This window comes from Lutra lutra, chromosome 11, assembly GCF_902655055.1.
Source record: "Lutra lutra chromosome 11, mLutLut1.2, whole genome shotgun sequence".
NCBI lineage: Eukaryota > Metazoa > Chordata > Mammalia > Carnivora > Mustelidae > Lutra > Lutra lutra.
In genome coordinates, this window is record NC_062288.1 from 104,255,283 (window position 1) to 104,397,180 (window position 141,898).

The following is a 141,898-nucleotide window of genomic DNA, read 5'->3' on the forward strand; positions in this document are numbered from 1 at the left end:
TTTTCACACTAAGTAGGAAAACGATGAAAAAACAGTCTCACCTCCATTCAGGTCGAGTTTTACAGCCAAAAAGTTTGCCAGGGGCAGAGCAGAGCCTGGAACCCATCTTTCTCACACTGGAGTGGGTGACGGCAGAAATCTCCCTTCTTTGTAAGACCTAACACCAGTTTCTAGAAATTTCATTGTCTTGTAGTTTTGCCCAGTATGTTCTAGCCCGTAAACAAAATAGCAAAGCTGCGTAAACGGCGTGGCTGTTTTTCCACCTACCAACTGATCCCTCGACCCAACCAGTTTGGCTTGGGAACTTGGACCGTGTTTGCCTTTCGCCAACTGTGGGTAATCCCAGGAGAGGCTGTGAATACAGCGACTTACTGTGAAGAAGGCTACTGCTGTCGGCTGGGTCTACAGGCTTCCGGGGATCTGCCTGCTTGCAGGCTGCTTGTGGGGAAGCACAGGTAACGTCTCATGACCAACCTGCTGAGAACTGAGAGAACAAGAAGGCATTATCTGACCCTACAGTTCTGGCGGAGTCCTTGGTCTGCATCTCTGAGTTTAGCCTTCCGTCTCGGGAGGAGGGTGGGAGACAGAGGGGTTATTGTGATTTATTGAACACTCACAAAGTGCCAGCATGCCTATCTCCTTAACTTCCCGCCTTTTTTGTACAGTCGGCATTATTTCCCTGTGTTCTGGGGGAAGGTGTTACATTTCAGAGACAATGAGAAGCTTGCCCAGGCGGACTGGGAGGAAAAGCGGCAGAGCCAGAACTTGAACCCGTGGCCCTCTCCTTAATCACCGCTCGCGCGGCCCAGAATCGCACTGTGGATTGACAATATCTTCTCCATCCCGGGGAGCACGCTGTTTGGACATTGGAACCCGGAACCCACCACTGCTTCTCCGTCTACAAAGTGAGCGTGAACCCCAGTGCACCAGTCTCAGTGCTGCAGTGGGGATGGAATGGAATAACCCAGGCAAAGCCTTCAGCGCACTGATTTGTGTTTAAAAAAAACGGTCGCTATTTTTATTATGAGACAGTTTCCAACTCACACAGGGATCAAGCTCCAAAAGCTCATTTTACATTCAGTTGATTGAATCCGAACATACTTGCCCACATGAAGAACATCGGGCATTCGATTCGATTCCCGGTAAATACTTCCTCGTGTTACTGATGGGGCAGGGACCCGGGTGTGCCTCGCAGAGGCGGGGGGCTCTGTGGCGTGGGAAGGGGGCAGGCTCCCACCCACTGCACCCCAGGGCCCTTCTCAGGATGCTGAGTGCAAGAGCCCGCGAACTGCCTTCAGCCCCCGTCCTACGACAGGTTTTCCTTCACTATGATTCCCTTCCCGCAGCGGTAATAAAATATTCAGGTGTTTGGCAGTTGTCCAGACCTTAAAAAAAATAAACAGCCATCTTCTCCCCACCCGCTTTGCCCTCCGCGCCCTGCATCCAATATTCCCATTTCCTCAATAGCGGGCTCAGGAAAGCAACTGCTACTTTATGATGATATGTCGATGCCCCGAGTCCCTTCCCCTTCCCAAAGTTGTTCCCATTTTTAAAGAAATGGAATCTAGAATTTCATGCGGTGACATAGCGTGAGCCCAGGATCGTAGCACTGGGACGTTAAGAATGCCCTTCCTACAATGTTATTTTGGGGCTCGTCACCCCTCTCTCCTTCTCCCGTTCCTTAAAGCAGTTTCTCCAAGAGCCCCAGCAGTGCTTCAGAGAGCTGCAAGGTGGAGGGACTCTGACAGACCCTGGGACCTCGGATGGGTTACGTGCTTGGTCAGTGTCACTGTCAGTGACAGGGATTGTCCATTATCCGTGGGACACAAGGAGTATATCCAAGCCAATGACAGAATGTGTGGTTTATGAGTAACTGATGGCTAAGGTACTCGTATTGTCCAAGACAAAAATTGGGATGCACAATCTGGTACAAATACATTTACGGGGACCCAAATACATTTATGGGGCCGAATCATTGATCCTGGGATGTGGGCCAGAGATAGAGCAGCTCAAAGAGTGAGGTGGTGGATGGCAAGGAGCAGGCGGTGGAGCAGTGGACAGGACTGACGTGCCTCTATCCCCGGGGCACAGACAGAGACAGGCATGGATGACCCCGCCATGCCCCCGCCCCTTCCAAACATAACAGAGAATCTGTCCCAACCTTTTTGCGTACTGGAGCCCTGAACGGTGCCTGTCCTTTCTGTTTAGCTGCTGGCCGACCTTTCCAGCTGCCTCTGGAACATCTTTCCCTGGGTTCCCCAGAAGTGCCTCAAAATGCTCCCGCTGGTCCTTCTTCTGGCCCATGTCACAGCTTCGCCATGCAGAGAGTCATCTGAGCCAAAAATAGCAATTATTTCATCTTCTTCTCCCCCCCCCCCCCCGCCTTTTTTTTTTTTATCCCAACAGGTCCCTGAGACCTTTTGTTTCTACCATGGAAATGTCTTACTTATCCCAAGTCCCACAAAGATCCACCTCCCTGGTTTTCTAAATGATTTCCTCCCTTACCCACCTCCTCCAGGCACACACTGACGTGTGCACACACACACACCTCCCTCCTGAAACACTTCTGGATATTTATTGTCTAGAATAAAGTACACATGTCCTGGATATAACAGATAGAATACGTGCTAGCTCGCACTGAACCCTGAGCCATTTCCTGAAGTCTTCTGCCCTCTGTAAATGCTGTTGTTCTTTTCCCACTTTTCATTATTTTATTTTTAAATGTTTGCCTCTCAATGGAGCTTGTCCTAGTTCTCCTAATCAGAATTAATTGTTCTCTCCTCGGTGCTCCCTAAAATGACCCCACTCCGTCCTAGCCACGTTCACAGGCAGACTTGTACGCATCTCCTTCTCCACCCAGCCTTGGAGGTCGTCATCTGTAGACCCCAATCCCTTAGCTGACAGCCAGCATCTAAAAGGGCCTTAATAATTATGTGTATAAAATGTGCTGAAAATCTTTTATTCTGGCAGAGGGCAATTGCATCTTGGGGACATCTTGTTTCCTATCTCTGAAGTTTGGACCAGAATATGCCACCCCAAAAGATGCCACTTTGGCATAGGATTATTTTGAGCTGAAGGCAATTAAGCAGCAGATGCAGGAGGAACTCTGCCCTCTCCCTTTCTGCCTGAAAGCAGGACGTACATTTCCTTCGACGCAGGTCCCCCCCACCCCACCTCCTGCCCTTCTCCTGAGCCGGGGGAAAGGAACATCCTGGTGCCAGGACGCAGAAAGTCAGCAGTGAGGCAGGTCTGCATAAACAAACCTTACTAAATAACCCTTGTTTTCTGTTGATTTCTCCCATATATTTACCTTCCCATAATCTACTGCCACTAGAGGCTCACACCTTGTTCATTTTTCTAGCCACTTTCTCCCATACATTGCCCTCTGTTAATGCGGTATATGGATGCCCAGGCCTCACTGCTTTTTAGGGTTCTCACTTTTTTGGGGAGGAGGCTCCCTGTGTGTATATGAAACAGACCTTTCTCCTGTGAATTTGTCTTCTGTCCCTTTAATTCACATGTCCCAGTCACTAACCTAAGAGGTTGGAGGAACTGTTTCTCTCCCTTCCCCTACACTTCCAACGTGGCACAAATGTTGACATCCAGAGCTCTCACCTCCTGCCTCAGGGTACAATCCTCCCTCCTCTCCACGTGGCCCATTTTAATGCCTGGGGGGCAGCTCCTTGCCTTCTCCAAACTCCCCAGGGTGGGGCCCCTCATTCTCTCACATGCCTGCTGTGTTTTGTCCATTTAGTCTCAAAAGTGATTCACTTTGTGTTTAACTCCTACTCAGGAATCGAGAATACCAGGTAGGGAAGCTTCTGCAAGTGAGTCTTGAAGGTGGAAACTGGGGAAACCCGGGAAGGGCATTTGAAGCAGGAGCTCAGAACGCTGCGTTGTGGGAACAGGTTCTGCTCAGCGGAGTGTGTACGGTCCATGGGGGTGACCTGCGTGGGGTGTGTGGCTGCCATCAGACCAGTAGCTACGGAAGTCCATTACATGGCCAAATACTGGCCATTCCCATTGGCTTGTTAAGGGGACATTCATTCTGTATCACCCAAGTTGGAGTCAGGATTGTCAGGTTTGGTTCTGATTCTCAGGCAGAAGACCCATTCTCCTTCCTTGCTTCACACAACAGAAGGGACTCAGGGGAAGAGAAGTTAATTTCTTTTGGGGGACTGTTGAGTTGACATGGGGCTTGAGTGAGGGGCGCCTGAGTGGCTCAGTCAGTTAAGTGTCCAACTCTTGGTTTTTGGCTCAGATCATGCTGTGGGATCGAGCCCTGGATTCAGGGCAGACTTCTTGAGATTTTTTCCCCCTCCCTCCTCCTCCCCTCCCCGGCTTTGCTCCTTCTCTCTCTCTAAACTAACTAAACAAATAAAATCTTAAAAAAAAAAATGGTGCTTAAGTGAATCCTATAGGCCTTCCCTTCTCTCCATCCTTCCCTCCCCCTCCCTGTCAGTCCTCCCTCTCCTCTTCCCTTTCTCCCCTCCCCTCCACAAAGAGTTGTAGATCTGCAGTGTGTGCCAGCCCCCTGCTGGTGCTGGGGACTGATTCAGAGATGGGCAAGGTAGGATCCCCGTGTCCAGCGGCCTGTTCTCGTCTCCTTTGTCAGCTAGGGATGTAAATCAGGATGACGGTCCTGGAAGGTCACCGCTATAAGACCCGGCATGGGCGGCAGCCAGTGCAGAATAGAAATGCCAGGCCTTAGTTAAAAAGATTATGAAGACTTTCCGGAAGGCCGCTTCAGTGGAGCATTAAACCAGGCACGGGGCCCTTCTCAGGCTTGGGGCCCTTCTAGTGTGTGTGTTCAGAAGCCAACAAAGGCAGCCCTGCCATGTGCTGTGCTCTTGCCCGGTGACCCAGGCGCAGAAGGGAAGGGGCAGGCAAGAGAGAGGCTGTAAAACAAGAGGGGAGAAGAAGGTAGCTGAAATCATCTGAGGCTGACAATCCCCACAAAAGGCCTCGTCTGCTTTCTTGCAGTATCCTGACCCCTCGATTATTTGCAGAATCACATCTCAAAGGGACCTTGGGTCCTCCTTCCAGGTTTTTTTCTTTTTTTAAATCATTTTGGAGAGGGAAGGACCCTGTCTTCTGATTTTTCTGCACCAAAGCTGGGTCAGGAGACTGGCTGGGAGGAGGAAGCACGTGAGGAGGGGTATGGAGGAAGGGGAGAAAGTTCTGATCCTTTACTAAAGATGACATTTTCCGAAACTGGCCAGCGAGAAAGTGACTGGCTGTAATTCTTCCAGTTAACTGCGTTCTGAACGGGGCTGGGTTTGGCTGTGAGGCGGCGGCCCGCACTGAGGCAACAGGGTTCACAGTTCCCAAACCACAGGTGACCAGCTCCCGTGGTCGGCAGGTTGGTGGGAACCAGGATCTTGAATATCCAGCCACCTCATAGGTGTGAAACTGTACTTACAGTGACTCCTGAGAGGTAGAGAACCCTGTATCGTGACGGCATAAATAGTCATCTTTATACACAAACTGTGGGGTAGAGAAAACATTAGCAACCTCCTCTTTGCCCAATAAGGAGAGTGTTGGGAAGGGTTTCACGAGATCAGTCTGAGCTACTGCTCTCAAGAACTGTTTTCTTCTGGGAGCCAGACCTGCAGTTGGGAACAGAAAAGACACAACTCTTGTTACAGTCTTTGTTCTAAAGTCTATTTTATCTGGGGTGCCTGGCTGGCTCAGAAGTAGAGCACGCCCCTCTTGAGCATCGGATCTTGAGTTCAAGGCTCATGTTGGACTTAGGGTCTACTAATAAGAAGAGTCAAGTCTATTTTGTCTGATGTAAGTATGACTACTCTGGTTTTCTTTTGGCATGTTTTTGCATGATTAGTGTTTCTCCATCCGCTTGCTTTCAATCTGCAGGTGTCTTTAGGTCTAAAGTGAATCTCTTACAGGCAACATATAGATGGGTCTTATTTTTTTTTTAATCCGTTCTGTTACCCTGTATCTTTTGATTGGAGGCTTTCATCCAGTTACATACAAAGTAATTATTTTTTAAAGATTTTATTTATTTATTTGAGAGAGAGAGAGAGAGAGAATGAGTGAGGGAGAGAGGCAGAGGGAAAGGGAGAAGGAGACTCCCTGCTAAGCAGGGAGCCCAATACAGAACTCCATCCCAGGACCCAGGGATCATGACCTAAGCTGAATGCAGATGCTTAATGACTGAGCCACCCAGGCGCCCTAGAATTTATTTTCTTATTCAAGGCAGATGAGGTATTCAGCTTGCAATGATTGGAAAATTTTCCAGTGGTTGTTTTTCGTTATCTGGTTGGGTTAAAAACTAAGTAATTACTGGGGCACCTGGGTGGCTCAGTTGGTTAAGTGTCTGCCTCGATTTCAGTTCAGGTCATGATCTCAGGGTTGTGAGATTGAGCCCCGTGTCACCGTCTGTGCTAGGCATGGAGCCTGCTTCAGATTCTCTCTCTCCCCCTCCCTCTGCACACCAGTCTCCCTGCTTGTGTGCACACATGAGCATATGTTCTCTGTCTCAAAAACCAAAAAACCACCTAAGTACTAATGAGGTCAACCTAGAACACTTGATTCCCCTGTAGCAACAATAATTATAACATTATAATGATGATAACTGTCATTTATTGAATGCCTGCTGGGTATCCGGCACCACTGTAAGTATTTTACATAGATTATCTCTTTATTCTTTGCACCAGTCCTCATGAAGCAGGTAATATTATTTCCTAAATTTTACCAAGATGGAAATTGAGGCACGGAGAGGTTGAAGAACTTGCCCAGGAGCACAAATTCATAAAGTCAGTGCTGAAATTCAAACCCAGGCCATTTGAGTTCAAAGCTATGACTTTTACCAATATAAACTATTTAGTTCTGAATTAGACAAGTTTTAGCATCGTGAGAATTAAGGGGGCCTGGGCATCAGGAGAGCTGGTGAGAGGGGATGAATGATTTGATATAGCTCATGTCCATGAGTGGAAAAATGCCTCAAATCTTAAGTAACAGTGAGGATCAGTCTATTTTAACTCTTTTTAATACCTTGGTTATCATCCAAATGGCCAGAACAGAAGTCAGAGATTGCGGCTAAAAAATCCAAGAACATGAGAATTACTAATTAGAGGGAAAAGCAGCTGCTGGGAGCCAAGAAAATGAGGACAGTGAACACTTTCTAACCTGGCATTTTTTATAAACTCACCATGCAGCTCAGAAGACCCATTCCTTACCAATAAGGACAGTAAAGCTCAGAGATCGTGAATAACTCATGCAGAAACACATTTAAGTTTCTGAGATGGCATTTGAACACATCCACAAAGACTTCAAAATTTGGGCTCTTTCCATACTCTAATAAAGAAAATTAATTTTATACATTTTAATCATTATTAATATAACTAAAAATGTCTGGATTAAGAATACAGTATGATTTTTACGTTAACCAATAGCTATTTGTTATCGGCTACATTTATTGGGAACACAGTGACTCTTCTTCTACAAATTGTTCTTGCTTAGAATTCATCTTGCACTTTGGTCAGTAAAGGGAACACAAGAAATAGTGATCTAAGACATGGTCCAGACATACATTGTTGCAACCAGAGTTTCCGCTGGATGAAAAGACTCAGACTTAGCTGGCCTGGGTTCTCGCTCCCTGCTCCTCCCCCCGCCACTGTTCAGGCGCTCCCCATCATTCATGCTGCCCTCTCTGTTTCCCTGCACCACTTCTCCTGCCCCAAAGGACCAAGTCAACATCTGGTGAAGCTATTTTTTTTTTTTTTAAAGATTTTATTTACTTATTTGACAGAGAGATCACAAGCAGGCAGAGAGGCAGGCAGAGAGAGAGGAGGAAGCAGGCTCCCCGCTGAGCAGAGAGCCCGATGCGGGGCTCGATCCCAGGACTCTGAGATCATGACCTGAGCCGAAGGCAGCGGCTTAACCCACTGAGCCACCCAGGCGCCCCTGGTGAAGCTATTTTGAAGTGGCACAGTCTTGCTTTGTTCATTCTAACAACCTAAGAGTTCCTGTTGTGTTGCTTTTAAAAGAACGTTCTAGATGGACATCGGCAAGGAAAGGAGAGGCTCCTGGGCAGCCAATTCCTCCAGAACCTACTGCTTCTGAGACGGCACCCTGGCAAGAGACATTTGGACTTCGCTGTTGGCAGTACGCTCTGTCCAGAGTGCCTGGCGTCCAATTACACTACTCAGCGGTTTCATTCCTATTGGTAAAAGAATTAGATTTTTCTTGGATGCTGCTCAGTCTCTAGAACATATAGTGGTTGCCTAATGGAAGTTCATGGGCAGTTGTTACTGGAAATAGAAAACGTTCAAGGTGAAGCTCAAAATTTTCAAAGTGTCTTTGCAATGATCAAAGGACCAGGTTGGTCTGAAGGGCCGGCTGTTGGGATCCCTCCCAGCTCTGTACGTACATTATCTCCATGCTTCCAGATGCTGGGGTATGACATTTTAGCACCAGATGCTGGGGTATGACATGCTAGCATTTCCCTGTTTTCTCAAGAGGGCCTAAAGAAGGGGCTCTGAATGACAATGAAGTTTTAATATATCCTAATTTGTAAAGTTTGAGTCCCAGTTTTCTTTTTTGATTAAAAGAGGTATTTATAATACCTACCTCATGGGATGTGATGGAGAGTAAATGTGATAATGTACTGAAAATGCTTTGTAAACCAAGACATTATTGTAATTCAGTTCTCCATCAGAGTTGGATAGGACTTCATTACAAATAAAATTATAATACTATTTGGTAGAACAGTCGGCCTTATTAATATGCCCATCTATAGATTTGTTTCTAGATTCTGACTGATAGACACAGAACTAGTGATTGATCTGATTAGAGGTATAAAGAAACACTCACCCTATTTTGTTTGAGAAATGAAGGAAGTGGTTTTGAATTGAAATGGAAGGATGAGTGAACTTTGAATGGAATCTTGAAGGATGAAGACGATGGGTAGGTGACGAAGAATGTTCTAGACTGACTTGACAATATAGAACGTTTGGAGTGTGGTCTGGTGGGCTGCCCTCATGTGTCAAGAGCATAATGTGAGATGAGATTAGGAAAGTAACTCAGGAGAGGATCATGGAGGACCTTGAAGGCCACCATCAGGGTTTGGGTAAAATTTCCATAGTAATTCATAGCGATTCATTAAAGACTATGGGGAAAGAGGCTGTTGGCATGATGTACAACCCCCCTGTATTTTGCCATGACGCCTCTTATAACAGTATAACTTCCCCGAAAGATGTCTTGACAGGCAAAGCATGGAGACAGGGCAGCTAGTGGGAGACCACTGAATAGTTCAGCCAGAGCGATGGTGGGGTAGAAAGACGGGCTGCAGACGCAGGCAAAGTGGGAGGCCTGAATTAGCCGGACTTGGCTGCTGAAGGATTTGGGAGGAGGGCGGCAGAGAAGGGCTTCCTGCCTGAGCAAGTGCCATGGGTGGAGGCAGGAACACACCGGAGTTGGAGTTGGTCTGAATATGTTCACGATCTCGGTGATTTCCTTACCCATCCTTTGGTTTGGGTCTGTTATCAACTCTCTGACACACTTAACACACTCTGGCCAATCAGCTCCGGTTTGGATCATTTTCTCCAGCGGTTGCCAAGACCTCCGGGAAGTCCATTGAGTGGCGTGACAGGCCCTTCCTCTTAAAGGAGAATGCCAGCTACTTTCAAAGCAGTGGGTACTGAGTTTTTGGTACTCTTCTCTGTTTGCAATCTCATGGCAACGGGGAACACACAGATCGTTTCTGCTTACAGCTCCACGATTTAAGATTCACAGAGCTGCTGGGTGAGCAGTTTTTGAAGACAGCCTTTGGTTTTTGTGTTCTTTTTTCTTCTTGGCCCAGCACAACTAGTTAAACACAGGAAACGAAGGTCACTTTGTTGGGTGCTCACTGATTAAATTGCATGAGATGGGCAATCTCTAAGCCTTGATTGTTTTGTTTTGAAGTTGTCTTCGTGTACATACATATGCATCATTCCCAGCATCAAAAGGTATTTGTTAAACGTTCCTTTGAAAGTGGTCCTGGGGTGGCTGGGTGGCTCTGTCAGGTTGTGATCTCAGAGTCCTGAGATCGAGCCCTGCCATGGGCTTTGCACTCAGTGTGGAGTCTGCTTGGGATTCTTTCTCCCTTTCCCTCTACCCCTTCTGCTTGTGCTCTCTCTCTCTCAAATCAATAAACAAAACTTAAAAAGAAAAAAGTCGTCCTGAGTTATTCAGTTGTCAGGATAGCAGTTGGGGAAGATCACAACATGGGCCCTGGAAGAGATGTTGACCTTTCTGGAAGTGTTCAGGCTTCCACATTTCTGCCTGTTGGGAGAAGGTGGAGTAGGAATCACGCTGGGGAGAAGCGCAATAAAAAGACGCCTCTTTCCGCTTAGGAAAGCCAACTACAAATCGAATGAGTAGAATTCTGTAAAGTATCTTGGAACTAACATCTTTGGCAATATAATTCCTAGAGGTCGTACTCGAAGTGCTCCTTTTAGAACGAGGTTCATTTCTCTGTGGGTGTTTTGTCCTAACACTGTCAAAAGCCATGCCCTCAATCTCTGATGTATAGTTTATAATCTAAGAAGAATGACACAGAAGCGCATGCTGTAATATATAGAAAACATGGCAAAAACATGAACGTAGAAGTTATGCCTAGTGTTTGCTCTCCTTTGCTTTTGATGACAACAAAAAAGTAAATAAAAGCAAATGTCATGTGTAATTGAGAGCTTTAAAAATTTCCTGATGGCTTTTATTTATTCAATAATCATTCATTGAGGGCACGTGGGTGGCTCAGTGGCCTTCGGCTCTGCCTTCGGCTCAGGCCATGATCTCAGAGTCCTGGGATCGAGTCCCATATCGGGCTCTCTGCTTGGCAGGGAGCATGCTTCCTTCTCTCTCTCTGCCTGCCTCTCTGCCTACTTGTGATCTCTCTCTGTCAAATAAATAAATAAAATCTTAAAAAAAATCATTCATTGAAAGTGGCTTCAGGGTGTTAGGTAGTATCTAGTGAACTGGAGACAGAAATATATAAAAGACATGCTTCTACTATCAGCGAGCTCCTGTGTATTGGAATGACAGAATTGTCACCATAACAATGCCATCAAATAAGGCAGAGGTGGAAGGGGGCACAAGTCTCTCTGGGAGCACAGAGGAGAGAGTGAAGAGTGGAGGGAAAGCTTCACAGAGGTGGCGTATTATTTGAGAGAGAGAGAGAGAGAGAGAGAGAGAGAGAGAAAGGGAGCACAAGCAGTGGGGGCAGAGGCCAAGGGAGAAGTAGGTTCCCTGCTGAGCAGGGAGCCGGACAGTGGGGCTCGATTCCAGGACCCCGAGATCATGACCTGAGCCGAAAGCAGAGGCTTAATCCACTGAGCCACCCAGGCGTCCTGCACATATACTTCATTACTAGCTAGTCCCAGTTCCACTGAGGCATCTTTGCTGTCAAAGCAAACTGGGCCATATATGAGCCTTGAGGGCCTGCTGGGCTTTGTACATATATCTCACCCCAGAAATACTCTCCCACCCCATATTCTCCACCACGCAGCTACTCTCCACCCCACCCTCTGGGTGTCAGCTTAGATACCATTGCTTTGAGAACACTTCATTGACTCCCAGGTTTGGTTGGGTGCCCTGTTAATGGCTTTCTGGGCACCCTGGACTTCCCCCATCTTAGCATTTACCACACTGGGTTGTGGTTGCCCATTTACTGTCTCTATCCCTCACTAGATTCTAAGGTTTGGAGGCAAAAACTGTGAGTCCTTTGATTCCTGTTTCATGTCCGATATAATACAAAGCCTACCTCACAGAAGGGACTTGATAAACATGTACTAAGTGAAAGAAAATAAGAGATAAGGCTGTGCCACCGTTTGCAATCCGGCGTTTACCTACAACATTCTGACTAGGATCCTGAAAGAGCAGGAGCTGGCAGGCCCTTGGCAACACACAAAGCGGTCAGGTCACTGTTTGTCCTTGGCCTTGGGTCCTATTCTGGGATTTCTCCACCCTCCCGACCTGTCATTTCCCTCTCATCTTCTACTCCTCTCTCCAGTTCACTTTAGTGGGGAAAAAAGGAGTGATCATGGGTTACCTAGAAAGACTCACTCATCTACTACTTCTTCTAGGAAAAAACACATTGCTTTAAATATTAGTTAAACTACATGGAACTAAGTCTCCAGAAAGCTCCTAAAAATTAATGTGAAGAATTTATGATAGGGCAGAGAGCTGGAGGCAAGTGGGGCTTTCATGCCTTCATAATATAGTGGGTAGGTGCTTGTCTGCTTTGCCTCCCCTTCCCCCACTAACTCCTTCTAAAAGAAGCTTATTTATTTAGTTATTTCCACCCCATGTGGGCCTTGAACTCAGAGCCCAGAGATCATAAGCCACATGCTCTACTGACTGAGCCAGCCAGGCACCCCTGGTCCCTGGTTTCCCTAAGCACTCTGGAAGAATCAACTCATGTTTGATACTTGACAACATCTGCCCATGATGGTCTTGCTGTGGTGTTACCTCCATCTAAGGTCACGGACTCCATCAGTTCTGACGGTAATTGTTTTATCTTTAAGGTGAAGATTACTCATTCACTCAACAAACACTTAGGTGCTTCCCTTGCATGCACCAAATAATGTGCCGAGCACCAGGTCGCCCACGGTGAGACAGACACCAGCCCCACCCTGGTGGAGCCCACAGTCCAGTGGGGCGGCGCCGGGGGAAGCACAGATAAACTAGCATTAAAAATGTGCTCCAGGCACTGTCGAGGAGAGCAATAGTTCTTGAGATAGAGTGAGGTGCAGGGAGGGGACCTAGTTAGGATGATTCGGGACAACTTCCTGAGAAGGTGACATTCCAACCGAGATTTAAAGCATGAGAAGGAGCCAGGCCCCGGAAACGAGGTCACGTTCACCGTAAGTCAGTTAAAAATAGCCCCCAACCTCTCCAGCAGCGGCATTGGACGTCCACGCGAGGCGGCCTCGCCGCCAGTAGTAAAGATGGCGGGCGGGCGGCTGGGCGGGGCGGGGCGTGCCCTCGGCCTGATTGGCCGGCGGCGCAGCGTCACGTGGGCGGCCGCCGAGCATCCGGGCCCCCGGCGGCGGCGCTGCGGAGGCTCCCGGGAGCGGGCGGCGCGGCGAGCGGACGGCGGCGGCGCCTCCCCGGCCGCCCGCGTGGGCCAAGCGGCACGCGCGCCGAGCATGGCGGGCTCCCTGCCTCCCTGCGTGGTGGACTGCGGCACCGGGTAAGAGCCGCCGGCGCCCGTCCCGCTCCCGCGCGGCCCGCCCCTGCCCCGGCGCCGAGCACCTGCTCCGCGGCCCGCCCCGGCTCACCTGGCGGCCGCACGACGCGCCGCCGCGGGCCCCGGCCCGGCTCCCGGCCGCCACCTGTGCGCCCCGCCCCCGCCTCTCGGCCCCGACCCCGGGGCCAGGAGCGGCGGCCGCTCACCTTGAAGGGCGCTGATCGCGGCCGCCGCGCGCGCGCCTCGCCTCCCGCTGCACCCCTGCTGACGCTCCTTGCCTCGCACCTGCGCGGCCGCGCCCCTACCTGTGCCCCCCGGTGCATGTCACTTGTTGTCGTGATCCCGGACCGCTGGCCGGGGACGGGTTCACGTCGCTCCGCCAGCCGCACACCCTCGGGGCGGCCGCTCCGCTCTCTCCGAGCACCGGTGGCTCGCGCGGGCCGGGCGCTTGCCCCGGTGCGCGTCCCTCGCCGTCTCGCTGGAAAACAAACGTGGAAAAGGCTCCATTTTGAAAAACAAAGTCTGGATTTGGGGAAGCCTCTGTGTGGCAGAGTTTGTTTTTTCCCTTTCCCCCTCTTTACGTTTTGGTCGAGGGTGTTTCTTCCGATGTTGTTACAACGCGCGTAAGGGACCTCGGAGAGTCTCCTGCACTTCGTGGCCCGAGTCTGGTCAGGCGGGGCAGCGCGTCCCCGGCCCGAGGTCCGCAAGTTCGGGCGCGCAGCTCGCCGCATCGACGAGGGGCTGCGTGCCGCCGCCTGGGGGACTGAATCGAGTCTCTTCCAGATTAACATCCCGACGGGATGTTACGTGTTTTTGTCAGAAAATCTTCCACGGCACGTTCACCTTAGCCTTGATTCTTTTCTGTAGAAAAATGCACTGGGTTTGGTTTCCTTGGTAACCTTGCGGGGGTGTCGTCTTCAGTTTGTGACAGTCCATCTCCTACGGATCGGGCTTTCCTTTTGCTGCTGAAGCCACTGGCCTTGGTTCCAGGCTGGAAAGAGCGGCCTCTTGGCTTGTGCTGATTCTTTCTGAAATAAGTATTGTATCAGAAGTTTCGCGGCCCTTTATTTTAGAAGTTGCTTTGCTGCCCAGAACACAAGCCCAAGTCAGCATTGCTGCGAACCGCCCCCCATTGCTGGATCCTGGTCGTTCCCTTCTCCCGCAGTGTGGGTGTTCATCCCTTGCCCCTGAGGTGTTGTGTCAGGAGTGAGGGCAGCAGGTCAGTGTAGTTTTTCCACCTGTGCATGTGAAATTTTGGCTTTTGTATTTTTGGTCTTGTAAACCTATGGAAATCTAGAGCATTTCTTGGTAATAGCATTAAAGTAATGCCCCCAGAGTTTGTCCACCTTTAATATTAGTAAGCTGGGGCCTTACTCATCGTTCTTGCTATAAATGTCTAAGCCGTGGTGCTGTTCTGACCTTTTGAGGTAAGTGGTAAATGCAACTTGGAGATGTAACTTCAGTATATCATCGTTTTATGACCCCAGATCAATGCAGTTGTCTTTTGTCTGTTGTAGGCTTTGGCAGTCTGTTGTAGACAGTGGCAGGGAATCGTCCCTCTAGGTTTCACACGGACATATTCTGTCCTGGAAGCGACTGTGATTGACCCTGGATTCTCAGGGTGCGGAATACGGTCAGAAGGAACAGCCTTGGAGGGCTTAAATTTACCTGAGCATATATATCAGTAGTTCTTATATTTCCCAGAGAGTAGAAATTGTTCTTGACTTTTACGTCAAAATAGGACCCCAAAAAGGGTAAAATGCCCAATAAAAATAAGGACAAAGGAAAAAGACCTAGGTAGTCATCCTAAACTGTAGACCAGTGGTCACTGTGGTTGGGCCCCACATTTGACCTTAGTCTGCCTGTCTGACAAAATTATTAGTCATTGTCAGTTACTGCAATTCTTGTTATCAAGAAGGAAGAGAAATACCCTTCTCGGGTGAAAAAGCTTTTTCCTAGTACTAAATTCTAAAAGAAAAATTCATGTGGAACTACACATAATGAACAGTAGTGATTTAGTAGACAGTGTACCAAATACTACTTTTTTTTTTTTTTAAGATTTTATTTATTTATTTGACAGACAGAGATCACAAGCAGGCAGAGAGGCAGGCAGAGAGACAGGAGGAAGCAGGCTCCCTGCTGAGCAGAGAGCCCGATGCGGGGCTCGATCCCAGGACTCTTAAGCCAAAGGCAGCGGCTTAACCCACTGAGCCACCCAGGCGCCCCCAAATACTACTTTTTATGGTAAATAAAATCATCCTGGTAGCCGTGCATCCGCCTCTAATAATTCCTGAGACCAGCTCAGCACCAGTGTGTATGGGGGGATGGGTACTGCCAACCCAGGTACCTCTTTCATCCAAAGTTAAAGCTTATTTTATATAAAGGGATTACAGCACTGCCTTGCTTTCGAATAATATTCCACAAATTCTAGTCTCGCTTCTCCTGCCCTTTTTTTTTTTTTTAAGATTTTATTTATTTATTTGACAGAGAGATCACAAGTAGGCAGAGAGGCAGGCAGAGAGAGAGAAGGAAGCAGGCTCCCTGCTGAGCAGACAGCTGGATTCGAGGCTTGATCCCAGGACCCTGAGATCATGACCTGAGCTGAAGATAGGGGCCTAACCCACTGAGCCACCCAGGTGCGCCACCACTTTTGGTATTTTTTAAAAAAAGTTTTTTTTTTTTTTTTTTAAAGTAATCTCTATTCCCAGTACAGGGCTTGAACCCACAATCCCGAGGTCAAGAGTTGCACACTGCACTGACTGAGCCAGCCAGGTGCCCCTTTTCTTGCATTTTAAAACTTACTTCGAAAAAATTTCAGATCAACTGCAAAACTGCAAGAAGAGTACCAAAAAACATTACCCCCCCCATATTTTTTTTTAATTTTGTGGGGGAGGGAGGGAGAGAGAGAGAGAGGAGCAGGTGTAGAGGGAGGGCAGAGCAAGAATCTTTTTTTTTTTTTTTTAAAGATTTTATTTATTTATTTGTCAGAGAGAGAGAGAGGGAGAGCAAGCACAGGCAGACAGAGTGGCAGGCAGAGGCAGAGGGAGAAGCAGGCTCCCCAATGAGCAAGGAGCCCGATGTGGGACTCGATCCCAGGACGCTGGGATCATGACCTGAGCCGAAGGCAGCTGCTTAACCCACTGAGCCACCCAGGCGTCCCCAGAGCAGGAATCTTAAGCAGATTCCACACCCATCGTGGAGCCCGACGTGGCACTGATCTCACAAGCCTGAGATCATGACTTCAGCTGAAATCGAGAGCCAGATGCTTAACTGACGAGCCACCAGGCACCCCTCCCTCTACTGTATATTTTTCATCCATTTTCACCAACTATTAACATTTGCTTTATCATTCTCTGTATAACCTTACATAATATTTTTCTGCACTGTTTGAGAGTGAGTTGCAGATATTGTGCCCTTTTATACCAAAATAATTCAGTGCATACTAAGAAGAGGGACTTCTGTATAGAGACCAATGATCTAAAGTAAAAAAGCCTGACTTTGATGCAATAGTGCTCTCTGATGTGCTGTCCGGATTCCCACGAGCCGTCCCGTGGGAGGAAGGAAGAAGAAGAGTCTTCTTCCTCTCCTCGTCCAGCACTGCACCTGTCTTTCAAGTCTCATCCAGTGGGACCAGGTCCTTAGCCTTGTTCTGGTTTTCAGGACATTGAGATTTTTGGGAGCCAGTTGCTATGTATATTGTCCCTCGGTGTCACCTTGTCTGGTGTTTCCCCATGACAGATTCGGGGTATGCATTTTTGTCAAGAATATTGCAGAAGCAACACTAGTCCTTTTCAGTGCATCCCACCAGAATCTCCCAGCCCCAGCTTTCCTGTGTCTAACCGACATGTGACATTGTATGAATTCAAGGTGTACGGCATTCTGATCTGATCTATTTATGTATTGCAAAATGATTACCTCCATAGCTTTAGCTCACACCTCCCTCACATCACATAGTTGCCATTTCTTTTCCATGGTGAGAATGTTTAAGTTCTAGTCTCTTAGCAACTTTCAGGTTTATAATACAGTGTTACTGACTATAGTCGCAGCACTGTACATGAGATCCCTCTAGTCGGATGGCTTAAACTAGTGATATGCCTCCTTAAGTTCACTGGGTTATTTGGATAGGCAGATGTCCCCTAGATTCCCCCATTGCATCGTTAGTTTTTCCCTGTGTAATTAGTGTCATTTATGGAGAGAAATTTTGAGATTATGTAAATACCTGTTCTTCCTTAAACTTTCACCCATTAGTCTTCGTATCCGTTGTTGATTTTTGCCTCATTGATAATTGTAGTGATGATGACCTGATTGTGATTACTAATACTCAGTGTTATATCTACATTTATTAGTGAATGTTTTACTATAAGGGCACACTTTCCCATAGTTCTCATCTACTTATCATTTGTGTGGGTTATTTTATTCAAAAGGTCATTCTTACGATATTCAATGGGTTATTATCTGTTGTTGGCATTATTTGTTTTGATGCTTAAATTGTTTGAGATTTGACCAATAAAAGCCATTCAAACTGTTTTCTGGAGTTCTTTAGACATGTCCCTATCTTTTTTTTTTTTTTTTTTTTTTTTGAGCCTGTTGCTATTACCAATAGATGATCGTATTGCCTGTGCATGCATCTTTCTGTATTTTTTGCTGGGTATCTCGGATAGATTTCTAGAAGTGGGATTTCTGGGTCAGAGAGTAACTGCATATGTAATTTTGCTAGTCGGTGTGAAATCCCACTCAGAAGTGTGTATCCTCACCAGCAATGTATGAAACTGCCTGTCTTCTTACAGACTCACTAACAGAATATATTGTCAATTTTTTAAATTTTTACCAATCTAGAGGGTAAGAAATGATAATATAGTTTTAATTTACATTTCTTATGTGGGAATAAGGGCATCTTTTCATTTGGTTAAGAGACATTTACATTTCTGTATTGTGTCTCGTCGTTTCTCTAGCCCATTTTTCTGTGTGTTTTTGGTCTTGTGTTTCTTTGATTTTGGAAATATTAGGGTGTGTTGGAGGTCCCACAGACTGCTCCTGGCTTCAGCGATCTGCTAGGAGCAATTCCGGGACTGTAGTGAAAGAGTACAGAGCAGAATCAGCCAAGGGAAAAGGCACATGAAGCAGAGTCAGGAGGAAACCAGGAGCAAGCTTCCGGAGTCCTCTCTCCCCGGAGCTACGCAGACGTGCTCCAGCAGCCCCCAGTTTTGACAGCACATCAAGGAAGCTCGGTAAAGACTCGGTGGCCAGTGTTTTCGGGGCTGGCCACGGCACTCCTGCCTTACACATACCAAATTACAGAGGCCCAGAGGGAAGGCAGATAGGTGTTCAGCGTAAACTACTATTAGCGTGGTTGAGGTACAGTGAATGCCGTTGAGGGAACGGCGAGAACCCTCCTGAGCCCAGAGTTCCCAGATGCCTGCCGAGTGGCCAAGCCTACAAGCAGGGTTTCTAGAGAGCAGTCTTGGGTCGGTGAACTCTTTTCTGCACTTTGGGGTGTTAGCTCTTTAGGGTGGAAGTCACAAATACATGTTTCCTGTTAAAGAACTGAGATATTTTGCTAATTTTTTTCTTTTTAATTTAATTGACAGAGACACAGCGAGAGAGGGAACACAAGCAGGGGGAGTGGGAGAGGGAGAAGCAGGCTTCCCGCTGAGCAGGGAGCCCGATGTAGGACTCGATGCCAGGACCCCGGGATCCTGACCCGAGTCGACGGCAGATGCTTAATGACTCAGCCACCCAGGTGCCCTCAAAGGTTTTTTAAAGTAATCAAATTTATTTATTTTTTTCCTTATTGTTTCTAGATTTTGAGTTAGAGTTAAGAAAGTCCCCCCACCACCCCATTTCCAGGTTATATGGTGGTTTTTTCTAATGGTTTCATTCCTTCCCTTCCACCCCCCTCCCATTTAAATCTTTAATCCATTTGGAATGTATCCTGGGATATGGTATGAGGAAAGGACCCAGTTGGAACTACTACTGTCTTTTTTCTTTCTGGCTATCCCACTTGTTGCAGCATCATTTATGGGGGAAAAAAAAAACCACCCAAAAAACAAAACCCCGTGCTTGGAGATTCTGTCTTTATCATGTACTAAATTTGTCTGTGCAGTTGTGTTTATTTCTAGACCTTATTTCTAGTTGCCTTAATCTATTTATGCATAAGTCACCGCCACCACAGAGTTTTAATTACTGTGGCTCTAGAATGATTTCATACCTGGTGGGGCTGGCCTCGCCTGCACATCCCTTTCTGTTTTTCGGGCTTTCTGCTAAGTCTTTGCTTCTTGTTCCTCCAAATGAACTTGCAGTCAGCTTCTCTAGTTACACAGGGAGAATGCCTGATGGCATTTTGATTTGGATTCTAATAAATTTGTAAGTTAATTTAATGAGGACCATCATCTTTGTGATGGTGAGTTCCCCCATGGAAGAACAGGGCATCTCTTTCCATTAGATCAAGTCTGTTTTGTGTCTTTTAGGAACACTGTGTTTCCCCCAGGTAGATTTCTTGTTAAGTTTACACCTCAGTATGTGATTTCTGTTTTGCTCTCATAAATGGTGTCTTCTTTTTCTTTATGTTTTCTGTTTATCTTCAATACATTAAGGCTCTTAGTTTTTTTTTTTTTTTTAAGATTTATTTTTATTTGTTTGACAGAGATCACAAGTAGGCATAGAGGCAGGCAGAGAGAGAGGAAGGGAAGCAGGCTCCCCACCGAGCAGAGAGCCCGATGTGGGGCTCGATCCTAGGACCCTGGGATCCTGACCTGACCCGAAGGCAGAGGCTTAACCCACTGAGCCACCCAGGCGCCCCAAGGCTCTTAGTTTTTTTGTGCCAATATTGTAAACTGCTACTTTGCAAAATAGGTTGTATTTATTTAGGTTGTATAAATTTTTTTACTCTTAGGTTATATAAATTTTTTCCCTTGATCTTTAGGGTTTTCCAGATACAAAATCTTTGGCAATTAGACAGGGTTTACCCCTTCTTTTCTATTGGTAGGGACTCTATTTGCCTTTTTTTCTTGGACACACTGCAATGACCATTACCTCCAAAATAATGTTAAATAGGAATGGAGTAGGTGGGCGTTATTCTTTTGTTCTTACTTTAGTGGCGGCAGCTTCTGGTGTTTCTAAAATAAGATGCTGACCTATGGAATGGGAGAAGATACTCACAAATAACAGATTGGATAAAAATCTACAAAGAACTTACCAAATTCAACACCCAAAAAACGAAAATCCAGTCAGGAAATGGTTAGAGGACATGAACAGACATTTCTCCAAAGACGACAAACTTACGGGCTTACAGACATGAAAAAATGCTCCACATTACTCAGCATCAGGGAAATACAGACCAAACCCACAATGAGGTACCACCTCACACCAGTCAGAATGGCTAAAAATTGAGTCAGAAAATAACAGGTGTTGGCAAGGATGTGGAGAAAGGGGAGCCCTCCTGCACTGTTGGTGGGAATGCAAGCTGGTGCAGCCACTCTGGAAAACAGCATGGAGGTTCCTCAAAAAGTTAAAAATAGAGCCACCCTACGACCCAGCAATTGCACTACTAGATATTTAATACAAAGGATACAAAAATAGTGATCTGAAGGGACACGTGCACCCCAGTGTTTATAGCAGCAGTGTCCACAATAGCTAAACTATGGAGAGAGCCGAGATGTCCATCAACAGATGAAAGGAAAAAGGAGATGTGATGTATATCTACAATGGGATATTACTCAGCCATCAAAAAAGAATGAACTCTTGCCATTTGTGACTATGTGGATAGAATTAGAGGGTATTATGCTAAGTGAAGTAAGTCAGAGAAAGACAACCATATGATTTCGCTCATGTGGAATTTAAGAAACAAAACAGATGAGCATAGGCGAAGGGAAGGAAAAATAAAATTAACTCAGAGAGGCAGACAAGCCATGAGAGACTCTTAACTCTAGGAAACAAACTGAGGGCTGCTGGAGGGGAGGTGGGGGGGGAGGGGTAACTGGGTGACGGCATGAAGGAGGGCACGTGATGGAACGAGCACTGGGTGTTACATGCTACCGATGAATCACTGAATTCTGCCTCTGAAACTAATGATACACTGTATGTTAACAAAGTTGAATTTTTAAATAAAGATTTTATGGGCGTGCCTGGGTGGCTCAGTGGGTTAAGCCTCTGCCTTTGGCTTGGGTCATGATGTCAAGGTCTGGGATCGAGCCCCACGTCGGGCTCTCTGCTTAGCAGGGAGCCTGCTTCCTCCTCTCTCTCTGCCTGCCTCTTTGCCTACTTGTGATCTCTGTCTGTCAAATAAATACATAAAATCTTTAAAAAAAAGATTTTATGGGGCACCTGGGTGGCTCAGTGGGTTAGAGCCTCTGCCTTCGGCTCAGGTCATGATCCCAGGATCCTGGGATCGAGCCCCACATCGGGCTCTCTGCTTGGCGGGGAGCCTGCTTCCCTCTCTCTCTCTCTGCCTGCCTCTCTGCCTACTTGTGAGCTCTCTGTCAAATAAATAAAATATTAAAAAAAAAGATTTTATGTATTTGTTTGACAGCACAAGTAGGCAGAGCAGCAGGCAGAGGGAGAGGGAGAAGCAGGCTCTGTGTTGAGCAGGGAGCCCAATGTGGTCAGTGTAAGTGTGAGTGACTTATAGTTTGAAGAGAGTCTAACACTCTCTTCACAAAGAAATTGAGAAGTGGCCCTTCTCTTTCTGTGCTCTGGAATGGTCTGTTGTAGTGGGATTACCTGAGTGTTAAGGTCTTGGTAGAATTACCCCATGAAACTGTCTGGACTTAATACTTGTGTGTGGGGAGACTGCTTCTCATCCCGTTTCTTATAAGCCTGTTGGACGTTCCATCTCTAGTGGAATCAAGTTTTTTTGTGCTGTATTTATCTAAAAATTTTTCATTTCATCTAGATTTTTCAAATGTATGTATATAGTAGCCTCATGCTTTAAAAAAAATGTCCTCCGCATTTATGGTTATTTTCCCTTTTGTCACTCAAATTTATTGTGTTTTGTTTTCATCCTTCTTCTTGGTTTACCTAGTGACTTGTGCATCTTTTTTCAAAGAGTGAGCTTTGGGGTTTACTTACTAGTTTTGTTATTTTTCTGTTTTTTTGACTCATTTATGTTGCTTTTATCTTTATTTTTTTTTTCTGGCTTTCCTTTGTTCTTGTCTTTTTGTTTTTGAATTAGATGTTAAATTCATTTTTATTTTTTCCTTTAATCGAAGGGAATGAATACTACAGGATTTTGGTTGTTATATCCTAAGCTGTATGTATCCCTTAGATTTAGATACCTTTTTTTCATTATAATTTTAAAGATTTTATTTATTTATTTGACAGAGCAATCACAAGTAGGCAGAGAGGCAGGCAGAGAGAGAGGAGGAAGCAGGCTCCCTGCCGAGCAGAGAGCCCGATGTGGGGCTCGATCCCAGGACCCTGGGATCATGACCTGAGCCCGAGGCAGAGGCTTTAACCCACTGAGCCACCCAGGCGCCCCTTCATTATAATTTTAAAGAAATTTCTGTATTTTTCTTTTGAGTTTCCCCCATAACTAGTATTTCTATACTAGCATGTTTTAAAATTTTCAGGTATAAGGGTCTGTTTGTTTTTGTTTTTAATTTCTAGTGTTGTTGCAGTATTGCTCAGAGAGTGCTGTTAGCTTTATTTCTCTTCTTTGGGCTTCATGGCGTTTTAGACGTGGTCCGTTTTGCGCAGGTCCTGCCTGTATGTGAAGGTCTGTTCTCTGTCAGTGGGTTCGGAGTTCGACACGAGCTGCATTTCTCATGACAGTGTTTTGGTCTTCCTGTTTTCTTCCTCTACTTACTCCGTGTTGGACTGAGCGTGTGGTGTTGAGTCTTTTGTCATTATTTCCCGCTGCTTTGTGAAAGGCACTGCTGCCTCACAGAGTGCCTCTCCCAGCTGTTGTTGTCCCATGGTGCCGGCGTCCTGTGTCTAGTCTCCTGAAAGCCTGAGATCTGCTTTGTCAGAAAGTAAAAGGATGGTCAAAAACGTACCGAACAAAGGCAGACCAACAGAACGCAAGAGTATGATTTAAACGTGATGTTAAAAGTTTTGATAAAAATTTTGATTTTTTGAGAATAATATGCACACTAATTAAAAGAGTCAAATAGTGCTCAGAGGCCAGTGTGCAAACATGTGGGGTGCTGTCCTGCCTGCTGTTCTTCTGTCTTTGCCCAGAAACAGCGACTTTCAGCTTTTAATCTGTGTCTTCCAGCATTTATGGATATCCATGTTTCTAAGTAATAGGCACATGGATCTATTTTTTGATTACCAATTTTTTACATTATCTGTTAATTTACTGTTGTTAGATTCTGCCTTTGCCATGTTTCTCCTTCCTTATTCTCCCAATAGAGAGATATTGTTACATTTTCCACTTAATTTGTGATCAGCATTTATACTGTTATGCCTATGCAAGTATATGTCCTCATTTATGGAAGTATACTACAAGTATTTTTGTCTCTTACATTTTGTTTTTATGGAAGTTAATGATTGCCTTTTTTGTTTTCTTTGTATCCACTGCTAATTATTTTCCATATTTTTAAGTAGCCAGCTTCTCAGTACAGTTTTCCACAAGGCTAATCACATTACAGATCCTACCAGAGTCTGTTTGTTTTTGGAGACCTCCCCTTTGCAGACCTCTGTCCTCCTCTCTGGGGTGGTTGCCTCCCAGGCCTGCCACATAGCCTGGGACTGTCCTTATACCTTCTAGGCCTTTCCTTTGCCTTTCTCCTGGATTGAGTGTGTTTTCTGAGTCCATTCCTTCCTGCTGTCTGCTTTCCTCCCTGCTCGTAGTCCTCCCAGCTTTGGGGGGCAGGGATGGTGACCTAGCAGTGCAGGGGTTTGTGGTGAGTGCCTTTGCTGTGCCTGGGTCCTGAGTCTCATTTCCGCCCATCTGACTTGTGCACGTTTGTCATTCTGGTGTCTCCTGCCATCAGTCTAGGGGTTCATGAACCTCTCTCCTGTGTGTCTGTTCTGTGTCTTCTTTTTTGGTTTTCTCCTTTGTTTTGGTGGAGGGCATCCTTCAGTAGCTTTCTCAGAAAGGAAGTGTGGGAGGTGAATTTTTAAAATGTCTTGCTTTTCTGAAATGTTTTTTCTCTAATCCCTCACTTGGTTGATTGTTAGGGTGTAGTATTCGGTGTTGGAAATAATTTACCTTCAGAATTTTTAAGACACTGATTCTTTGTTTTCTTGCTTCTGGTTTTGCTGCTGAGAAGTCTGAAGACTTTATGACTTTGACTCCCCCATTCTCCTTTTTGGGAGATTTTAGGATTTTCACTTGGTCACTGGTTTCTGAAATTTCACAATGATGTGCCTTGAAGTAGGTTTGTTTTCCTCTGTGCTGGGCATTTTGTGAGTTCCTGCAGCCTGAAAATGAGCATCTTTGAGTTCTGGGTAATACTTTTAGATTATTTCTTCCTCCACTGTGTGTGCGTCTTTCTATCTGTCTGTCCTGTGCTCACGTGCATGCACTGTCTGAAACTCCTGTGGTTTCTGTGTAGAATTCTTGGGCTGACTCTCTGATTTTCTTGTCTTTCTCGTTTTCCATCATCCAGTCCTGGTTCCTTGCTTCTAGGATACACCTTGCCTTATCTTCTTACCCTTCTCTTCAGTGTTTTCCATTCTGCTCTTATTTTCAATTTCCAAAATTCTTTGTGTTTTCTAAATGTTCTTTTACTAATAGCCTCTCATTTTGTTTCTTGGATGTGCTGTTTTCTCATAGGGTATTGAGGATCATGGTTTTCTTGGTGGTTGTGCAGGTTTCTCCCCAAGTAGGTTTTGTTTCTTCTGAGTTGGTTTTTGATTTGCATGCTCTCATCCCTATTTGGTGATAGAGGCTTTCTTTAGATGTTGGTAATTCCTGGCTGCCTGCTCATGATGAGAAGTCAAAAAAATAAAATGTGCATTGGACTCTCAGTGTGTAGATTTGCTTATTGATTTTGAGCTTCTCAAAGGGTGATACAGGCAGGTTGTTTTTTGGGGAGTCTCCTGGGATTTAGGGTCTATCATCTTTTCTTTTGAACTGCTCATTTCCCCAGAGATTCTACTTGGGATCCTCTGTTTGGTGGGCCGGGCCTGGGTGCTGGTGTTCTGTGAGAGGACAGGAAGAGAGAGGAGGATGTGGGAGAGGGTGTCTGAGTATCCGTGTTTATTGTGGATGCAGGCCGGAAGGCCTTTGGTGTCGGGATGGTTCTGGCTTCACCAGCGCCCAGTGACTCCAGGGCCAGAGACCTTTCGCTTTACCACCTCCAACGAGTCAGCTTCTGGAGATGCTGGGGTCAGGGAGGAGCTGTGGCCTCCAGCATGTGGGCAGGGAATCTCACCTGGGCCGCCTGGTTTGGGCCCTTTGGTCTTACTTCCACAGGCTCCTCTGCAGCTATCTACTTCTGGAGCCTTTAAGGACGCAGGCGTGTGTGCTGGGCTGGTTCTCAGCTTTGGCCTCTGCCTGTTTTCTTCTCCCAAAGCCGGTTACCCTGATCCTCAGCTCCTCTGAACCAAACATTTGTTACTGGCGCCTCTTCTTTTCTTCCTACGGTTGTGGTTTAACACGGATTAAAAAAAACCATTTTGCTTTGATTTTAGTGGGGCTTTGGGACAGAGTAAAATAATTACATTATATATTTAGTCCACTATTTTAACCTGGAATTTAGAGTTCATTTTATAGTGATCAAAATCCACAAAAAGACCAAACCTCATGGTCTTATATTTACCAAACACGGATCAAAAAATGCTGCTTATAGGAGGACAAATGGAGAAGTATATTCAGTAATGGCAAATTCACAGATCACATAGACAAAGAAAAAAAAAGGTATTGGATTTAGAGAAAATAACGAGTAAATTTGAAGTTATGTATTAAACTCTTTATCCTGGAAACAGAGACTACCCTTTTCTATTCAGTAGCCCAAGGCATGTTTGAAGCACTCGATCGTGTTATTAGTTTACAGTAAGTATACAGTGCAGAGAGGGTGTGTATTATTTAGAAACGGTAACTGAAATCTGGAGATAGTTTTAGTTTTATCAGAACCATAGTCTGAGGCCGTTGCAGTCACTTTTATTTTTTTTTTTTTCTTAAACTGAAAACCTCAGGAAGGAGTAGAGCTGTTTTGGCTGAAGTTTGGGGTATAAGACTGGACCTCATAAGGGGTCTCAGTGGAAAGACCCTCCCTACAGGGTACAGTTTGAAAAACACTGTTCTAGGATGTGACATTTCCACTTTTAAACATAGATTAATTGAGCTTAAGTTGTCACCTTCTGCTCTAGACACATGGTTGTAGGAGGAATTTTAACTATATATAAATATGTTGAGTTGACAGTAGTCAGATTAATTCTCTTGACGGCAGAATTGAAAAGTCTGTGTGTTACTGCTGTGGAAAAATAGTGGCGTTTACCAGAAGAGTGAATCTTTGCACCAGGGCTGTTTAAAGTGTTTGGGGCAAATGAGGATATATTGTATTTACAGGAGGAGACTTTGGAAGGACACGTAAGAATAGGAAGCGGTGGAAGGCAGAAATGGGGTGCACGGGGCAGGATGGGGAGTGAGACTTCTTCATGGATACCTTTTTATGGTGTTTTGAAGTCTGGACGATGAGGACAGACTTGTGTACGAGGCCGAGTGGTAACTATGGGTATTGCCTTATACAGCTCCTCATTCTGTTGCTGTGTGAGAAGGGGTCTCAAGCCAGGGGACGCATGGAAGTAGCCTTGAATTTGAGAATGTGGCGTAGTTTGCGTTTTCTTGAGAATGATGCCTACCTTTACTATGCTGGCTATCCTTTTGGAAGAGAGCATTCAAACAAACAAAAAATCAAGGGCTTTTAACATCAGAACTGTTGGTCTTGATTCCTTATGTATACACCTGGGAAAATTTGATTGACATAGCTCTTCCCATTTGGATGAAAAGATATACATAGACCTGGAAGAGAAATAATACAAAATTTTAATACAGCGGGGGACTTTCAAAGTTGAAATGAGACAGGAAGTTATTTAGGAAGATAATTGGTAGATATGATCATCTTAACTGTCAAATGGTTGTATGCCAGGAAATGTATAACTGGGAAAAATTGGTGATGTATATAGGAGCAAGGATTCATATCCTTGGTACATAAGGATTTGCACAAATTGGTAAGGTACTAAAACTCTAGTAGAAAATTTTCTAAGGGTATTATGAAGAAAAATAAAGATAGATCAAATGCCTCAAATAAGATTTTAAAAAAAGATTATTTATTAGAGATGTGCGTGTGTGTGCAGGAGGGACAGAGGGAGAGAAATTCGAGCAGACTCTGCCTGGAGTGTGGGCTGCTGCAGGGAATCGATCTCACAACCCTGAAATCATGATCTGAGTTGAAATCAAGAGTCAGGTACTCAGGGCGCCTGGGTGGCTCAGTGGGTTAAGCCGCTGCCTTCGGCTTAGGTCATGATCTCAGGGTCCTGGGATCAAGTCCCGCATCGGGCTCTCTGCTCAGTGAGAAGCCTGCTTCCCTCTCTCTCTCTCTCTCTCTGCCTGCCTCTCCATCTACTTGTGATCTCTCTCTGTCAAATAAATAAATAAAATCTTAAAAAAAAAAAAAAAGAGTCAGGTACTCAACCTACTGGGCTGCCCAGGAGCCCCTCAAAATGTTCAAATAATGGATCCTTTTACTTTTTGAATTAGAAAATATTTCCTGGAAATCATACTATTTAACATTAGGTGGGGATTATTGTTATTTACCTTTTACAGATGAAGAAGCTGAAGTACAAAGGGATTAATTTACTTGCCCAAGTCATAGTGCTGTGTTTTGGACCCAGTGTTGCAAGTCCCATTAAACTCCCTCACATCACAAACATGTGCTGTTTCAAAGAGTGCATATTGCCTGTCTGTGTATGGCAGTAACGTAAATCTCCATTTTTGATGGCTGTAGAGCATTTTATGGAATTATTATGATTTATTTAGTATGTCCTGTGTTGATACATTTGGGTGTTTCCAGTTTCTTGTTGTTGTTTTGCTATTATAATGCTGCAGTGAACATTTTTTGTTCTTTTCTTTGCCTACGTCTTAAAGTGCTTCTATGGGGTAGATTCCCAGAAATGTGCTGTGTGGACAATAGGGGATACGCATTTAAAATTTTGATAAAGAATGTGAAACTTCCGTGTATAATGACTCCCCGGCCTTTCACTGCCGCCCATGTGTAACTCCCCACCACCTTCTTCAGTACTGGCCCAGAGGCTGAATGGTCTTGGAATCAATTTGTAGGTGAATTTAATGCCATTTGACGTTTCTTAAAAAAACAGTGCTCTTCCTGTGTAAGCGTAAGGCCTGGCTCAGTTTATTTGCTGGCTTGTGTATGGAGAGTTCATCGCACACGCCTCTCCCCATCTCTGCATCGCTCTGTGTGTCAGTGTAGCGCAGTCTTGACGGCAGTGTGACCCCACGTTGTTGCCATTGTGATCCGGATCTTTTCACCCAGTGTGGACTCTCACTTCTCGTCAGGTTTTTGTCTGTGTATTTAGTAACTGGCCATCTCACTGAATTCCTCATTTCCTTTACTTTTCTACTTGGTTTCCTTAGGAAGTCCGGGTCTGCAATTCTCATTTACAAATACATTTTGTCTCCTCCTTCCCAGTGTTACTCGTTTCATTTAGTCATTTGTGATTCGTGTTATCTAGTGATTTCTAAGCATACGGTCAGAACCATGGGGTTGGGACGGGAAATGCTAAAGATACAGGAATCTGGGGATGCCCGCCAGTGGTTCTGGGACGGGTACTGAGAGTATGTATTTTTGATGTTTCCGTGGTGATCTGTTCAGAAGGTTTGGTGCAGATTTTCTGGAGGCCTACCCAGGTGATCTTAAACCTGCCTGTCGGAGAAAGTAGGCCATGTTGCAATTAAAAAAATCGATTTGAAATCCCGTTTCTAATAGGTAAACATGTGGAGCAGTATTTTGAGGACCGGGGCCGTGCTTTTCTCCCTCCTGTCTTAGAACCCTCGTGGTATCCCTGCTCCATGCTGCTAGCTGGGAAACTGACTGGGAGAGAAAAAAAATGCTTCTTTGTTTTCATAAATGGTGTCTTGAACACAGTCCTTATTTAGTAGTTGTGTTTTATGTGTTGATTTTTTTTTTGGTTCTGCTCTTTATATAGTTGTAAAATTGCCTCTAAGGGGGCTGCCAGGCTAGCACCGGATTGTCGTCCTGGGAGAGGCTTCTAGGGTGAGTGCATGTTAGGCCGCATTTACAGTGTTACATTTAGTATGTCCTCATTGAAGTTTGGTATGAGCCTCGGTTGATGAAGATTTTATTAAAATAAATCTTGTTAAACATTCATTACATTGTGATTATTCAAAGAATGAAACCTCAAGTGTATTTGATGCTCTGTAAGGAGTAGCAGAAAAATCTAAAGATATTAAGTTACCTTAAGTAATCTGAGTAATTTGTACTTTTGCTACTGTTTTTTTTTTTTTTTAAGATTTTATTTATTTATTTGACAGACAGAGATCACAAGTAGGCAGAGAGGCAGGCAGAGAGAGAGGTGGAGGCAGGCTCCCTGCTGAGCAGAGAGCCGGATGCGGGGCTCGATCCCAGGACCCTGGGATCATGACCTGAGCTGAAGGCAGAAGCTTAACCCACTGAGACTCCCAGGTGCCCCTTTGCTACTGTTTTTAATTGTTTCAGTTTGGGTAGGGGAGCTCATTGTAATTTGTTTATACATAAAAACATTCGTGAGTCTTTTTTAAAAAAAAATCAAACATTTTATTTATTTAATTGACAGAGATCACAAGTAGGCAGAGAGGCAGGCAGGGAGAGAAAGGGAAGCAGGCTCCCTGCCAAGCAGAGAGCCGGATTCGGGGCTCAATCCCAGGACCCTGGGATCATGACCTGAGCTGAAGACAGAGGTTTAACCCACTGAGCTACCCAGGTGCCCCAAAACATTCATATGTCTTAATATTAGTTTGCCTCAGTGATGAAAATTGTTGTTTGCTTAATGTTATTGATGCTCCGTTACCTGTGTGACTGGATGACAGAAGGCCACCCTTGAAGGCTGTCTGTCCAGGAGTGCTGTGCTTGCGGGATCCCAGCATTCCAGCAGCTGCTGGAGAGTGGCCCGTGGTGGTGGCATCATCAGTATTCAGTTGAATTTTGGAGCTGTGGATCTAAGCATGCCCCAGCCCATTTCTGCAGTCACATTTTGCTGCTCTGGGCTGTAGTTCATGATCGCAGGGTTTAGGACACAGTTGTGGAAGGAGAGCTGATATCTGCAGGGTTTACCATTTGCATTTTATTTCTCCCACTGCGCAAGGTGTTTGTCTCTGGCATATAGAGTCATGTACAGCAGAAAGACTGAACACAGCCACAGACCATACTATGTGTGTGTTTTCTGAGATTTTTGAAATTTTAAATTAGGAAATATTTCAAATGTACAGAAAAATAACAATAGTGAAAAAATAAAACCTATAAATAGCATGTTCTAGTGCTTTCTCTGTTTCCCTATTTATATATAAAGGCACCCTAGGAAATAGATTGTATTATTATCCCCATTTTACAGATGGAGAAACTGAGGTACAGATAGGTATAGTAACTTGCCCAAAGCCACACATTTGGCGAATAACAGAACTGGGACTTGAACCCGAGCAGTCTCGTGCCAGAGTGCGTGGTCATAACCAGCACAACACATGCTTCACTTTCAGAAATAACACAGAATAGTAGATAGAAATGATACTTAATTAGCACCCAATCTTAATAAGTGTTAATATTTTACTGTATTTGTTTCAGGTCTTTCTTTTCTTTTTTTGAAAATAATCTCATCACAGAGGCAAGTGCTTTCTTACCTATAAATGAAAGATTATGCTAGATGGTGGGTTCTTTTGTGCCCCATCGCCTTGCATTTCTGACTTTTAGCATCCTCCTTTCCAACACTGCTCCTTTGCCCAGCAGGTGGACAGCAACGACCTTTCCTTATACGGCTAAGAATCACTGGGCACATCTTGCTGGAGTGCTTGCCCCAGGCACGGGGCCGGGACGGGGCTGCAGTCAGGAAGAAGGACTGTGTTCCGTCATCGCGTGGCCTGAAATCCATCCGTGTGGACGGGCAGAGATTCTTGAAGCTCGAGATGCGTATTTTTGGGGGGGTGGGGTGGGTGATGTGGCCTTTTAAATAACACAGTCTTAAATTTGAGGATTTTAGTGATTTCTGACCTGCTTCCCAGGCTTCTGGAGCCTTGGGTCAGAAATTCAGTTCATTTGTATTGATTGTCTGGAGTATACTTCCAGAATGGTGGTTGAATTGGGAATTTTTAGACGTTCAGGATATGTTGTCTGCCTTCTGGAAAGTCCCCGGCTCTGGGCTGGCTTTGAAACCTTCCTCTGGGTCTGGTGAGCCCTGGCGTGGGGTCCACTTTGTTCGTGTGTCTGGTTATTTGTGGAACTTGCGGGGGGCCCTCAGGTGGGTCTCGGAATCTTCTTGCGGGGCCTGGTGGCTTTCACAGCCCAGCCTCGCCCGGGTCCTTGTGGCACCAAGACGTCAGATCCCTGGAGACTGAGCAGTAAGGCGTGATTTAAATGGAGCTCACTTGCCGTTTTTGTCTCACCAAAGCTTATTCATTCACTGTGTGTTCAGAAATAGTAAAATTAGCATATGGTAAAATACATTGAAAAATCATAAAATTAATTTATTAGAATTTGGAATGTACTACTACATAAAAAAATTTTAGTATCGAGCGTCTTAAAATAATTTATAAAAAGGAATGAATTAATAAAGTTACTTTCAACACTGTTGGGGAGTGTTTTTCTTCATTACGAGCATTACTGCAGAACATTGGCTCACTTGTCCAGACTTTACTGTTCGTTACCGTAGGCCTAATAAGAAAGGAAGAGCTGATGAGTCTTTTTGGTTTTCAATTTTTTATTTCCAGCAGATGGTTCTCAGTGGTGGTCCCCCCACCACTTTTTTTTTTTTTTTTTTAAATTTAAGGGATTAGCAAATGCTTTTGGAACAGATAGTAGTATTTTGGCATTTGTTTTAGTTAAGACTTTTGGAATCCATCACACAGAGGATCTTGACAGAAAATGGGCTCCTTCTGAAATGAGATGATAAAGAGATGCTCCTGTCAGATATTCTCAGGAGGTGGCAGTAGCTGTTTCTAGACATATGCCATGACATTTTAAGAAAATTATATAATCATTTTTACCCCCCCCCCCCCCAAAAGTTCATGAAGTTTGAGAAGTAAGTACACTTCTTTGAGAGCCAGCTCTGGGATTTAGCCTGTATATTTAGATTGGATTTTTACCCTCCCCGCACCCCCCCCACCACTTCACCAGCTGCTTGGCTTTGGGCAGCTGAATTAGCTCCCCAGCGCCTCAGTGTTCTCATCTGCTAAATAGGGATAATATTTACTTTCTCTACGGGGTTTTTGTAAAAAACGAAAGAGTATAAGGGCACTTGTACGTTGGTGGGGATGCAGAAATGTGGTTTATGTGTGATTGCACGTGTGCAAGCTTGTCCCCGCTAGAAACGAGCACAACGTGTTCTGTTCTAACAACAGCTTGCTTATCTGAAATTAGGGTTTGCTTCTCAGTCATCAGAAGCTTTTTATTTATTTATTTATTTAATTCAAGTGGCCGCTCTGAGGCTTGCTATTTTTGGACTTGGAGAGCTTGTAATAGAAGACGCTAGTGGGATCCAAGGGAGAGTATTATTGTCTAAACCTGTGTTGATGACTTTGTGCTTTTAGGTACACCAAGCTTGGCTACGCAGGCAACACTGAGCCCCAGTTCATTATTCCTTCATGTAAGTACAGCCCACCCTCGCGTTTCTAAAGGATTGGGGTTCTCAACAGTCTGTTTTTCAAGGCGTATTATTTGACCTGTCATCTGCTTTCAGAAGGCTGTTCTGGGGACTGGGGAGGGTTGTTAATATTGACACACCTAGTGGCTGAACATTGCTGTGCACTGTCACTGCGGCCTGAGAAACCCCAGCCTTCCGACCCTCTGCTTGTCTCCTGATGAGCCCCTCGTCACTATCACTGGCGTTTCCCCCTGGCTGGTTGGCGGGGGCTTTTCCTTCAATCAAGAATGTTGGAGCTTCTTTGAAGAAGCATATCTGGTCCTTTAAGGTTAATTCGTATCTTAAATGAGTATAGTTTCATTAATTTGGCAGCTTCGTGGACTAAATATCCATCGTGCTGCACTATTCACTCTACTGAAAGACCTTATTTATTTATTTATTTATTTATTTTGAAATGAGAGGCCCGATGACTGTTTCATTGTGTTCAGAGTGTCTGCTTTTGTTTAAATTTTAGTCAAAGTGGAGGATGATCAACTTCAAAGAAGATATGTTCTCACATTTTGGAAAGAGTGTATCCTCCCCACTCTTTGTTCCCCACAGCAGCGTCCAAGGTCAGGTCAGTTGTTTATAGGGGAGAATTCTCCTCTGGAAGAATTCAGATTCTGACTTGTTATTTGGAGATGGTTTACCAGAGTAATGTCTGTCCTTCCAGAGTAAAGGGAAACACTGCCTCCTAAATGTAGCTCTTGTAAGATGAGTTGTGATCTTAGAAATTCTGAGTTGTCCGAGGCCAGAGACGTTTTTGTAATAACTGGCTCTTGTGAGCAGTATGGAACAGGGAAAGCTTAGGAGAGCTGGGGACAAGGAGCTTAGCATTTATTCAGGGGAAGACAGAAGCCCTTTTGGGTGCATATGTGTGTCCTCAGGTTCCTTGAGCACAGTTGAGTCACCTCATTCTATTTCCTGGCCGTCTGGATGAAGTTGATCAGGAATTTGACTTCTAGGTTTGAATTACTGTGGTGGGGTGCCTTTAATGAGAGGCGTGATTTGTCTGCTGTATCTTTAGTTAAAATTCATAATCTGGTGTCATAGTTTGCTAGGGCTGCTATTACAAAATACCGCAGGCTGAATGTCTTAAACAACAGAAATGTATTTGATCCCAGAATGGAGTCCAAGACCAAGGTGCGGTCAGTACTGGAGTCTGGAGTGGCCGCCCTCCTTGGTCTGCAGATGGCACCTTCTCACCCTGTCCTCACTTGGCCTTTTCCCTGTGCTCAGTCCCTGTTGTCTCTTCCTCTTCTTAGAAGGCAACAGTTCAGTTAGATTAAGGCTCCACCTTATGACCTCATTTAACTTTTATTACCTCCTTCTAGTCCCTATCTCCAAATGCACTCACACTGGAGGCAGGGCGTCCAATGTAGGAATTTTGAAGGGACACAGTGAAGTCCATTACAGTTGGCACTTTGTAGGCCAGAGGAATCTTTTGTGAATTTTATCATCACGAGTGCCCCAGAACTTGATTGTTCCATGCTGGACTGATAAATTGGACTTTCTGACTTCTCAGAGCAGATTGGATTTTAACCTTGTTAAGTGCCACAGCTCTAAAAGGCTGACCTTGCACCTTTTGCTTTAACGCGTTGCCATTTAAAACTGCCAGCAGTGTTCAGCGGGCTGGCCCATTTAACCTGCCATCATTAACAGGGTGGAGAACTGAAGTCACTTATTAGCAGGATTTCTTTCGCTGTCAGACAGGGAGGCGGCTCTCAGATGGGCGCTGTCAGAACCTTCACAGTAGCAGAAGCTAGAAAGAGCATAGAAATGTTAAAGAGGTGGGAGTAAAAGAACAGTTACATCGTTGGCTGAGTTTGCTGCAAGAGATGGAGAAGTCCCAGGAGGCGAGGTGGGGAGATGTTTGGGCAGAAGCAGGGCTGTTGGGATAGGTAGAGGCCTCGGTTCCCTCGGGCTGTTTGCTTCACTGCTCGTCTTGGTTTTGGGAGTGGAATCATTTTTCTGGCTAGAGAGGCTCCATTCACAAGGTGAAGTTCAAGACCCGGGCTAAAGTGGCACCCGCCGAGAAAAGGTGGCATTTGTGTGGACGTGTGCTCAGGCTTGCGGATGCTGGTGGACATAGGGGCATTGGACACAGGGGCGAGGCACACTGGGTGTGTGGAGAACGGATGGGCTCTGATGGTGTAGGAGATCCCATCCCTGAGCAGAGCGGTGGGGAGCAAGGTTGGAAATGTGCAGGAGGGCCAGACCATGAGAGACTTGGTTCTCTTAAGGAATTTTAGTTTTATTTTGCATCCAGGAATTTTCAGATTGTTCCTTGAGGGGCTCCCTCAGGCCTGCCCCCTGGACTGGCGAGGTACCCAGCCCTGAGTCCCATCCCGCTCTACCAGGACAGCTCCCCGGGTATCCAGTTTGTTTGTGCTTGTGTGCGCAGGATTTTCCTGATTGAGCAGAGGTTTTCCCTACCTTTCTTTTGTCTTTAATTTGTCGGAGTATATGAGAGTCACTAAAAGTTTCCAGCAGAGGAGTGAGCGTATGTGTGGTGATCACGTCTCTGGACGAGGACGTGGGAGGTGCAGGGAGGGGTCAGGAGAAAGTAAGTACATTTCAGATATTCTGCGTTTGCAGAGTTGGGGTGTAAAAGTCCTGTGGGCATCGGGTGATAGGCGTCATGCTCAAGGGAAGGTCTAGACTGGAGATACAGACTGAGCCCAGAGATTTTTTTTTTTTTTAAGATTTTTTATTTATTTATTTGACAGAGATCACAAGTAGGCAGAGAGGCAGAGAGAGGAGGAAGCAGGCTCCCTGCTGAGCAGAGAGCCCAATGCGGGCTCGATCCCAGGACCCTGAGATCATGACCTGAGCCGAAGGCAGAAGCTTTAACCCACTGAACCACCCAGGTGCCCCTGTTTTTGTTTTTTTTTTTTTTTAATGAATTTTTATTTCAGCCAATAATTTTTAGAAGAGAATATGGCATAGACCCATGTGCCCACCACCTGGCATGAACAAATGCTGACATGATTTCATCTGGTACTTACATAGTAAACACACACATCGGAGTGGGTGTGGCTCTCTCCCTTTTCCTCCAGCCCGCCCCCTTCCCTAGCACTCCCTCCCCTGCCTGGTACTTCCTGTGGCCAGTGCGTTCTACCCTAAGCTTCTAGGTACAGAGCTCCTCAGCTGTATGTTGCATTGGTCTGTCATTTACATATTTGCAAATGAGACCGTACTATGAATTACTTCTGCATTGTCCTTTAAAAAAAATCCCTCAATAATGTGTTTTTAAGATTTATCGATGTTGATATAAGAAGTTCTCGGTCAGAGTTCTAGCATTTGAATTTCAACAGTTCTTCTTTTCATTTGGGCCATTTTCCAGTTTTCTCTAATACGCAGAATGGTGCTGTAAGCCTCTCTTCACCCACACGTGCTAGCTTCCCAAGAAAAAGTAGCGCACACATGGTGCAGGTGTGTACCTCTTCAGCCTTGCAGCTGTTGCCAGGTGGCTCTTTGGCGCGCCTGTGCTGGTGTAAACAGTCATCACCGGGCCGGAGGGTTTCTGTTTCCGCACAGCCTTGACAGCAGGTGATGTTGGTAGACTTAAATCTCTGCCGGTCTAATGAGTGTGCTTTTCTCTGATGACTAGTACGGTTGAGCACCTTTCATTGCCTGCCCATATCTTTGCCCACTTTTCTTTCTTTCTTTTTTTTTTTTTAAAGATTTTATTTATTTATTTATTATTATTATTATTTTTAAAGATTTTATTTATTTATTTCACAGAGAGAGATCACAAGTAGGCAGAGAGGCAGGCAGAGAGAGAGAGAGAGAGAGAGAGGAGGAAGCAGGTTCTCCGCTGAGCAGAGAGCCCGATGCGGGACTCGATGCCAGGACTCTGGGATCATGACCTGAGCTGAAGGCAGAGGCTTAACCCACTGAGCCACCCAGGCGCCTGCATTTTTTAGTCTTTTTTTATGGAGTTTTATATACTCTGAATATTAATTTTTTGCAAATATTGTCTCCTATTTTATGATATCTGTTTAAATGATTTTTTAAATGGAGAAATTAAAAATTTTGATATGGTTAAAATTTCATTATTTTCCATATATAATTTGTTTCCATCTTGAAAAATACATTTCTGTTCCAAAGTCATAAAGACTTTCTAAATTCTTCTGAAAAAAATTTGAGTTTTCTTTTTGAATATGCTGTGAGGTAGTTACTTACTTTCCAAAAGGAAGGACGCTTGTCCCAGGGGCATTTATTAAAGAGTGCATTTTAATTTGTCATGCCTTTTCAATCATATTGAGGTACTATGTATGCTTGGGAATATTTCTAGTGTTTTTATTTTGTTTCATGTATGCATTTATTTATCTCTGCTCCATTTTCAAGCTGTCTAAATACTATTAATTAGCAAGTGTCTCGATTTCTGGTAGGTGTGGTTTTTCCTCCTTTTTCTTTTTCAGAATAACCTTGGCTGTTCTTAGGCCCTTACTCTTTTTTTTTTTTTTAAGACTTTATTTATTTAATTGAGAGAGAGAGAATGAGTGAGAGAGAGAAATTGCGAGTGGGCCAGGGGAGAGGCAGAGAAGCAGATCCTCTGCTGAGCAGGGAGCTCAATGTGGGACTCGATCCCAGGACTCCAGGATCATGATCTGAGCTGAAGACAGATGCTCAACCCACTGAGCTACCCAGCACTCTTAGGCCCTTACTCTTTATTATAGATTTTTTTTTTAAGATTTTCTTTATTTATTTGACAGAGAGAGAGATCACAAGTAGGCAGAGAGGCAGGCAGAGAGAGAGGAAAGGAAGCAGGCTCCCTGCTGAGCAGAGAGCCTGATGCAGGGCTCCATCCCAGGACCCTGGAATCACGACCTGAGCTGAAGGCAGAGGCTTTAACCCACTGAGCCACCCAGGCGCCCCTTTTATTATAGATTTTAAAAGCAGTTTAAGCTTCATGAAAAATTGTAATGGGATTTGGTTAGAGACACACCCAATTTATAGATTAATTTGGGAAAAACTTGACATCTTCATGAATTGAGTATTTCTGTCAATGAATATGGTATATATTTTTTGTTGTTTATTGATGACTCATATTTTCAGTAATGTTTCCTAATAGTCTTCATAAAACTCATACACCTTTTTGGAAAAGAAGATTTATTTATTTTAGAGAGAAAAAATGTGCAAGAACAGGGAGAGGGTCAGAGGGAGAGGGAAAGAGAATCCCAAGCAGACCCCCTGCTGAGCATAGACCCTGACGAGGAGGCCTGATGCCAGGTCCCTGAGGTCATGACCTGAGCTGGAACCGATAGGTCATGACCTGAGCTGGAACCAAGAATCGGCCATTTAACTGAGCCACCTTGGTGCCCCAAGCTCATACACCTTTTGCTAGATTTAACTTCAAATATCTTTATGTGTTTGTTGCTGCTGTGAATTTTCTAAAATTACATTTTCTGTTTAGTAATTGCTAGCATATAGGAATGCTATTGAGTTTTTTTGTTTTTTAGTCCAACAATCTTACTTCTCTTATTTCTTCTATTAGCTTGCAGAGTCTTGTAAGTTTTCTGTGCAGACCATTAACTGCAAATACTGGTTATTTTGTCTCTTTCAATCCCAATATTTCGTATTTTTTTTCTTGGTCTTTTGTACTGGCTAGAACTTTTTCCTTGCCACAGTGACTAGAGCTGGGTGTTTCTGTCTTTCTGATTTTATTTTTAAAAAGTTTTAAGCCCTTTTTAAAAAGTTTTATTCTTTTAAGGGAGAAAGAGAGCACGTGCACATGTGCGAGTGCAGGGTGGGTGGGTGGTGGTGGTAGCAGGGTGGGGGGAAGAGGCAGAGGAGAGGGAGAGAGAATCTTAAGGAGACTCCCTGCTGAGCTGAATGCAAAGTCCAATATGGGGCTGGATCTCAGGACCCTGAGATCATGACCTGAGCTGAAATCGAGAGTTGGACGTTTAACCAACTGAGCCGCCCAGGAGCCCCCGTCTTTCTGACTTTAAAGACAGTGATATTAGTGTTCTACTAGTGATTACTCTTGGTTTGTGTGGAAATGCTTTCTTCAAGTTAATGCAGTGCCCTTTCTAGCCCTTTCTATTCCTAGTTTACTAAGAGGATTTTTTTTTTTAAATTGTGGCTGGATATTAACATGTAAGGCCTTTTGTCTATCTGTTGAGATGATTATATGGTTTTAGACAGTTGAGTTCCTAATATGATGAATTATATTAATATATTTTCAAATATTGAACTGTCATTTATTTCATTCATGAGATAAGCCCTACTTTTATGAAATACCAACTACCTGCTGAATTGTATTTGGCAATATTTATTTGGATTTTTGCATCAATGTTCAACAGTGAGATTGGTCTGTAATTTTCCTTTCTTGTGCTCTTTTTGTCTGGTTTTGAAAAATCAAAATTAGAGTGGCTTTAAAAAATGAGTTTTTCAGCTTTCTTTTCTGTTCTTTGGAACAGTTTATATAAGATTAGAATTATTATTCCTTGAAGGCTTAGACAAATATGTGACATTCTTTTGGGAAATGTACTAGATACATTAATTAAAACATTATTATTGTCAGGTAACTGCTGTGGCAAGTGTTTCTGAGATACAGAATTTATATCCAAGTAGATGTGCTCGCCTTAGATACACTTTTCTGATAATCTTCCTTAGATTACCCTCAGATGACTTTTTGGCATTGGGAAAATAATCTGTCTCTTCTGGATACTCTCATTTATTTTTAAAGATTTTACTTATTTTTTGACAGAGACAGCGAGAGAGGGAACACAAGCAAGGGTAATGGGAGAGGAAGAAGCAGGCTTCCCGCCTACTATGAAGCCCGTTGTGGGGCTTGATCCCAGGACCTTGGGATCATGACCTGAGCTAAAGGCAGAAGCTTAATGACTGAGCCACCCAGGTGCCTCTCTTCTAGTTTCTCTTATTCTGTACCCATGTAATTTTTTTCTTTTTTTACCTGCAGAACTTTTATATTTTTCTTTATTAAGTTTAATCTTTTTTTTTTATTTTTTTATTTTTATTTTTTATTTTTTTTTTTTTAAAGATTTTATTTATTTATTTGTCATAGAGAGAGAAGCGAGAGTGAGCACAGGCAGACAGAGTGGCAGGCAGAGGCAGAGGGAGAAGCAGGCTCCCTGACAAGCAAGGAGCCCGATGTGGGACTCGATCCCAGGATGCTGGGATCATGACCTGAGCCGAAGGCAGCTGCTTAACCAACTGAGCCACCCAGGCGCCCCTATTAAGTTTAATCTTGTAAGTTTTGTTAACTTACAGGTAACTGAGGGGTTTTGGATTTTAATTTGTTTAAATGATTTGCAAACTATATTTTATTTGTCTTCAAATATGTTATTTTGAATAATTTGAAATAATTATAGATTCACAAGCAGTGTAAACTATAGTTTGGAGAGGTCTGTGTTTCATCGTAGACTATAGCTTATGTGATTACAACACAGCATTAAGTCCAGGAGCTGGACACAAGCGCAATGTGTGTGGATTTCTGTTCATTTATTCCATTTGTAGATTCCTGTAATCATCCTGCAGTCAAGCTACGCAGCTGTCACACCACCACAACAACCTCTCCTGGGCTGTCTCTTTATAATTATGCTTACCTCCCTTCCCCTCCACCATTCCTAACCTTTGGCATCTACTAATGTTTCTATCTCCTCGATTTTGTTTTTTTGAGAATTTTTAAAAAAGGTTTTATTTATTTATTTAACAGACAGAGATCAGGCAGAGAGGCAGGCGGGAGGGGGAGTGGGGGGAAGCAGGCTCCCTGCTGAGCAGAGAGCCTGATGCGGGGCTGGATCCCAGGACCCTGGGATCATGGCCTGAGCTGAAGGCAGAGGCTTAACCCACTGAGCCACCCAGGCACCCCTTTGAGAATGTTTTGTAGCTGGAATCATATGGTATATGTCCTTTTGAGATTGGCTTTTTCACTTGGCATAGTGCCTTGAGATCCATGTATCGATAGATTGTGTCTTTTCTTATCTGAGTAGTATTCTGGGGCATGGATATACCACAGTTTATTTAAACATTCATCTACTGAGGGACATCTTGGTTATTTCTACTTTTTAACTATTACAAATAAAGCTGCTCTGAAAGTTGTGTGCAAAAAAATTGTGTATAGGTTTTTGTGTGGACATAAATTTTCATTTCTCTAGATAGATACCGTGCAGTGCAGTTGGTGCATTGTATGGCAGATTTATGTTTAGTATTATTAAGAAACTGCCAATGTTTTTCCCAGAGTGGCTGTATAATTTTTCATTTCCACCAGCTGTGTGTGAGAGAGCCAGCTTCACTGCATCCTTGCCAGCCTTTGGTTTTGTCACAATTTTTTATTTCAGCTGTTCTCATAAGTATGTGGTGAGATCTCATCATGGTCCTAATCTTCATTTCCCTAATGACCAGTGGCGTCGAACATCTTTCCATGTACTTATTTTCTGAGTATCCTCTTCCATTAAATGTCTCTTCATGTCTTTTGCCCATTTTCTAATTGGATTGATTATAATTTTACTGTGAGGTTTTGAAAGATCTCTATATGTACCAGATAGGAGTCCTTTGTTGGATATATGGTTTGCAAATAATTTCTCCCATTGTGTGGTTTCTCTTTCTGTCTTCTTCCCAAGGTCTTCTGCAGAGCAAAAGACTTAACTTTTGATACACCAACTTTTGGATTCATTGGGTTTTCTCTATTTTTCTATTTTAAATTTTATTGATTTTTGCTCTTATCCATGTATCTTTCCTTTTTCTTGTTTTGGATTTATTTTGCTCTTCTTTTTCTGGGTTCTTAAGGTGCAAACTTAGATGATTGATTTGAGACTTTTTCTCTTTTCTGTTGTAGGCATTTAGTGTTTAAATTTTCCCATTTAGCACTGCTTTTGCTGTGGCAATATCAAAATATCAAAAACACATTTTGATATTTTATATTTTCATTTCCATGTCTTTCATGTAGTTTTTGGTTTCCCTGAGATTTTCTCTTTGACTCATTTAGAACTATGTGGTTTAATTTCTAGTTGTTTGGGGGGATTTTCTATGTTTTTTTACTGATTTTTGAGTTTATTCCATTATAGTCAGAAACCATACTCTGTATGACTTAATTTTTAAAAATTAAAAAAAAAAGAATTTATTTATTTGGCAGAGAGAGAGAGAGAGAGAAAACAGGCAGGGGGAATGGTAGGCAGATGGAGAGGTAGAAGCAGACTCCCCACTGAGCAGGGAGCCTGACATGGGGTTTGACTCCAGGGCTCTGGGGTCATGACCTGAACTGAAGGCAGACACTCAAACAACTGAGCCACCCAGGCATCGCTGTATGTCTTTAATTCTTGAAAAATTATTAAGGTTTCTTTTATGGTCCAGTATAAGGTTTATTTTGGTTTGACAGGCACTTGTAAACAGTGTATATTCTGTTCTCATTGGGTGAAGTGTTCTTGTATATGTTGCTTAGTTCCTGTAGGTTGATGGTATTGTTGAGTTCTTCTGTCCTTGTTCTATCAGTTGTTCAGAGAGAGGTATTGAGGTCCAGAACTATAATTGTGGGTTCGTCTGTTTATCCCATCAGGTTTTGTCTCGTATATTTTACATTTCTGTCTTTGTTAAGTGCACATTTAAGATTGCCATGTCTTCTTGATGGACTCACCCTTTCTTTTTTTAATGTTCTCTATATTCTCTTTGCTATAAAATTTACTTTATCTGATCACAGTATAGCCACTCATGCTTTTTTTGATTAACATTTGTGTGGATATCTTTTTCTGTCCTTCTGCTTTTAACCTACATATATCTTTACATTCGAAGAGAGTTTTTTATAGACAGCATAGAATGAAGTTGGGTTTTTTAAATATACTCGGCTAATATCTGTCTTTTAATTGATGTAGTTAGACCACTTATATTTATTGTAATTATTGATTAGTCCTTTTTCTGTTTGTTCTGTTTTTTGTTTCACCTAAGTTTGGGGATTATTTCAACATTTTTATAATTCTTTTTGATTTATATGTTGTTGTTGTTTTTGTTTTTGTTTTTTTTTTTTGAGTGCATCTCTTTGTGTAACTTTTTAAGTGGTTGGTGTAGCTATTAAATCATCTATACCTAACTTTTCTTATTCTATTGATGGCAACACCTTACCAGTCTGAGTGCAAGGTCTCTTTACCTTCCTGCATTTCTAGTATAACATACATTGAGAAGGACATCAGTGTTACAATTTTTGCTTTAACTGCCAAACATAATTTAGAAAAACTCAAGAGAAGAAGGAAAGTAATTATGCTTATTTTTGCTCTTTCCATTTTTCTTCCCTCCTGATGTTCCAAGATTCTTTTTATCATTTCCTCCCTGTGTAGAGAACTTTCTCGAGCCATTCTTTTAGAGTAGGTATGCTGGTGACAAAATCCTGTTAGGTTTTGTTTGTCTAAGAAGGTCTTGATTTGCTCTGCTTTTAAAAAAAAATTTTTTTTTTTAAAGATTTTATTTATTTATTTGACAGAGAGAGAGAGATCACAAGGAGGCAGAGAGGCAGGCAGAGAGAGAGGGGGAAGCAGGCTCCCAGCTGAGCAGAGAGCCTGATGTGGGGCTTGATCCCAGAACCCTGAGATCATGACCCGAGCCGGAGGCAGAGGCTTTAACTCACTGAGCCACCCAGGCGCCCCTGCTCTGCTTTTTTGAGGGATTTTTTTCTGAAAGAATTCTGAGTGGACAGTTCTCTTAGTTCTTGAAAAATATACCATTTCTTTCTGGGTGCCCTGATTTCTGATGAAAATTTGTTGGAGGCTTTCAGAATTTCTTCTTTGGTCTTCATTTTTTAGAATTTTGGCTGTAACATGTCTTGGCATGGATTTCTTTGGGTTTATTCTGTTTGGGGTTTGTTCAGGGTTGAATCTGTAGGCTTATTTCTTTTTTAGTCAAATTTGGCAGATTTTTAGCCATTATTTCTTTGAATACTTTTCCAGCCCCACCTCCTCTCTGCTCTCCTTCTGGGACTTGGAATGCAGGCATGTTAGTGCTTTTATTATATATCCTATGTGTCCCTGAAGCCCAGTTCATTTGCTTTGTAGTCTTTTCTTTGTTGTTCAGATTGGGTAATTGCTATTGTTCTGTCTTCGAGATCAGTGATTCTTTCCTCTGTCCTTTTCTGCTGAATTCATCCACTGAGGTTTTTATTACAGGTAAGATGTTTCTTAGTTCCAAAATTCCGTGTGGTTTTGTATGTATTCTATCTTTGCTTTCACTTTGTGTTTCTTTGCTGAGACTTTCTTGTATCTTCCATTGCTTCAGGTGTGTTTGTAATTGCTCACTGAGGTACTGTAAGCTGGCTCCTAAAGTCTTGTTTAATATTTCTGTTATCCATGTCTTCTTGGTGTTGGCACCTGTTGGTTGTCTTTTCTCATTTCATTTGAGATGTTTTTGGTTCTTGCTATGGTGAGAGATTATTTTTATTGAAACCTGGACATTTTAGATACTATATTCTGAGATTCTGGATCTTGTTTAAATCTGATGTTTTGGCAGGTTACTTCTGATATTGCTCCAGCAAGGAAAGCGGGGATGCCCCTTGTTAATGCCGGTTTGGGATTGAAATTCAGTGTCTCCTCTTGGCCTTTGTTGACACTTGGTTGGGTGTGCCTGCTCATTGAGGGTGGGAGTTCAGCCTTCATACTAGGTCTCAACAGGTGATATCCTGGCTGGGAGGGACAGGGGCACCTTGTTACTGCTGGTGATGGTGGAAGTCCTGATTTTCTACTAGGCCTCCTCTGACGAAACCCCAGCGTTGGAAGCAGGCAGATGGATTGATTCTGCTGGGTGGGGTGGAACGCCGGCTTACCCCCAGGGCATCTGCACTGTGGTGGTGGTGGTGGTGGTGGTGGTGGGGGTTTCCCATGCTGTTTGACTGGAGTCAAACAGGTATTGTTTAGAAGTTTCTTCTGTTTGTTTTGTTTTTGTTTGTTTTGTTTTTTCATTATCTTTTCAGACTGCCCCTTTTATCCTCTTTGGCTGGAGATAGCAGGCGTTTTTTTTTTTGGAGATACCTTTTTTGTTTTGAGCTCATTGGTGTTTCTGGGTTGCGAGCTTCTCTAGCACCCAATCTGGGCCATAGGAGACGAAAAGAAGACCCAGAAACTCACTGGTGTGTTGTTCCTGGGCTCCTGCGGTTCCAGCCAGTCTGCCTGCTCTTCAGCTTTCGGCCCGTTTCTTTAGTCTGGAAGGTCCAGGGGTCTTGGCTGTACTCAGTAAGAGCAATAGGAAATTCCAAGTTTAATTAGTTTTGTAGATAATATATTCATATGCCATGGAAATTAAATGGTATAAGGAGATACATGGTGAAAAGTAACATCTCCCACTTACTTCCCCTCTTAGAGGACAGCTGTCATTTTTGGTTTCTTATAAGTCCTTCCTGAGGTATCCTGCACATACCAGCAAACACATGCAGCATCTATTTTCAAACCCCTGGTGGCATTTTGCCACGTCCACTCTTTAACACCTTGTGTTTTTTTTTTTTTTTTTCAAGATTTTACTTATTTATTTGACAGACAGATATCACAAGTAGGCAGAGAGGGAAGCAGAGAGAGAGAGAGGGGAAAGCAGGCTCCCCGCTGAGCAGACAGCCCAATGTGGGGCTCGATCCCAGGACCCTGGGATCATGACCTGAGCAGAAGACAGAGGCTTTAACTCACTGAGCCACCCAAGTGCCCCCCCCACCTCGTGTTTTTTCTCATGATGCTACGTCTTAGTGATCCTTTTAGATTTGTATGTGAAGACCTGCTTTATTCTTTTTCATGGCTTCATGATGCACCGTGGTGTGGAGATGCCTCCTCCCTGGAAGCAGTTGGAGTGTGTCAGTGTGGACACCATTGCCAGTTATATTCATTGTCCTTTTCTTGTCTGGGTCTTCTCTGCTTACACCCAAGTCAGGGTCTGAGACTGTATGTTGTGGGGGCCTGGAGATCGTGGTCGGGCGACACGGATCCTTACTCGGGGCTATGTCATATGATCTGTGGATACTCACAGACAGTCTTGGATAGCGATTCTCAGACACATTTCTTTGTCATGTTCCGAAGGACTGTGTGGACCACATCTTAAAACTCTTCACAGGCACAAACAAAAGATTTTGACTATAAGCTTTATATACCTTTAATCTGTTTCATGGATTCAGTTGCTTCTTATTATAATAATGGTTAATAATAGTTAAAAGAAGTATACTTTATGGTTTAAATTTTTTTTTTTCTTATTTCTGATGGCCACAAAAACATAGATCTGCTATGATTTAGGGCCTGAGTATTTTGATTACCTTTTTGGGAGGGCTAAGATTTACTTTGTTTTCGTTAAGATTTTTGAGTGTGGAAATGTCTCCTCAGTAAGTTTGGCATTTTTCTCTGTGCAAGGTGGTAATTTTTCTTTTGCATAATATGTTGCCCCCAAATTCTTGGTAAACTTGAATGATGCCGTGAGTTGCAGAACCTTTTTGCCCTTGTCTCTTCACAATTTTTTATTTTAATTTGGCAGTTTAATTCTAAATTCATGCATAATTTAGTTTGAACTTGCCCAGAGGATAGACTCTGTCACTGTGGCACGCACTGTGAGGACCATGTGGTCTCCTGTAAGCCATCTTGCCAGGGGCCCTTCCTGTTCATGACGTGGGCGTCAGGTGATCTGGTGGGAGTCTGTCTGTGTGTGGCGTGGTCAGTCTTCAGAGGTGGTTTTATTTGTTTCTACAGATCGTCTCAGCCAGTTAGGACCCACCAGACCTTTCTGCCCTGTTATCAGCCTCAGGGCTCTGGACCTGCTCACCGCCTCCGACTTGGACACGCTCCTTAGGCTCTGTCCCCGGCGTGTCCTCACCACACCTGCTTGTTCAGACCTGCAGAAATCCTGTTGCTTGGATTTGTGCCACGTTTTGTAACTTGAAAGCTTTGAGTCTAAACGTGGCAGTGAGTTGGAGTGAGGAAAGGAGGTGGGCAGAGTGGTTTCTGTCCTGGACGTTTCCCTTTTCACCTCTTCCCCCTGTGACTGCAAGAGATGCCTTTCTGAAAAAAAGGATTCAAATTCACTTGTGTAGCTTTGTTGCCATTCTTCATTTGTAATAAATTGGGGATTTCAGATAATCTGCTTTAAAAATAATTTTACATGTTTACTAATTTGTTTTGGAGTAAATTTATGAAGATGAATTAATGGGAGCTCAGAGGGTGACCAAGGCTTAGGTCACCCTAATAATAATAATAAATTATTATAAAAATAATTTATTTATTTATTTAAAGATTTTAGTTATTTATTCATGAGAAACAGAGAGAGAGAGGCAGAGGGAGAAGCAGCCTCCCTGAGGAGCAGGGAGTGATGCGGGACTCGATCCCAGGACCGCAGAATCATGACCCGAGCTAAAGGTTGACACTTAACCATCTGAGCCACCCAGGCGCCCGAGACTTAGGAGTTTAAATGGGAAATTGAATCTTTGGGAAGCTTCCACATTTCATTAGATGTTAGATTTTGGAGTGAAGTCCTGTTTGATTATTTACTTCTAAGTATACTCCCAAATACCAAGGTTAACCTCTTTTTAAAATAATAGATCATGAAGCCATTGATATTTTTTTACATAAAATACCTATTTGATTATTGTACTTTTCATGATGGATTTAGCCAGCAATTTCCTTATTTTTCCTTTTAATGAAGTCAGTTGTTTTTCTATAATAAGATTAAAAATAAATGTTTTAAATCTGTAGCAGAGTTTTAGTAAGATGACTTGAGAGTGTATAGGTATTATTTTTTAGTTTTCTCTTTTGTATTGTATTAGTAACCTTGTCTACTTCTATATTGTATTTTAAAATTTGGAACCTATTGATATATACTGTACTCCATGGGCATTTCATTTACTATCTCAAGGGATTTTTCTAGATGAAACTGAGAGATTTAGTGATGTAGTTTTTGTCTGATTAGCAGCAGATCAGTGAAGTTCCTTTGTGCCCTTCTGGAAAGAATGCTGGGACGGAAAACTTGTTTCTGTGTTTTAGGTACTCATCGATGGTGCCTTTTTGTGAACGTCTCAAAGCCCTAACATTGAAAATGTACTTGTACATATATGGGGATTATAGTAGCCTTTCTTGTTCATTCAAATAAATGTGAATCGTGATGTAAATCTTCGTGCTTTTTTTTTTTTTTTCTTTTTAAGGTATTGCCATCAGAGAGTCAGCAAAGGTAGTTGACCAAGCCCAAAGGAGGGTGTTGAGGGGAGTCGATGACCTGGACTTTTTCATAGGGGACGAGGCCATAGATAAGCCCACGTATGCCACGAAGGTGAGCTCCCGAGAGGAATTTGCTGCTTTCAGTGTGTAGCCAAGAGCGGAGCAGTGGAATGAGTAACACAAAATGAGATTATCTGGAAATTGTACTTAGGAGTTATGGGTCTATTTTTATTCTTATGTTTAAAAAGAAGGTTTTTTTGTTCTTGGGTGGGATATTTTTGATGTGGAACATCAAGTGAATTCACAAAACTCTGGAAGGCAGAACTGCCACAGCCTCGCTGGGTTACCCGCGGGAGCGGGGTCTGCTGCTGTGCAATTGATTGATTAGCCTGTCAGGGATGGGCAGTTACAGATTGATTACTAAAAAAAAGGACGAAAATTAAGTAGACATTTGTTCTAGGAAAAAAAAATGCTCCAGACTGAATGGAACTGGGGCTCGTCTGTGCTTTTCCGTCCTTTGCCCGTTGTTGAGATGGTTCTTAGTGCTTAGCCGTGGGTGCGGGTCACTTGAACGCAGTGGGAGCCTCTCTGGGGGGTGGGGGGGTGCATGTTGTTTCTGGGCCCAAGTCAGCACCAGGCACGTGCAGGGGGCCGTACCCCCACCCACCCGGTCTGCCCTGGGCCGGCCTCATGGGGCTCTTCGTGTCACTGTCGTGAACTGAAGCTGGGCGTGTTTCGGTTTCTCTTGCCACAGTGGCCGATAAGACACGGGATAATCGAAGACTGGGATCTTATGGAAAGGTTCATGGAACAAGTGATTTTTAAGTATCTTCGAGCCGAGCCTGAAGATCACTACTTCCTGATGGTGAGTGCCTGCCGCCCGGGGCGCTGCGTCCCTCAAAATTCCCAGTTAATGTGGATTGTGGGTCTTTTTTTCCAGATTACTTAGACTTTAAAATCAAGATATTCTTCTCTGGAGAGTTTTTAATTCTTGTTAAATCTATTTGTATGAATCGGGATGCTTTTTGGGCAAGTAACAGGAGGCTCCACAAAAATGTCTCAAATTAAAGGGGCTCATTTTCTCTCAGAACAGGGAGGCCAGAGCTGGGCGGTTCCTGGGCTGCTCACCTCGGGCTCTAGTGTGGCCTCCTGTGCTGGTTCCCTGCTGGCCCCAGGGTGGCCGCCCATTCCCCCCGCCACACCCCCCACCCCCGCCTTACCACCTCAGAGGTAGAAGCGCTTTGTAAGAATGAAGTGTCCCTTTCCTGGGAGCCTTCCCAGTAGATGTGTCCCATCTGTCCCCGCTCTCCAGCAAGGGGGATGGAATTACCCCGATGGGTATAGATTAATCACATTTCTTCCCTGGGGCTGGGCAGGGGACCATCGCTGTTCACCCGCCCCAGGAGTGCGAGCACCTGAAGTACCAAATAGGCCTCGATTTGTAAGGAAGGCAGAGGGAGGAATGCCCTGGGGTAGGAAACGGACTATGTACATTGATAGCCCCCTGAGGTAACTTGATGACTGTGATTTTTCTTTATAGCAGAGGAAACTGAGTCAAAATATTATTTTGCCAGGGTTTAAATTTTTTTCTTTTTTTTAGCTTATTGTTTAAGTAATCTCTATACCCAACATGGGGCTTGAACTCATGACCCCTGAGATCAAGCGTCTCCTGCTCTTCCATCTCAGCCAGCCAGGCGCCCCAGGGTTTGAATCTCATTATAAAATAAAATTGAGCTGAGTTATGGGCCCTGATTATCGTATTTAATTGATCTTGTTCAGATAAAATAAAACATTACAAAGAAATGAGGAGAAATGTCTCTTGGTTATGGAATCTTTTCTGGTTGTTCTACTCAGCGTTATGTGTTTCCTTCCCTGAAATGTTCTTTTTAAGTTAAAATTAATTACATGTTCACAACACTTGCTTTAGAGAGAGCAATTGCATGTAACATAAGCTGCATATTAAAACGTACATAATTTAGCTTTGGATTGTTTCCACCCAAGTATATTGTCAAATGGTCCCAGATCCAATTATATAATTCTTCCTAATGTTAAATATGGAGTGTTCTTTAGAATTACCTGGCTTAAAATGTGCTAACTCTAAGGCTAGTATGGTAGTTAGCGGAATCTATATATTTAATGTCTATTAAAGCAAGTCCTCGAAAGTGCTCTGATCCTCCGTCTGGTCGTATTTTCGCAACCGGGAACAGCCAAGGATGAGTCCTGTGTTTTACAGGCCACTGGGAAGTGTCTACGCTGCGGATCTGCAGAAGCCAGGAGACTGACCGCGTGTGTCTGCATGGCTTTGCCTTGAGAGCCAAAGCAAGTTCCCACCTGCCACACGTGGCATTTTTCCTCCTCTAGCCCATCACGTAACTACCTGTTGGATAGGATTTTAGGAGCAGGCGCTGTGGCCAGCTGCTTCCTTCTGTCTGCCGCAGCTCACTGGGTCAGGAGTTCTCCCCTTCACGCCACATGCAGGAGGCCCCCAGGACATCGCCACCCAGGAAGTTTCTCCTGAAAGAAATTTTTTTCCAGTTTAGCTGGCATATATGGGCCGGTGAGGCAAAACCACTTGCCAGGAAGGAATCAGACGTGTTCAGATATGGAAAAGCTGAAGTCCGTTGGCCCAAAATGAGTCTCTGTAATGATTGTTGAGGAAAAAAGTCAAGTTTATTAAAGATAAGACAATATTATGTGATGCACATTATGCTTTGAATTCTGCATGTCTGTTTATTGCAGGAGGGGCTTGAGGAAGTGGTGAGAATGGTAAATTTCTTTCAGGTTTATACCCTTAATCATCAGTTAATGGAACAGTTAAAGGGGAGTAAAGCAAGTATACAGATTTATGGCCAAGTCCTAGAAGTTAATTGAAGACATGGACTGAACTGCTCCATCAGTAAGAGCTCATTGGTGTTCGAGAGTCTCAGAGGCCTAAACCGTAGGCCCTCGGGGCTCACAGGATTGTTCCTTCTGACTCCTGTGAGCAGTCGCCCAGACATGCAGGCGAGGAGACTCTCTGCACAGCTCGTATTTTTCGAGAAGTTTCAGAGACTCCCATCGTATTGGTCCTGTGGATTGGGCAGACAGCAAACCGGAATTGTACTCTTTTCTTCAATACTGAGTTGCTCAGAGTTCAAAATAGAATCATGTATTTTAAGGAATGGCAGTGCTTTCGAGTAGAAATTGAGTTATAACTTCCGAAGAGATTTGCAGATTTTTTGACAATGAATCAAGCGAGAACAAGCGAGTAGCACATGCTGTCCTAGAGGCCTGAGGATGTGGAGCTCCGGCGTCCGAGAGCAGGGCAGGTGGCCGTCCCTGCTTGAGGGCGGGGGCGAGGGGAGAATCTCCCATCCTCTGCCTTTTTGTTCTGTTCTGGTGCCATGCACACTGGTGAGAGCAGATCTCTTTACTCAGTCTACTGGATGCTAATCTCCTCCAGAGGCAGCCTCACAACACACCCAGAAATCACGTGTAACCCGCTCTCTGGGCATCCCTTAGACCAGCCAAGTTGACACGTAAAACTAACGATCGCACGTGGTATGTCCCGACTGTAAAAGATGTAGACTGTCTCTGTGCGGTCCCGTAGCCACCAGCCAGGGCAAGGGCAGAGTGTCACATCCTCAGGTTCCCTCTGTTAGTTCCCACTGGCCATGTGCTTTCCATATTCTGGTATATTGTCCTCTCCTCTCCCCCTCTCCTTCCTTGAGGATTTATATTTTTAAAAAGGTTTCTTTATTGCTTTTATAGAGGCATATGGGAGTAGAGCAATATTAGGTACATGTGTTCATTTTGCTGTCTTTATCCAGAAATATGGATTGGTTTTTTATGGTACTGATTAATTATTCATTTCTGAATCAATACCAGATGATATTTTACCATTGTTACGAACAAAAATGTTTATGCTGCTTGCATTCCTGGGATATCTTAATCATATGCTTCAGTATTTAAAAAAATAAAAACTCGATACTTCACCTTAGGTCTTCTTATACATAATGGTTTGGGAAAGTTTTATTTAAATCGATGTGTGTTCGCTTTGGCAGCACAGACAGTAATTGTGGGAACAATAGAGAAGATTAGCATGGCCCCTGTAGAAGGATGACACACAAATTTGTGAAGGGTTCCATATTTAGAAAAAGAAATAAATTCAATCTCCTAAAGAAACAGCTACTGGTAGGAAGAAGAAATAGAAGAAATGGAGGATTGAGGAAGAAATGGATTTTTGATTATGTTGCTCAGAACCTTTGAAGATACTGCCCTTAATAATGCTGAATTTGATTCAGGAATCAGGAGAACCTAATTATACTATAAACGTTCCCTTAAGTGGAAATATATAGATTTTAGTGTAACTTCTTCACAGGTGGTGAATTGTTTGGCAGCAAGTAATAAAAGTATAGAAAACAGTCAATTAAACAAGTTAGGGGTTTTATTTTTCTTCGATAGAAATAGTAGGGAGGCCAGTGCTGTTAATGACAGTTCTCTGGTGTCATTGGAGCTCTCTGGGCTCTAGTATCTCTAGCGTATGGCTTCTACTCGAAGGATGCCTCATGAACACAGGTTGGCTGCTTGCAGCTCCGGTCGTCACATCTGCATTCCAGGAGACGAGAAGTCTCCTCCGCAAGTCCTAACCTTATAAGGAGCTTTCCTAGGAGCCATAATCTCTCAGCTTTTGCTTCTTATTGGCCTGAACTTACTTGGTCATCTCTGTCCGCAAGGAAGCGTGGGGAAAGGCTTTTCCTCAGGGCTTGCTCCCACCTCCTGTGAGTGATGGGTGCTGTGTCACTATGGCAGAAGGGAGAGTGGATACTGCATATGATGTGACCGCATGTGTGAGGACAGGGGCAAAACAAGAATTGAGCTGTTTGCAGAACGCTGGCTGGATCCTAGCTGTGTGGAGAGTGCCGTGGGCTCTGAGGAGCCCGCGGGCGAGGGAAGGGCCCAGTCGGGGTGTGCTGCTGCTCCTGTGCTTTGGCTCTCCTGCTCCTGGTGAGTCTCTCCGGGCGGGCGTGGACTCGGGAGACAGGGTGTTGTCTTTGGCGTTTCTGTGGCCCTTCGCCCACAGGCTGTGACCCAGGGCTTTGCCCCTCTGGGGAAGGCTTTTTTCCAGTTCCAGAACTGTATGACAGAACATTCGGAGACTGTCTCTGGGACTCTGCTCAGTCCTGTCACAGTAAGCGGACTAAGTAACATCTGCTGTCTTCTCATGTGTTTCAGTGACGCATACTGAGTACTGTGTCCCCCGCCCTCCCCCGGCCCTTCTTGCGTGGTGTCCGTCGCTCCTGTCCTAACGGCCCTGCACTCAGTTGTCCAGTAGACCTTCCTGTCTGTTGAGCTGTTCTAGTCTCTTTAGATGTGTACTGTGTTTCCAATTTCTTGATTTTATTAGAAACAAAACATCTGCACATACATTTTCTCTTTCTACATTTAGAGCATTTTTCCTCTAAAAAGAACTTACCAGTGTTTGATATCGTGGTCCAGAAGTGTTAATATCAAGTCTTGGGGCACCTGGGTGGCTCAGTCGGTTGGGTGTCTGCCTTCAGCTCAGGTCATGATCCCGGGGTCCTGGGATCAAGCCCTGTGTCCGGCTTCCTGCTCAGCGGGGAGTCTGCTTCTCCCTCTCCCTTTGTGTTCTCTGTCAGATAAACAAATAAAAACCACCACACTTGTCTTTAGCTTACCATCTCAGGCTCTGTCCGCAGCATACAGAGGCCACTCTGTCTGTACTCCTGTCAGCATTGGTTGATACCTTTTTTGATTATTTGATGAAGTAAAAATTCAACTTGTTTTTAATTTGCATTTTTTTTAAAGATTTTATTTATTTATTTGACAGAGAGAGATCACAAGTAGGCAGAGGCAGACAGAGAGAGAGGGAGACAGGCTCCCAGCCGAGCAGAGAGCCCGATGCGGGACTCGGTCCCAGGATTCTGGGATCATGACCTGAGCCGAAGGCAGAGGCTTAACCCACTGAGCCACCCAGGCGCCCTAATTTGCATTTTTTGAGAACTTGGACCGTGCTCATTTTCTCACAGGTGTACTGGCTGTATTTCCTCCTGTGAATTGCTGGTTCATGTGCTCCGCTCTTGTGCATTTTAGTGTTTTGTTGCTTCTCTTATTGCTATGATCTCCCAAGTTTTTTGTGATAAAATGTACACACTATAAAATTGATCATCTTAGCTATTTTTGATTGTATGATTTGGGGGCAGGAAGTACATTCACCCTGTTTTGCAGCCATCAGCACTGTCACGTCCAGAACTTTTCATCTTCCCAAGCTGAAACGCTGTCCCCATTAAACACGTGTCCCTGTGCCCTCCCCCAGCCTTGGCACCCATCCTTTTACTTCCTGTGTCTGTGAATCTGACCACTCCAGGGCCCTCCTGCACGGGGCTTCACATGGGATTTGTCCTTCTGTGACTGGCGTGTATCTCTTAGCATGACGTCCGGGGTCATCCATGCTGTAGCAGGTATCAGGACATCCTTCCTTTTTAGGGCTGAGTAAGATCCCGTTGTGTGCACGTCCTGTGTTGTGTTTATTCTGTGAGCTCTTGCGCAGAACAGGAAGCTTTTGTCGGCATCAGAGTGTGTTTTTCTCAGTTGATTTTTTTCCTTTTGTGGGCTATATTTTTTGAGCATCTATAACTTTAAATTTTCATGTAGTAAATCTATTTCCCTTTGATGTTTATACCCTGTCTTCATCCATTTGGGGTTATTTGGAACGTGATTTGACACTGAACTTGAACCCAGGGAAGATCTGGGGAGCCAGGGTTAATCTACTCCCTGCTCCCTGCTGGTGGTGTCTTCCTGGAGGCTCACCTTTTGCCGCAGGTCACGTAGGGAACTCCTTTCACGTGGGCAGGAAACACCCCCTGATCTGTGTCACCTATGCCCGTGCTCTCCAGACCTTCTCAACCTTTCTCTCCTGATACTGTTCCCCTTCTATGCAGTTTAAGTGCCCCCCCTTTTTAAATTTTTTTTTTTAAGTATATTTTGACAGAGAGAGATCCCAAGTAGGCAGAGAGGCAGGCAGAGAGACGGGGGGGGGGGGGGGGGGAAGCAGGCTCCCCGCTGAGCAGAGAGCCCGATGTGGGGCTCAATCCCAGGACCCTGAGACCATGACCCGAGCCGAAGGCAGAGGCTTTAACTCACTGAGCCGCCCAGGTGCCCCAATGCCCCCCCCCCCTTTTAAAAATAAACTTATTATTGAAGTGCTGGGATTCCTGTTCAAGGTGAGAAAACAGTGTAGATTTCTTTAGTTAATGTATGTTATTTCTGCTGGTCTGAATAGCATGTATGGATAATCACAGCTGAATTTCTTGACTACGTGCCCTGTGCCCAGGCTCCCCGCCTCCCAAGTATTTGCGTGTGTTAACTCCTTTATCTCATTCCACGACAACCTTGAAGTGGGTAGGTAGTTCCTAAGCCCATTCTTCAGACTGATGGGAGGTTCCGGAAGAGAGAGGCCCTGTAGCCGATACACTGGACTCTGCAGCCGCCGATCCTGTGCGGTAAAGAAAGGAAATCTGTCGCAATAAACACTACCATTTGCAGTGTGAAGTGTGTGCTGGGCACTTCATGGGTCTAACAGTCCGGTGCGGGGGACACGTTAACAAAAGTCAGATGTTGTTGAGTGATTTTTTAGGTCCCTAATTACAACCTGCTTTTGTGGATGACTTCATTATTTCTCTCATGTGTTTTAAGATTGCCTTCTCTGTCCCATCCAGGGAATATATTGCTTCTGATTATGGTGATTAAACTTTCTTGTGACACTACGTTTGAGCTTTGTTCACTTGCGGTGCTAAAGTCGAAACCGAAGGGGGCAGCTGGCCAGTCGCTAAGCTGGTTTGACGAGGTGACACGCACGCAGTGCAGAAGTCAGAAGGTGCTGGAAGTCTGTTGCCTTCTCCCCTCTGCTCTGGTCCCCAGACCCTCCTCCAAGAGGAAACTGCCCTCCTCAGTTTAACCAGCTCGTTGTTTCTCTTTCCAGAGGGAACTGTGAGCAGGCAGATGGATTGTGTGTAAACTCTTGTTTTAATCCGGACAGTAACCAAGTATATACCTCTTGTACACCTTGTTTTCTTTTTATTTAAGAAAATAAAAATGTGGTGACAGACGTGTGATGTGAAATTCACCCTCCCAGTGGTTTGTAAATGTCTCGTTCGCTCATGTTCCCGGTCCTCGTCGCTGCGAGGTGGGGCTCCTGTCCTGTCCTTGTCCGCGTTTGCCCGTGGAGCAACTCCCCATCTCTCCCCACACTCCGTATTCTAGAAGGTTTTCATTACAAATCACGGACCCTGAAGATGCGTTGAGCGTGTGTATGACTCAGAGACGCCTTTGTCTTTCCTGGGGCTGGTGTCCCAGCGGCTCAGAGCCCTCTTGCTCCTCCTGACGGCCGTGGCGCGTTCTGGTCCGTGGACACGGCGTGACTTCGTCCTCGTGGCCTTCACCACGGCGCGGGGGTTTCTTATCCCCTCGAGCGCTGCGGCCGTTCGTCCTTCTGGAGCATCTTGGTTTGGTGGCTCTCTTGCCTACGGGATGTGGCTGGATGTTGCTCACGGTCCTACACACAGACTTTTCTTTTCAGTAGCTGAGTTTCTCACTTGGGTTTGCAGAAGCTTTTAGTAAAAATAACTCACTTCCATGGAGCCCATTCCGCCTGCCAGGTGCCGCCGTGCGGTTTACTTACACCCCGTCCATCTCCCACCTCTGGTTCCCGCAGAGACAGGGGGTCGCTCTGCAGACAGTGAAAGCGAAGGCTGGGGTCTAGCCCCGCGGCGAGGACTTCAGAACCGTCATGCGAACTCCACGGGTCGCTGCTGCTGCGAGACCAACGTGTTTGCTCTTTGATGAGCTCTTTTACTCTATGTTAAGCTTTCTCTGTTTAGTGTATCCTATTTATGTGTTAATTTTTCTTAAAACTCTGGCTTGGTGGGGCGCCTGGGTAGCTCAGTTGGTTAAGCGTCTGCCTTCGGCCCAGGTCATGATCCCAGGGCCCTGGAATGGACCCCGGCAGGGAGCCTGCTTCTCCCTCTTCTCCCTACTCGTGCTGTCTCTTGCTATCTCTGTCACTGTCTCTGTCTCTCTCTCTCAACTAAAGAAATAAAATGTTAAAAAAAAGCAACTCGGCTTGGTTTTCTCTTTGCTTTGTAGCGAGTGTGTATTCTTCCTAATAATTTGGTATTTTTAAAACATTTTTTAGTGTAACTATACATATATAGTATTTCCGTACAACTCTAGCTGTATATATTTACCTGGTATTTGTTTAGGGCTGAATCACTGTGGCTCGTGAGCACGTTGGCGCATTTCCACGTTTTCTTGCCTCCTCTTGAGTTCTTCTGCCTCCCGCCCTGGAGGCGCTGTTACCGGTCACGCTCCACTATCGACATTTATAACATTGTGTGTGCCAGTGCCTCCCGTGCCTGATCAGTCTAAAACACTGTGTTTGATTCCGTGACAAGAGGATATCACTGTCTGTATATTCTCTCCGCTTGATACTATTTCTGCTGTTTTCATTTACAACATTTGCGTGCCGGTCTGTACGTCCCAGGAAAGATCTGTCTTTCCTTCTACCTCCTGCGTGGGTTAATTGCTCCTGTAAGTCTTCGGCTGTACTTGGTGCGTCCTTCTTGTTTGGGTGAACTTTATCTTCTAGTAGAGGTAATTCCCTAAGGCCTTCTCCAAGTTCTTGTACGTTTAAAGATAATTTCATTTTTGTAACAGGCTTGATCAGCAGTGTGACCAGATGTAGAATTCTTGGGTCACACCTCCCTGCTCAGAGGACTATGTGTATGGCCCCCTGGGTCCCAGTGTTTAAAGCTCTGTGTCTGCCCAGGGCGGCTGTACTTTCCCCGCTTGACAGGTATCAGAGTGTGTGTGAACTGCCGTGACAAAGTACCACAGGCTGGGTGTCTTACACAACAGGCATTTGTGTTCTCACAGTGTTCGAGGCTTTAGGTGCGAGATCCCGGCGCTGTCAGGGTCGTCCGTGGTGAGGGCTCTCTTCCTGGCTGGCAGGTGGCCACCTTCTCGCTGTGTGCTCATGTGGCCTTTCCTCTGTTGGCATGTGGAGATGGAGAGAGCTCTCGGGTGTCTCTTTCCTTTCTCAAAAAGGCATCAGTGCTAGTGGATTAAGGCCCCACTCTTAGGCCCTCATTTAACTGTGACCACCGCCTTAGAGGCACCATCTCCAGATACAGTCACTTTGGGGGTTGGGCTTCAGCATAAGAACTTCAGGACACAGTTCGGTCTATAATGAAGGGTAATGTGGACCTTTTTTTTTTTTTTTTTTTTTGCCAAAATGCCCAAAGAATTTTTTTTTTTTTTGCCAAAATGCCCAAAGAATTTTTATTTATTCTTTTTTTTTCTTTTTGCAGCGTTAAATATGTGATGTATGTCCGTATTTATTGACATGGAAAAATGTTCACAACATATTGCTGAATGACAAAAAGCAGGTTTATTTATTCTTTTTATCTTTCTATTATCTTCCTATTTGATAACAATGATTATTTTAAATGGATATTTGAATTTTTCGAGCTATTCTTGGTCTTGATTTGTATCTGCTTTGTTTTTATATCTTCCTGGGCATGTGCGTTTTGTCTGCTGTTTGTTTTTCCTATTTTCTCTCTTTCCCCTCTTGTTTTCGTTGAGTGTTTCCATATGGCACCTGGCTGGTTTCCGCGCGCTCTTTCCTCCCCTCGGAACTCCGAGTAGTTCTTCCTCCACTTGCTGTGTGCGGGACCTCAGTCTGGGCGGGGCCGGGCAGAGTCTAGGCGAGGCTGCCTGGGGCCTGCGCTTTCCTGGCAGCAAAGAGGTTTCCTGACCTTCGTCCTGCACTAGGAGGGCGGCGGGGGGCGATCGGGGCTTGGGAGGCCCCTCCAGCTCTTCTGCTCAAATGGACGCCCTGGTTCCGAGCCGGGGCTGACGCTTCTGCTCCTCTGGGGAGAGCTCTGCTCTTCGCCTGGGATCCGAGTCCCTGGTGTTCCCTTTTGGTGTCCATCTTCCCGCGTCTCGGTTGGGTTTTTCCTGCCCTCGGCAGCTTGCAGCACGTCTTTCCGGTCCCAGGTACTCCGGGCGATACGGCCTTCTCTGTAACTTGTGCCTGTTTTGCTGTGGTTAATAAAAGCAGAAATGTTTTGGGAGGTCTTTGCCATCTTCAGGCTTTTAAGACCCACGCCAGATTTCTTTAATTAATCACTGTAAAGGTACTCTAGCTGTAAAATTAGGGAATGGTACAGCATCCTGATTAATATGCTTTCAGGTTAATTTTTTTATGGCTGTGATGTAATTACAGGAAACTTGGGCAAAGGCTAAATGTAGTCGGTGTTTTCTTACAGACAGAACCTCCACTGAATACGCCAGAAAACAGAGAATATCTTGCAGAAATTATGTTTGAATCATTTAACGTACCAGGACTCTACATTGCGGTTCAGGTAAAAACAAAGTTATTTTTACAATTCCCAACAGAGCTTAGCTGTCTGCTAGTGGACGGAACGGCGATTGCAGAGGCTGTCTGTGGGAAGACCGTGCCGTGTGTCCTTCCCTTTCCCGCTCCCTTAGCGCACACCTGACCCCACTTGGGTTTGAACTCAAACATTGTAGAGAACATGTTCTGTGTTTGTTTTTATGTTTACACTATTGATACAGGATTTATCTGGCTGTTTCTACGTGCATTAAAATCTGTCCTATTTCTCTTCGGATGACAAGATCAGGAAGTAGGTGTGGGGTTTTTTTGTTTGTTTGGGTTTTTTGTTTTTGTTTTTTTTTTTTTTTGGTTCTTTCACTCCTGATCATAATAGAGGAAAGATACTGTAGAGTCTGTTAAAAAAGAAAATAAATAGCTTGAGAGGGTCCCCCTTAGGGATTTCAGGCTCCTGTGGTTCCCTGAACCAACAACTTCCTCTGAAGCTCCTTGCTCCCAGCGTGGGGGTATCTGTTGGTGTGGGTGGTCGTTTCTCTGCCATCCTATATAAAGGAATTGGCTGAAATTTTGGGGAATAATGGGGCAGGTGTTTCCCAAAATATTTTCTGCATCATACTAGTCCCTTTTAAGGAAAAGGAGGAGGAGTTGCATAGGAAAATCATTTGGGAGATCCCACACGCCGTAGCCTGCTGGTGGTGAGTCACAGTGAGTAGCAGAGTAAAGGCCCTGAGAATGCCTGCGTTGAAGAAATCTGTTCATTCCAACACTTCCAAATTTATTTAACCAGAAATCTCCTCTTCCCCAAGTTATTTACATTCCATGGAGTAGGGAGACACTTTAGGAAACACTAAACCCCAGCCAAGTGCATTGAGGCTGCCTGGAGAGGGTTTTATGTAAGAACAGATTCTCAGGCTTCGTCTCAGACCAAGGTTTTCCAACCTCAGTGGTTCAGAATGCGCAGTTCTGTGTGGTGGGGGCTGACCTGTGTGTTGCAGGGTGGTCGGTATTTCTGGCCTCTCCCCACTGGAAGAAACACCACCACCGGTTTCCTCTTCTCCAAGTGTGACCATCCAAAATGGTTCTAGACATTGCAGAGATTTCCTGAGAGGCAACATTGCCCCTTCTGAGCACAGCTGCCCTAGTCCTCCCGGATTGGAGTGTCTGGGTGTGAGGCCTAGTAATCTTTTTTTTTTTTTTAAACTCCACAAGTGATCTTACCATATCTATGGACCACACTGAGAACTAGTGGCTTAGAGATTAAAATCTTCATACTCCATAGTGAAGTTCCTCTTTGACGGGCTTTCCTTTGTAAACCTCGATTTATTGTATTGAAAACTTGACCCATCCAGCTTAATTGTACTAAATTTGTGTATTGTGCAATTTGGAATTTGAATTTTGGAGCAGTGGGGGCTTTGGTGGGGGTGGGGGTGGGGTGGGGGGGTGGGGGGGTAGAAGATAGGGCAGGTTGAGATTTGCTTGGAGTAGCTAAGAAAGAGCTTATCAATGAGCCTGAGAACATGCAGGCAGAACACTAGAGAAACAGTTCCCGTGTGCTCACAGTTTCTGCATCTTTTATCCAGGCAGTGCTGGCCTTGGCTGCATCTTGGACGTCTCGACAAGTCGGTGAACGTACGTTAACAGGAATCGTCATTGACAGCGGGGATGGGGTCACTCACGCCATCCCAGTGGTAAGCAGGATAGTCAATGCTTCACTCTCTGTAGGCCTCACCTAATTTTGAGGTAAGGGAAGAAATGAAAGAGAAAACCCCTTCTGTAATTAAAATTTCGCATTAAAAGTCATGGCTGTACTTAGAAAAGGTAAAAAGAGGTTTTAAACCCAGGTGTGTGGGAGGGACAGATGTCCCTTCTCCGTGGCATTGGTGGTTTTCACTCTGTAGCGGCAGATGTCCGCAGTCGGGGTGTGAGCCGTGGTTCGGACTCCTGACCTCCGCGTGCTCCTCCTGGGGTGGCATCCCCCGTGGACTTTTCCCGGCTTGCGTGCGGAGCTGCTGGGTAGATGTCATCTTGGAGACGGATTGTTGGCCTGAGGCACGACCCCTTGGAGGGTTACTGCTGTGTTGTGGGACCGGATGTGTACGGCTTTGAGCCCCTTATGCTTTAGAGGAATTATTCGAGGAATTACGCTCTTGTTTTTTAAAAAATGGATTCAAGAACGAAGAAGGAGAGATTGTACATTTTGACTTGCAGAATGCTCTGCAATGTCATTTTTTGGTTTTAATTTTTAAAACCTTAGAGAAGTGATTCCTAATTCAGGCTTCAAGAGACATCTGTAGTCAGGAATTAGAAACGCCAGGTTTGTCCCGTGCTATATCCGGGGTCCCTGCTGTAGAGGGTGAGGGAGGCATCGGGCAGGCCTGGCTGATGCCTGCAGGTCTTGGGCTGGGAGCACCAGGGCCCTCTCAGCACGCTTACTCCTCTTCTGGGTCGTTGTGAAGTGTTCGTGCCACTCGATGTGTAACACTGACGGGGAGATTCTGGCATTGGGCTTGTCTCTGAGGTCGTGCTCTCCAAGCCCAGTAAAGTCAAGCCCCAGGGGCAGGGGTGCTGAGGGGCTGCTGCTCGGCCCATCTGGTCTCGAATGAGAAGTAGAGAAAACAGATTTCACAGAGTGTACAAGAGTGTACAGGTCCACAGAGGAAGTGGTTTTAGACCTTTTATCTATGCTTTTTAATCAGTTTTTTTCTGATTTTCTGATTTTCTGAAATTACATTTGTTGTACAAAATTTCTGTAAAACAGAAGGTAACATGACCATAAACCTGCCCAGAGAACCACATCATACTTCTATTGGGTGAACCTTCCCTGTTCTTTTTCTTAGGTGCACAGGGATGCATGTTTTAGGCAAAACTGGGATACTCTGTGTCTCGTTGTGTGTATTCTAATTGTATAATATGATCTTGAAGTTATGTTTTGCATATTGGCTTGTCCCTAATATTTTTTCTCATGGTTAAATATTCTGTGAGGAAATATTTAATAGTTGCATTATAGCCCATCGTGTGGGTATGGGATAACCAATTCATTTATTTTCCTGTGGTTGGACACATAGGGTGTTCTTTTTTTTTTTTTTAAAGCCATTACTTACTTAATGCTGTTCAGCTTCATTTTAGAAAATGTTGCATGTAATGCATAGAGTATGACAATTTAGTTTGTGAGTAGTTTGTGTTAGTTAATATTCTTGTGAGCTTGGGTTAATCTTTATTACTTTAATAATTTGTACCATCTTTTGTTTCCATCTCAAAATATTTCACAAATAGCTCGGACACTGTGGAGAGACCAAATCTTTTAGAGTTCAGGTCCATCAGAAAGCACACGAGAGGAATTTGGGCACCTGTCCTTGCAGCTTAACTGCCGATGTGTCTGGTGCTGGTAACCCTTGGCTCCAACCCACCCATAAGTTGAGGTCGGTGGTCACTGCTGTCCCCGCCTCCTGTGGGCATGTGGCATAGAAGCCGGTGCTGGAATGTGGAGTCTGGAGCATCTCCTGTCTTCGGCTGGAACTGTGGTAGGAAGCCGTCCACTCTGGCCACCAGCCCCCGGAGAGCCATGGCTTCTGGGGCAACTTGTGCCCCCAGGACAGCTGGTGAGGGGCTGGGGCCGCCTGTGTGGCTGGCGTGTGAACTTCTGACTTGCTTCCTGTCCGGGCCCCACAGACATGCTTTGCCGACCAGGCACACAGCTCGCCTAGCCAGAGCGGCCCAGCTCCTGACCAGCACTGGTCTCCAGCTGCACAGGGTCGACTGACCAGAATTAGTCCTAACACGTGCAGCTCTTGGTACCATAAATGGGACCGTTTATCAAGTACCAAGTACGTGCCCCAAAACAGTGCTATGTGCTTGACTTACTGCATTTCACCAAGTCTCTGTTGTAAACTACGTGTGGGTTTTGTTTGCCCAGACTGTGGAGGAAGGTTTTGGGGCTGACATGCGTTGACAGGCTTGTGCGTGATCACTCAGCGGACTGTCTTGGAGCCGGGATTTGCATCCAGGTTGTCTGAGTCTAATCCCCGTGTACTTAGCCAGATTGTTGACTCCTGAACGTCAGTAGGTTCATAGTTGGTTTCCCACTTCATAGGTAAAGCTTTTCCCTTGTTCCTGTTCTCACAGATGGCACGACCTTTTGGAAATGCACTGGTTTTTCTCTTCACTTTTCTGACGTAATCATTTTGGTTGTTTGCAGAGTCTCAGGTTATATTAATGGGCTCGTGCATGCAGTCATTTTCAGAGGCCTCCGGTCCTGAGCTTTGCCTGGACTGGGGGTCCAAGACGTGTGGGCTCCGAGGGGGCAGGACATACAGCGTCCCGGAGCTCTGCCCACTGGGGTCCCTCACTGCGGTCGTTCTGCCTCCTCTTCCTCCCCAGGCAGAAGGTTACGTCATTGGAAGCTGCATCAAACACATCCCGATTGCAGGTAGAGACATTACGTATTTCATTCAGCAGCTGCTAAGGGAGAGGGAGGTGGGAATCCCTCCTGAGCAGTCACTGGAGACCGCAAAAGCCATTAAGGTAAAAACAGACGGGGAATGGGCCGGGGAATGGGCCGGTTTGGGGGGAGAGAGAAACGGTGTTTGGACACTTCCCCTTGCCGCCATCACCCCTGCTCCCTCCCTCCTTCCTCTCCCCTCTGGAGAATGTGAGTCTTGTTCTGTTGACCACCTGAGCTAAGGGACTGAAAGCCTGGAAGCTTCGCCTTCTCTGAGCGCCAGTGCTGTGGAGGTTCCGCTGTAAGCGCGAACAGCTCGATCACTGGTACTGAGCACAGGCGCACGTAGTACAGCATCGTTTAATTGGAGCCTAATTAGATGGAACCTTCAATTAACTGAATGTGCCTTCCGCATCTGCCTCTGTGCTTCCTTCTTGCAAAGAGGCGCGAGCACCAGCACAGCAGAGCTGGGCGTCCCGTGGAGCCGGCCAGTCCAGAGCCAGGCGTCCCATGCAGCCCGCCAGTCCTCAGACCGATGGCTGGTGCCCGGCTGAGCTTCTGTGCCCTGGGAACGATGGCTGAGAATGACGCCGTTCTAGGATCTCAGACCATTAAACAACATCCTCCTGCATCTCCTAGGCTCTGGGTACCGTGCTGGAGAAGTCACAGGAGGTTTGACCATGGAAATCAGTAGGATTAAAAGAAAAATGGCTCATTGGTCCTTAAACTGTCCGCGTGACCTGGCCCATCAGTTTTGTCTTTGTATTACTCTGTGTGTGGCAGCTGACAGACCCTTTCTGAAGGGACTTCTTTTTTTAGGTTTCAAAATCAGGGCAGATAATTTTTCTAGCCAAAAGGCAAGAGATTTTTAATAGTGCAAGGATAATTGTCATATAGTTGAAGAGGGAAGGGTTTTGTCTGTTTTTGGAGACGAGTGTGATTGTGACGTGCGACATGTGACCAGGAGCATCTCCTGTTTCTTGGAACATGGGCTGGCTAAGGGGAGGTGAGCCGAAGCCCCCGCTCCCATCTGAGCACCCAGTAGTGGGCTGATCGAAGGAGAGTCATCAGAGAGGACCCACGTTTTGTATGCCGCTCTCGGTAAAAACTGGTGTTTTCCAGACAGGATGCACTGGTGTAGGCCAGGGCTCCTGCTGGGAGGATGGCCAGCTGCCCCAGCGTCCCAGGGACGGGAGTGTCAGGGGTTGGGTACTCCCAGGGCTAGAAAGTTTGCCCTGGGTGAACTCGGGGGCAGAGTTTACAGAAGTACTCTAAGACTTTCTTTTAGATTAAAATATTTTTCCCAAGATTTTCCTTTTTTCCTTGCCTTTCTTCAATGAAAGAAATTTGGATATTTGATCCATGTTCTCTCGTCACCCCACATCTGAGATTAATGTGATTCAGGATTGAACTACTTGTCCCTGACACTCAGGGCTCTGTCTGGCGAGTGTGAGTTCCATTTTTAGTGAAGGTTTCTGACTGTGCTGTCCTGGTCCTTGCAGTGGGGTCCACTTTGCTCACAGTCTGTCTGGGGCCCAGTTGTCACCCGGCAGCTGGGGCCTGCCATTCAGGCTGTGACCACGTCCTGCTCAGCGGTGAACGCCGGGAGTCCTCGCACGCCCCCCCGGATGAGCTGTGCTGGCCCCATTGTGTGGCGTAGCCTGCTGTTCGCTGTCTCCTCTCTGCTTTCTGTGAAGGAGGAGGTTCTGGAAAGAGTGGTTGAGATGTACCCCAGTGTCGTGGTAGTCCTGTGGCCGTCCCCCGTGGTCACGAGCAGGCACACAGCATCATTGCAGTAAGAGTCCAGAATTTAAGACTCTCACCACCGCCCTCCAGCCAAGTCTGTTGAGGCGTTTCCGGTATGAGCGAGGCTGCAGGGAGCTGACCGGGCCTCTGACTGCTTACCGCCTGTGTCCAGCCCGGTAGCTTTCAAGTCGTGTCGCCCGGCTCACCCCCTCTAGCATCAGGGCACACAGGATAGTAACAACCCTGGCTTGTCGGTCTTGTTAATTCTGCAAGAGTGTGTTAAGGATGCTATTAGAATAGGTTTCGGGGATCCTAAAAAACGTAGAACTTAGTATTAGGAAAACACCTGCAGAGGTCCTTCGGGAATGTGTAACGAGCACCAGCTGTGCACCCTGCACAGTGCCAGATGAACAGAGCCCACCGGGCTTTTGCCCACAGGAAGCTTACTTTTGGGAGCTGGTACCCCAGTGCCACCCACCGGCTAGCTGAGGTCAGCTGTGGGGACAGAGGGGCCACCCACAGATTGCCTGTCACACGCTTCCAGATGCTGAGGGAATGCCGGGCACATCCCTGGTTGGCTGCTGACGCCAGGGCGAAGAGCGTCATGGCGGCAGTGATGGGACCCCCAGTGCTCCTGTCTACACTGCCTTTTCTATTTTTTCACGGCATCTCCCTCCTCGCAGCACACTGTCGTTTTCTTTTTCTTCTTCTTTTTTTTTTACACTGTCGTTTTCTTATGTGTTATGGCCATCAGTTACTGTCCAGCTCTCGGCCAGAGCATATGTTCCAGTGGGCAGGGTTCTGTGTGTGTTTCTTCCTTTGCACAGCCCATGTGCCTAGGCCCTCAGTGTGTACTTGTCACAGAGCCCATGACCATGCCGTGTCACACTGCACAGCAGGCTCACAGCTGAATTATTGATCATGGTAGGTGTGAGGGTCTCGTGGTCCAGTGCCTGGGCCAGTGCTATATGGGGACCTCAGAGGAGTAAGGGAGGATGAGACAGGACACTTGAAGATTTTTATTTATTTGAGAGAGAGCGAGAGAGATCACCAAGGGAGAAGAAGAAGCAGGCCCCCCACTAAACAGGAGCCTGATGTGGGGCTGGATCCCAGGACCCCAGGATCATGACCTGAGCTGAAGGCAGACCCTTAACCGACTGAGCCACCCAGGTACCCCAAGACAGGACACTTAGTAGACACATTTGGACATTGTTTCAGGTAATAAGGCAACAAAATCTGAGAGAGTAAGGCTGAGATTTACAGCTGAGCTGCAGAGAAAGCCAACTCCCGTATCCAGAATCAAAGCACAGTCCCGTCAGCTGTGAGGGGGGAGAGCAGGAGGCCTGACGGCACGTCCACACTGGAGTTCTGGCGTGTTTCATGCGGGGGTCACTGGGTACTTCCTGTTGGAGGACACAGACTCTGCCTAGTTAATGCCTGGTGCTGTCTTTGTGTTCACGTCTGCAGGAGAAATACTGTTACATTTGCCCCGACATAGTCAAGGAATTTGCCAAATACGACGTGGATCCCCGGAAGTGGATCAAGCAGTACACGGGTATCAATGCCATCAACCAGAGGAAGTTCGTCATAGATGTGGGCTACGAACGATTCCTGGGGCCCGAGATTTTCTTTCACCCCGAGGTAAGAGTCTGCTTTGGACTGTGCCAAAGTGAGGCGTCCGTGGAGCGACGCTGCCACCTAGTGTGCGTGGAGAGCAGTGCGGGAGGACTGAGTCGCCCCTGCCGTCTGTCCCGGCCCCTGCAGTCTGTCAGGGTGGCTGTTCCAGTCTGTCCCTGCACACACCCGCTTGTTAAATAGTTAATGACTGATCGCACCCTGGGTGGTTGGGAAGGGCAGTGGAAGGTAATGGGATTAAAGTCAGTCTCACACTGATAGGAAAGCTAGTTTGCCTCAGGGACCAAATGAAAGTTGCCTCTTTTTAAAAGTGGGGTAACACAGAGTCTCTCCCTCTTCGGTGGCCATCCTTCCTGCTCCCGGTGTTTAACCCAGGACATTGGTTCTGCAGAGCAGTTGAAGCTTCGGTTGGAGGAGGACTAGCTTTTCCATCAGTTACATAGTCTAAGAATTACAGATGTCACCGTTTTAACTATTAGTCACAAAGAATTACTACTTTTGTGGGAGGAGTAATTGTGAGGCAACATTTTAAGGTTTCAGTAAAAGGCATTTCATTTGTGTTGTGGTATATATTTCTGCCCAATTCCATTTATATTCACGAGGTCACAAACTGCGGCCTATTTCTGGGTGTGTCTATGCCGCTTTCGTCCAGAAGTGGCCCAGACGTCCGAGTTACTGTCATCTGACAGCCTCGTGCTCATTCACGCAAGCCTTTGCTGATACTGACCTAAAACAGATGTGAAACGGACAGGGTCTGGTGAGCAGCTTAGAGAAATTGGATGTTACCTTCTTCTTCCTTGAGACTAGTGTACATTAAAGCTTCTCTTGATTTTTAAAATCTGCTTACGATGTAATTGAATTATTTATACTTTAGCGTATTTAACTTAGAGAATGAAGTATAAGATTGGTCACTCGGTAGCTTGATCAACACCATCTCGGTTTTGTCATTTTAAAGACCCCGTCTTCAGGTTGGGGCACAGGGGGCTCAGTCGGTGAAGCGTCCGACTCAATCTCAGCTCAGGTCTTGAGCTCAGGGTGGTGAGTTCTGAGCTCAGAGTCCTGTGCTGGGCGTGGAGCCTGCTTAAAAAACATAAACCACCATCATCAGATCGGGCAGCCCTCCACCCGTCTGCCAGCCCGCCTTCATGATCTTTCATTGTCCTTGGGGTGTTTTTGGTTATGTCTTGCCTAATTTCTTTCATGATGTGAATATTTGTAAGTGTTATGCTTGTTACGTACTCATGGTGTTTCTCCTTAGGTATCATGCACGTGCTTCTATAGTCTCTTATCAGCACGATACATGGCATATTCCTAACACAGGACTGGTCTCATTGTTCAGTTTGCTAGTTTTCCTTCACTAAACCCAGCCATCTCCTCTCTTGAGGGGACATATGTCTTCGTCACTACACAAGTCATGTGGGATTCATTTGGCATATTATACCAATATGAATGTGAAGTTTTGAAATGTACAGTAAATCCTGTATCTGTCAAAGCTACTTTTTTTTTTTTAAAGATTTTATTTATTTATTTGACAGACAGAGATTACAAGTAGGCAGAGAGGCAGACAGAGAGAGAGGAGGAAGCAGGCTCCCTGCTGAGCAGAGAGCCCAATGTGGGGCTCGATCCCAGGACTCTGAGATCATGACCTGAGCCGAAGGCAGAGGCTTTAACCCACTGAGCCACCCAGGCGGCCCCAAGTCAAAGCTACTTTTTAAAAAGCGTTTTCTTTTGTCGTATTGAGAGAAATGTGTCATGTTTCTTTTATATTTCTATAAAATTTAGTTTGCCAACCCAGACTTTATGGAATCCATCTCCGATGTCGTTGACGAAGTAATACAGAACTGCCCCATCGATGTGCGCCGTCCGCTGTATAAGGTATGATTAGGTGCTTCGATTTCGTTTCAGCATTAAAGAATTCACAGACATTCCCGTTCCACTCTTGTTCGATAGGCTTTGTTAAGGGTGGTGTGATGGTAAAATATTTTTCTTAGACTGGGGGTGACTTAAATTTGGAAATATGACTCAGTTAGCTAGAAATATTGAATTTAAATACTCTAGGGTTTTTCTATTCTTATCTGGCAAGCTATATTTTAAATGGACCTCAGCCATGTTTATTGGTTGAAAGAGTATACTTCCCCTTGTGCTTTCCATGAGATCCACTGGTCTTGTTTCATGCATGTCTGGGTTTGGTGCCAAATGTGGTGTAGCCAGAAGAAGTTAGAGCCTGAGATGAAGCAGTCAAAGAGAAAATGGTCATATAACAATTTCTCCAGAATTCTTTGATTGCGAGTTATTTTGGACCTCGAAATGAAAAAAAGCTAGCCATGTCACTGTAGGATAAAGGAAATACTGCTGACAGCCACATGTCGAGAGCAGAAGGTAGAGGTCTGCTGGCTTCACGGTAAAGTGGCTTCTGCCTGAGCACGTCACGCTGTCAGCCATGGCCCGTGGCTCCGGCCTGCCTCCCCCGGACGCAGGCGGCGCGTGTGGCAGGGAGAGAATCGGGCTCAGGGACGACAGCTGCTCAGTCCTGCGGCATCTGTGCGGCGGGACACTACGCAGTCTTTAAGGAGAGTGAGGTAAATCCACGGAAGCTCAAGTGAAAAGATGTGAGAAAGCAAGTTATACCACTTACACGTACTGTCACGTCATTTTATGTAAAAATAGAGCTCGCATGTGCATAGAAGAGGATTTGAATGTGCGGTGTCTTCGGGGGTGGGGAATGGACAGCTTTTACTTTCTACTTTTTGTGTTCTGAAATTACTGGAGATTTCATAGTTAACAAATGCTATTTTTATTATTGGAAAAATTCACTGTGTAGATAACTTCTTATGGGTGGAAACAAATTATAATTCTATTTTTATTTGTTGCGTATCTTTTTTCTCAAGTAAAATGTGCAAGAGAGGGAAACTGACGACCGACTGGGGGGTCTGCTCACGTCTTACTGAGTGAAAGAGTAGCACGTGCCCTTCCCCCTTCCTAACCCTCACTAGACGCCAGCTGTGTCTCCTCGTCCCCGAAGGTGAGAGCAGGTGTGCACAGCTCCCACCAGCGGCTGCGGATTGCTCCTGGGGGGGTGGGGTCTTTCTCATGACACTATAGTTCACGCCCAGTGGATTTCTAGGATTCTCGAAGAAGAGATGGCCTTTGGAGACTGTGTGGACCGAGCCCAGAGATGGGCAGAGGAGGCCAAGCTAGGGGTGCTGGGCCAAGTGGAGCAGATGTCTGTCAGGCTATCTTTGGTCCCGCTTCATGTCTTTGGTCACGGGACAGGTTCCTTAACCCCAGTGACGGGAGCTGGTAAGGCTGGGTGGGGAGTCCAGTCTCTGCTGCTTCAAAGAGGAGAGCGTCTTTCCTTCCACCGTGTTCTGCCCCGGGTTCCCTGGAGGAGTCGTCCTCCTGTCTCTCCCCTTGTAGGGGCACCTGCTCCTTCCTGTCTGACCAGTAATCACACCAGGACGCCATTTCCAGTGCAGAGTCTGAGTTGCTAACAGCTGTGTGCTCAGAGCAGAGTCATCAGAAGGGTTACAGGTGGGAGAGGATATGGCTTATGAAGCGGAGGAGGGAAGATGAGTTCTGGGGGCTGGGATTGAGAAAGTCTCCTGCAGCAGCCGCTCCAGTTGGGTTCTCTGCCCCCTCACCACTTGGGGGGGGGGGTCCAGCCTCCAATTCTGTCTGCTTTCTAGACACTCCCAGGTGACTCCGTAGCCACCACAGAAGCTATATGTGCACAGGCCCTGCTAACAGTTTGTCTCCCTGTGGTCGTCACCTGATGAAAGGGTGGGCCGGGTTCACCTACAGCCCCAGGCGGGTCAGACCAGTGACACTCCTGGAGTGAGAGTGAAGAGATACTAGTGGGTCACTTGGCCTCAGAGTCATCCTCCTGATGGGTGTGGGGTGAAGGTGGGTGAGACGTGTGGGGAGACCTTCCCTTGGCGCTGGTGGCTGTGCACGCCGCTCCCTGGGCCACAGGCTGGCGGAGGTGAGTGCAGAGCTGGTGTAGAGGGTTGGGTGCTGGGACATGGAGGCGGGGGTGGGTTAGGACTGACAACGGGACTAAAGCCCTAATGCAAGGGCTTTAACCCAATTACTTGCATTTCCCAATATATATATTTTTAAAGGTTTTTTTTTTTTTTTTTTTTAAAGATTTTATTTATTTATTTGACAGAGAGAGATCACAAGTAGGCAGAGAGGCAGGCAGAGAGAGAGAGGAGGAAGCAGGCTCCCTGCTGAGCAGAGAGCCCGATGCGGGGCTTGATCCCAGGACTCTGGGATCATGACCTGAGCCGAAGGCAGAGGCTTTAACCCGCTGAGCCACCCAGGTGCCCCTAATTGATTTATTTAGAGAGAGTGAGTGGGGGGAGGGTCAGAAGGAGAGAAAGAAGCCGGCTCTGCTGAGCGTGGAGCCCGACTCGGGGCTGGATCCCATGCCTTGAGATCATGACCCGAGCCGGAACAAAGAGGCAGGTGTTTAACCAACTGAACCCCTCAGGTACCCCATCCCAACACATTTTTAAAGTCTCAGATTTCTATCAATCCTGTGCTCAGGAAGTTGGAGAAAGTGGTTGAGCTTCTAAACGTAATTTTTTAAATGTTAGGAAATTTCAGATTTCCTTTGTGTGGTTAATTGCTATCTGGATGCCCCTGACCTTGTTCAGAAACAACCTTGAGTGTCTCCGTCTCTGAACAGATTTCTCTTGAACAAATCACGTTATTCACAGACTTTAACAGATCACTTCGTAAATGGCGACAGCTCGTTTATTGGGTGCTGTTTTGTGTCGAGAACAGATGAAACACGTTCCTCACTGTACTGTCGTGAGGTGGCTGCTGGCTCCAGGTGGCCCTGCTGTGTCCGTGGAGGCCTGTCGCGGGCAGGGACGTGATCCTTCAGGCCTCACACCCTTCTGTTGAGGAAAACGGTCCTGTTTGCAGATCGGAGGAGCGAAGTGCGGGGGAGGTCACCTAGCTGCAGAGCCAGATGGCTGGGTTCTGGGTCTCGTCCCACATCTGTCGACACACGACACTGAAAATTACATCACAAGTGGAAGGAGGATGATTCTGCAACGAGGGAAGGCCTGTCCCTGACCACCTCACCCTGAGGGCCGTCGTCTCTCCCTGTGGTGGGGAAGGTGCTGGCTGGGCCGCAGTTGTCTGTACCAGGGTGAGCTTGGCTCCGTCGCGTCGCTGCCGGTGTTCCTGTGGTGGCCTCTGTGTGGCGAAGGCAGCCTTGCAGGTGGCTAGACCCCCAGTTGGGTTAATGGGGGAGTTGATGGGGCTTTTCTGCTTTGTCGTGGGGCCAGGCTCTGTGCACTGTGGGGAGACAGGGACACAGAGGGGACCGCACTCCTTGCCCCCTTTGTGAGCTATTGAGGCTCTGCTGGAAACACCCAAGGCGCTCCTGGCCCTTGAGTAACCCCTGGTTAGGCCTGTGGACAGGTAAGCAGGGATGGTGGGCGGACGAGCACTTAGAATTTTTATAGAAGCAGAACAGCTTTTCATTTTTATTTTTATTTATCTTTAAAAAAAGATACTTATTCTTAAGTAACCTCTACACCCAGTGTGGGGCTTGAGCTCAAAACCCCAGGATCAAGAGTCGCACGCTCCATGTCGGGCGCCCCATAACTTTTTAGATGAAAGTAATTCCCATCGAATTTTTATTTCTTTCTGGCCTGTAGATAGAAGGATAGGTGTTTACGTGCCTCCTTCTCTGTTCAGCTGTTATGTTGTGGAAGTGGGGCCTGGACAGGGAACTCGAGTGAGGCCCCGGTCTTGGTTAGGCCTGTGATTTCCCCAGAAGGCCAAGTTGTTACAAGGAGCAGGTGCTTCTGGAAAGGAGAGATTTTTGGCCGTGGGGGCTTGTAGCCACACCTCTGGTGGAGCCGCGGTCTCACCCCGGAGATTCTGATGGAACTAGGCTGGGCCTGGGCGTCTGGACATTAAAAGCTTCCCTGGGGGATTCTAACGCGCAGCTAGATGGAGAACCATGTTACACTGTCAGCAACTGTCTGCCCCCGGATTAGTCAGCGTTTTGTAACTTTACGCTCTACTTGAGGGCAAAGCCAAGTTGGCGTTGCTCTGTGATGTAGCTAGATGTCTTCTGCTCCTGAGTTCCCTTTGTCACACCAGTGCCCCACTAACTGCAGCACCCTGTTGCTGCTAAATTAGACGACGTGTGTGTGAGAGGTGGTTCTCGTCTTCAAGAGCTTATCCAAAAGCTACAGATAATCAGTAATTCTGGAGGAGCCACTACAAGCTGAATGTCGTGAAAGCGAGTCATGCAAATTACGGTCATTGAGAGAAGGGGCAGATGGCATTTAAGTGGAGGGGTCCTGAAAGGCTGCAGAAGGTGGTTGAGCAGAGTCCTGAGGGTTTGGCCCGGGTGGGGGGGTGCGGTGAGCGGGAGGACAGTTTCACAGGTGGCGGTGGGGGAGTGGGGCAGGTGGTTCAGAAATCTGTTTGGGGTGGATTCCAAGATGGCACTGAGCGAATCAGCAACAAGTCTGGGACGGAGGGCAGGGCCAGAGATAAAATGCTGTTAAATGTGCTTTAGCACACAGTGGGTTGGGAGTTGTTAAAAAGCCTTATTCATTATGTTTGTCGAGCAGATGTGAACACATCTTGATCTAGCTCAAGGAATGATTTTTCTGTAACAGATGGCTTGAATTGGGTGTATATATTTTAATTATGGTAATGCCTTTTATTTATTTTTTAAAAGATTTTATTTATTTATTTGACAGAGAGAGATCACAAGTAAGCAGAGGCAGGCAGAGAGAGAGGGGGAAGCAGGCTCCCCACTGAGCAGAGAGCCCGATGTGGGGCTCGATCCCAGGACCCTGAGATCATGACCTGAGCCAAAGGCAGAGGCTTAACCCACTGAGCCACCCAGGCGCCCCAGTAATGCCTTTTAAATCAGAGAAGCATGTTGCAGAGTAAATGAATTATATTTATTTTCATTTTTAATATTGAGTAAGTTAAAATATCTTTAGTATTTAAGAGAGGAAAATACACATGTTAAGATATTTTTTTTCCACCCCTTTTCTTTTTTCTTTTTTCTTTTTTTTAAAGGTGAGTAGCAATTTTTTTTTTAAGATTTTATTTTTTTATTTGACAGAGAGAGATCACAAGTAGGCAGAGAGGCAGGTAGAGAGAGAGGGGAGGAAGCAGGTTCCCCACGGAGCAGAGAGCCCGATGCAAGGCTCGATCCCAGGACCGTGGGATCATGACCTGAGCTGAAGGCAGAGGCTTTAACCCACTGAACCACCCAGGCGCCCCTCCACCCCTTTTCTAAATAAGCCTTTTATTCAGATGAAATCCTGATTCAGGTCTGACATGTGAACAGATAGGAGGGAAGGTGCTCTATTTGGGGCAGGGTAGTGGGCAGAGAAGGTTCCAGAACTGTGCTGGTTCAGCCCGACTTTATGCCTGTATCCCCTGTAACTCTCCGTGGCACATCCTGCTGACGTGTCTGGCACTGCATGGTTCTCTGGTCACTTGGGAGAAGCAGGGACGTCTGCCACGGGAGGCCCAGCACAGGACGTTGACTTGCCGAGCCGAGGGCTTTCAGAAGCTCATTGTAACCTGAGCAGTGAAGGTGTCAGTGGCGCGTCCTCTGTATTGACAATGACGAGCAGATGTGCACTGAGCACCTGCAGAAGGCCAGGCCTCACTGCAGGGCCCGAGGACACAGATGGGCAGTGAGCTGTGAGGGCACGGAGGGGGACGCTCACTCTGACGCGGCTGTGAGGGAGAGTCCCTAGTGAGGAGGGTCTGACCCACGTTTTTCATTCTTGATGCACTTTTCTGTCATGGTGGACACGGTCTGTGTGTGGCTTAATACAGTTGCCACGAGCCAGGTGTGGCTGCAGAGCCCTTGGGATGTGAATAGTGTAACTAAGGAATAGCGTTTAGAATTTTGTTGACCTTAATTTGAAACATAAATGGCCACATGTGGCTAATGGCTGTCACATGGGACTACTGAGACCCACTCTGTGTCCTGAAGGCTGGTGTGACTTCCCGGTCAGCAGGGCGTGCAGCACCAGGGGGGGAAGGGTTTGCTGGTTGGTGGAAAGGACAGGGCTGGGGTGAAGGACGGCAGGGCATGTGTGGGTCTGGAAGGCACTCAGCGTCTCCAGACCCGACACGGGAGGATGGGAGTCGTGGGCGTGGAGCCTGGGATGCGCACAGGCCCACAGCAGGGGCGATGTGAGCTGCTGGGTACTAAGCGGGGCTCGGGGGTGGTGTGGCCTGTCCGCCTGGAGGGACCTTGCATGGAATTAGTTTTCATCCTAAGGGTGTTGAGGGTTCTGTGCAGGGAGGTGATCTATTTCTATTTGATCTATTTCTGCCACAACAAAATGAATGGAAGAAGCCTTATAATCTGCCAGATACAGATGATCTGTTCTAGGGCAGAAACGGGAAAGGATTTAGAGTGAAATCAGTGTGGCCAGTAGGTTTTTGTAAAGTGATGCTTGCTTGATCTGGACAATGAGAGCCATCCTGTCCATTTACCATGGTCAGTGAGAGCCATTTTGTCTCCTCGCAACGGACAGTAAGAGCCATCTTGTCCACTTACTGTGGTCAACGAGAGCCATCTTATCCACAGGCCATGATCCGTGAGAGCCATCTTGTCCACTTGCTGTGGTCAGAGCCATCTTGTCCACTTGCCGTGGTCAGTGAGAGCCTTTTTGTCCACTAGCTGTGGTCAGTGGGAGCCATTTTGTCCACTTGCCATGGTCATGAGAGCCATCTTGTCCACTTGCCATGGTCAGAGCCATCTCGTCCACTTGCTGTGGTCATGTCCACTTGCTGTGGTCATTGAGAGCCATCTTACCCACTAGCCATGGTCATTGAGGGCCACCTTGTCCACTTGCCGTGGTCATTGAGGGCCATCTTGTCCACTTGCCATGGTCATTGAGGGCCATCTTGTCCACTTGCTATGGTCAGTGAGAGCCATCTCGTCCACTAGCCATTGTCATTGAGAGCCATCTTATCCACTTGCTGTGGTCATCAAGGGCCATCTCGTCCACTTGCCGTGGTCATTGAGGGCCATCTTATCCACTTGCTGTGGTCATCAAGGGCCATCTCGTCCACTTGCCGTGGTCATTGAGGGCCATCTTGTCCACTTGCCGTGGTGAGTGAGGGATCTTGTCTACTTGGCCGTGGTCATTGAGAGCCATCTTATCCACTAGCCATGGTCATTGAGAGCCATCTCGTCCACTTGCCGTGGTCATTGAGGGCCATCTTGTCCACAAGGGGGACCCATTGATGTTTTATCTCACCACTTGTCCCTCTGAGCATCTTAATTGACTTATTCACTTGCCATGGTCAGTTCTTCATCTCTACTCACACAGTGAAGTTTGTATGTACATTTGCTCACAGTATATTCTGTGTAAGTAAATCTCATTACAACCTGGATTCAGACCACATCTAATTTAGTCTTTTCAGTTCTGCTGTTCTATCTGTCCCGTTCCGTATTCCTATTATTTTTGCTGAGTACGATCTCAGCTTATGACATTGTTTTCTAAGCTTTCTGACCTCTCCAGAATCTTCTTGGTGGGTAGGGCCATCTTGAATCTTGCCAGGATTCATGCTGGTGTTTTTGTCAGGTTTCCCTATGTTGCATTGTGTCTGAGTTCATTGTCTTTGACCATATTAACTGTGCTGACCTCGACCACAGTGTAATAACAGTGTGGATGGAACTCCAGCCTGTGGTTTAAAGCTCACACTCATTTCACAATGAGGCTAAAATAGTTCTGGGTAAAGAGCAAAGCAATGGAAAAGAGGGTTATTTGTCTCTTACCTGTCATTGGGTGTGACCTTGCCTAATGGATTCTCCTGAGATGCACCTGCTCCCCAGATGCCTCCTTTCTTTCTCAGGGGCCAGTTGGGTGGGTGCACGTACGTAGCTCTCGTTAATGGTGGTAAGCAGGCACTTGGGTCAAGTCCTGCCTCCGGTGCAGGGACTCTCCTTCCCAAGCCCAGTAATTACCAGTTCCAGGACCCTTGCGCTGACCTTCCTGGGCACCTCTCAAGTGAGAATCAAGATTCAGGCACAGAGCAGTCTCTTTCTTCTTCAGGAAACAAGCAGCTTCTTTTTAGAGAAAAATCTGGAATGAGCGGCTCTAAAATGCTTTTAGGAGATTCCAAATACTAACATTTTAAAATGTCAGTCTTCACAGTGATAGAAAGTTGTGTTTTAAAGTTTCATTTTTCGTTTTATATTTTCTAACTTTTTTGAGATCTCTAGGCCCCTTTGGGGATCTCTAGATTCCTGGAATTTGGACATATTCCTCCAGCCTGTGAGTGAACTGGCAGCACCCAGACAGCCTCTGCTCTTGGGGGCTCCAGAGGTCCTTTTGTTGGCACCAGTGACAACAGGTGTGCGTGGAGGGGACTAGGAGGTTGTCTGGCGATCAGGCAGACTCCAGGCCGTGGAGGCTTGTTGTGCAGGGAAGGAAGGACAGAAGGAAGGAATTCAGAATGGAGACGAAGCATTCTTGCATAAACTCCAGTCTCGTTTAGCCTTTTGCCCTATTTTGTCAGAAGCCAGTTCTAATGTGTTTCAGCTTTCCTATTTGTCTGCCCCTAGAAACTTGCCCCTCTCTACCTGCCCACCCTGAAGTATGCAGAGTTTGAGGCAGTCGGGAAAATACATCCCATGTAAGAGCGGTCTGGGCGAGGGAGAACAGGAGTAGCAGAGTGACTCCGGCAGGACGAGGACAGCGGAGCACAGCACGGTTCTATCCAGCCATTCAGGGAGGACCGGGCGCCAGAGGAGAGAGGGACGGCATAATCTGTGATGGGAGTCACAGGGCCTCCGAGACGTGATCGAAACCAGTGAGTTTTCCTGAGAGGCCCAGCTTTTCCTGACACTGAGACCTAGGACAAGCTTCTGCTTTTGACTTTCACTGAGAGTGAAGGTCACTTCTCCACTCATCTCGACAAGAGGCAGTGAACTTCTCACTGCTCTGTCTGGAGCCATGCTGAGGGCGGGGAGCCTAGATTCATGGTCCTTCGGGTGGGTACCGAGAGGCAAAGTGCGCAGGTAGCTCTCCGATGGCCTGTGTTGCTGTAATAGTAACACTGATGCCCTTCACCGTGTCCTTCACAATAACCGGCACGCGGTTTGCAGGTGGGGTAGTGGACGACTCTTGGTTCATGGTATTGGTATCCAGCTAGAAGCAGCTCCACGTCTGTAGACAGTCATTTAAGGGGGGATGACTCAGAGTCTTGCTGTGACTTTGAGAGATGACCACTGTGGCCCTCTGCCCCACACTGCGATGGGCCATCTGGGGGCTTCCTCGGGAACCCACAAGGCGCTGCCCGACAGGTGGCTGCTTCGAGTTCAGGCCGCGGAGCAAGGCCATGGTCATCTTAGCCTGGAAAGATTTCAGAGGAGTTGTCTGTGGTGGGGTTTGAGAAATCAAAGTAAGTGAAAAACAACAGCAAAAAACTGGAAATAAAAGCACACTTAGGGCTGTCAGATTGCAGCCAGGTGCTGTCCTTCCCCCCTGCCAGACCCCCAGCTCCTGCTGGATTCTTTGATAGAAGCTGAGGTCTTTCCTTTCAGAAGGTAGTTGGCTGGTCTGACCAGCATGTAGAAAACAGGACCAGTTGCCAGTGAGGCTCATTCAGGGGACGATGACCAACAATCAAGAATGCCTTTAGGTTGTGATTCTTACCAGCAAACAGATGCACAATTTGTGTCCGCAGGTGACAGCACCTCTCGGAGGAGGTGGGTTTGACTTCATCTGGTCCGTCGGGCACTCGGTCCTGCAGCTCTCACCTCTTGGTTGTGTCCTGCTCGAGTGTCAGCACCCAGGGTGACACCCAGTTCCGTGTGTTGCCCCCTTGACTCCGACGGGAACCGGACCCTCTCCTCTTGTTCCCGAGAGAGTTCTCCCCAAGGAGACTGAGCGAGGGAGTGATTATTCACGACGCTGGTCCTGGGATAGGATGCGGCTTGAAAGATCTGCGTTCGCAGTTTGTCAGGGACAGACAGACGACGGGTGCCTGACGGTCTCTGTGTGTGGGGGGGGGGCTGTCAGTAGAAGTTTGCTCCCCAGGAAATGGAAGTGGCCACTGGCTGGGCTTCCCGGGGACTGAGCCCACACTGTTCCGAGAGCAGTCAGGCCTGCGCCCATTCAAGTGCGCCGGTGAGGACTGGCCAAGTGTGAGATCTGCTGGTGGAGAGACTTCAGTGATGCTCTGTCTGCTATGGTCATTCCTGGATGCCCTCCGAGGGGGGCTTCCCTGCTCAGGGGTCTGCGGTGCGCAGTCCTGCTTCCTTTCAGTAGGATGGTGGAAGGAGAGGAGTGAGGGCAGCCCTGTGGCATAGGTCAGGGCTCTGGGTTCTCACAGTGCTTCTCCCACCATAAATCAGAATCCTCCTCATTCCTGGCCTTGAAGGCCAAGTTCAGATTATCTCTCTCTCTCTTTTTAAGGTTTTATTTATTTATTTGACAGAGATCACAAGTAGGCAGAGAGGCAGAGAGAGAGAGATTGAGGAGGAAGCAGGCTCCCTGCTGAGCAGAGAGCCTGATGCGGGGCTCGATCTACCTGAGCTGAAGGCAGAGACTTAACCCACTGAGCCACCCAGGAGCCCTCTCTCTCTCTCTTTTTAAAGATTGACTTATTTATTTGAGAGAGAGAGAGAGCACATGCGCAAGTGGCTGGGGGGAGACAGTGACAGAGGGGGAGGGAGAGAGAAAATCTCAAGCAGACTCACGGCTGAGCGTGGAGCCTGGTGTGGGGCTTGATCTCACGACCCTGAGATCATGACCTGAGCTGAAATCAGGAGTTGGACGCTTCACCCACTGGGCCACCAGGGTGCCCGCAGATCCTCTCTTAGAAGTAGGTTGTACACGAGACTTCTGAAGGTGATAGAAAACGTCAGTTCAGTTTGGTGGCCGCTTGCTGACGCCTTCCCCTGGCCCGTCCCCAGCTAAGGTTCAGCGAAAGCCTCCACCTCCGGCGCTTCTCTTCAGCCCAGCCACTGGAGGGTGCCTCTGGTTGACGGGCAGTCTGCTGGCAGGTCATGAGGGTGACATTTCTCTGGGCAGACACTCAGGGGTGGAACTGGCGTGGATCCCAGGTAGGAGGCAGGATCACCAGTGGCCTCTTCTGGCCCCTGCTCCTTTTCCTCCCGGCTCTGAGCTTACCTGTCTCGCCCCAAGTCTGCGTGGGTGCTCGGGCGCCTATTCTGGGAGTTAACAAGAAAGAACAGTCCGTTGTTGCTCTCTGCTGGCCGCCTGGAAAGGGGTATTGTTTTTCTGTTTTTTAAAAATATTTTATTTATTTATTTGACAGAGAGACTGAGATCACAAGTAGGCAGAGAGGCAGGCAGGGTGGGGGGGAAGCAGGCTCCCTGCTGAGCAGAGAGCCCGATGCGGGGCTCGATCCCAGGACCCTGAGATCATGACCTGAGCCGAAGGCAGAGACTTAACCCACTGCGCCACCCAGGCGCCCCATGGAAAGGGGTATTGTAACATCTTGTCATGTCACCGGTGCCCTGGGTGAGCAGGGACGGGAAGGTGCGCTTCCCCTTCTGTGCCGTGTGGGGAGGGTTGGCTGTTGGGAGCTTACCGGAGGGGTCCTGCTCCGCCACTCCCAGGGTCGGGAAGAGCAGGGGCCGGCCCCGCACGTGTCGTGTTGCTACAGGGCCTTGAATCGGGCTTCCTGGCTCTGGGATGGGTACTTTATTTTCCTTCTCTACCGTTTTCTCAGGTGATGTTTTCTGTAAAAAATAATATTGTCAGGATATACCTACTTTTGCTTTCATTGTCCTAAATAATGTCCTGTAGCCGGAAAGAACGACATTTGCCTCGTCAGAATCCAGTAAGAGATTTAGTAAAGCTCCCTTCCTCCCCCTTCTCTTTGCCACTGAGCAGGACGTGCGTGGTGGGGCCCGTGGGCAGCGCGGTGACTCTCCCCGGAACCCCCAAGGGCACGTTTCCTCCCTGGCCTCCCCCTTTGAAAAAGGTTCAAGTATTAATTGAAAGAAACACCCCCCACCCCACCCTCCACCCCCGCCACCCCTGCCCTGCCGTGATTATTAAGGCACAACAGCTGCAGACCTCCTGTTGCTTTGGCCTTGGGTCATTCTAGCAAGTCAGTTTGCTGGTTCAGAGTGTGTTTGGGCTCCTGGCCCCTGCGGAGCTGTCCCTTTGTCAGAGGAGCACGTAGGGCAGAATTTCTGTGTCCGCTTGGTTATCACTGAGGAGAAGTACTGGGAGGCAGAATTTTGATAGCATCGACTTCGCCTTGACACGTCTTCCCACGTGGGTGGAATGTGTGGTCACAGGAGCCGTGGGGTGGGTAACCAGGCTAGGGCGGGTGGGTGATTTCATCAAAGGAATCCCCTCTGCTTTGTGTCTTGTAGAATGTCGTTCTCTCAGGAGGCTCCACGATGTTCAGGGATTTTGGACGTCGACTGCAGAGAGATCTGAAACGCGTGGTGGATGCCCGGCTGAGACTCAGTGAGGAGCTCAGTGGAGGCCGGATCAAGGTAGGGGGCGGGTGGGACGGGCACGTTAGCCTGGCTGCTCCCGGTCCTTCCCACGGCTGCTCCCCTTCCCTCCCAGGACGCTTTACCCCCCATGCACAGCTGGTTCCCCCCCCATGCGCAGCGAGTCGCCTCCCCATACTGCCGGTCCCTCCCCCAATGCACGGCCTGTCGCCCACCATGCACGGCTGGTCGCCCTCCCATGCACAGCTAGTCCACCCCCTATGCACGGCCGGTCCCCAACCCCCATGCACGGCTGGTCCCCCTCCCATGCATGGCCGATCACCCCCCCATGCACAGCCGGTCCCCCCCACCCTGTGCACAGCCAGTCGCCCCCCATGTACAGCCAGTCCCCCTCCCACGCACGGCCAGTCCCTCTCTTGTGGACCAGTGGCCGGGGCCTGAAGGAGGAACAGGTTGGTTTCTCAGCTGCTCGGTGAGACTACATTTGGAGATTTGCCGCCTGAACTCCTTCCAAGAGTGTAGCTTAGGCTGACGGCCACTGGGCTGGCCACAGCCCCTTGGTGCCCACGCTGACCCACGGCTGCCGGCAGTTTCTCTGTCTTACAAGAGATGAGACCTGTTGTGTGACGACCAGCATGCAGGGAGAGGGGTCCGTTCACAGTGAGGGTCTTTCATGTCCTTTGCAAACGTTCTCATTAAACTAAAATAACTAGCTGTAGCAGCGCGTGTGTGCCCTTCTGCGGTCATGTTCCGAATGCGCTGGTGTGTTCCCTGAGCTTCCAGGCGGGACCCGGCTCTGGTGTGGGGAAAATGGGAGCAAACACACACCCTTCAGCCCAGCGGATTACACTCTTGGCGAAGGGTCATTTCTCACAGTAGTTTGGGACACTTGATCTAGCTCTGTGATGCTAAAACAGCTAATTTGTGTTGTAAAAAAAAACATGAGTTGGGTTAATTGCTTGGATTGTTTACTATTTAAAATGCCTTGGGGCACCTGGGTAGCTCAGTGGGTTAAGCCGCTGCCTTCGGCTCAGGTCATGATCTCAGGGTCCTGGGATCGAGTCCCGCATCGGGCTCCTGCTCAGCGGGGAGCCTGCTTCCTCCTCTCTCTGCCTGCCTCTCTGCCTGCTTGTGATCTCTCTGTCAAATAAATAAATAAAATCTTTAAAAAAAAAAAATAAATAAAATGCCTTTAGCCTCGTGAGCGCCCGCCCCTCCTTGACCACGGGCCTCCTCTGCACCACTGCGCCGGGAAGGGGGCGGCTCAGACGCTTCCTCCCGCAGGCCACATATGGCTGATCCCCATGGAGGGACTCGGACACAAGGGACGCGCCTCGTGCCAGTGGTGGGAGGAGGCCCCACTGTCGGCGCTCGGCGCTCAGAGCGTGTGTCTAGTCAGTCGGGAGCTTAGCAGTGACCCATCGTGTGCCCTGGCGGGTGACCGTGCGCCGTCTGCTTTCCAGCCCAAGCCCGTGGAGGTCCAGGTGATAACGCACCACATGCAGCGGTACGCCGTGTGGTTTGGGGGCTCCATGCTCGCCTCAACGGTAAGTCCTCCCCAGGCCGTTCTGTGTCTCCTGCCCGCGCCCTTTGTGGAGCGGGAGCAAATCCATCCGGTCCCGGGTGGGTGGTGCGCGCCCGCACTGTGCCTGCCACTCAGGTCCCGGAGAGCTAAGATCTGTCCCAGGTGTTTCCCTTGCGCAGCGAGTCCCTGCCGGTCAGGGGTTACAGGTGATATGGCAGGTGAAATCCAGACGTCACCCCAGACGCCTTGCTTTAGTCATTAATTCCTGTAACCATTTTACGTAACAACTCCTTTTTCTCCTCAAATTTGCCAGTAGCTAGTGAAATGCTAATTCCGGGGTGCATGTAGCTGGTGTAAGTGGGGACCGAGTCCATTTTAAAGAAATGAAACAAGGTCCCGGTCTGTAGCTTGGGCCTTGGAGGGCCTGGCTGAGGGGTGGGCTGTTGGGGCAGGACTCTCGGGCTGGCGTCCTGGGGTAGGACTCCGACCTCCTTTCGGGAGGGTCTCGAGATTCCCTCTAACCACTGCCCCGCAGCCCGAGTTCTTCCAGGTGTGCCACACCAAGAAGGACTACGAGGAGTACGGCCCCAGCATCTGCCGCCACAACCCCGTCTTCGGAGTCATGTCCTAGCGGTTGCTTGACACGGTCCCCCGGTCACGTCGCGCTGGTGAGCAGGTGCCGTCGGGGCTCGGACGAGACCGCAGCTCCTGTAAATAGTGGCGTTTGGTGTCGATGTCGAGAGCGTGCTTGCGTCGCCGAGTGCATGAGGCAGTCCAGTGCACGTCACCCGTGTGCCCGCTGTCCGACGGCCCTTCCCCCGCCGCCCCTCCCCAACCCGCCCCTCGCCTCCGTGCCTCCCCAGCTTCTAGTGGGCGAATCCAATTCTGGAGGAATTCACCTGCGACTTGAAAAATCGTTAGGAAAAAAAAACCAGAAGATGACGCAAAATAGTCCCCCCAGGAAAGAATATGGGGCTGCAAACCCTTTTCCTCCCAGCCTATTTTTGTAAATAAAATGTTATAAACTTGAAATACAAATTGATGTTTATATTTCCTATCATTTTGTATTTTCTGGTATTTGGTACAACTGGCTGATTCTGAGCACGGGTAGATACTGGTGTCATGGAGTGCCGTGAGAACACGTTTTTCATCGTGAGGCATGTTCTGATATGTCTGTAGGCAAACAAAATCAAACAGCAGACTTTTTTTGGCCACGTTTGCTAGAAAATGATTACACTTTATTGGAGTGACATGAAGTTTCAACGCTAAACACTGTTGTATGAGAATCATTACCGATAATGTACCTTCCATTTTCCTGTTTGAACTTTCTGGAACTGTTTTATAGAAGACGCTGGTTTGCTCTTGGTTGTGTTGGGTGAAATGCTGCCTTGCACCCTTGTAATAAAAGCAGTTAGACTCTTTATAAAGATTTCCTGTTGTGCTGTGCTGGTCTTTCGGGTGTCTGCTCTGTGCCCAACTGGCAACTGTACCAAGCTTGCGGAAGGAAATTTCCCAGAGCGAGGAGGACTTCCTGTCTTCAGTGACCGCTGCGTCCCGCCCGGGAGTCCAGGAAGTGCCGTGGGACGGGTTTTGGGGGTGGGCTGGGGCGGGAGTCTCTTACGGATTTCTAGCAGCCCTTCCTGGGAGTTCAGAATCCTTGCCAGCGGCTTTGCTGAGTAGATCACTGGCTTGAAAGGTACGTGGCTGAACTAAGACATTCAGTGTTGCTCCATTCTTCGTGTGATACTGACATTACTTTCTAAACTGGTGCTTATGGTATTTGTTCTAAGCCCGAAGTAGGTTTTATTCTCTGAAAATTTGCCTTAAGAAACATTTAGTTTTGTTATTTAAGTTTAGAAGCGGGTATGAGAATAATGATGTCAGTTCTCCACTCAGAGAATAATGGGGAAATCGGAGTTTTCCATGCTGTAGGCAGTCCCTGCTTATTCCTTACATTTTTTTTTTTTTTTTTTTAGATTTTATTTATTTATTTGACAGAGAGAGATCACAAGCAGGCAGAGAGGCAGGCAGAGAGAGAGGGGGAAGCAGGCTCCCTGCGGAGCAGAGAGCCCGATGCGGGGCTCGATCCCAGGACCCTGAGATCATGACCTGAGCCGAAGGCAGCGGCTTAACCCACTGAGCCACCCAGGCGCCCCGTCCCTGCTTATTCCTGAGGAATCCTCAGTGACCCCAGACCCTCGGTCTCCCACTGGAGAGTCTCAGACCACTTGGTTCTCAGGGTCACTGGACTGCTTCAGTTTCTCCTGGTTTCTCCAGTCACTTTCCTGCCCGGTGTTCCGGGCCTACGTGTCTGCCTTCATCTGACATGTGGAAGCAGGAGCACTGTGTGTGGTGGGACTTCGCTAAGTGCAGACTGCACGTGACCTAATCTTAACAACACAGTAAATCAGAATTACTGTGATCCCCATTTCCCAGATGGGAAACTATGGCTGAAAGGAATTCAGCGCATGCCACGAGCACGGCTAGGAGGCAGAGCATGACTCCATCTGTTCTAACGTGTGCTTTCATAACTGTCCTCGTAAGAGTAGGAGGAAAACAGCAACCAGGTGGGACGGTGGGGGGTCATGCCCGATGGCAGGAGTCTCTGGAATGTAAAAAGAGTTTGGAAATGGCCCTGGGTAGCTACAAAGTATTTCCCCTCTAATCCAAATCCCTTGGTAAGGAATGTGTTCTAGGAAGCTACCCATCTAGGACTTGGATGTGGAATTGTTTTCATTTTCTTTCATAATGCTTTGCCACTGTATGTTTGGTTATACGGATCGACGTTGTTGTATTTCACAAGTAAGATACAAGAGTTGTTCCACTGAGCACCTAGAGCTATAATGGGCCCATAGTAAGTATTCAGTAAATTCTAGCCATTGTTAATCTGTTACTGGGTCCCGAGAGCCCTGCTCATCACAACTGCGTTAAAAAATAGTTTCGGTGGGAGAAGAGAATTTTAGGTTCATGAACTAAATGGCCTTCAGAACTTTCAGTAAGAAAACATATTTTAAAAAGCTCTCTGTAGGGGCGCCTGGGTGGCTCAGTGGGTTAAGCCGCTGCCTTCGGCTCAGGTCATGATCCCAGGTCCTGGGTTCGAGCCCCACGTCGGGCTTTCTGCTCAGCAGGGAGCCTGCTTCCTCCTCTCTCTCTGCCTGCCTCTCTGCTTACTTGTGATTTCTCTCTGTCAAATAAATAAATAAAATCTTTTTAAAAAAAAAAAAGCTCTCTGTATAGAATGGTAGGATCTAAACATCACCTGGGTTTTTCTCAGTATTAAATTGCAAATACGATTGAGTCACTTTTATAACCCACGTAAAGGCCGCCCTTTGCTGGGGGTGCGGCTGCTGCCTTCCCGCTGAGCTCTGAGCTGTGAGCCCTCCTTCCACAACCAGCACGCGATGACTTTGGTTCGTGTGACATGTTCCGTGGATGAACGTGGTTGAACGCACTGAGATTTGGTGTCACCGCTGATTTCAGCGCAGGACGGTGCCAGCATCCCGGAGTGAGCGGCCCCAGCAGGGTTCCCTTTCCCCGGGAGTGCTCCAGCATCCCCTGTGGATGAAATCCCCATTGAGCCAGCTTCTCCCCCGTGCCCCACTGATGCCCTGTGCCGTGCCCCAGACTAAGGTCCTTGGAATCGGGGGACTGATTTTGGTACCCCCAGGACCTCCTGACATCTGGCACAGGGTGAGCGCCCAGGAAATACTGAACCGAATTCCTGTTCACATGGAGACTCCCTGCCTGGTGTTTCCAGGCTGCCTGAGCTCCATACTGAGAAGTGTTCCATGTTCAGGGAAGCTTGTACAAGAGCTGGTTGTACTGTAATGTCCCAAGGATCTGGGACATTAACTATCATTACCTTAAGACTTGCAATGATATTAAAATCTAGCTCTACATAGTGACCCTGATAGACATCCCATGTACCTGGAAGGTGGGCAGGTGACGCCATGGCACATCTCAGAGCATCCGCACGGTGACCCACGAGAGTCTGGTGGAAGAAACTGCCCCGCAGACCCCTTGAAGATAGAGTATTTTATAATGGTAACAGCGGGTTCATTCTCCGACCTAATAGGAATTAAGAGCTCTCATGCGACTGAAGCACCGACCGTTGTGTGATTAATTCCTTCTTTACGATCCCTCCATCCTATCTCATTTGTAAAAATTACAGTTGTGCCAAACAGGCTTGGAGGTTAATCAAGTGTACAGCTTACTGAAATCCACACGAGAGCCCCGTTAAGAATATTTATCTGTTAAATAATTCTTTACTTAATCGAGGAATGTTTCATAATGTTTCTTTTAAAAGTTGCTGTCAGGCTTGTTAAGTAGAAATATAAATTGATTGGCAAAATAATTGTATGGGCCCCTAATTGGCAATTATGTTAACTTCACATGGTCAGAGGGAAAGAAATCTTTTTGAAAAGGAGAAAAGAAAATATAGCTTGGTATTGGTATCGTGGAAGGATTTTCTAGTGTTGGGATGTTCGTTCTTACTACCCTGTGTTAAGTCTCAGAAGAAAGCGGTTTATTCCCTGGTTGACTTCTCAGGTTTTTTTTACCCTTTTGTCTTTAGGCTGGGCTGCTGTGGATGATTTCTAATTATGTGTGTGCACACCTTAATAAGTGTTATTAGTTTAGTAGGATTTGCTACTAAAAATTTCAGAACTTTTTAATTGATAAAAAAACTATAACTTTATTTAGAAATTAATCATTACAAACCTAAGGGTTTATAATGTCAAAATATAAACGACATGCTGTGGCCATACTTTCAATATTCAGGGATCAGATCAGCTGTAATAATTGATCAGAGCTCCATTTAATTCACCCTTGGCCACAGGAGCACTTTACTGGCAGATACATTTTGAGTAGTTTCCCACTAGACCTACTTTGGCCTTGAGCAATCTTTCTTCCTGCTTCTGGTTCGTACTTGGCAGTGGTGCCTGAATGCTGGAGGGTGTCAGCAAGGGTGCTGTGTTTTTGGCTCACGGTAGTACAGCGGAGCCGGGGGCCTGGGGCACAGAACAGGTCGTCTGAGATCCCGAGGTCACAGCCTGGCAGTGCACCTGGCTGACCGTTGGTCCCCTGAGTCCCAGGTTACTTCTCTAAGTGCCTGTGAGCCATGGTGTGCCAGCCAGGGCTGCGGTGCAGACGGACTGGAATGTCTCCTCCTGGGGGACAGACACGTTAATTACAGAGTCAGATTGTGATCGACCACGGAGGGGCCCTGGGGGCCAGGTGCCGGTCTGCGGGCACACAGGGCTGGAGCCAGCACGGGAGCCAGGGGGCTGGGGTGGAGGCCTCTGAAGGAGCGGCGGTCAGCCGAGTTCCCAGGGGTGGGTGGAAGCAGGTTAGTGAAGGATGCGTGGGGAGAAGGTGTCCAGGAGGCGGTTACCATGGCAGTTTTCTTGATGGCATGGAGGGCAGCAAGGAGATAAGGGTGTCCGAGGCAGGGCTGGGGTGAGAATTTTGGCCTTTCTCTTAAGAATAAAGCACTTAAGCAAGTACAGGGGGATTCTCAGATTTGTGCGGACATGCCTGGGAGTTTCTACCAAGAGCTGTAGCTTTTCCCGAGTCACGGGGGGACCTGGAACGTGGGGTGTTGGGGTGGTGACACGAGCTGGACGGGAAGGAATGCTTCTCTGGAGCTTGAGCTCGCAAATGGGCAGCTCCGGAGAAGTCCACGTGAGACCAGACGGCCTGGGAGGCACTGCCAGGGAGGAGAAGCTGGAAGCTTTATGTCTGAGTCTGTACAACAACAGGCAGAGTCGATTAGGAGTGTCCAAAGGGAGTCAGAAATCAGAATGGCCAGCTCCTGTGATCTCTAGATGAAGGTAGGGAGCAAACGTTTTGAGGTTTAGGGATAATAAAATACATAGCTGGTGGATGCGGTTTTCAGTCTTGAAATGGAATGCTAATTTCTCCCGCTGTATTTAGAAATAGCAAGGTCTTTGGGAAGCCTCAGTGTGGTGCTCTGTTTCTTTTGCAGAAAAAGCTACCGTGATATTTGAGAGCGATCAAAGCATTTTGGATAACATCACAGTGCAGAGAACAGACTCCTCATAATAATTAGAAGTAAGCTAGCTAGGGGCACCTGGGTGGCTCAGTCAGTTGAGTATCTGCATGCAGCTCCCGTCCTGATCCTGGGATCAAGCCCCCCATCCAGCTCCTTGCTCAGCGGGGAGCCTGCTTCTCCCTCTCCCACTCCCCCTTGCTTGTGTTTCCTCTCTTGCTGTCTCTCTGTCTCTCTCCCTCTCTCTGTGTCAAATAGATAAATTAAAAAAAAAAAAAAGCAGCTATCTAGAGAAATAAATTGTGAGCTGTACCGGTGCCAATGACTAACACATGCTGTTCCACCGACGGGTCCCTCTCAGCTGGGCTTGCATATGAACTTGGGTTTCTGACTATGCAGCCGTTTCCTTGAACTAAATTAGTATGTTTTAACATTCATTCATTAGGTCTTATGTTCACAGTAAATTAAATTTTATAGGTAATTGAAACACAATAGCATGATAGAAATGCCACTCTCAAGCTGGTGCATCCATTCTGGAAAACAGCAGGAGGTTCCTCAAAAAGTCGAAAATAGTGTTACCCTACGACCCAGCAATCACAACTACTGGGTATTACCCTAAAGATACAAATGTAGTGATCCGAAGGGGCATGTGCACCCGAATGTTTATAGCAGCAATGTCCACAGTAGCCAGACTATGGAAAGAACCTAGATGTCCATCAACAGACGAATGGATAAAGAAGATGTGGTATATATACACAATGGAATACTATGCAGCCATCAAAAGAAATGAAATCTTGCCATTTGCGACGACGTGGATGGAACTAGACGGTATTGTGCTGAGTGAAATAAGTCAATCAGAGAAAGACAATTATATGATCTCCCTGATATGAGGAATTTGAGAGCCAGGGCAAGGGGGTAGTGGGGGGGGGGCGTAGGGGAGGGAAAAAATGAAACAAGATGGGATTGGGAGGGAGACAAACCATAAGAGATTCTTTTTTTTTTTTTTTTTATAGGAGATTCTTAATCTCACAAAACAGGGTTGCTGGGGTGTGGGGGATAGGGACAAGATGGCGGGTGATGGACACTGGGGAGGGTGTGTGCCATGGTGAGTGCTGGGAAATGTGTAAGCCTGATGGTTCACGGACCTGTACCCCTGGGGCTAATTATATATTATACGTTAATAAAAATAATAAATGCCGCTCTCTGAGTGAGGGGTAAGAATGTTATAATAGGGCAGTCAACCTAAATGTCCCCTAATGGCAAAGGTCAGTGGCATTATAAACTTTCTAGAAATACGGAGCTTATGTCCTGGTTGGTTGACTGTTGAGTAACTTTTTTAAAAATTTAAGTTTTTTTAAATTTTTATTTTTATTTTTTTACATATTTTTTACATAATTTCTGTACCCAACGAGGGGCTTGAACTCATAACCACGAGATCAACCACGCTCTGCCGACTGAGCCCGCCAGGAGCCCCTTTTTCATTAGGTTTTAAGGTTAATTGCGGTGTAGCTCGCATGCGGGGTCGCTCTGGTTTCAGGCGCCCAGCGTGGCGGCTCCCGCGCGCCCGGGGCCGGACTCCGCCGCGGGGACGCACAGACGCCGCCGGGGAGGCGCCGGGAGATGCCGGCGGTTCCCACAGCCCCGGCCGGGCGCAGGGTGGGTCCGGGCCCCGTTGCTCCGCCGCGACAGCCCCTTTCCCGAGTAGGAGTCGAGTAAGAAGGACGCGGTGCCTCCGTCCTGCCGGAGAACCTCTTCCCTCCGCACGAGGCGTGCGCTCAGGGCGCTCTGAGCGGGGGACGCCCTCCCGCTCCGCTGTGCTCTTTTTCTTTTTCTTTTTTTTTTAAGATTTTATTTATTTATTTGACAGACAGAGATCACGGGTAGGCAGAGAGGCAGGCAGAGAGAGAGGGAAGCAGGCTCCCTGCTGAGCAGAGAGCCCGATGCGGGGCTCAATCCCAGGACCCTGAGACCATGACCTGAGCCGAAGGCAGCGGCTTAACCCCCTGAGCCACCCAGGCGCCCTGTGATGTGTTCTCGACTGGTGACTTCAGAGTCTGGGTCAGCTCTCCGGTCGCTCTCTCTCCGTTAGCTCTCTGGTTAGCTCTCTGGTTAGCTCTCTGGCTAGCTCTCTGGCTAGCTCTCTGGTTAGCTCTCTGGTTAGCTCTCGAGTTAGCTCTCTGGTTAGCTCTCTGGTTAGCTCTCGAGTTAGCTCTCTGGTTAGCTCTCTGGTTAGCTCTCTGGTTAGCTCTCTGGTTAGCTCTCGAGTTAGCTCTCTGGCTAGCTCTCTGGCTAGCTCTCTGGTTAGCTCTCTGGCTAGCTCTCTGGCTAGCTCTCTGGTTAGCTCTCTGGCTAGCTCTCTGGCTAGCTCTCTGGTTAGCTCTCGGGTTAGCTCTCGGGTTAGCTCTCGAGTTAGCTCTCTGGCTAGCTCTCTGGCTAGCTCTCTGGTTAGCTCTCTGGCTAGCTCTCTGGTTAGCTCTCGGGTTAGCTCTCTGGCTAGCTCTCTGGTTAGCTCTCTGGCTAGCTCTCTGGCTAGCTCTCTGGCTAGCTCTCTGGTTAGCTCTCTGGCTAGCTCTCTGGTTAGCTCTCGAGTTAGCTCTCTGGTTAGCTCTCTGGTTAGCTCTCTGGTTAGCTCTCGAGTTAGCTCTCTGGTTAGCTCTCTGGCTAGCTCTCTGGCTAGCTCCCTGGTTAGCTCTCGGGTTAGCTCTCGAGTTAGCTCTCTGGCTAGCTCTCTGGCTAGCTCTCTGGCTAGCTCTCGGGTTAGCTCTCGAGTTAGCTCTCTGGCTAGCTCTCTGGCTAGCTCTCTGGTTAGCTCTCGGGTTAGCTCTCGAGTTAGCTCTCTGGCTAGCTCTCTGGCTAGCTCTCTGGTTAGCTCTCTGGCTAGCTCTCTGGTTAGCTCTCTGGCTAGCTCTCGGGTTAGCTCTCGAGTTAGCTCTCTGGCTAGCTCTCTGGCTAGCTCTCTGGCTAGCTCTCTGGTTAGCTCTCTGGCTAGCTCTCTGGTTAGCTCTCTGGTTAGCTCTCGGGTTAGCTCTCGAGTTAGCTCTCTGGCTAGCTCTCTGGCTAGCTCTCTGGTTAGCTCTCTGGCTAGCTCTCTGGCTAGCTCTCTGGTTAGCTCTCTGGCTAGCTCTCTGGCTAGCTCTCTGGTTAGCTCTCTGGCTAGCTCTCTGGTTAGCTCTCTGGTTAGCTCTCTGGTTAGCTCTCGGGTTAGCTCTCGAGTTAGCTCTCTGGCTAGCTCTCTGGTTAGCTCTCTGGTTAGCTCTCTGGCTAGCTCTCTGGTTAGCTCTCTGGCTAGCTCTCTGGCTAGCTCTCTGGTTAGCTCTCTGGTTAGCTCTCTGGTTAGCTCTCGAGTTAGCTCTCTGGCTAGCTCTCTGGCTAGCTCTCTGGCTAGCTCTCTGGCTAGCTCTCTGGTTAGCTCTCTGGTTAGCTCTCTGGCTAGCTCTCTGGCTAGCTCTCTGGTTAGCTCTCGGGTTAGCTCTCGAGTTAGCTCTCTGGCTAGCTCTCTGGCTAGCTCTCTGGCTAGCTCTCTGGTTAGCTCTCTGGCTAGCTCTCTGGTTAGCTCTCGAGTTAGCTCTCTGGTTAGCTCTCTGGCTAGCTCTCTGGCTAGCTCTCTGGTTAGCTCTCTGGTTAGCTCTCTGGCTATCCGCTCGAACTCAGATTCGTGGCCCCTGCCCTCCGGCCTTTTAATGTCACGGCGGCGTCTCTTCTGGAGAATGCAGCGGAAATGCAGAGGAAAATTTAAAATGAAAACTGCTCTCCTTCTAGATCGGGAGAAATACTTTGCAAATTATTGTGACATTGTAAGTCGTGCGCGCTCGCGGGGACGCAGAAGCAGGCGCGGGCGGGGCAGCCTCTCGGCGGGAGGGGGCGGGGGGGGGGGGTCAGCCGTGCCCTGCGGGGGCCGTGGGCACGGGAATGCCGGCGCGGCTGACTGGAAGCAGGACCCTCCGGGGCCCGTCGGGAGTGGATTTGGCTCTCGCCGTCGGCCCCAAGCCGGAGGTGGGGGACGCCGGGCAGCCGGCCGTTGCTGATCGCACCGGCCATCGGGGGCTGATGGCTGCGCGTCGTGGGCTGGAGCTCTGTGGCCACGAGCCACTGGGGGCTTAGTTTGATTTTTAAACGAAATAAAGCCGCCGCCCTGTGAGCGGCTCCTGCAGGTAAACACGACTGGTAAGTAGGGGCCTCGCGACTTCCACACACCTCCTGCCTTTCATTTTGTCCCTGGCTGGGCTCGGACCTGGGCACACACACCTGAGGCTTAAGGTCAGCGCGAAGCTGTGATCTGGCTTCTGTCACAGTTCGCCCGGTGGCACGTTACAACTTTCTTCGTTGTCCAGTAAAAATGATAAATCTCCTGCAGGGTTCTTTCTGGAATCATTCATTTATTAAAACATATTTAGTGTTTGTTCACGATGGACAAATTCCCGTGGCCTCTGGAGAGGTGTAGAGTGCATAGTTCCTGTGCTCTAGAATCATAATCTTCATTTATTTTTTAAACATTTATTTATTTATCTGAGAGAGAGAGAGAGAGAGCACGTGCACGCACGCAAGCACACAGAGGGAGATGGGGAGGGAAAGAGGCAGAGGGAGAAACAGGCTTCTCCCTGAGCAGGGAGCCCGATGCGGGACTCCATCCCGGGATCCTGGGATCATGATCAGAGCCGAAGGCAGAGGCTTTAACCACTGAGCCACCCAGGTGCCCCTAGAATCACAAACTTTTTTTTTTTTTTTTTTTTTTTTTTTTAGTTTTTATCTTTATTCTAGTTAGTTAACAGGCAGTGTTATTGGAATCAGGCGTACAATACAGTGAGTCAACACGTCCATACAACACCCAGTGCTCTCACAGCACGTGCCCTCTTAGACCCCATCCCGTCCCCTTGCCCACCTCCCCTCTGGTCACCACCAGTGTGTTCTCTAGTTCAGAGTCTGTTAGAATCACAATTCTTAGCCAGGGTGGAGATTGATGGGGACGGCAGACCGTGTAGCTTGTGGACCAGCTGATGGCTTGGGACCCTGGGACAGAGACAGCATCGGGCACAAAGCCACGCCCAGTGATGGACCCACTCAGTTTCTCCACTCAATTTCATTTTCCTTTAGGTCAAGTACAAATTGATTATCCAGGCTCCAGGGTCACCCTGGGTTATGAAGTGTGTCAGGAAGAAGCTTCCTCCCCCTGCCTGCTGGGTCGGGGGTGCCCTGTTGGGTCGGTGGTATCCTCGGTGGGTGGTGTCTCCAGGTAAGTGGCTCATTCGCCTGCCTTTGAGGAAGGCAATTGAAATGCCCAGCTTGCTTTGGGCTTCCTCACACCCTTACTCTTTTTCTTTTTTTTAGCCTTCATTTGTCCCCAGTCTAATGCTGAATATGTTGCCTAATGTCCTGGGTAGGTGCGTCTGACTTCTGTCTCTGCAGTGGCGAAAAGCACATGGGGACGGGCTGAACACAGGGACCGTCGGGATCCTTTGTGCAGGGACAAGAGAACTGGAAGAAAGAAAGATTGTCGGGGAGGAAGTAGCTGGTCCAGCCATCCCCTTCATCAGGAGGGACACACAGATAAATGCTCGTTCCAATATCAAGTTGTAGGTTCTGTAGGATCAAATCCTTTGAACATTTTAGAAATCAAAATGTTACCGAGTGACTGTGAACCAGGACCAGAGAGAACCCAGGGCAGCTGAAGACAGAGGCCCACGTTTACTGTTCGATTGAAGCATAAGACGAATCCAAGGGTAAGAGCAGGAAAAAAAACAAGAAGTAATTTAAGTGATTCTTATTCTAGAAGCCCTGTAACCTCTCCTCGAGGGTAAGTAATGATTCCTATCAGGCAAGTCAGAAACTATGCCCATTTCATGAATCTAATTATTTATAAACAAGCTTTCCAGGGATAGGGGAGGTTAGTTAATCGACCTAAATTTTTTTCCCTCCACATATTTATTGGGCTGATGTAAGAGTGGAATTTTATTTGCAAATAAAAGAATCTACCTATTTTTGACTGTGTGTGACAGAAAACTGCATTGTTGGTAGTTTTAATACTTCTTTTTTTTTTTTTTTTGGTTTTTCGTTTTTTTTTTTCCTGTAGCTAACCATGGCTACCATCAAGCTTTCCCTGAAGACCTCAGGGACCCATGCTCCCTGCAATGTTCCGACCTTCCAGCCCTAGATTGAGGCTCCCGTTCTCCTAGCCCAAAGTGGTGGCTGGAGCTCCAGCCGACACACCTGCATTCCCGCCAGCTGGTGAAGGAAGTGATGGAAAGAGCATGGCTTCTCCCTTTTCAGGATACCTCATGGAAACACCATCCCGCACTTTCTAGAACTTGATCACATGGCAACAGCCGACTGCAGGGGGTGGTGGTAAACAGTTATTTAGCTGGAGGGCCATGGGCCTCACTAAGAATCAGTGGTTTATTATTAAGGAATAGGGGAGTGGGTGTTGGGCAGTAATGAGCGGTCTCTGGCCAGAGCTGAGTTGAAGGATCAATTTTTATAGATTTCTTTGTAAAAAGGGTGGGCTGAGGACTCTAGGGACAACGGTGCTGAGCCTTCTTCCTGGCCTGTGGGCTTCCAGGCCGCCTTGCCCTGTGGTCTCAGGGGTGCTGACATTCACTCCATTCCCGAAGAGTCCGTCTGGCCAGCCTCCAGGTGCACTGATGGTTTCCAGGGCTCTTTTCTTTGATCTTAAGGAAACCCAGCCCTTACCTGGATGGTGCTCAGGGCTGGCATTGAACTCCCTGTGAGCACAGCCCACTGGGAGTAGGAATGAGACCATAGAAATACCAAAAGGAATCCTTCGTTTTAACCTCATAGTTTCTTTTCTTGTTCTTTTTTTTTTCCCCTGAACATTTATTGAAGATTTTTATCACTTCTGCAGTAGGCACAATTCTAGGATGGTCCCCAAGATCTCTTTTTTTCCCTTAATTTAAAATCAATTAATTAACATATAGTACATCATTAGTTTCAGAGGTGGAGGTCAGTGATTCATCAGTTGCATGTAACACCCACGCTGGGGGGGCTTTGATCAGCAGGAGTGGGTTCTCTCCCAGCTCTGGAGGCTGGAGTTCTGAAATCAGGTGTTGGCCAGACCACGTGCCCTCTGCCAGCTTCTGGTGCAGGCTGGTGCTCCTTGGGGTCCCTGGGCTGGCGGCTGCATCCCTGCAGTCCTTCCATCTTCCCTCTGTGTGTCTGTCCTCACATGTCTCTGCTCTTATACAGACACCTGTCATTCTGGGTGAGGGGCTTACCCTACTGCAGGGTGACCTCGCCTTAACTTCCATCTGAATTTCATCAGCAAAGACCCTGTTTCCAAATGACGTCCCATTCTTAGGGACCAGCGGTTGGGACTTAAACCTAGCTTCTTGGAGGATACCGGTCAGCCCACTACTGTGCACGTCCTTGCTGGGGGCTGGTGTTCCCCCCCCTGCCCCACACCCGCCAGCCTCTGCGGTGCCGGTGGACGGCACCTGTTCGGACTAACCCGGCTGTGCACTAAGTAGGGGAATATCATTCCTCTACACACTCCAGCTTTTAAATTCTCTGCTGGTTCCAGCAGCACCGGGAGGGATCTTGAAAAATGAGAAGGAAAAGAAATTGAAAGATCCAATTTTCCAAAAACTCTTGGATGTGGGGCCTGGACTAAAAGACTTGGCTCTCCACATGATTGTCCAGAGAAGACTGGGTCCTTGCCACACACAGGGTGCTCCTTGGACTGGAGGCATCAACATCTCCCAGGAATTGGTGAGCCTTGTGGCCTCCCAGGTGCTGCCCCAGACCCACCAAATCAGACTCTGAGTTTAACAGGGTCCTTGGTGCTTTGCATGCACAACCAAGTTTGCGAAACAGGCCTAGAAGAGTAGAGCGGAGGAAGAAGGAAGAGAGAGCCCGAATCTCATATGCTTTGATAATTCTAGCAAAGCAGGATCCCTGGTTAAACTCGGAGAGGCTGCTGATTTAATGGTTGAGAAGTTCTCACAGGAGCTGAAGGGAAGAGAGCTGAACTGGGGCAGAGTGGGGAGGGATGGGGGGCAGGGTGAAGAGGGACAGGACAGGGTGGGGAGGAATAGGGCAGGGTGGGGGGGGGTGAAGAGGGATGGGACAGGGTGGGGAGGGATGGGGCGGGGTGCTTCCTTGGGCCAGACTCCAAGATGGTTGACCAGAGGAGCAGAGGGGCTGAGGGGGCTGGTGGTGTCTTTGGGGCTGAGTTCCTCTCTGGCCTGGGGAAGAGTGATGGAGGAATGTGTGGGGCCCTGGACACTAGGAGAGGGCTAGGGGGCAAGGGGGAGCCCAAGGAGGTGCCCCACCATTCTGACCCCTCACACCGTGGAACCCACCGAGGTGCCAAGTTATTTTTTATTTTTTCCCCCAGCTTCATTGAGTCTAATTGCCATGCAATCGTGGGTACGTTTAAGGTGTCCACACTACCTCCTCCTGAATGAACGTTGAACAGACCAACGTTGTAAATTTTACAATTAGAAACTCACCCAAAATGCAAATGAGCTGTTGAAGCAATTAGCTTGAGACTGAAGACTGAAGTGAGAAATGACGAATGTCCTTCCTCCAGGAGGGTGGGGGGGGTGGATGGAACAGGGGTGGAGGAAGCCAGGGGCATGCGTGGCCCCCTTCTGGTCCCTTGGGGTTCTGCCGCGTGGGGAGTTTCATGCTGACCCTTCCCCTGCCCACTCGGACCTGGATGGGAGTCAGACCCTCACGGCGTCATGTGGAAGAGAGATTGGATTCTGTAGGTTGAAGCCAAAGGATGAGCCTTCTGTGGACATTTGCGATCCGTGTACCCAAAGGCCTGGTACTCGGTCTCCTACTTGACCACACGAGGACCTGGTGGCTTACCTTGCAGGGACGCTGGAGAATCAGTGAGGATACTGCATGTCTTCTGCAGAGTCACTTTTGGTATGATGGTGCTCACATTTGGCTGATGTCTGCGTACAGGAGTGTCACTCTTTAAGAATGGGACCTGTGGCCACCATTCTAAACATCTGCAGTTCTAAGGCAAGACGTTCAAGCCACATCCCAAGTGATAACACGGGTCAGGGGCTCCAGGGGTCAGCACGGCATGTGGTTATGCGGGCTCTGTGGCTGGGGAGGCTTCTGTGGGGGAAGAGACATCATCTATTTGAGAGAAAGAGAGCACAGCAGGGGGAGCAGCAGAGGGAGAAGCAGACTCCATGCTGAGCAGGGAGCCTGACGTGGGGCTCCATCCCAGGTCCCTGGGATCATGACCTGAGCCGAAGGCAGACACTTACCCCACTGGAGCCACGCAGGTGCCCCTGGAGTTAGAGACTTAAGGCAGATGCTCAGGGACCAGCTGCCCCATGTCCATCAGCCGGGGCTGAGAGCCTTTGGCTACCTGCTGGGGTGACCTCACTGGGTGGGCCTCGGGAAGGGGTGCTCTGGGGAGGATCTGGGCAGGCCGGGAGCATCCACTCGATCGAGAAGATTGGAAAATGACTGAGGAAGTGGGTCATCTGTTTCCTCAATGGCGCTTTCTGCAATTCTCATTAGTGGTAGCAACTGGGCTCCGTGATTTTTTTCCCCGTGCAGTCCCAACAAAACCCATTAAGTCTTACTGCATCCATACGTTATCACGAGTCCAGGCCATAAGCAAGAGAAGACCTATTTAGTCTGACTCCTGGCTTTTAATGTAAAATCAATGTATTTCAGCTTATTAAACTATTAGCACATATTGGATATTAACTCCACTTTTTCTTTAAACCCCTCTCTTCCTTCCCTCTCTCCGGCACTGGGAAGGAGACTCTAGGTCTTCAGAGATGGTGTGGGAACCCTGCGGGAAGCAGGGGAGCAAACCAGATGCTCACTATATGCTTTTTGGGCGCTCAGGGAGCTTTATGGTCGCATCACAAAGTTCCTCAAGGCTCCTAAATTCTGTGGTCAAGCGTGAGCTTTAAAATGTCGCGTTGGGGAGTGGTCCTGTGTGGAGAGCACGTTCGTATATGTGCTGCCGAAGTGAGCACTGGAGAGCACGTTCGATGCGTGGCCATGACTCCTTTGTTCTGTAACTGGGAGCCTGTACCTCCCCCTCCCCCACCCCCCTCCCCTCTGGCCAGTTCTCTGTATAGATCCATACGATCTAAGCGAAGGATATTACCCTCCATAATGTGGGTGGGCCACATCTAATCAGCTGGTGGCTTTAATTAAGGGCGAAGGCTGAGGGTTCCTCGAGAAGCAATCTGCTTCAAGACTGCTGAAGCAGCTCCTGTCTCAGCTTCCAGCCTGCGCCCTGCGATTCAGGACTCCAACACCGACTTTTCCCTGGGTTTCCAGACTGCCGGCCGACCCTCCCCATTTCATGCTTTCCAGGTCTTACAGCTGTGCGAGCCAACTTCTTAAAATAACATCACATCCATGTCTGTGTCCTAGTCGATCTGCTCTCTGCGGCGCCCGGACACACCTGAACTACCAGCCCCCTCTCTCCAGCCAGGGGTTCTGGTAACTGCCGCCGTGCTCTTTCCTTTCCATCCCAAATGCAACCTCAGGATCTTCTGGAAGAGTCCATGATGGACACAGTCGTTCAGAGTTGGCAATAGAGAGGAAATCTGTTTGCTGTTCTGGCATTAGGGGATTCTCTTTGAGGCTGTGGGGTAATAAAACCAATGATTGTTCTCATATGAGTACCTTCTAATTGATTTTTCAGTAACATCGGTGGGTTTCTTTTATTTATTTATTTGACAGAGAGAGAGAGAGAGAGAGATCACAAGCAGGCAGAGAGGCAGGCAGAGAGAGAGGGAGAAGCAGGCTCCCCGCTGAGCAGAGAGCCCGACGAGGGGCTCGATCCCGTGACCCTGAGATCATGACCTGAGCTGAAGGCAGAGGCTTAACCCACTGAGCCACCCAGGCGCCCCCATCGGTGGGTTTCTGATGCTGAAGTATGGAGCATTTCTTGGCACACGCCTGGCTGGGAGCTCACTGTGGGCAGGGCTGGGGAAGGGGCCGAGGCGGCGATGGCTTTACTAGTTCCCGGGACCTCCGCTGCTTACCGCAGTCGGTGAGCCGCGATGAGGGGGGCTGGGTGGCATCGCCGAAGGGGCGGTGGGAGTGGGTCATGGGCACCGTGAGCTTGGGACCACCCACTCCATCAGTTTTGGAAGCTGATGTTCACTGAGCAACCCCGTCCAGTCCCCTACATACAACAGACACAGCAGTCACTGGGTGGACGGAAAGTCGAGTCTTTAACCAGAAAGGGGAGGCGGCAGAGGAAGGACTTTGTGTCAGTGGGACGTGGTGTATGTGGGGGGCTGTGGCGGTTCTGGGGGATGATTGAAATGACAAATGACGCCATTAGTAAATGAGGAGGAGCTTTTAAATTAACAGCAGCCCAAGATTGGAGATTAATTTTTTTAAATGTTTCCTAACAAGAAAAATGAAGCAAATAAATCCCGACAATTAGGAAGTAATGAAGACCTTGCAAGAAAAGCTTATTACCAGAGGCCGATAAGGGAATTCACGCTCCGTCCCAGGCAAACGTCAATCAGCAGACTCGCGTCCACGTGGGACCCCTGTCCCCTGCGGCCCTCCCCCTGCCCCCCTTCCCACCCTGTGGCTGGTGTTGACGGGGCACCAGGGGACAGGGATTCTGCACCGACCCGATGCTCCTGGACGCACCGGCCTCTCAGGTGGTGGCTGGTGATCTCCGGGGCTGCCACCAGCTTGTACAAGCAGCAAAGGACTCAGGAGTCTGGAGACGGGGGCAGTTCTGGGAGCTGGACGACGTGAGCAGTGGTCCTTGGATGCACCGTCCTTCATTGATCAGGACTGTTTGGGATTGTGGGCTGTTAGCCACTATGGTTTTTTGTCCCTAAAGTCCAGACTTATAAAAATTTCCCTCTTCATCTCAGTCTGTTCAAGCATGCCATTTAAACCTTGGTAACTGACCGTGGCCTCTAGCTTCCTAAAGTCCTTCGACGCCTTCCCCTTCTGTGCAAATCCTACCTCAGCTGCAGGATGTCTCCTCCTGACCGTGATGTCTCTCTGTGCCCAGGCTTCTCCCACCGGAGGATTTAGCCTGACCGACCCCTCTGTGAGTTTGTGCCTGACTCCCCGCTGCTTTAAATGGCTTGAGGTTTGCCATGGTCCGTGCTCTACTTTGTAAAAGCTGGTGACAGTGGTCATCGTAATTACCAGATAGCTAGTTAAGGGGAGGTCGTGGAGCAAGGTGGGCCCCATTCCAGCATGACTGTGTCCTTATAAGAAGAGAGCTGGTGCAGGACACGCACTACAGGGGGACCACCCCCCCAAGGATGGAGGTGGTGACACTTCCACACCCCCGGGAATGCTGTGGATTAGCCTCCCCTTCCCCCTACATCCCTCCCCGCCAGCAGCCCTCAGAAGCCCCGTCCACACCTGGATCTTGGACTTCCATTCACTGGAACAGGGAGATGGTGAATTTCTGTTTTTAAGCGGCTCAGTTTGAGTTTGTTAACAGCCCTAGCCAACAAGTACAGCGCTTGTGTTTGAAATCTTCACGAAGGTCAGCACCTGCCGGACCAAACCAAAATGGTGGGACACTGACTTTGGCCACAACAGCCGGAGGTCTGCGCCATTTCAAAGACTCGGCCACATTGTGAAAATGTCCGTGATGTTTCTCCCTCAACTGACCGGCGATCTTGGAGGTGGAGGGTTCTTGGCCTTTGCCTCATCAGCTTGCAAGAGAGGGGGAGACCAAAACTCTGCTAAACCTTCCAACAGATATCCTCCCTCGGACCCCCTCTGGCAGGTGTGAACTGTTGGTAATGACCCTGGGCAGCTTACGTGAGTACAATACCAGGCATCGTTCTAAATGCTTTCCGTGAATCAGTTCCTCTGATTCTCCCCCAAAACTCTGTGAATTACTGTTGTCATGCCCTGTGTTTAGACTTGGAAACTGAGGTGTGAACTAGGTAGTTGCTGGCTGGTACTTAATAAACAATGTCACTTTTATTTTTTGTGCCTGAAAAGCCCTAAGGATAAATTTTTTTTTCTTGTTTCTGTTGTGTTATTTTTCCCTATTCCAAGAAAATTCTGGCCCTCATCTCCAAGATGGGTGGGAAGGCTGGCCTCTCGTTGGTATTTGGATGATTTTGTGGGTGAGTGGGGGAGAGGCTCATAATTCTTCCATGCGTGAAAGTTGGAAACTCGATTATTTTTAAGTCAGGGATGGTGATGGAAAGGAAACTGGGTGGAGACAAGTCAGTGAACACCCTGGAAACCAGCGCCCGCCGCCCGCCGCATTTGTGCTCTTCAATGTCTTGCCCAGCAAAGATACAGTGGACCTCTCGGGAGCGAGATGCTGCCCACATCTGGATTAAGGGAGGGCTTTGCCAGGAAGCTGCCTGAGGCACTGATCTGTATGTAACACATATTAGACAATATTTGAATGACCCAGAAACACAGCACCAATTTCCCCATGTCCAACATGATGAACAAAGGGTACATTTTTAGCCCCATTTATGCAGAAGTAGATGCATAAAAGGTTCATTACCACCAATTCCACATAGGGTGAAGCATTATATTGCATTCGGGGCACTTAATGAATGTCTTATTTTGAATACGAAGAGGTATGAAATATTTATTAATAGAAAGTCATTTTTTCCTGCTTCCACTGAATATACAGTAGATATAAAGACTATTGCTGAGAAGGGACACTGTAGTACTAATTTTCTGGGCATGACACGGGACCTCATTTGTCTGTATAGCTGTCTCACTTGTGAGCTGGCCCGGCCCCAAGGCTTGTGTTCCTTGATGTTTCCTTTTACCTCTTTTTCTGCACCGCTCCTACCTTCTGGGAGCCCCATCTCTCTCCCTCACTTACCCTGCACACCACACCTGCTCTGTGGGCCCTGAAGACGGCCCCTACCGGCTTTCCAGTAGGGCTACTGGATAAAATACAGGATGTCCAGTTAAGTGGACATTTCTGATAAATAATACAGAATTTTTTTAGCATAAGTGTGTCCCATGCAATATCGATGGTACTTTGCAAACATGACATGGGACATACTTATGCTAAAAAAGAGATGCCTTGTTTATCTGAAATTCAATTACCTGGATGCTCTGTGTTTTTATTTGCTAAATCTGGCTAATATAGCAAATAATATTTGCTAGTGGTTTGGGTCGTTTCTTGGAGGAGATGTGTATGGTGTGTCTAAGGGGTTGTGGAATTGTGTGACTTACTGATTGATTGGGTAGGTTAATCTGTGACTTATAATTTCACAATAAAACCATCTATTTCGCAAGTGAAAACAGGACATTTTTTAAGTTGTGTTATGTTAGTCACCATAAAATACATCATTAGTTTTTGATGCAGCGTTCCAAGATTCATTGTTTACGCACCACACCCAGGGCTCCATGCAATCCGTGCCCTCCTTAATACCCACCTCCAGGCTCACCCATCCCCCATTCCCCTCCCCTCCAAAACCCTCTGTTTGTTTCTCAGATTCTATAGTCTCTCATGCTTTGTCTCCCCCTCCGATTACCCCCAACTCACTTCTCCTCTCCATCTCCCCATATCCTTCATGCTATTTGTTATGCTCCACAAATGAGTGAAACCATATGATAATTGACTCTCTCTGCTTGACTTACTTCACTCAGCATAATCTCTTCCAGTCCCGTCCATGTTGCTACAGAAGTTGGGTATTCGTCCTTTCTGATGGACGAATCTTCCTTATCCATGCGTCCGTTGAAGGACATCTTGGTTCTTTCCACAGTTTGGCGACCGTGGCCATTGCTGCTATGAACATTGGGGTACAGATGGCCCTTCTTTTCACTACATCTGTATCTTTGGGGTAAATACCCAGTAGTGCAATGGCAGGGTCATAGGGAAGCTCTATTTTTGATTTCTTAAGGAATCTCCACACTGTTCTCCAAAGTGGCTGCACCAGCTTGCATTCCCACTAACAGTGTAAGAGGGTTCCCCTTTCTCCACATCCTCTCCAACACTTGTTGTTTACTGTCTTGTTAATTTTGGCCATTCTAACTGCTGTAAGGTGGTATCTCAATGTGGTTTTGATTTGAATCTCCCTGATGGCTAATGATGATGGGCATTTTTTCACGTGTCTGCTAGTCATTTGTATGGAAGACATACATTGTATGGAAGACAGACATTTGAACAGTCACTCCGCTGAACGGAATGCCTTCCTTGTACATGCCATCCTCTAATCCTTGTGTGGTGCTTACGAGGTGGCGTGTTCCTTTCCTTTTACTAGTGAGCATCCTGCAAGGGTTCTCCAAACCACTGACTCTCCTCTTGGTTCAACCCTGAACCCTGCCTTGTGCTCACCTCCATCTGTTAATTCATAATCGTGTTTATAAGCCCGGACCTGAGGATCTGGAGGCGAGTGTTAATCCTGGGTCCCATTTATTAACTGTATGAACCTCATTGTGTTTTTCCACCTCTTGGACCCTCAGTGTCTTGGTCTCCCAATCAGGAGAGATGGGGATGGAACTGTCAGGGTTTCAAAGAGAGGAAAAGGCCGCAGGGGTGTGAAGGGGCTGGGATGGGCCAATGCTGGGTTGGCCAGCTTGGCGCTGGTTCCTCCCTTTGTTCTCTCACTCCTTAGGTTCAGGTTCCCGGAGGCAAGCGGCACCTGTTCCGTTGCGGGGCGGGGGGGGGGGGGGTCCGTGGGTGGTCAGTGATCGATTGCGGTGGGTCTGGCTCTTGAAGCAATTTGCAGCTGCTTATCCCAGAGGAGGACGCCAGAGGGCGCCCCACACCGCCGCCTGCCTGCTTGGCCCGCTCGGAGGAGCCCAGCAGGTGCCTCTGAAGGGCAGGGCACCCACCGCCGGCCAGGGTCTGCTCTGAGTCGCAGTCTGAAGTTACCTTTAAAGTCACTGCGTGCAGCGGTGAGGAACCAACGGGATGCAAGGTGGCAGAGCAAACTGTTTCCCTTCAGAGTGAATGTGCCCGTAAGACGCTCTCCAGGGGGTCCAGGGCCCCTGCTCCTGTCTGCTGCTCCTGGACCTGGGGCCTCAGCCGGGTGGGGTATGCCTGGGCAGTGGGTCCTGAGTCCAGGAGGCCTGGAGGTCCTGGCGCTCCCTCTGAGACCCCAGCTTCTCGCGCACACCTGACAGACAACTCAGCCCGTCAGCCTCCTAGCAGATGAGGGGCGAAACGAGGGCTGCCCTCCGGCTGTGGCCATGACCCTCCCTCGACAGCAGAGGAGGAAGAAACCAGCTCAGTTCGTGCGCACGGGGACGGTGCCCAGTGATGAGGAGCAAGTGTGATCAGGGCTCATGGCCGACTCTGGCGTGAAGACTCGGTGCCGATGAAGAAAGCGTTGAGGCGAGCACGGCTCCCACAAGGTGTTGGTGAGTGAGCAAGCCGACCGAATGGAACACCTGGGAACGTCACCTGGAAACGTCACCTAAGGCACTGTCTGCTTTATTGACAACACCTTGAACTCTGAGAATTTGGTTTGCTGTGTTGGTTTGCTGTCACAAGGGTTCCATGAAAGTCTCCTGTGCTTTGTAGGGTTTAGTGGGTGGTAATGGTTTTAAAAATATTTTCCCCAACGCCTTCTGGTTGTTGGAGAGTGTTGGGGTGGGGACGGAGAGGTGATGCCCGGGGAAGTCTGGTGTGTGTGTGGGGGGGGGAGGGGGGCTGCAGCAGTGACCGGTCACACTTCTGGGCGTGTGGTGGTGGAGGTTGTGGTGGTGGAGGTCTCTGCTGGGCCACCAGAACCTCCCCTCGCCGAGGTTCCCCAGGGGAGAGGCGACAGGTGGGGCAGGTGGCAGATGGGACACCTGGGAGCCTCTTGGGGCAGCCTGGCTTTTCCGAGCCCTGGAGAAGAGTCTGCTGGGTGTAGGGTTGCCTGGCAAGGCTAGGACTGTGGCTCCTTGCGGTTGTGTGCCCTCTTGGCTGCATTTCTCTTCACTCTGTACGGCCCTGGGCTCACCTGTGCACACGCACTCCCCTGCGTCCCACGAGAACAGAGCTGGAAAGGCCGGGCTGGGGGATCCGAGGAGGCTGCTCTTGGGCCCCATGACAAGCACACGGTGCTGGACACCAAGTGCGGCAGGTGGAACAGCGGATAGATGGAGTGTTGACTACTGACAGTGGCCAGGGTCCCCTCTGTCTGTCACAGCCCCGTGCATCCGCTGCTTACCCCGCGGAGCCCTTTACAGATTTGCAAGCTCAGTGTCTGCATGTTTATGCTCAGCAGGGACTGACGACTGAGGATGTCCTCCTGACTCACATCTCCATCGTGGCACCTTCGCAGGAGGCCGAGCTTGACCAGCAGATCGCAGTGAGGCTGTCTCAGAGAACATACAGCCTGCATCCGGTTTGCAATAGGAAACCAGCAAAGTTGGTGGTTGTGTTCTTGGCACTTGTCCGTCACGCACGCGTCCTAGGCACAGAGACGTGGCTTTGGAAATAGATGCAGAACGGCTAGATTTTTGCCTGTGGCCAGTGCCGTCTTACCCCTGGCGATCTGGAGAAACTGGAATGTTCTTCCCGCCCAGCAGGCTCCAGAGCCGGGGGCGGCGGGCGGCCGAGGAAACCCTGCTGTTCCTTGCACTGGGCATTTGGAGATAAGAGGTCTGCAGAGCTCGTCGCTAGCCGCGGGGCACCCAGCACGGCAGAGGAACGTGCTGTTTTCCAGAAGATACTGAGAGATGAGGGGATCCCTTACTTGCAGGGTATTTAATTCAAGGAAATGAACTTGTCTGTGTGAGAGGCTATTTTTAATGCTCTCGTGGCTGGTAACAGGTGGACATCGGAACGTGCACTCAGGGGTGCTCAGGGCTGTGCCACCTACACCCCCCAGTAGTGAAGGACTCACTGCGACAGGCAGCTCTTGGCTGAAGGCCCGCAGGAAGGTCTGTGCCGCGGAGAAACCCTTAAGGCCACGCTTACTTCCTGGTCCCCGTTTCTCCCCCTGACTTGACTTGTCCCTGCCCAGGGTTGGCTGAGGTTTCTGTTCAGGCTGCACCCCCCCCCACTTCTCCCCTGGCTTAATGCCCCCTTCCCTCCCTGTCATCCCCACGAGCGAATCCCAAGAAAGCTGCGTGTGCTAATCACCTTCTCAGAGTCGGCTCCCCAGGAGCCGTCCTGATAAAGCACCTGCAGATTTTACGAGGGAGACAGACCTGTGGTCAGGTGATGGCCACCTGGCCTCTGGGGCACGGGGTGTGGGGTCTGAAGATAGGGGAGTGGGAGGAAAACCTTAAGCATGGAAGCATCTCTTGGGGGGGTGGGTCACATTGACTTGAAACTTTAGGGATTTTTAAGGACGTAGGACTCTCCCAGATGGCTGTGGGAAGAGGCAAGGTCACAGAGACCATGCAAGGGGAGGTGACACTGGGAGCGGCTCAGACAAGGGGGCGTGGGGAGACCAGACTGGACATGTGGAGTCTCAGGTGTTGGGGTTCTGCTCTGTAGCCAGTGGAGGCCACGAGAACATTTGCAGCACTGGAGGAATGTGAGTGTATCTTTTTATAAGAAAGACGGTTATTGGAAGGACAGTGAATGAACGGGGCTGGGGTTGGGGGGGGTCTGTGGACGGCTGGGTCTCCCAGAGCTTCCCCTCTGCCGACTCGGAGATACAGCTGGGATCCCATCTCCTTTGAACAGACATTTATATCTTCCTCAATGTCGCCAGACCCCTTGATGTGTGTCACAGGACGCCGCACTGTGTCTGCAGACTCCCGCAATGTAAAGTCACGGATTACAGGGTGGACCTTGGTTGTACCTAGGATGTACTGAATCATACATTGGCTTCCTTTAATCACAATGAGAACAAGATCGTAGAAACTGGTAGAGGGGTTTGGAACGCCCTTGATGCTCTGTCAAGGGCAAGGCTCACACAGTTTCTGGCTCACTCTATTTCTCAGGCCTGCCTCCAGGCAGGGACTCCCAGTTATCCAAGCAGCGCTGTGCTCTGGGGGCAAGCACAGAGGGCTTTCTCGCAGGCTGTGGGCAGACAGAAGTCCAGCCACCTGCCGGCAATAGCAGATCGGGGTTTTGTCTATTTCTGTGTTGTTGTCATGACCTTCTGCCCCATCTGCTACTTCTCTCTGGGCAGAAATTGTGCATGCCAGAGAAATCTAGTTACAGGTTTCTTTTCTCTCTAATCTGTGCCTATCAGAAAGAACACATGGGGCTTCCCTCCAAAGGAATGGTCATCAGGAGGTAAGCTGGTGTTTGAGGGCCTGCCTACCAGGAAGATGCTTGGCCTTTGGGTGCACCTTGCTTAAGAACATGGGTCAGCTCTGACTTCTTCCTGGAGGAAGGAGAAAGGATGACTTAAGAAGTCTGCAAGCTTCTGTTCATTCGGGGGTTTTCCAAGTGTCTACTGTTATTTATTTAATCTTCAAATCTTATTGAGGACCTACTATGTGCCAGTGTGTAGTTTGCTAGGGTTGCCATAAAAGTCTGTCGTGGACTAGGTGGTTTATCATCTCGAGGCTCTGCAGACTGAAGTCCAAGATCAAGGTGTGGGCCAGGCTGGTTCCTGGGGGGCCTCTCTCCATGGTGTGTGAATGACCATTTCACCTTCATGTGAATGTATGTCTTCCTGTCTCGTGTGCATGTCTGTGGACCTATTTTTATCGATGTTGAGGGGGGTTCTCTGTGCCTCCAGGATTTTGATGGTTGTTCCCTTTGCCAAATTAGGGAAATTCTCCACTATAATTTGCTCCAATATACCTTCTGCTCCCCTTTCTTTTCTTTTTCTGGAATCCCAATTATTCTAATATTGTTTCATCTTACGGTATCACTTATCTCTCGAATTCTCCCCTCGTGGTCCAGTAGTTGTTTGTCTGTCTTTTGCTCAGCTTCTTTATTCTCTGTCATTTGGTCTTCTATGTCACTAATTCTCTCTTCTGCCTCATTTATCCTCGCAGTGAGAGCCTCCATTGTTGATTGCACCTCATTAATAGCTTTTTTGATTTCAACTTGGTTAGATTTTAGTTCTTTTATTTCTCCAGATAGGGTCTCTCTAATATCTTCTATGCCTTTTTCAAGCCCAGCTAGCACCTTGAGAATCATCATTCTGAACTCTGGATCTGACATATTACCAATGTCTGTATTGATTAGGTCCCTAGCCTTTGGTACTGCCTCTTGTTCTTTTTTTTTTTTTTTTGTGGTGAGTTTTTCTGCCTTGTCATTTTATCCAGGTAAGAGTAGATGAATGAGAGAACAAAATACTAAAAGAGTAGCAATGACCCCAGAAAAATATACTTTAACCAAATGAGAAGAGACCTGAAACTGGGGGGAGAAGAAAGGGGGGAAAAAAAGAAATAGGAAAAAAAATATATATATAGGAGGGGTGACTAGAATAGAGCCACATACTTGATTTTGGGTGTATTTTGGTCCGTTAGAAGAAACTATCTCCCAAAATTTTAAAGAAAGAAAAAGTTGTGTATATATGTATATATATATATATATATATATGAGTAAACACGATGAAGCGTTGGGATATGACTGTAAAGATGGAAATTAAAAAAGATTCTAAAAAAGGAACTGATAAGTTGGTTGAAAAAAGAAAAAAAAAAAGGAAAGAATGTGATCAGGCTGGAGACTAGAACAAAACCATGCACTAGATTTAGGGTATATTTTGATCTATTAGAAGAAATTGTATCCCAAAATTTTAAAGAAAAAAAAAAACCTGTATGTGTACAAAAACTAAGGTTAAATACAATGAAAAGATAAAAAATGACTATAACAATGAAAATTTAAAAAGATTTAAAAAAAGGTATTGATAAGATAAAATAGTTAAAAAACATTAAGAAAAAAATTCAAAAAATAGAATAAGAAAAAAAAAATTAAAAACATTTAATTAATTTTGCAAGACTAGAGAATCCTGGGGAGAAAGCCATGAATTCCCTGCTTTGCTTTCCCCTCCTCCGGAATTCCACTGTCCTTGGTCGTGAGCTTGGTCTTGGCTGGATGTTCTTGTTCATCTTCTTGAGGAGGGGACAGTTGCTGTGATTCTCAGGTGTCTTTGCCGGGGCGGGGCGGACCGCACCGCCCTTGCCAGGGGCGGGGCTAAGAAATCCGCTCGGGTTCGCTCTGAGGAGATTTGTTCCCTGACGCTTTCCGTAGAGTCTGGAGGCCCGGAACCAAGATGGCGGCCGCCGGGTCTCCGGCTGGGAGGCGCCAAGAGCTCAGGGTCCCGCTCCTCGATGTGCCCTCGGAGAAAAGTGCTCAAGCCCTCCCGTCTCTCTGGTCTGGGGCCGTGTTCTGAGCTCCTCCGGCCTGTGCCCGAGCGTCTCTGTCTCTGGCGCACAGTTGCTCCGTTTGGCGTCTCCAAGCCCAGCAGATTCCTGCCGCGTGCTCCCGCGCCGCTCCTCCCAGAGCAGGAAGGTGAGTCTCCCCGGATCTGCCGCTTGTGGGTCCCTGCGGAAGAGCAGTGGCCCCGACCGTGCCTTGGATCAGTTTAAGGTAAGCCCGAGCTGAGAGCTCACGCCTCGCCTCCGTCTTTGCCACAGGCTTCCCCGCTCCGATACCCAGGAGCTCTGCCCTCTCAGGCACCACTGGTCTTTCTGTCACCCCGCGGGACCTGAGGCCACACGGTCCCATGAGGGCTCCACCCCTGCTTAGCCTCTGGAGGGGCGTCCCTCAGTGGAGCAGGCTTCTACCAGTTCTGATTTTGGGCTCGGCTGCTCCGCCGCTTGCCGGGAGCCGGCCCCTCCCCCACGGTCTCCCTCCGGTATGTGGTCTTGGATTCACTTCTCTCCACGTCCTACCTTCTGGAAGGTGGTTAATTTCCTGTACCTCCAGTTGCTGCTTTTCTTCTCTTCCATCTCCTCTTGGGTTTGCAGATGTTCGGAGTGGTTGGATAACTATCTAGCTGAACTCCTGGGACCTGATGATATTTCGGTCTCCCACTCCTCCCCCACCTTGCTCCGCACCCGACCCATCGTCATTTTTGATGAGTTCTGTAAAGGTAGTGAGATCACATTGCGAGGGACTGGGGTTAGACCAACAGCATATTGGTTGCTCAGCCGGTAACAGCCGGCCAGGGGCGTTGTCCTTGTGCCTCTCGCCCTGTGTGCATGTGGGTCTGTATCTGTGACTATGTATTTGTCTGTGTGATTTGTGACAGGGGTGCCCCTGAGACATAGGTGAGCGGTGGTTTTCTTTAGTATAATTGGGCTGGTATTATGAAGCTGGATGCCTAGAAACAGAGCATGAGCCAGCCCTCCTGCGTGCTCTCCACCCCGATGCACACTCCCTCGACCCTGGTTTCTCTCCCACCTGGAGGCTCCCTGCCCAGCGCACTGCTCACATGTCCCTTTGTACGATTCAGGTCACTCTGTGTGCTTTCCTAAACGAAAAACCCTGCTCGCTCAAGCCCAGTTCATGGCGTCCATTCTGGGGGCAGAAAGGGAATGCAGGGGATGTTTGCCATCCTAACAGGTGCTCCCTCCTGCGGGGCGCCTGTGTGGGGGCTGCGAGGGCTGGTTCTCCTGGAGGACTCTGCCACAGGGATGCAGGTGGCTGGTTCATGAGGGAGGAGGCTGCCTGGCTTTAGGGAGAGTTTGCGGATTGAGTTTCTTCCTTTTGGAAACCATCTGTCAGTGTTCTCTGGACTGTTTTTAGAAATTATATGGCCCATCCAGAGTTTCTAGTGCGGGGCCACAGTTTGAAGGTGTTTTTCAGGAGGAGTCATTTAGGACTGGGTCTGTAGAAACCAGCCTGGGTGCCCCTGGAGAGCCCTGAGCCAGGCATGAGATTAAATCAACCGGGTACTTGGCTCTTGCCTCCACTGCCCTGGGACTCTGGGGGCCCCATGTATCATCAGAGAAGCTCCTGGTGCCTGAGTTTTGGACCAGAGCACGGGTCTACTTGACCAGGTCCCAAAAAAGACAACTTGGTAGCTCCCTTGTAAAGTATATGCTTCTAGAGTTTTCTGTTGGGAGATCTCTGAGGAGATGCTGAGAACTGAGTTTACCAGGGCAAAGAGTCTCATCAGGCTGTAGTTACCCTCTCTGACCATGAAGAATGTTGAAATGAAATGAGAGAGAATCCTGTGTCGGGTTATAGCTGCTGGTGGAGTGTTGGGAGTAGAGAGGAGAGCAGGTACAGGCTGGTAGAGGGGTGGGTGTGGGGATGGAGGGGAGAGCAGGTGAAGTCTGGTGGAGGGGTGCGGGTGGAGGGGAGAACAGGTGCAGGCTGGCGGAGGGGAGAGCAGGTGCAGGCTGGTATGGGGTAAGGGTGGAGGGGAGAGAGCAGGCACAGACCAGGAGAGCAGGTGCTCAGAGTAGGTCTGGGCAAGGCCCAGGTGTCTCCTGCAGGATGGCTGGGGGGAGCCTTGGGAGAGCCATGTCCACCCTCTTGGGGGGTGAAGTGGGCCTCAGAGAATCTGGGCCGGCTGGTCAAGGGGATGGAAGAACAGTTGAGGGGCTTGTGGGGGCATGGTAAGGAAGGGTGGGGGTTTCCCAAGTCCCTGGACCAGTGCTGGGAGGCTGGGTGCTGCCCATGCTGCCCACAGCTTGGGGTCGGCTGTGGGGCACCCCAGTGTGTCTGTGGGTGGGGTGTAGGGCCCACCTTCTGGTGCCACAGTATTCTAGAAGGCTCTGCTCAAGTGAGGCTTGCACCTCCAATCTGATATAATAGCTCATGGATACCCTCACTTTGGGGAAGCCATCATGCCTCTGAAGGTGAGTTTGTGGCCCATTATGAATGCCCTATATTGTGCTGAGGAGCCTTTTAGCAGCTCTAACTTCCCCACCTTAGCCCCCATGCTGGCTCACCACCCCCTGGGCCGCCTAACTTCTGTTCCCTTCCTCGCCACTGGTTCCACCTGTCCCCTGTTCACTTCAGGATGTGGGGAGGTGGGCAGTTAGCCAGTGTGACAGGCTGGGAGCGGCACTGAACTTAGGAGGTTGGTATCATGACAAACAGGGCGGGTGACCTTTGTAAATCAGCGCGACTCTGAGTTACTCTTTCTTTCAATTGCCGTGTGCTACAGCAGCCAACGTTGGGCTCTTCTGATGGTCTATGTTGCTGTGGCCTGTCACTGTAACAAGAAATCGGAGGTTGCTGAGACCTCTGGCTGGTCCTGTCCTGCAGGCTTGCAGTAGGACTGAGACACCTGTTGCCTTATTTGTGTAAATACCCGGTAGTGTGATTGCTAGATTGTAAGGTGGCTCTATTTTTAATTCTTTTGAGGAAACTCCATACCACTTTCCACAGTGGCTGCATTAGTTTGCAATAGCAACAACGGGGCACAAGGGTTCCTTTTTCTCTATGTCCTCACCAACACCTGTTGTCTCTTGTCTTGTTGATTTTAGTGATTCTGACTGGTGTGAGGTGGTATCTCACTGTGGTTTTGATCTGCATTTCCCTGATGATGAGAGATGTGGAGCATCTTTTCCTGTGTCTGTTGGCCATCTGGATGTCTTCTTTGGAGAAATGTCTGCTCATGTCTTCTGCCCATTTTTAATTGGATCATTTTATTTTTGGGTGTTGAGTTGTGTGAGTTCTTTATATATTTTGGATACTAATCTCTTATCAGATACATCATGTGCAAATATCTTCTCTCATTCCATAGATTGTCTTTTAGTTTTGCTGACTATTTCCTGCACTATGCAGAAGCTTTTTATTTTGGTGTAGTCCCAATAGCTTATTTTCACTTTTGTTCCCCTTGCCGCAGGAGACAGATCTAGAAAAATGTTGCTACAGTCGATGTCAGAGAAATTACTGCCTGCGCTCTCTTCTAGGATTTTTTATGGTTTCAGTTCTCACATTTAGGTCTTTAATGCATTTTGAATTTATTTTTGTGTGTGTTAAAAGAAAATGGTCTTCAATATAATATTTTCAACAATTATATATAATTATAACGTATGCTAAGTAACTGAAAATAAATAGTCCACAGTGTAGGGGCCAAGTTCAGATTCTGGAGCAGGCTGGGACCTGACTCCAGCTCTTTTCTTCCTAGTCAAGAGATCTTTAGCAAGTTACAGCACCTCCTCTATACCTCTCTTCCTTCGCCTATCAGATCAGGTAGTAGTAGTATCCACTTCCTAATACTGTTTGAGAATTAAGTGAGTTTACATGTCGAACAGTGCCTGGCTCATTATAAATTCCCAATAATTTTCAGTTTAAGATGTTCCCTAGGAGCTGAAAGACATAAGGAAATACATGTGCAGCATCCCTTAGACTTATAGGTGGGTCAGCTTCGCTGAAGATGGGGATGATCCTGGTGGTAAAGATGGGGTGGTGACTGCTGGTGGGTGGAGGCCAAAGGCCCAGAGGAGGGACGGAGGAGAAGGACATCATGAACACATCAGGATGACATCATTGAGACAATAGTGTTGGAGGAAGAGACGCTATGCCTTCTCAAAGCTCACACGTGCCCACAGAGCAAAGACAAGGGCAAGTGTTCCCCTCCCGAGACTCCCTTGCCCTCTGGGGGCTTGCAAAACCTGCCTGATTTTCTTTGCTCGTAACTCTTGATAACGTTAAATTTAATGGCAAAGAGGAAACCCTATGTAGATTCTTGGCACTAGAGCTTCTTCTTATTCTTTTATAAAGATTTATTTATGGGTGTGCCTGGGTGGCTCAGTTGGTAAAGCGTCTGCCCTCAGGTCCAGTCATGATCCCAGGGTCCTGAGATCGAGCACTGTGTTGGGGTCCCTGCTCATCAGGGAGCTTGCTTCTCCCTTTCTCTCTCCCTCTTCCTTTCCCCCTGCTTGTGCTCACTCTCTTTCTCTCAAATAAATAAATAGAAGCTTAAAAAGATATTGATTTATTTGAGAGTGAGAGTGAGAACAAGTGAAAGAGAGCTAGAGTGGGGGGAGGGACAGAGGGAGAGGGAGAGAGAATCTCAAGCAGGCTCCCCGCTGAGCACAGAGCCCGTCGCAGGGCTTGATCCCATAATCCTGAGATCATGATGGGAGCCAAAGCTGAGAGTCGGACCCTCAACTGACTGAGCCACCCAAGTGCCCCCTCAAACTTCCATTTTAACTTTAGTTTGATTTGGTTGGCAAGAAGAAAGGTCAAGATCTGTAACCTCAGGTATTTTGTAAGCTAGCAAGATAATTTATTCAGTTTATATATAGAGGTAGTTTTACTCATAAGGGATTGGTCAAGTCAAAGTTACTGGGTTAATTATAACAAGTTGGTAAGTGAATTCAATTATCCACGGCTTGCATTGTTCTTAACTTTAAGAGAATAGGCAGGGTTTTCCGTAGCAAGGAGTCTTGAGTTTAGGCCCCGAGCTGGGCTCCATACTGGGCACGGAGCCTACTTAAAAGAATACATACAAACTGGGGCACAGTTGGTTAAGCGCCCAACTCTTGGTTTTTGCTCAGGTCATGATCTGATGAGTTGCGGGATTGAGCCCTGTGTCGGGCTCTGCATTCAGCAGCGAGTCTGCTTAAAGATGCTATCCCTCTGCCCGTCCCCCCACTCTCTCTCTCTCAAATAAATAAATCTTTAAAAAATATGCACATATATGTGTATATATATGTATGTAATGCATACTTGTGTGTGTGTGTATAATGCATCATGGCCAAGAGGGATTTATCCCAGGAATGCGAGGTTGATGTGACATTCGAACTTTGGCCTTATCCGCCATATTAACACATTACGAAAGAGAAACCATACGATGATCTCGACAGATGCAGAAAGAGCATCTGACGAAGTCCAGGGTCTGTGTCTGACCAGAACTTCCGGTGAGCATGAATACAAGCGCTTTCGCAACCCGATCAAGAGAATGCCCGAATGACCTACAGCTGACGTCCTGCTTACCGGTGAGAGCAACTTCGTGCCAGCCCGCTGGAGTGTACTCGCATGGAACAGAACGACTTCCTGAAGGAACAACAACTCAGCCAAATGACAAAAGGACACCCAGAAGTCAGTGCAGTGAACGTTAACATTAGAACTTTCCAGCGAAGACAGCCCCAGACCCAGACGGCGCCACTACTGAATTCTATGAAATGTTTAGTGAAGAAATAGCTCCAGTCTCTGCTCTCAATTTTTGTGAATTAATGGTCTTTTCATTAAACTCTTCGGTCATGCCCTTTGAGTGTACCCTTCATTTCCTTCTGGGACCCTGACGGACATACTCTATCTTGAGACAACTCATAAAACCAGAAATAGACGGTCTTTGGGAAGGTACTGAGTGCACTATATTTTATAAATCACAGCAGCATCACATTTCCCCCAAACTGGGTGCACAATCAGTTCTATTTATTCAGTGTTCAACCAGGGTTTGCTGAGCACAGAGTTGTGGGTCCCTTGTCATTACTCCCCATGCTCTCAGCAATGACCCACAGCCCTGAGCTTGGAACCCTGTCACGGATCACTGGAAATCAGGGCCATCAGTCACCATCCCCTTGAAAATTACCTGTGACTTAAGTCTCGGACCCCAAACCTGGCTGGTTAACAGAATCAACAAAACCTTCAAAAATGCTGATTCCTAGGTTCCACCCAAGACCACCTGAGTTTCACCCCCAGTGGCACTGATGATCATCTGTGATTGAGATCAATGATTTCAGTGACTGAGAGCCCCTATGGGGACTGGGGAATTTGATTCACAGAAGTCTGGCTCTTGGAAATAAAGGCCAGCAATGAGAGTGAACAATTCACTTTCGGTAAATTCAGCGTAGCTCATCTACTGTCAGGGCTCATGGTACTTCCTGTGCTTCCTCCCTTCCTGGACATGTGGGAAATGTTTATTGGCCCCATGGTGACGACCAGCTCCTGCCACTGGTCTGCAAGAGGAAGGGGCATGTGTCACTCTGGGGAGCAGGTAAAAGCCACCATGTGGTTCTCCACGTGCTCTTCCCGCTCGACAGTGACCCTGACATCCCACTCTGGGGGCTACGCTGGGCATGCGTGAGCCGTCCGCCGAGGACAGCTGCCTGCAGACTCCAGACCCACAGTGGAATTCGAGTGAGCACCCAGTCAAACTCACCAAGAGAGTTTGAAACTGATTGTAATTCCAGCAAAATCTAGCTCATCTGATTGACCGTGGTTGAGATATTGCTCAGCTGTGATAGATTATGATTCTAAAATTGCATAGCGTCCTAGGATGCTATGGGAAAATGCTCAGGAAGGGGAATCGGGGTGCTTAAACCTGCCTCACCCACCAGGAGTTGGCTTGACCTTGACCTAAATCCCAGCAGAGTATTCTCTGTAGACCACGAAGGTCAAGGAAGTGGGATTGTTGGAGGACTTCCTGGAGGGAGCTTCCCGAGAGGCACTGACGGTGTGGGTTCTGTGTGCCTTGTTAGGGGCGGGAGATGGTCACCCCGTCTCCCTTCGGGAGGGGACCTGGACTGGTCCTGGTGACCGAGTGGCCTCAATGGCAAAGGCTCACCCTGGCTTCCGTGGAGCTGGGCTGTGACTGGGGAGTGGTGCGTGCTGGAGGTCTGGCTCCAAGCTCTCAGAGCTTGCAGAGTGGTTGGGATGAAAGACTTCCTGATGGAGAGAAGCCACTTAGGGATGAAAGCGTCAAAGCCATTTGACACAAAAGCCCCGGGAAACTGCTGAGATGGCGTTCGGGTCGGGCTTCTCCCGCGGCGATCGCTCACGTCGGGCTGTAGATTCTCCCGGCCGTGCTGTCCCTGACAAGATGGAGTGCGTTCCCCACACCCAGAATTCTCCAATAAAGATTTCATTGTCTCGTTCCCCCTTGAGAAGTGATAAGTGAACTTGATATCTCTCTGTTCAACCTTCATCAATAAAAAATTTTTCTGGTTGGGTTATTCCTGTTGATTCTTAATGAAGTGGTATTTTATGAGGTGCCGCTGAGCCCCGCACTTCAGAAAGAGCTGGGGATATATGGCCGGAGCGGACGCATTAAACATTGAAATGTGTATTAACGGCTGTGTGCATACATAACACGGCGAAATAAATACACAGTTATCGGGGATTTAATATACCTCATCCAGAAAGGGATAGATCACGCATTAAAGCATAATTACCGGCTGGAAGTAGAAGTTGATCACCTGCTAAACCCAATTTGTCAAGCTGACTCCCATCTGTCACCCGCCGAGCCTGACCTATCACTGCCTTGCCCAGACGCACGGCCGCTGATTGAGACCCCTGGCGCTAATATACTAAATCGGTGACCACCCCTTGACTGAAATATATTGTCACTTAGTGAAGGATATTTCTGTGACAGAGCACATTGGCTAAAAATCACATCTACCGTATGGTCTGGTAAACTCAGCCGTGGCTGCCGGAGACGGGCCATAGCTGCGTGTGGGGCTGGCTCCCCGGGGCCCTGAGCGCAGGGGGAGGCCCGCCATGCTCGTGGGCGGCAGCTCCCTGTCTGGGAGTCAGTTGGTGATGGAGAGGGGCACAAGCCAAGGAGCCCTCCCTCCACAGGGGTCTCTGGGGACGATGGAGGAGGCAGGTGCAGGGGCTTCCCGTGTGGGCTGCAGAGCATTGGGGTGGAGGCTGGCTGCTCTGGGGGCACAAGTCGGACTGTAATTTTGCTATAAATTCAGCTTCTCCAAACACCATTTAGTGTGGGGGGTGTTTGGGGGGCTGGAGTGGAAAACTCTTTCTAGGCGCTTTCCTAGGGTTTCCCTTTAAAGGTCTTGCTTCTCCCAGAGCACTTGGTGTCCACCTTCAGCAGGTCTGACTCCCAGAGGGATGTGTATGTGTGTGCTTCTGTGTATGAGTTTCTGTAAGAGTTGATGTGTGAGTGTGCTTGTGCACGCTTCTGTGCATGAGCTGGTGTACGAGTTGGTGTGCGAGTGTCCATGTGTGCGCAAGAGTTGATGTGTGAGTGTGCATGGGTGTGCTGCTCTGCATGAGCTGATGTGTGTAAGAGTTGGCATGTGAGTGTGCACGTGTGTGAGAGTTGGTGTGTGAGTATGCATGTGCATGAGTTTGTGTAAGAGATGGTGTGTGAGCATGCATGTGTCAGTGTGCACGTGTGAGTGTGCATGTGTGTGCACACCACGTGGGGTCTGGTCCAGGGTAGAGGTCTGTGCACGCTGCTGAGCCTGGCCAGGAGCTGAGGATGGCGGAGGCCGGAGGTGGCAGTAGCTGCAGATAGCAGCTGGCTCGGCTTCTCTGTGTTTCGGGTGCGAACACTGTTCTGGAAAGGGCAGGGACGTCGGCTCTGTCCCATTCATTTCTGGAGGGCTGGGCTCTCCTGACTCCCAGGCCACCAGAGGGGCCCCATCTCCCCAGGGCACCGGCTGAGCCTGCGGGCACCCCAGCAGTACGGTGGCTTGGCAGCCGCGGGGGACAAAATGCCATGCGGAGCGCGATTCCTGGACCGCGTGACGAGTGTCTTCAGTCTGTAGGAAACCACACCCCGGTCACGTTTCGTGTCCCCACCAGCAAAGAAGGGCAGCCCCCGTCGCCCTGCGTCCGCACCAGCACTGGGTGCTGTCTGTGCTCGGGGTTTTGCCATCTTGGTCGGTGTGTGGTGGGATCTTGTGGTCGCCAAGGGCAGCGATCCAGAAATACAGATGAGGCTCTCTTCCGGATCCATCCTGCCCCTCTTTCCCTGCACCCGTCCCACCCCCCAGCCCACGTGCCTTCTACGGTGCAGAGTGCGGGCCCCTCGGTGACTGTGCCCCGCCGTCGTCATGAGAAGCACCCTGTGCGCCCGGCAGCTGCCCTCACGCCTCCCGCCGACCCTCCACCTGGGCTGTCGCTTCTGGGCGGTGAGACCGGAAGGTGCTCTGTTCACGCAATTCACAAAATGTGTAATTAACGAAGAACCTTAGCATTCTCTCCATGTTTCCGTTCTGGAAATACCGCTCTCTCATTCGTTCGATCTGAATTTTGCTGCTAGAGACACAAACTGATTTTAAGCCAGAATCCCTGGATCTCGTAGTCTGTTTCCTCACCTGCACAAAGGACCTACTGGCATCTGAGGGTGAATTCCTAAATGATTGGATGATTCCTAACTGACCAAAATGATTCAAAGTGAGAAAAAAACTGGGTAAGTGTGGCAGAGTCTTGGCGGTCACAGGGTGATGGGTGTCTGCCCGAGGCAAGCTGCTGTCCTGGAGCTTTTTGATTCCTTCCCATATTTCTGCTCTGAATCTCAGGGGTCTCTGAAGCTCCATGTGGCAGCAGCCCGGGGAGGCCCAGGTTGGAAGGGAGAGCAGAGCAGGTGACCATCACGCACATGCTGGGTGCCTTGGGGTCTTACAAGGGTAAGACTTTGGTAACTCAGGGCTCACCAAGGGCATGAATGGACATCATGAAGGGGACAGGGCGGTCCCAGCCTGCCTGCAACATGCTCAGGCAGTGGAGGCTTCTTAAGAATTCACCTTCCTGGGTCCCATCTCTAGAGGCTTCGATTCAGCAGGCCCAGGGTAGGGCCCGGAAATCTGTGTTTTTCATACGCCCTTGCTGTGTACCGATTTGTGTTTTTCCCGAATTCGTACGTTGAAGCCCTTAATGCCGAACGTTCTAACTACCTGGAGATGGGGCATTTACAGAAGCAATTAAGGATTAATGAGGTGAAAACTGTGGTGCCCTGATCTGATAGGATTAGTGGCCTTATGAGAAGAGACAGGAGCTCGCTGGCTCTCCGGCCCCTGCGTGAGGACACAGCAAGGGGGTGGCTGTCTGCAAACCAGGAGGACAGCTCCGTCCAGAAACCAAACTGGCTGCACCTTGATCTTGGACTTCCAGCCTCCAGAACTGCGGGAAAGCCAATATCTGACTTTTTTTGAAAACTGGCTTGAATTCACTTTATTTGTCTTGTGTAATACTAAGTGGTGGCCCCAACTGGAGACTGGGTCCTCTGCATGGAGATTCCGTTGTGGGTCTTTATAAGTTGTTGGCAAATTCCCAATAGGGAGATGTGAACAGGGTCTCTTTCTGGGGATATCTCCAGGGGTGAGACAGCTGTGGGCCTTGGGGATGGTGTCAAGGTGGCTTTTATGAAGTCGCCCAGAGGGACAGTAGAGTCCCTGGCCAAGGGGCAGCTGTCTTCAGACCGGCCATCTTCTGTAGCCTCTTGGGCACAGGGGCTGAGACAATGCCAGGGCATCGGGGGGTGGGGGGGAGATGCTATCGCATGGAGAGCCACAGCAGCCTGTCATCTTGCACGGGACACTGTGGGGGTGTCGGTCTTGTCCCCCCAGTAGCCTCGCCACACAAGATGCTGGAAAGTGTGGCCAGGATCATGGCCCTACCAATGGCAGTGGCGACTTCCTTGGAGCACTGACCACCTGGACCAACGTGTCCATTGGTCGTCTCCGAGGGCAACAAATGCCTTGAACCTGGTCTGCTAGCCAGCATGGGTCTGCTTTTGCACTGGCAGAGGCTTCAATACCCCATTCCTGAAGGATGCCCCAGGAAAGAATCAATGATCTCAGATTCTCTGATGGGCAGGGAGGAGAGGCTGGTCCCCTCCAGGGACGTAATCTTCATGTCCTTGACTAGGCAACCCAGCTTGGTGTTGGGAATCCCCCCTCTTGTCCTCCGTCTTCTTCTTTTTTTTTTTTTTTTATAAGAATTTCTTTTCCTTTTTTTTTTTTTAAGATTTTATTTATTTATTTGACAGAGATCATGAGTAGCCAGAGAGGCAGGCAGAGAGAGAGAGGAGGAAGCAGGCTCCCTGCTGAGCAGAGAGCCCAATGCGGGGCTCGATCCCAGGACCCTGGGATCATGACCTGAGCCAAAGGCAGAGGTTTTAACCCACTGAGCCACCCAAGTACTCCGCTTGTTCTCAGTCTTGCCTCTGTGAGCTCTTGCCTCACTCATGACCATGACCACAACCACGGCTATGGCCATGACCATGGGTGCTGCTCCAAAGACTCCCATTCTAGGACCCTGGACCTTCCAGACCCTCCTGCAGCACCAATGTCATTGGCCATTTGCCATTTTCTTGGAGAAGAAGCCATTTCTGACGTTGAAATGTGCGCGCTGTTCCTTATGGCAGCCAGAGAGGTGACTAGACAACTCCAAGTAATTCTGAGGCAGGGTCCTTTCATAGACAAGGAAACAAAGACATCACAGAGGGTTGTGTTGTTGGAATCAATCTTCGAACCTGGGTCTGTTGGCTTCCGTAGCCCCTGAGGCATTCCGCCCTTTGTTGACCCAGCACTGGGTTTGCCTTTGGAACTAGAGGTCACTGCAAGTGAGGGGTGTACCTTGGGCCCCCAGGTGTGGAGGGCCATGTGGGTGCTCGGCTCACGCTCTGCTCTGCTCACGCCAGCCTCATGTCCTTCTACATGGTGGTCTCATGCGGCTGGTCCTGTTACCCCTATTCAACAGATAAGCACCTTGAGGGGCAGAGAGGGAAAGTCGCCCAGCTAGAGAATGGCGGAATCAGGACGATTTGGACCCAAGCCAGTCTTACCCTTTTCATCACTCTAGAAGTCTCCATGAGGGCTCTGAGGCTGATCCTGAGGTGACATTCCTGAACTTACTGGATCCTTTTCATGTGTCTCCCTCCTCATTTCCTTCCGCATTGGAGAGCAGAGAGCAGCGTCTTCCGAGGGTCTTGGGCTTGGTCATACTTCACTGAGGCCGCTCCCTGGATCTCCCTCCGCGCTTGTTAGATTGTCCTTCTACCTGAAGATGAAGAGCCCATTCCGGGAAGGTACATATATTTTTTTCCAATTGATTTCTTGTCAAGACTAACAAGATCAATCAAATCATATGGCCAATAAAACTGATTTAGCACTCATAAAGCCCCATGACATCTCCTATGTGCCAAGAATGAATGACGTGGAGGCAGGGCTGCTTGCCACCTCTTCCCTCCTGGTCACAAGAGGATGTCCTATCCACACGCTCAGCTTCTGGGGCTCCCTTCCCACCCAGCCGACAGGTGCCAGGGAGGGCCCAGTGCGGGGAGCTCCTTGCGATGCTGGTAGGGAGCAAAGATACTAAGAAGGCGGCAGGAGAGATTTTGTTCATGAACTAGCAGGAGGATGGAGCCATTAGGGAATATCTCAAATGTTCAGGAGAAAACGCGATTGGGAAAATCAATGCTTTCCATTTTGACCACGTACTGGGACATTCTGTTGCTTACGCCCACCCATGGTCTCGTGAAGAGCAGTTCTCACCGAGCTGTGATTGAACCGTGTGACCTATCCTCTTTGGCCATGGCTGCTTGGCCAAGGCCAGGCATCAGGTCCAAGAGAGGTGCGAAGACTCCTCCCCTTGGAATCTGAAAGTGAGCACTTAGAGACTGAGCGGAGGGCGGAGGGATGGCTAAGAAGCCGAGTTGTAGGGTAGCTCGTCCCATCCCTGGGGAGGCATGAAACTGAAGGTTCACGGAATCCTTTCCCTGGGGTCTCTGGAGGTGGCCCTGGCCCTGTTCAGCTTCTCTTGGGATTCCTGGAGCCTAGCACTGCCTCATGAATTCCCTTTTCCTGGAGAGAGCTGTGGGGGTGCGTATATCAGACCACCACATATATCCTGATTGAATCATGTCTTTGGGGAATAATGTTTCCTGCCTCATTCAGATCTTAGAGCCGAGAAATTTTATAGACGGCCAACTTCAGAGACCATGCAGTTCTGGGGGTGCGGGTTTGTAACCTGTGGGAGTGTTTCTTGTGAGCTGCACTAACATTTCTTTTGAATATTTTTAGATGCTCCCGTAGGCTCTCCTGTTTACCCCAGGCCCCACCATTCCTATTTTAGTATATGTGCTGCCGAAGCGAGCACCCCACCATTCCTTTATGTCTTACGCTTTGCCTTCTTCACACAGTGTCACTCCTGTACAGCCCCTGAGGACATTTAGCTGTGACTCCTAACTGAGCCCTACCCTTGAACTTTTTCAGCGAGGTGAAGTGACTTTTCCGAGGCCCCACTGTTAGGCATTATCACACCTGCGGCCAGGATCAAGTTTGTCTGACCTCTAAGAAAAGTGGAAATGGGATAGTAGCTGTCATGTTTAATTTCCCCCCGACTTTATGAAGATGTAATTGGCATATAGCATCGTGCAAGCTTAAGTTGTTCAACGGGAGGGTTCGATGCATGTATATACTGTGAAATGACTGTCCCAATAAGGTTAATTGATGCATCGTGATGGTTAATTTTATGTCAGCCTGACTGGGTCAAAGGATGCCCCGATAGCTGGTAACATATAAGTTCTGGGTGTGTCTGTGAGTGTGTTTCCAGAAGAGATTAGCACTGGATTCATTAGACTGAGTTAGGGGATCGGCCCTCACTGCTGTGTGATCCCCAGAGGGCCCAAATGGGGCAAAATGGCAAGGGAAAAGCAAAGTCTTTGTCTGTTGTTGAGCTGGGATAGCCATCTTCTCCTGCCCTCAGACATGGGAGCTCCTAGACATTGGGTCTTCAGACTCTTGCTGACTCATACTACCACTGGCTTTCCCAGTTCTTGGCTTGTAGGCGACAGAATGTGGCAACAGAATGTGGGACTTCTCAGCTTCTCTGACTGCAGGAGCCAATTCCAGAGTACCTCTCCCCCCTCTCTCTCTACCCCCTCTCTGTCTCTGTCTCTCTCCTTCTCTCTGTCTCTCTCTTCTCTTGGTTCTGTTTTTCTGGGGAAGCCTGATGACTCCCTAGCCCCGTGAAGGAATCAAGTGTATGTCTCTGAGTCCCACATGTGTACATTGGTGTTTACCACTGGGTGATGTGGGGGAAGGTGGTCTTCCTCTTACCGTGCCCTTGGCCCCGAGCCTCTTAGACCACAGCTGAGTACAAGGGCAGTGCTACCGAGAGAAGCCTCATAAGGCAGAGAGCTGTCCGTTGCCCCTTCCTCAAGGAGCTGGCTCAGAAAGTACCCCAGGAAATCCTGTGTGGACCTCCAAGGTTCACAGTAGTTTTCTGGCGTCTGGGATTTTTCTCAATGCAACACTGCACTGCTTAGGGTTAGCGATTCTGAGTTTAGTGCCTTGGGGCCCATGGGGAGACTTGTTTCTGACTCAGACTGAGACAGAGGGCAGCTAAAGTTTAACCGGAAGGTCCTCCATGCACTGAGGTTTCAGGGGAACAGAGCCTCTCCTGGTATCGCTGGTGGGTACCTGCCTTTCACCAGTGGCCTTGAGTCAGAGCCTATGTTCACAGACGTTGACCGCCGGAGTCCACAAAGCACCCCGGAAACACACCTCATGCCTAACTCTTCACCTGTTCCCAGGAGTGGGCATTCTGGGGTAGTGAATCGTGCCCATGATCTGCCCTTGGTCATGGCTGGGGGCTCCTCGTGGGAGCGCAAGTCAGCGATCAGTCACAGCAGCTTGTCCACGCAGTGCCGGGTCCGGACAATGTGTTGCGGCCGTTTCTCAGGACGTGCATGGTCTCACCAGGAGCTAATGTTTGGTTAAGCCCAAGGGTGTGTATTTTCACTCCCCTTTGCCCAAAGCTCAGCCGGAGATTCCGAGGTGGTCAGGAGGGAAAGCAGTGCACACCCAGGACCAGAGTTACAGGGTCATACACGTGTGTACGTGGGAGAAATCTCAGAAACTCCAAAGCCATCCACGCAAATGAAAGCAACAGTCCTGGGCAAACGATTTTGATTGATAAATTGCCTCTAGGAGTTTTCGAGGACCAACAGCAGCAAATTACCTACGGCAGCGATTCCCAAGCAAGCCCGGTGACAAATAGCTTTTTTGTTTGTTTTGGTGTCAACAAGGTAGTGATGGGGGTCTCCGTCCCGGCTGAGGTCCGTGTCCTCAGCTCACCCCCTCCAGGCAGCACCCGCTTCCCATGGAGCATCTTCAGGAGCCAGGACCTGGGTTGGGGGCTTCAGCCTGGGGAGGGGTGAGCCCTTCCCCCGTACAGGGGCTCTCTGTCCGCTGCAGGACTGCGCATGTGGAAGAGCTAGGACCTTCTCACGCTTCACCGACTGAGCTGCCCCGGGTGCCCGATGTATCCATGTTGAGTACTGGGCCTCTAAGCAGTGGCAGGGGCCGTTTGGCCGTTGGTGATTTGCCTCTATGTTTGCTGTAGAAACCTGCTCTGATCGGCTTCTCCTGTTATATGGGACCTGGTCCCCTCCCTCTCGGGCCAGTGTGCAGATCCTATTGGCTGAAGACCTCCCACTGCCCTGCTTCCCACTTGTCTTGTCCTGGGTGGGGGGACGGTGCCGTCGCAGTGGGGAGGGGGTGTGGGAGAAGCTGAGCCAGCTCGCCCTCTCCCGGGCTGGATGCCTGGATCTTCTCCCTGCAGTAAGAGGTGAGGAGCCACCGTGTGTCCCCAGGGAGAGGGGACAGGCAGCTTTAGTTCTGAGCAGAAAATGATGGAATCCATTGTTTCCCCGCAAGCAGCTTCTGTTGGAGGAAAGTGGGGAGGGGCCATGAGGGCACGGAACACTCTACAGAGGAGTGAGGTGGGTGCTCTAAACAGTGTTTCGGTCCCCTCTCCCCTAATTTGTATGTTGAAACCTAATCCCCAAGGTTGAGTCCCCAAGGAACTCAACTGCCTTGAGGTTAATACTTTGTAAGGGCAAAAGGCAATTCTAGCCCAACCCAGAGGATTCTGTAAGTCAGTTTATACCTTAAAGTATAAAAAGTCCTTTAGAAATGTCCTTTATCTCGGGGCACCTGGGTGGCTCAGTGGGTTAAGCCTCTACCTTCGGCTCTGATCATGATCCCAGGGTCCTGGGATCGAGCCCCATATCAGGCTCTCTGCTCAGCGGGAAGCCTTCTTCCCCCCGCCCACTCCCGCCTGCCTCTCTGCCTGTTGGTGATCTCTCTCTCTCTGTCAAATAAATAAGTAAAATCTTAAAAAAAAATTTCCTTGATCTCTAATTGTGTCAGTGATATCCCCAGCTGTGGGGCCGGGACAGGGAAGCTGGGACTCTGAGCAGCATGGAGACTAGGCCATGCCTGGGCCCCCAGCCAGGACGACTCAGGGGAAGGAAGGGGACGGGTGCCAGCCCAGGGTCAGCCAGTTTTGCGATGACGGTCACTGGGAAGAGGGGGAGAGGCAAGAGTGTCTGGCTTGGCATGGCCTTGGGCCTCCCTCCCCTCCTTATTTCTTTATATTTATAGTATTTTTATCGCGTCAAGAGACTCAGAGCTAAGGTTTGCATTTCTCTTTAATAGATTTCCTGGGCCTTAAATTACTTTACTTTACCATTTTCATTGAGTCGATTTTGTCCTTTTACCCAATTTTAAGGATTTTCATTGTGTTCATGTCTTTTGTTAAAAGGCACCACAGAAATTGTTTGGGGTGGGGGTACCGTTGCATGGACACTCTGACTCAGCCAATTGCTTTCTGCCATCATCGGCCCAGAGACCCTGTTGGTGCGACCTCCCCTCCCTCACCTCAGAGCCCTCCCATTTTTCTCAAACTCTTTGCTGTGCAAAGGTTCCTCCCCATATGGCGGGCCCAAGTGACTGGTCCTGTTTCTGAAAACCTGCCCTCTGACTTCGATTTGCTGCCCAGACACACAGGATTCTCTGGGAGCTCTGGGTCCCTGAGCTGCTAACAGGCTTGCTACTGTTCTCAGCTTTTCCTAAGCGCACGCACATCTGAGCTGAGTTAGGAGTTCCCGGAGGAACATCATCTTTTAGGTAGATGCAAATGTAAATACGGCCGAGACTCCTTATTCCGACCCACGGGGGTAAGGCCAGAAGGCGTTTGGCGGCCTGGGCAACAGCGCTCATTTACACAGCTGCACTGCACCGCCGTCAAGTTCACCCCGAACGCTAGCGAGATGCGTGAAGATCGTGTCTGGTCGCCTGGCAAGCTCCAAGCTCTGCTTTAGCAAATGAATGAATCGTTAGTGATGCCTCGTGTTTGGTTTTGGCCTATTGTGTATTAACTGGCCCTTCTCTGTATACAAAAGTAATTTATTCTGTGAAATTAGGTTAAATGTGCGCTGCAATCTTGTTCATGCTATTTATAAGCAAATGTTTCTTTCACATTTATTTTTTTTTTAAAGATTTTATTTATTTATTTGACAGAGAGAGAGATCACAAGTAGCCAGAGAGGCAGGCAGAGAGAGGAGGAAGTAGGCTCCCCGCTGAGCAGAGAGCCTCTTTCACGTTTATTAATATATTCCTTAAAACTTCCAGAAAACTCAAAGCTAAGACATATATACATACATATGATTTTATTTATTTGTTTGTTTGTTTGTTTATTTAAGTTGGCTCTACACCCAGCATGGAGCCCAGCGCAGGGCTTGAACTCTCAACCTTGAGATCAAGACCTGAGCTGAGGTCAAGAGTCGGACGTTGAAGCTGGCCACCCAGGCACCCCCTAATTTTATATTTAATCTGAAAATTAATGCTAGTATTTTAGCAGCTCAGACCAAGGCCAACGGACACAAATTCTGAGTGAGTAAGGTCTGAGAAATGAGAGCTTGATTCTCGAGCGTGAGCTCGAGGGAAAGGGGCCCATTTGGCTCTCGTTTACGCCCTGACATCACTGAGCTGGGCGGATTCCTCCTTCCTACCTGGAGCCGGTCTGACGACCACGGGGCTGAGGAGTTGAAGTGGCCCTGGGTCAAAGGGACCCTCCAGGAAGCAGGGGCCCAGACCAGGTAGCCCCTCGGGGTCGCATGGACATGAGGTTATCTCAGGGATACCCTCATTTTGGGGTGTTAAAACTGTGGCCCACCGGGGAAAAACATTAGTGGTCTTAAGGGGGGTACCTTGTTCTCCTGGGTCAATTCTCACGTGCTGGAGGGAAAACCAGAGCTGCTGAAGCCCGTGGGGGATTGGAAGGCAATGGCTGACGCCCGCTGCTAGCCCACGGGGGGCGCACGGCCCTAGTGACGCCCATGGAAACTGGGGGGGCATCATCTGACAAAGTGACACACGGGCCATGTCCTTTCCCAGCTGCTTTCTGAAGAGCAGGAGTGCTGGTGGCCCTCCCCCGTCCCCTCTCCCTCCACCTCCCCTCCCTCCTCCTCCCGAGGATTGTTCTGGGCTTGAAACGGAACAGAAGCAATTAAACGATATGTGCGAATTACGGGCTCTTCAGGAGGTGCCGGGGTATTGAGTCCCACAAGAGTGAACTGTCCTCCTCTCTGACTTATCTGGGCTCGTATTTCACCACTAGTGAAAGTTCACCCAGGGAGGGTTCCCTTGAATGTAAAGTGCTCCTGGGCTCAGGCAGACTCTGGAGACAGTCCCTCTGCTGGAAGGGAGTGAGGACCTCTCGCCGCGGAGACCCTGGCACACTGTGTGTGTGAGTGGGGCTGTGGGAACGGCTGCTTTATCTAGAACCCGCTCACCCCCGCCCCCAAACACCTGACCTACCAAAATGGGCTCAGTGTCCTTAAAGCAGAGGGGATCTTCTTGGCCTACTGTCGCCGGAGGCTGACATCCCTGTTGACAGAAAGCCATACCGTGGGACCTTTTTTTGGGTTAATGGTGTTACAATCGTATCTAAATGGCAAATACAATAAAGTCGGCTGTGATTTGGACCACAGAGTGTCTCATTGTTTGGAGGACAGATTGCTTCAGAACTCGCTGAGATGACGTTGGCCTCGGTTTTGTACGATTGGGGATGGAGCCGTGAGCAATTTTAAAACCATTTGGTTTAAATGCAAATGGTAGATTAAATAATTGCTTTGCTGCAGGCCGGGGTATCTTACCAAGAAGCACGTGCCTGAGATGAATGTTTTAGAGGGAGAGCTCGATGTGTTCTCAGTTATTTCCTGTAGAAGAATTAACAGAAAAAACATGCTTGTCCTAGCAATTTCCCCTTCTCAGGTCACACACCGAGAGGCCACTGTCTGGCTGATTGCGAAGCATTGTGACCTCTCCTACGGGCGGCGTCAGTGCTGTTCTCATATTTAACCACTGTCCTCGGCTAAGTATTAGTCCTCGGCTCAGTCTGGGTTAGCTGATGAGCAAAGACCGTCTCTTATGTGGTGTGTGTGTGTGTGTGTTCATTCATTCCCTCTCCTCCACACTAGCCCACCTTCTAGGCAAATCTAACTTCCCTTTTCCCAACGTGTCTTTGATCCCAGGCTACGGGTGCCCACGGACAGCCCGCCGGCCTGTCCCGCGGGGGTCCTCCCTCTGCACGGCGGGGATATGACAGACTGTCCCCGGGGATCCGTGGCAACAGTCTTGCCCCAGCAGGACCCAGAGGGAGGATCCAGGAGCCTCCCTCCTGCACTGGCTGCCACCCCTGGAGCTCCCTGCATCCCTCCGGCCTCCTGCTTGCTTTGCTGCGTGCAGCTTTAACGCCGTGTTTCTCAGGCCTGCGGTGTGAAGGATTGTCTGCCGAGCTGAGTGAGACACCCTCTGTGGGTGACCGCTCCTCCCCCAGGCCGGGCCTCGGGGTCCGGCCATGGTCAGGGCCAAGGACTGGGTCATAGGTTTTGGGCTCTCCCGAAATGTCAGCTCCACCCTGGCTTTCCGCCCTGGGGATGCTCTCATTTCTGCACAAATGGGAGACGGGAGCGGTGCCCCGTGGCGCTGTAACTCGTGGGGAGTGGTGCCTCGCGATGGAGGCTTCCCTCTCACCTCTCTGCTGGAGAGCTCTGGGATGCCTGAGGAGTCCTCGTGGGAAGGGATGACACTGATGGGAAGGCCCTGGGGGGAAAGCACCGGCTCCCAAACCCTTTCCATTAGGCCGGCTGGGCTGGCAGGTGCAAGATGGGCAGAGAGAGTGCAAGTCTGGCTGACCTGCACCGGATGGCACAGCTTAGGGTGCAGTGCTGTCACCAGGCCCCTCCCTCCCCGCCCCCAGCCCCATCCTCCTTGGGTGCGGTGAGGCCCACAGGTTCTCTGGTCCTATTAGGAAAGCACGAGAGACACTGCATTTCAGACAGTGTCTCCCTGGTCGCTGGCCCTGCCTTCCCTTTCATAGACCATTTACTTAGACACGTGGGGACTATTTCTCTGCTCACTCGAGAGGCATGTCTTTGCAGAGACTTGTGCTAGATTGACAGCCCAGGTCTGTCTTTCTCAGGGACCTGGAGCCCCCTCTTTGAAGTGTAACCCTCTGGGGGGATGGCGCCCCGCCTTTTGTTTCCACGGGAGCGCTGAGCCTGATATCTGTGGGTGCCTCGCTCCACGTTGTAGAACTGCCTGCTGTCCTGAAGATGAAGTTTACTTTCCTTTTGGATCAGGGCAGTTGGAGAGCGGACAGACGAGACATCCCCCTGCTCCAGCTCCTAAAACACCCCTGCGCTTTGCTCCAGCCGGGGGGAGCTCTGACGGAGTTCTGACCTCTCTCCCCTGTGGCAATCGTCCTGAATAAAATCTTCCTGGTCTGTTTCACTTCAGTGCGATTTTGACTTTGACCTTGGCGTGGCCTGAGGGAAGACAGGAAGCAGAAACAGAGAGACAGAAGGAGAGTCTGTACAGCCCCAATATTTTTGTGGTTCCTTTGAGTTCTTTCTTGTGTGTATGTGTCTGTCTGTCTCATTCTCTATAGAATGGAGAGTGAAAATTCAAAAGTAGTTGGGATTATCACTGCTGTCCTGGAAAAAGTACCTGCCAGCAACAGGAAATTCAACTGTTCTGATTAATAATGAATCCAAAAGGACAATGGCCACTATGTGACCAAATTATAGCTGGGGACAGAGACCCCTTTTGGAGCTGGTGGCTTCATCACTATCTCCTGGCAGCTTGGTGCTCGTTGTGCAGGCTTTTCCCCACCAACCCTACGTTTGGTGTCACTGGATTTCCTCTGCGAGCTACTGGATTTGGCCCTTCCTGGCTTTCTCCCTGTGTCAGGGGAGAGGATCGGAGCTGAGCGCGCTGGGAGCCCGGGGCTTGTACCGCCCAGCCCGTCAGGGGAGGTGCTGTGAGAGATCCTGCTTAAGACAGGAAGCATCGGATGATTCTGGCTTTGATCTGGAGCTGAAGCCAAAGATTCAACTCAACAGAGGCACTTACATGGCTCTCCGACGAAATCACTACGTTTTTTCGGCTTCAGTGGCCCTTCGTGGTGTCATCTATACGTGACCTATTTAAGATAAACTTTTCCCTCTCTGTGTGGGATAGCCTCTTAGTGTCCCATTAAATGCGTACCCTTTTTGCTTCAAAAAATATTTCCACTGGCACTTGAAATTAAGCCTAGGTTTTTTCTATTTTTCTCCCCAGTCTCACTGCATTACAGGAAGCGCCCAGCTTTCCTGCTGGGTGGTGTTTCTTAGTGAACGGGGGCCAGAGTCCAGACCACGTAGCATCGGCTCTTAAGAATTCAGTACCTTTGGGGCGCCTGGGTGGCTCAGTGGGTTAAAGCCGCTGCCTTCGGCTCAGGTCATGATCCCAGGGTCCTGGGATCGAGCCCCGCATCGGGCTCTCTGCTCAGCAGGGAGCCTGCTTCCCTTCCTCTCTCTCTCTGCCTGCCTCTCTGCCTACTTGTGATCTCTGTCTGTCAAATAAATAAATAAAATCTTTAAAAAAAAAAAAGAATTCAGTACCTTTTCATCCCCTCCTTCGTGTTTGTCCTTGTGTACAGATCTGAGCATTTTTACCCCGTGCAGAAATTCACGTAACTTCTGCCAAAATCAATATTTCATCAATACAAAGGACACCCCAGCGTATCCTCTTACTCGCGCCCCCCCACCCCTGTGCCCTGGCAACCAGCGATCTATTCTTTGTCTGCACTTGTGTCCTTTTGACGATGTTGTCTGAGTGGAACCTGCCGTCTATAACCTACGGAGACGGACTTTCCCACCAAACCCTGGAGACGTGTCCAGGCCGTTGTGCAAGCAGGTCTGCTGCTTTCCGTGGCTGAGGGCTGTTTCACTGTGCAGGTGACCCAGGTTTGTGAACCTGAAGTTCAGGCATTGAAAGGCATTTCTGTCTTTTGCTGCTAGGGATAAAACTGGCATGGACATTTGTGTATGCGTGTGGATGAACGCCGGCGACGGCAAGTGTTGGGCTCCATGGTAAGCGTGTTTGGTTTCGTAAGCAGCGGCCCCGCTGTTGTCCAGGCCGCACACGGTGCATCAGACCCCCCATTTCTATGCATCTTCACCGCACTGGGATCGGGGTGGGTTCTCTGCTTCCACGGGTTGGGAACAAGATTCCGTCCCCCTCCCCACATTTGTAGAGTTGGAGACTAGACAGAAAGGGGTAGAAAGCTGATCTGCAAATATAGTTAAAAAAATTCAAACAGGATTGAAATAGATTTTGCACATGTATGTCCTTGCTCTTTTCCTCAATTACAGTGGGTGGGGGGTGGGCTGGGGCTGTTTTCTCTACGGCTTCCAAGTGAGCACAACTTCTTCCCTCTTCTGCACACTTTCCACCAACCTGTGTGCTGGCCTCGGCTGAGGGTGCACCTGACCCTTGTCGGGGTGATGGGAGAGTCCTGGGGAAGTTACTCCCCTTCCCCTGCTCCTCCCACTGCTAAACCCCTGTAGTTCCTGCCAGTCCTATAGCCATGATGACCATGACTGCCACTCCCACGGCCACCATCGGTACCACCACTACCGTTACTACCATGATCGTCATTACTGCCATCACCACTAGGACCACTGTACCATTCCCATGACCACTGCCACCATGACTGCTACGGCTGTGGTCCCGACCACTACCCTTCCCACCACTACCATCTTCTCCCAACGCCCGCCACAACTCCTGGAGCCACCATAACCACTACCAGCTTTTCTCATGAGTCAAACACTCTGGAAACATTGAAGATACATCATTGCCTTTATTCCTCATTGCAATCCGATATCAAGTCACTGTTTCCTTGTCAACACTGAGAAACCCTGGGCCTCCAGAACTGCCTGGCGCTGGGCAGCAAGTGGGCTGCAGGGTCTACCCTGACCCTGACATGCAGGGGCTGCATCCGGTCTTACTTTCTTGGCCAGTTTCCTTCAGTCCTTGGTTTGCAGATGCGTTTCTCCATCCGTCCACTGCCCCGTCCATCATCCTGAGCTGAAAGTGTGTCTAATCTGTGCAGGTTCTGGGTCAGCTCAAGACGTGCTTCCAACTGGAGGGACCGTCTGGCAGGAAGACCAAGTTAGGACATTGACCTAGAACATGACAAGTAACAGCCAAACGCGAACAGTTCCCTCCACCTTGCTCCCTGGTGCTGCCTGTCTTGCCTTGTACTCTGGTCTTTTGGGAAAACTCATTGTCTAAATGATTGACTTTTCAATTAGCTTTAGGATTTCTGAATCCTTATTGACTTTCTATCTTCATCTCTGCCACTGGCTTGCTTGGTTGAACGATCTCCTGGCTCTGTACCTGGAACGTAATGCATAGGAACAGATAGAATTTCTAATGAATGAGTGAAGCTGTCCTCACCGCCTGTTCTCATCTGCTTTTTATAGACACTTTGCACATGGCATTTGGGGCTTGGACTAAGGATCCTCGAGTCCTGCCTGCCATTCCTCTCAACCTGTTTTTCTCCCAATGTGTGGTCCTCCCATCCCTCCCATCCATGGCTCCCCGTGTCGTTCTCCTGGATGGATCGATCCTTAGAACGCCTGTGTGTGACTTCCAAGAAGGACCAGAGCATAGCCTTGCGCCATGGGCTCCAGAAGTTTATTCCGTCCCATTCTGCCTGATTCCTGACTGGACATCTGGTATCTAGCGACCCTCTCCCCTGTGCTGAGTGAGCAAGGCTGTGGTAGAGTATGCCTTTCTGAAATACGTGCATGGAAGATGCATTGATCTTCTAATGTGGTTGGATTCACAATAGTAAGACCCTTGAAATTATTTCCTTCTTGGTCTTTGGTTGTTTTTCTTTGAACAGATTGAAAAATAATGGGACAAGTGGGATACTTTCAAGTTTTACTGCGGTCTGGGGGGAATTAATTTATTCCTTTGTAATTGAAGATTAGATACGAAGATTTTTTTTTAGCTGGAGGCTTAAGCCATGTAGAATTCTTGGCAATCAAACATTTTGAGTGTCCCCCCCGCCTTTTGAATTTCTTTTTGTTATTTCCTGACTGGATTGAGGCACAAACAGATGGCATATTTTCTAAGCTCTGGCTGATGCCTGAAAATAATACGTTTCTTTTCCCCCCCTCTTGAGTAATAAAAACAGAATCAAAGCATCTTCTATATGTGCAGTAACTTAATCAGATCGGTTGAAGTAAGTAGCAGAAATCACTGGAAAGGTCAAGTAGACGGTAGTTAAGAGCAGACTGTGGCCAGCCTGTGTGGGTTTGAGTCTTGGTTACTCATTGGCTATGTGACCTTGGGGGAATTATTTAATTTCTCTGTTCTTGGCTTTCCTCATCTGTACACTGAGGATAATAGTGAGACTTATCTCTTAGGCTTGTTACAAAGATTAAAAATAATATTTATAACTCACTTAAGAGAGTTTCTGGGTATATTTAGAAACACAGTAATTATTTTGAGCATGTTATTTCTTTTCAGGAAATTGTGTGATTCCTTGGAGGAAGGGTCTAGGTGCCATTTGTAAAAGGCCTGATTCCTGAGGTCACGCAGGAAAGCAGCTCGCTCACTCAGAAGCGTGACCCTTATTGATAGGAATCGGCTTGCTTTGGGAATTTTCCACATTCTTCCCATGTACAGTGCAAGCCCTCCTCCCACCCACCCAGAGAGGGGGCTGCTACTGTTGTTCACTCTCCGCAGACAGGGAAACTGAAGCCTAGGGATTTAAGTGAACTCCCAAGATTGCCGAAAGAGTTGAGGTTAAACCAAGATGGGACCTGACTTGCTGTCCAAGGTACGCCCTGTTTGAGGTCCTCCAAGATACACTCTGCTTATGTGAGGCTTACTTAAGGAAAGCATAAAGAGGACCCACGTTATCTTTCATGACACGAGTAAGTGGGGCAGTCTGTGGGAAAACAGTGGCATCTTCTGAAGTGTTCATTTGTCTCCTTATTCTGTAAACATTTGCTCAGCACCTGTGAGGTGTGAGCTCTGGCCTGGGGTCTGGGGGAGCAGGGTGGGAGTGGAGACAAGGACGGGAGTGATCCCTGTTGTGGTTCCTCCTGGTGGGACCCGACACATGAGCTTCATTGTGCTTCCTAAAGCAGAACATTTAAGGCTTCTTTAGGCTTAAAGACTCCACATGGGAACAATTTCCTACTCTAAGAGAAGGTTTCATTCCAGATCCCTAAGTCCGGAAGCTAAGACCATAGAGAGAGAATCCCTTGTGCTTTAGCTGTGGGCCTTGGAACGGACTTTTAGCTTCTCGAAGCTCTAGAACTTCTGTTCAGTTCCCTCCTATGGGCGGGAAAACCAGCTCAGCTGATCGCCCGAGAAATGTTCCCTACTTTGCTCCTAGGTAAGGGCTGGCCACGCCTGTTGTATTTCCCACAAAGCTCGATCTCCCCTTCAGCCTGCATGCTTCATTTAAAAATATTCTGTTTGGCGTTTATTTTTACCGAGGCTAACCATTTCATAAAGCATCAGAAGGATCTTGGATCATCCGTTTGTGGAAATGTCAGGATGAAGCTCCCAGAGGAAACTCGTCTTTTAAGATTCCTAAAAATTAAAAAATTCATATATTCGTAAATTCAACGAACATGAGAGGTGACTCGGGAATTTTCAGGTTAATATAATGATGTTTTGATTTGACAGCAAGGGTGGAGCTGGTCCCCAGACACGGATTTGCTGAGTTGCCCTTTGTGGCCCCATTGGCCTGAGTCCGATGCGGAAGCATTTCTGTTAGTGGATCCTCTGTGGTCCTGCAGAGCCGAACAGAAGGTTCTGGAAAGTAAGCGTGCAGAGGAAGACCCCGAGTCTCCAGGGTGACACCGTCCCTGTCAGATTCCACTCTCTTTCTCTTTCCCCGATTTCCTTCCTCATCCTACCCGAATGCACTCTTCCTCCTGCCCAAACACACTCAGTCTGCTGCTTCTTCATTCAATAACAGGAGGACAGGCTTTATTTTCTGTGGTGATTTAGGCTGAGTGTGCATTCTCTCCCAGGGGATATTAATGGAGGCCACAACAGAAAGTGTCCCAGGGTCGTACATTTTAGAGACCCTAGGTCGATTATAGCTGGACAGGTTTCTGGGCTGAAGAACGTCTCCGAGACTTAATGTATGGGTGGGTGTTGTCAGTCTCTAAGAGGAGGGTCCTAAACACCGTATTTCAAAGCCACGCAGTTTCCCAGAGTCAGAGGCTGCCATGATACGCTCCTTGGGGCCCTGGCCACGTTGCCGTTGGTACAATCTGTGCTCCCTTGGAGGCTCTGCTCATTTCTCCTTTATTTCTCAGCTTATTTGGGTTTGTGTTTTATGTTACCCATACCTTATGGACTTGTGTCATAAAAGTGAAAGATCTGTCCAGCTCCCTCCTCCAGTTCGTTCCCAGAACGCATAGGTCAGTTCTGCTGCAATGTGACCTGTGCAGTCCCAGAAATTACCCTGCGATGCAAAAATCGTGCAGTAAAAGCCGAGGCTTGTATGAAAAAGGGGTTAGAGAAATAACACCCCCAAATTTCATCAGCAACATAGCAAAACAGGTATCAGCATCTAATAAACGCAGTGGCTTCATCGTGTACACATTAGGTGGTGAGCCAAAACCCGCATACCTCGATAAATATGGAACCTGAGAAGCTCTGGATTTTACTGGCAGACCTAAGGCCAGAAAGATTGCAGCTGGTGAGTTCTTGGGGAGAGGTGGAAGGAGCATTCCTGGAAGGTGAAGGAAAGTTCCGGAGGTGGGGAGGGCGGAGCTCACTGCCCACGTGGAGAACCAAAGTCGCTGGTAGGTGGTCGGGGGGTTCGTGTGCTCCTGTGTGTGCCTGTGCCCACGTCCCATATTCCTACAGTGCTTGGTTAAGTGGGGTCAGAGTTCTGCATTCACTTAGGGGTTCTTGTGGACAACATTGTGAATAAATGCAAAATTCTCACCAGGCTCAGGTTGTTTCCTAATCTATTAAACACCTGGGGCAAGATGTGCTCTAAAAGCAGGCCTTACCTAGCAGAACTGGCTGGAGGGTTAATACCTTAGATCACGTCCTAACAGGTGTTAACCAGGGGACACACCCACACACATACACAAGCATTCTGTTTTTCCTTAAAGAGGGTTATACCACACTTCCTGTGTGCCTTCGATCTATTTTATTTGCTTACTTATGTAGCATGGCATCTTTCTCTGCCAGTACATGTCCCATCTCATCTGTCCTGCACGGGGTAGGTCTCCAGCACACGGACAAGTCACCATTCACTCAACTGCTCCCATGGACGGTCACTTGGATTTTTAGCGTTTTTTTTCTTTTCCCGTAAGTTGTGGTGAAGACTGTCCTGTCTTCAGTAGAAGTCTTCCCTGAAGACTGTCCCCAGCTTTGTTCAGGATGTGCAAGGTTGGAAAGGACATTACTCCCAACCCTAGAACCTCATAAAATTGGATTGCTGAATAGTATCCAAATTCCCAGTGTTTCTTGAATTCAGTTGAGACCTGAAGTCCCCGGGTGACCAGCTAACTGTATCCATGGGAGGACAGGAGTATCTCGGGAGATCTGGGATGGGAACACTTGCTTGCCTTGGGCAGATGCTATGGGACACCATACAAGCCCATTAGAAGAAATAAAATCAATGGAAATTTCTAATGAATTGTTAAACCCCTGTGTGGATCCTCTTCTCTGTCTCCACCATGGACCAGAAGCCTTCAGCCACTGGAGAAAAAAATGGGAAAACTTACCACCCCTAAACACCGGTGAAGACCAGTGCATCTCGGGGAAGGAGAACAAAAGGAGACCCCCTTCCCTTGAGGTAGGGACTGGCTGAGACCACGAGGGGTTTCCTTCCCCTAGGAGTGGGACAGGATCATGGAGAAGCCCTCTCCCAAGACCTAGTGACACGGTGCTTGCCTCAGACTTAGGCTAAAGGAGAACAGCAGAAACAGTACTTGCTGTGTCCTGCTGTCACCATCCTGCCCGGCAGTGCATAACAAACAGAGCCGTCTTTGATGGGAGAGGGAAGAGCTGGGCAACCTGGGGGCACCAGGACAAACAGAAGACATAGACATGACTCCAGAGATCCCTCTGACTCCAGCCCTGAGCCCAGACACACGGCAGCACCAGAGGACCCTGGAGCCTGTGCTGGACCCAGGGTAACCACAGCAATAAGAACTACCCCCTCCCCACCCCTCACGCAGCTAAATCCCTAACTAGAGGATTTCCCTATGGGATATTCCTAAAATAATGGTGTTGCTATGATCCTTTTAAAGAGAAACACTTTGAAGCCCTTTGAAGTACTATGGTTTCTAAGAACCTTGCTTTGAGACAAGTTGACTTCAAGTCTTTTAAAGCAATCTTGATTTGGGGGAATAGGGGAGGTGACCCAGCTCTAGGAGCTAGCATTGTGTTATTTAATGCTACCGATAGGGCACCTGCTGTGTCCAGTGCGCTGCGGGGAGGAGGGCTGTCAGACAATTAGCTGTGAGAAGATATAGGTCTGTAAATTGAATCACTTAAACTTCACCACATGGCCTCACCATGAAAAACTTTTCCTTTTAAAAGTAAAGCATATTCTTGGGGCCCCTGGGTGGCTCAGTGGGTTAAGCCTCTGCTTTCGGCTCAGGTCACGATCTCAGGGTCGTGGGATCAAGCACAGAATCAGGCTCTCTGCTCAGCCGGGAGCCTGCCCTTTACCCCCTCTCTCTGTGCCTGCCTCTGTCTACTTGTGATCTCTATGAAATAAATAAATAAAATCTTTAAAAAATAATAGTTATAAAAAAGTAAACTATATTCTTTTGATAAAATAATTCCTCTTTTGGGGAAAGTCACCAATTTATAACATTTAGACCTTCAAGAGGTTATTATGGACGGAATATGTGTGTCCCCCACGAATTCATGTGCTGAGGTTCTCACCCCAGGTGTGATGGTGTTAGCAGGTGGGGCATTGGAGGGGATTGGGTCATGAGGCTGGGGTCCTCAGGAATGGGATTAGAGACAGGAGAGGGTTTGCCTCTGGTCTCTGCTCTCTGCCACATGAGGACAGGGCCAGAAGGTGGCTGTCTGCAGCTCCAGAAAAGTGTTCTCACCAGCACCTGATCATGCTGACGCCCTGATCTCGGACATTCCACCCCAGAACTGCAACAACTAAATTTCTGTCACTGAAGCTACATGGGTGTGCCACTTTGTTGTTGTTTTTAAAGATTTTATTTATTTATTTGACAGAGACAGCAGGAGAGGGAACACAAGCAGGGGGAGTGGGAAAGGGAGAAGCAGGCTTCCCGCTGAGCAGGGAGCCCAATTCGGGGCTCGATCCCAGGATCCTGGGATCATGACCTGAGCCCAAGGCAGATGCTTAACGACTGAGCCACCCAGGTGCCCCTGTGTGGTGCTTTGTTACAGCAATGTGAATGAACCCAGACAGAGGTGGGATCCTGACACCAAAGTTGTATCAACGTCACTGACTCTAAAATAATGGTGTTGCTATGATCCTTTTAAAGAGATGACTTTTTTCCCTGAATTTCTTTAAGAACTTAATTTTAGGGGCGCCTGGGTGGCTAAGCCTCTGCCTTCGGCTCAGATCATGATCCCAGGGTCCTGGGATCGAGCCCCGCATTGGCTCTCTGCTTGGCAGGGAGCCTGCTTCCCTTTCTCTCTCTCCTCCTGCCTCTCTGCCTACTTGTGATCTCTCTCTGTCAAATAAATAAATAAAATCTTTAAAAAAACCCAGAATTTAATTTTAACTTAATTTAACTTTGATTATTGGAGTAGTGTGCCATACAATGTTATGTTAGTTTCCTGTGTAGGACATGGTGATTCAATAGTTCTATATGCCACTTGATGCTCTCCACGATAGCGGTGATGATTTTATTACCTGAGGAATCTTCTTTCTGAAAAGACATTGGCTCTTTTCTCCATTGTTGAAAGGGCTGTCGTCCCCTTTACCACACTGAGAAGCAAAAGCCTGGTGATGGCAGGCAGGAACACTAGGGTTGGGTTTCCCTGCTATCCCAGCCGAGAGAGTTTTCCTATGAGGCTGACAAGGTTTGGGAAGCTTTGATCTTGTTGGAGTAGGAACAACCCGTGTTGTCAGAGGACAAACAGAATAAGACAACGCCTTTGAGTGGAGCGCCGGGACATCTATTTCTGGTGCCTCTTGAAATGCGGCAAAGGGAACAGATCAGCAAGGTGGGTGTAATTAGCTGGGTCATGGGCTTGACCCCTCAGAGGTGTCTTCTGCTGTGAGAATCCCCATCCCCCTTTCCCGCCCCTCTTCCCACTTGGTAAATGAAGCTCATCCATGCTGACTCCTGAGCCTACGTCCTCACGTCCGCTGCCGCCTGCCCAGCGGGAAGGGCTGCTCCAGGGAAGTGAGGATTCTGAGCACAAGACTGTGTGGGACACCCTCTGTAAACTTGCGTAAAAGGGGCAATTTTTCTTACACTCGAGAAGTTGGAGGACAAATAAAATCACAGCCTCTGCAGACTCCTGGGGGCTTGGTGGAGGGTTTTGTTGTCTGAAAAAGGCTCATGGCAGGAAAAGTCTCTGTGGAGTTGTTTTGTTGCCCTCCTGCCCCCATTAGGATTATGTTCCAAGTCATTAGCCACAAGTTGCTGCTTTGATATTAGGGGGGCAAGGGAGCACCTTCCAACTGTTCTTGCCAGGAGCCATATTTGTTGGATCTTGTGTTTTTTTGTGTGTATGTGTGTGTGTTTTTTTTTTTTAACGCACGCAGCCAGTCTATGTCTTCTGATTAGAAAATTAATCCATTTACGTTTAAAGTAATCATTTATAGGTAAGGCCTTCCCATTGCCATTTTTTCATTGTTTCCTGATTGTTTTGTAGTCCTCTATTCTTTCTCTCTTGCCATCTACCTTTGTGATTTGATGATTTTTTTTTTTTTTTTTTTGTAATGTTATGCTGGGATCCCTTTTTCTTTAACTTTGGTGTCTGCTAATTTT

At 48.2% G+C, this 141,898-nt stretch overlaps 1 protein-coding gene, 1 long non-coding RNA gene and 1 other non-coding gene across 7 annotated transcripts; all 3 read left to right on the forward strand.

The window, feature by feature from the left end:
- Nucleotides 1-13,051: 13,051 nt before the first annotated feature.
- Nucleotides 13,052-84,370, forward strand: ACTR3B (actin related protein 3B). Of its 4 annotated transcripts, XM_047694704.1 has the most exons (12): nt 13,052-13,195; nt 32,892-32,947; nt 48,096-48,220; nt 48,863-48,973; nt 59,436-59,531; nt 61,102-61,209; nt 63,899-64,042; nt 67,173-67,346; nt 69,123-69,215; nt 81,721-81,846; nt 83,271-83,354; nt 83,868-84,370. In XM_047694704.1, the coding sequence occupies exons 1-12, from the start codon at nt 13,152-13,154 to the stop codon at nt 83,961-83,963; spliced, it is 1,257 nt and encodes a 418-aa protein (XP_047550660.1). In that variant the 5' UTR covers nt 13,052-13,151; the 3' UTR covers nt 83,964-84,370. The 4 variants fall into 4 exon arrangements, with proteins under 4 accessions (XP_047550660.1, XP_047550661.1, XP_047550663.1 ...); XM_047694705.1 differs by lacking the exon at nt 63,899-64,042; XM_047694707.1 differs by lacking the exon at nt 32,892-32,947.
- LOC125081514 (U6 spliceosomal RNA) lies at nt 52,136-52,241 on the forward strand. The gene has a single exon (XR_007121717.1). It is a non-coding gene; the product is annotated as a U6 spliceosomal RNA (small nuclear RNA).
- A 48,303-nt stretch (nt 84,371-132,673) lies between the features above and the next one.
- LOC125081032 (uncharacterized) lies at nt 132,674-135,550 on the forward strand. 2 transcript variants are annotated; one of them, XR_007121563.1, is made up of 4 exons: nt 132,674-132,815; nt 132,920-132,991; nt 134,387-134,756; nt 135,441-135,550. It is a non-coding gene; the product is annotated as an uncharacterized LOC125081032 (long non-coding RNA). The 2 variants fall into 2 exon arrangements; XR_007121562.1 differs by having other exon boundaries at nt 134,538-134,756.
- Nucleotides 135,551-141,898: the final 6,348 nt, after the last annotated feature.

What these genes read in the sequence shown, in the direction of transcription:
- ACTR3B (XM_047694704.1), top strand. Translation starts at nt 13,152, where the DNA reads ATGGCGGGCTCCCTGCCTCCCTGCGTGGTGGACTGCGGCACCGG. An exon ending in GTGGTGGACTGCGGCACCGG is followed by an intron (nt 13,196 to 32,891) that starts GTAAGAGCCGCC and finishes TTGTGCTTTTAG; the next exon opens with GTACACCAAGCTTGGCTACG. An exon ending in GACTCTACATTGCGGTTCAG is followed by an intron (nt 59,532 to 61,101) that starts GTAAAAACAAAG and finishes TCTTTTATCCAG; the next exon opens with GCAGTGCTGGCCTTGGCTGC.